The 126,295-nt window shown below is 43.2% G+C and overlaps 6 protein-coding genes across 12 annotated transcripts; 4 read left to right on the top strand and 2 right to left on the bottom strand.

Moving 5' to 3' along the window:
* Positions 1-1,615: 1,615 nt before the first annotated feature.
* On the top strand, positions 1,616-15,356 carry tspan33a (tetraspanin 33a). Its single transcript, XM_083757741.1, has 8 exons — positions 1,616-1,862; positions 6,723-6,780; positions 8,444-8,571; positions 9,612-9,686; positions 11,805-11,900; positions 12,322-12,450; positions 13,380-13,541; positions 14,326-15,356. Exons 1-8 carry the CDS (start codon positions 1,758-1,760, stop codon positions 14,425-14,427), a joined length of 855 nt encoding a protein of 284 aa, XP_083613867.1. The 5' UTR covers positions 1,616-1,757; the 3' UTR covers positions 14,428-15,356.
* A 1,744-nt stretch (positions 15,357-17,100) lies between these two features.
* Positions 17,101-23,345, bottom strand: LOC310853441 (ras-related protein Rab-19-like). Its single transcript, XM_083757774.1, has 4 exons — positions 23,149-23,345; positions 18,492-18,675; positions 18,210-18,313; positions 17,101-17,288 (listed from the first exon to the last, which is right to left on the bottom strand). The coding sequence occupies exons 1-4, from the start codon at positions 23,341-23,343 to the stop codon at positions 17,112-17,114; spliced, it is 660 nt and encodes a 219-aa protein (XP_083613900.1). The 5' UTR covers positions 23,344-23,345; the 3' UTR covers positions 17,101-17,111.
* Positions 23,346-29,738: 6,393 nt separating this feature from the next.
* On the top strand, positions 29,739-30,791 carry LOC310853681 (oxidative stress-responsive serine-rich protein 1-like; the record flags this gene model as incomplete). Its single annotated transcript, XM_083758076.1, has 1 exon — positions 29,739-30,791. One exon carries the CDS (start codon positions 29,739-29,741, stop codon positions 30,789-30,791), a length of 1,053 nt encoding a protein of 350 aa, XP_083614202.1.
* A 1,109-nt stretch (positions 30,792-31,900) lies between these two features.
* On the top strand, positions 31,901-40,001 carry LOC310853525 (gamma-glutamyl hydrolase-like). The gene is made up of 10 exons (XM_083757904.1): positions 31,901-31,937; positions 34,553-34,672; positions 34,869-34,983; positions 35,556-35,606; positions 36,151-36,235; positions 36,779-36,917; positions 37,798-37,904; positions 38,523-38,613; positions 39,230-39,367; positions 39,822-40,001. Exons 2-10 carry the CDS (start codon positions 34,555-34,557, stop codon positions 39,941-39,943), a joined length of 966 nt encoding a protein of 321 aa, XP_083614030.1. The 5' UTR covers positions 31,901-31,937; positions 34,553-34,554; the 3' UTR covers positions 39,944-40,001.
* Positions 40,002-41,993: 1,992 nt separating this feature from the next.
* Positions 41,994-96,651, top strand: usp15 (ubiquitin specific peptidase 15). Of its 6 annotated transcripts, none has more exons than XM_083757827.1 (22): positions 41,994-42,115; positions 43,932-44,059; positions 45,755-45,885; positions 54,908-55,034; positions 58,683-58,828; positions 61,118-61,179; positions 63,307-63,408; positions 77,328-77,478; positions 79,251-79,424; positions 81,336-81,494; positions 82,333-82,557; positions 82,700-82,783; positions 85,452-85,546; positions 87,960-88,148; positions 89,309-89,430; positions 91,009-91,365; positions 91,973-92,061; positions 92,515-92,630; positions 92,936-93,085; positions 93,812-93,915; positions 94,182-94,270; positions 94,824-96,651. In XM_083757827.1, exons 1-22 carry the CDS (start codon positions 42,027-42,029, stop codon positions 95,259-95,261), a joined length of 3,327 nt encoding a protein of 1,108 aa, XP_083613953.1. In that variant the 5' UTR covers positions 41,994-42,026; the 3' UTR covers positions 95,262-96,651. The 6 variants fall into 6 exon arrangements, with proteins under 6 accessions (XP_083613953.1, XP_083613954.1, XP_083613955.1 ...); XM_083757828.1 differs by having other exon boundaries at positions 91,991-92,061; XM_083757829.1 differs by lacking the exon at positions 63,307-63,408.
* A 5,375-nt stretch (positions 96,652-102,026) lies between these two features.
* On the bottom strand, positions 102,027-117,513 carry LOC310853390 (protein phosphatase 1H-like). 2 transcript variants are annotated; one of them, XR_014568782.1, is made up of 11 exons: positions 116,815-117,513; positions 113,414-113,609; positions 110,653-111,075; positions 108,854-108,966; positions 108,500-108,584; positions 107,803-107,921; positions 107,480-107,543; positions 107,186-107,293; positions 106,626-106,777; positions 102,960-105,907; positions 102,027-102,929 (listed from the first exon to the last, which is right to left on the bottom strand). XR_014568782.1 is itself a non-coding variant. In XM_083757716.1 (10 exons), exons 1-10 carry the CDS (start codon positions 117,063-117,065, stop codon positions 105,754-105,756), a joined length of 1,665 nt encoding a protein of 554 aa, XP_083613842.1. In that variant the 5' UTR covers positions 117,066-117,513; the 3' UTR covers positions 102,027-105,753. The 2 variants fall into 2 exon arrangements, 1 of the variants encoding a protein (XP_083613842.1); XM_083757716.1 differs by having other exon boundaries at positions 102,027-105,907.
* Positions 117,514-126,295: the final 8,782 nt, after the last annotated feature.

Here is a 126,295-nt window from a genome sequence, read left to right on the forward strand (position 1 = left end):
GTTGTGATGCAATAGAGTTTGCTGTGACCGTTGTGAATTATTGGTGGTGTGGTCTTTGCCAAGATGGTGGATTGTGGCCCATGCCTTCCTGCTGTTATTAGTGTGGTTGCCCGAATGGGCAACCAGACTCTAGTAATTGTAACACTTTATTATTATTATTTCACGGGAGTAGTCTTTTTTTTGTCGCTTTATACCTCCCACACTGTACGCTGTACGCATACGGGAATCGTGTGCTTGTATTTTGTTAAGAGAAATGTTGTATAGTTTAATTGATATGAATTTATTAGTGAATTAAATTTCCCCATTGACATGAATGGGAAAAGGCAAAAAATCACATTCAAGTATTTTTTCCTCGGAGACTATAATCACTATAGTTACAAAACTTTTAGGGATATTTCATAATTATCACTAAAATTAATTAAAATTATAATTTTATAGGTCGGCCTCATGGTGGCGCTATAACAGCCCACTTTACCTTTTGGCTTATAACTCTTGAACCGTAGGTCGTAAAATCAAAATTATCTTTTCCCTGGATTCCTTGGGTCATGACGCATCTCCCCATATAGGCCACGCCCATTTCCGCCATGATAGATTTTCCGCCATTTTGAATTTTGTCCAAAACAAACTTTTTGCTTTTCCTCCTACATATTTTGTCCAAATCTCACAGAAATCGGCACACATGATCTCTGGACATATCCGATTAAAACACCAAATGCAGAATTTTGGTAGTGCGTATCGTTCGGCCGTAATCGTCTTCCGAAGTTAGTAGGAGGGGCCTATATCACAAAAATGCCATAAATCACGAACGGAATGTCCAATCCATCCCAAATCTTTAATCACATGTCCGGGGTGGTTCAATCAACCAAGTTCTAAAAGCAATTCCATTTTCATCCATAGGGGGCGCCGCAAATGCGAGAAATGTAACCGTTTGTCGCAAAAACATTAATTTCGGGGGTTAAATCCCCTCTGAATTACTTACGCATGATCTAAGGCGTGACTTGAAATTGTAATTGGCTGGCAATATTTGTGGGAGGGGCATATGTAAGCCACTGCGGCAACCACACTCTGCAATTTTTTTAAATTGCGAATTTTCTAGTTGTAAATGTTATGATGAATTGAACATGGTGGACCCTATTGTAAACAATAGTGTAATGCTGGTGTCGTCCACAGTTAACAGTTTTGTATTGAGCTGTGCTTGAAATGTAGGCCTACTGTAATTCTCCAATCTGTTAAATACTTCAATCAATCAATCAAAAAGCCTATTAGTCAGTTTGTTGATTAGCCCACTTTTGCTGTAATAGTCTTTTTTCAATTACATTTATTTAATTTGATTATTATTTTCAATTTATCATCTCCCCCTCAAAATAAAATAAATAACGTGGGGACCGTCCCCGACCCACAGGTTGTGATTGAAGCACTTTAGCACGTTTCACTTCTTGACATCAGAAACAAAGTCTGGCGTATTCTTCGTCGTACGACGGGGTCGCGCCCGAAAATAAGCGACGGGTTGTGGGCTTGTAGATCGGACTATTTTTCGTCGAGCGACACCGTCGTACGAAGAAGTAGTGAATGGGGCGTTTAAGCAGGAAATACGTGTGGGCACACTGGGCAGGCAGTGGCTCCACTTTCTTTTTTAAAACATACATCACGCACTTTAGGCACGTAAACCTACTACTATATGGACATGGTCCTCGACAAAATGCTTTGAAACGAGCTTTAATAATAATTTATTGGCACATAATAAATCTGACGCCGCCATGGGCAGGAGGAGAGGCGCACCTGGTGCTAAGTATGACGAGGACTACACGTTTGTCAGTCCGGTTGTCAAGTACCTGCTGTTTGTTTTCAACCTGATCTTTTGGGTGAGTGTTTGAGCGAATGTATTTATCGTCATCATCAGCGTAACCTTTATTTTATTTTGGATTCAGTTTTTACAGTTGAGAGGGGCAGGCCGTTCATTTTCAATGTAGTCTGGTAAATAACAATACAGAGCGAACGCAATACTTTCTTTCATATAGGAAATTAGCACATGTCATCAAGAAACGGCTAAATATAATAGCCTATAGCCCTACTAGAAAAAAAAAAAAGCTGAATCAGATAAACTCAAAAAGTTTAATAAAGTTTAATACAAATCGTACAATCTTGCGAACAAATTACGAGTGTTGGACCAACCATTGCCCTGAATTGACCCAAAGAAGCAATTAAGTGTCGCACTGATTCTGGAGTTCATTACAAGCAGATGGAGCATTAGAGAATAATGCTCAAAATGTATTTGATATGATGTGTAAAAGTGTGTGAAGCTCAGAAGCTGTTGAGCAGAGAGCTGTTATATTTGACATTGCTTGTAGCTACAGGTTAATCATTTATTAGCCCTCCAAGCAGAACCCAACTCATCAAAATTTCAGAAAAGCTTTATGGAGGGTTCCGAGAGGGGCTAATCATTTATTGGGGGTGGACTATTCTAGTCTACTCATTTAACCTAAACCTAAACTTTTTCCCAACCACTGGTAGGCTACTATCACTATAGTACCACTGTGGTACTTGTTCAGTGTTCAGTGTCTTGCTCAAGGACACTTCGACAGTAACTCTGGGGGAGCCCGGGTTCGAACTGGCAACCTTACGGTTACCATCCAGGCACTCTACCCCTGAGCCACCGCCGCCCATATGACCAAATGAGCATGACAGCATACCTATAGGCTATAGCCTTAATAGAAGATTTGAGAACGGATTAATCATATTTATCTAATAATCAGCACAACTAGTATTTCAGAGTTTTGTCAGAGCAGCAGCATTATTGGCTTAGGAATGGAACAAAAAGGGCTAACATCAGTTATTATGGTGGTAATTTAATTGGAGAGCCAAATATTTTATGTGGTACTTCAGTTAAAAGGTTGGGAACCAATGGTATATATATATATATATATATATATCATGAAGAACTTTAACATTTGTAAAATATTGGTAGGGTACCACCTGCCAATCTGGACTGGAGGGGCACAAAGTTCAATCGGGGTGGGCATTTCCCCCCAAAGCCCCCTTGTGAACCATATCATGTATTATTCTTATTCCATTCTTTTAACCACTCAAATTAACCATAATTTGGAGTGATCATAGGAGAAGATGTGAATTGTTTTCTCTGATGGGGAACATTCATTTTGATGTTGGGATAAGCCTGTAATTATAGGCAATAGTGTTATGTTTGAGGGGCTCCTATGCCCAGCTTTCCGCCAGGGTTTGTGTTAATACAAACATTGGCTTGTGATGATGTATGATGACAATCTCACGATACAACAGAAGAGTAGGTTCCAGTATGGTGTCAGCAAATATGCAAATTGCAAAACAAAGTGTTGAACAGTAACTGCAGAATGCACAGCTACGCGGTAGGATTTCAAACTATGCAAAGGTCACAATAATTGTGTTTTCCTTGTGTCACTCACTCACATGACGGCAGATCCTAACCTCAGGAATTATAAGGAGATTTCCATCAGGAGTGTGATTCCAAACATTTTAGAGCAGATCTAAGCTTACTCAGTCTTTTGAGAGACTTTGAGAATTAAGCTGAAAAACAAAATAGCCAACTTTAGAGAAGTTGAGAACCTGTCTTTTTTTTAGCTGTGTCTAAAAATGGTGAAACAAGCAGGAAGTAAAATATTGCTGATATTCCTGAAATAATGCCTAACAGACAACACACACTTTAACTCACACACAGCATTATCAGCAAAGTTAACATGCATAACATGTCATGTGAATTTTAACTTATCTTTGACTGTTTACTGTGTACAAATAACTATAGCTACACATTATTTCATTTCATGTGAATGCAAAGGTTAAAATGTAATTTATATAGCATGTTATGTAGACAGATGCCAGGTTAATTTGTTGACCTGGCATTAAGTTTCAATTAACAATGAACATATATATTTTCTAATATATTCTAATGTTTAGACTGACTTATTACTGAGGCACTACACTGTCTCTCTGCATTTGATGTAAAGTACACGTACAGTATATGTTTACCTTGCTTATTAGGTCGCTCTGGATTAAGAGAGTCTGCTAAATGCCTAAATTGTAATTCATCACAAAACGTATCGCTAGCTGGGAGCAACACTAAAACAAGCCTCTTTACTGTTGCGCAGAGTTCATGTACAAACTTGTAGATCTTTTGTCAGCGTGGAATGTGTTTCCTCGAGGCTACACATTCACAAGTCCACTCCTTACACAAGAACTGGAAACACTGTCATTCTTCTCACTTCTCTCTCTCTCTGTATCTGTATAGGATTTGTATAGGAAGGGGGCGTGTCCGTTTCGAATAAAATGAAGATATCCAAGTAAATACAGAATCAAGCAACTTAAACCGTCTGGGTTGAAACACAAAGGTTAAATTGACCCCAACATGTTTGAAGCCTATACTCTCACATCAGACTACTGACTCATATCGAGTCAGTGGTGACTCATTCTCAGTGACTCAGTCTAAACATTATAAGAATAAAAGAATATCTGTACATTGAAACTATACAAACCATAGGATGCCAGATGAACAATGAACCTTGCATCTGTCTACATAATATGCTAAATTACATTTAAACCTTTGCATAAGAGTGCATGGTCAGGTAAGTGCTACAGGCTTTTTACCAAAGTGCTTCATAAGCTCCAAAAATCAAAACCCATTGGAATCGTTTAAAGACAAAATTAAAAAGATAAAGACACACAGATTGTACTTGTAGAAAGAAAGAGGTTTTGTTCCGTGCTGTCAGTGTGAAAACCAACCCCTTAACACAGGGGACAAAACAAGCCTGGCATATCCCTCCCTAAATGGTGCTCTCTGTGTGTTGTGTGTGTGCATGTGTGCGTGCGTGCAGCTGTGTGCATGCATATTACTATACTTGTGAGTAACGAATGTCCCCACAAGTATAGTAGAATATGAGAAATAGAAGTGAGGGGCAGGGGCATTTTCCTGGTCACACGGAAAACAAAATCACACTTGTGTGATCTTTTGCTGTCACATGATGTCACTTAAAATAGGCACAAAAAATAGGCTCATATATAGTGAGCTTGTAGATCTGCAGTTTTTCGGCTAATCTTTTCAATCCGTCCTAACTTTTCGAAGTCCTCACAAGTATAGTAATACACGCAGGTGAGTGCGTGCGCGAGGCGAGCATGCGTCCGGTAACGTGATCCAACTGCGTTGGGGAGGAGTGCTGTGTATTGCTGCTAAGGTCTTTTATTCTTTGGAGATGAGCTGCTGGGTTTGGTGCTGAGGGGAATGAAAGAGTCTTTTTAGCTGAAAGTACCACATGGTGCATGGTTCACTAGAACAGAAAGATCTCTGGAGCATTGGTTCTCAAAGTGGGGTCCGGGGACCCCCCCAGGCAGGGGTCCTATGAGAGGTTCCAGGCGGTCCTCAGCAAAAGTAGTTGATACAGCATCACAATCATTTTAACCACGTTAACCACGTGTACCCTCGATTAATCTGCATCAGACAAAATGTTCACCTATGACAAGCCCACATGGACTTAAATTCTCTTTTTGGATTCCTCAGAAGCATGTCTTCTGAAGCATGTTGTGCAGCGACAATAGCCGATCTACAAGTTTCTAATAAGCATATACGCATACTTATATAAGCATACTTATTGGACCCGTTGTCCCCTCTCTCCACCTATTTCTTGTCTCTCTGCAGTAGTATTACTACAGTATCTAATAAACAAAACAATTCTCTAATATTGTGAACAACCGTACACCAGATGTGTCATGTTTTTTGTTTTTTTTATATTTTGTTTTTATTTTCAATTTTTTACAAAATACACAGACCACCCGTCCACAGCCCTCCCCCCTCCCCACATACAAACCCACATACATAGAACACAATACAGTTAAAGCATAATAACTATAATAATATTATACAAAAAATGTGGAACAAAACAAAACAAGAAGAGACAAATCTACTATACAGAGAAAATTGTTTCCAGAAGCAATCGATCCAGACTGAGATAGCTATAACATTTCTGATACAGGTAAGGACAAACTTTCCATATAATTCAAATAAGGTTGCCAAATCTTCAAAAAAAATTCAAACCCTTTCGAATTTCTCAAAATATAAGTAATCTTCTCAAGAGGAACACAACTGTTCATTTCTGAGAACCATCTTGCGCTAGGTGGGGGGGACAGATGTGTCATGTTTGACGTCAGTCCCCTGAGAAGTTCTTAAAAGTTTGCTCTAATTTGCTCATCATGATAATGAGGCACTATTGCGTGGAACTAGCACACATTGTTCTGCTTTACGTTGAGATACTCGGGAAATGACACATGATGTCACCCCGGTATGACAAGTAGGAACACAGTTATTTTAGCACTGCAGTCATAGCATGAAGTGTTACCCAAGACGGAAAAAATAAAGACTGACTAACTGGTCTACAAGCTAAAGTGTGTCTCATCGTGTTGTGAGCTTGTAGATCTATTTTAAAAAAGTCTATAGTATAGGGTGCTAAGTGCTAAAACTGGTCAATTGCTTTGGGCTCGTACACCTGGCTGCTTGTTTGTCTCGCAAAACCTGGTAACACTGATGGCTATTGGCTAGTACAAGTCTATGTTTGGGCCACACAAGTCTTGATCAGAACAAAGTTCTTCTGATAACTATTCTATGCTTGGGCCACACAGATCTTCTCTTCATCAGAACAAAGTTCTGATAACTATTCTAACTGTTCTTCTCCTCCTGTCCTCTCTAGATGATCTCCATGGTGATGCTGGCTATCGGCGTGTATGCTCGCATGATGAAACATGCAGGTAGGTCTTGGTAGATCTGATACGTATGTATTACATATCTATCTGATCATTATTTCACGTGTGTGTGTGTGTGTGGTCGAAGTTGCCTGTGTCCTCACAATCAGTGCCTGTGACTTGACTATTATTGTTCGGCTGGCCTCCTCGCCATATGTGTCTTAATTTAGATTTTGGCACTGCATGAAACATTTTCATGAGTCCACAGCCAACTTCATATAGGCCTGCTGTTAACATTTGAGCAGTAAGCGCATCTATTACATTTGGGGGTCCTTGATACGAAAACATTTGAGAACCACTGTTGTACAGTGTGACAGTGCCCTCAGTACTAGTATTAATGAATATTCGGTGTAGCGTCACAATATTTCTAATCACTTTATCCATATTTCATACTTTGGCTATTCAAATAAAGCAGATACACAAGATATTTTAAAGCCAACATTTTAAACTCAAATCATTGCTTCTGGTGGGGTCCCTGGAACAACATATTTTGAGATGGAGGTCCGTGGCCAAATACATGATACAATTTTGGGCCAGTTGGGTCCTTGACATGATTTAAAAATAAAATAAAAAAATTGGAACCACTGATATCAGAAACATACATTGCTCATATCTAGGATTATAGGATAGGATTTCAAAAGTAAACCATTTTCAGCCTCAGGTCTTAATGGGTTATAAAACCTGGAAAGCAACTGTTACTTTTCAGAATTCAAATTCAAAATCGGCAAAAGTAGCAGATCCACAAGCTCAAAACGGAAACGATTTGTGATGCGCTTCGAGCTACCTGCTACTTTTGTAGCTTTTGTGTGACGCTGTAGTGTGACGCTGTAGTGTGAGTCAAATATGCCGTTATTTTACGAAGTGTGTGTGTGTGTGTGTGTGTGTGTGTGTGTGTGTACTTTACACACACAAGTGAAATAATGATCATGACCCTCACTGTCTACACCATGGACAGCATCAGACCATAGAGTCTATGACTCAAACGGCTGTAATATTTACCCTGTATATAGCCAGGCATGACAGAAATGTTTCAATGCAATGACCCAACCGCGTTTGCAAATATAACTGCAAATACACTCTCACAGCAGAGAGGTTTTTCTATTGGAAGTTGGCTGTGATTTTGATTCAAGTTTAGAGGAAGCTTTCCTTACTAAACAAGTAAAATATCAACCATTAGTACAGGCCATTGTACAACTGGGCTATACGTGTCAGCTCATTGTTTTTATATTTGGCAGCCTGGGCCATGTCCACAGGCTAGTGGTCAGAGGCTTGAGGATTATAGGGTTGTCCAAGTGTAAGGCAAAGCGGCTTGAAACATACTGTTCAATCTCCTCCATCATAGGCAGTCGGTCTATTTGGAGGAGAAGGTGCTTTTTGTACCCATGATTTACTTTCGTTGTTGGTAATATGACAGACTGAAGTGACCAATGTTGGCTGTGAATAAGTTCATGTGTTGCCTATATTCTGTACATTTAGGGCTTGTTTGGACTCAAGCACTGAGACACATGATGTTTCGAGTGCGTAGTATATCAGAAGCAACTGAAAATATTTGTGCCCTTGATAATGTATTTTATAAATGTGGACTCGAATAAAGAAATTGAAATGTGTGTGTGTTTGTGTGTGTGTGTGTGTGTGTGTGTGTGTGTGTGTGTGTGTGTGTGTGTCTCAGAAGCAGCCATGGCCCGTCTGTCGGTGGACCCTGCCATCATCCTCCTGGTGGTGGGTATCCTCATGTTCTTCATCACCTTCTGTGGCTGTGTTGGCTCCTTACGAGAGAACATCTGTCTCCTTCAGACGGTAGGTATCTTCTCTGTGTGGGCTCCTTATGAGAGAACATCTGTCTCCTTCAGATGGTAGGTATCTTCTCTGTGTGGGCTCCTCCTCCATGGGCGCTCTTTTCGGGCTGTTTCACAAATCGCAGACTAGGATTTAGCCTAACAAAATTTTTCAGTCATGAATCTTTATTTTGCTTTCATCCATGAGTGACAAAAAAAAGGCTAGGTACTGTCATGTTTGTTTGTGTAGCCGAGGTGCTCTTGTTAAATGAATGACAAAGAAGAAAATGCCATGGGCAATTTACTGAGGTGGTGGTCTTGGCGAGGCAGGGCTACTTACTGTCAGTCAGGGGAGAAAATATAGAAAGAAATTACATTATTTTTCTTGTATGTATATTATTTATGCTTTGTTTCCTAGTATAATGTGCTTCACTGTCTGTTTTGTGTTTATGTTTTGTGTGGGGACTACGGATGTAAACTAGCGTCTTTGCAAAATCTGGTGTATTTACGTTGCATTATATGTAATGACCATTAATATGGACATTACAGATTAATATACTGTATTATGTCCCATCGAAATAAACCAATAAAGTAAAACAAAATGCTGACGTATTTCGGCCAAGTGATCTTCGTCAGCGTAGGAGACGAAGGCCGAATAACGAAGGTGTAGTGGAAAAAATTAAAGAAAAATGCTTTATAATGATGTAATGATGAAAATGCTTATGTGATAAAAAGAAATAGATTAACTTTAACAAGCCCACTTTCCCTTTTCCATAGTGGGCTTATTGGCTAATCTCTTCTAGCAAATACATTACCTCACAATCACATATTTAGTTAACCACAGGTCAGGTTACCCTAAGCATTTTCATAACATCATTATAAAAACAAAACCCCCACTACATTAACCTAAATTGGCAAATTTTTCCCTTTGCTATGAAGTAAACGATGTAATTCAGGGGTGCCGTGGATGTAAAAAAAGGTTATTTCCAGGAATGACCTGAGCCAAAATAGCTTTGAGAACAGAATGACCTGACAATGTTTTTCTCTCTTTCTTCATCTCAGTTCTGTATCTTCATCACAGTGATCTTCTTGATGCAGCTGACCGCCGGTGTCCTGGGCTTCGTCTTCTCTGATAAGGTCACATTCTCACCTAATACTTCGGTAGACTCGATGCGAATGGGCGGAAAAATTTGGGATTCTTGCATATTTAATTTGCTGCGGTTTGCCTTCACACTATCATCCGCAGCAATTGGAAACGCAGCAGGGGGGACCTTTATCAATATGTTCCATTCATAAACTAGCCTACACAGTGAAATCTATGGTGATAAAATTATACTCATAACGTGCATGTGTCGTGCCGTCTGGGACTGGACCCCCCCCCCCCTCCCTCTCTCTCTCTCTCTCTCTCTCTACGCACGCAGCCACGCACTGTTCTTTTGGGCATGGAGGCACAGCGCTGAGCGCATTGATATAACAGACGCAAAATGTTTACAAGTTTATCGAGATGAAAGTCCCTACTCCCCAGTCCCCACACAGTGACAGCACTCCATGTTTACGGCACGCACAGACAGACAGAATATTCTGTAGTCTATACACTGCAGTGTTTTTATGTGTTTCCCTTAAGCAATTGATTAATGTACTCGTCCTCATTTCGATCAGGGCTTCAATCTCCTCATTCCACCACGTCTATCCACGGTAACGGGACATCTTTGCGCTGCGTAAAATATGCATTCTCCGTCTCCAACTGTGTTCAGCTCCTCACCCGCCACATTGTTTGCTTAATTTCCTTTATTTACTGCAGATTGCATTCACACCTGCACCGAATCCTAATCAAGTGCGATTGGAAGCGAAGCGACTCGGAGTAGAATGCGGTTCTTTGATGCGCATTAGGATTCGAATGAAGCCACCATGCACTTCACTAGACTGATCTATGATAACAAGCCTATGATCTATGATAATGAGCCCCAAAAGTAGTGACTATAAGGCTACATGAGTGCTTTAAAACGATATGCAATGGCTAATTGTAAATGGCAGATCTACAAGCTCACAAAGTGTCCCATCTTTAAACATGGCAGTAGTCATAAAGTAGTAGTAAACATCACACAGCAAGCCCAACACAACCTGCAACCACCAATATTTACAAGCAACTTTACAGAAAAACAAGCCCAAAGTCACTGATACGGTAATTATTAGCAGACTTGGCAACACTGTCACTGACAAACATTTCATACATTTTGTACCTAGTAATAGTAATTGAGAGAGGTGAGATACTGACCACAGTAATTATTGAATATGAACGTGATCCAAACGTGCTGTCCTAGTAATGTATTCATGTTGTTTTGCATACATATTATAGTTATTTTGAATGATCATTGTAATGCAAAGTGTAGAGTAGGAGAGTAGCGACACGCTTTGATCTCGCCGCAAAGCGGGTGCCTATGGGCTATAGTTCCAAACATTGCTCCTATGGCTGGAACTATCCCATTGAGATAGAATGAGCACTTCCGCATTCCATTGTTCCAATGGTGGGAGTCAACGCTAGTGTCGCCACTCTCTTAAGGCCTATTCATAGTCTGGATTTTCGGTGGTGAGGTGACCACCGGAGCTGAAATAACGTTGAGCGGTGGTGAGTAAAAACAGAGAAGGTCTGGAGCGGTGGCGGTGGTTTGCTCTTCACCGCGGATCGCGACGTCATGTTGTAGTTCAGTGGTCACCTAACCACCGAAAATCCAGACTATGTATGAGCCTTTACTAGATTACTCTGGCAAACGTGAAACTGTGGGAATGATATGACAATTTCAAAATCTAGGAGAATGCCAATAATATAACACATCTACTCGTCATCAACGGATTGGCGGCTGTAATTTAGACTGTGTAGTGTGTAGTATCATTATAGATTTTAGCTGTATATCACGCCTGTCGGGTAGAAACCTTATGTCCAAAACTGTTACTTTTCATGATTCAAATTCAAAAGTAGAAGATCTACAATCTCAAACCACGTTGCTTCCCGACGTGTTTTGAGCTTGCCTATCTGCTACTTTTGATGCTTTTGATGTAATATAAGTAGGTGTTCACAAACAAGTACATAGTTAAAATATGGACATACCAGTAATGGGTTTCTGCCTAACAGTGATTTATACAACGATTTCTAGTTTGATGTGACCTAGACATAAACACCATTATAACTTCTACAGTAGCATACATACAGTTACTGTAGATAAGGGTGTTTAGTTTATTCTCATATTGTGCACACAGGCACGGAACAGAGTGACGGTGCTCATCAACGATGCCATCATCCATTACAGGGACGACATTGATCTGCAAAACCTCATCGATTACGGACAGAAAGAGGTGATGTCTCCTCCCAAAATGTCAAGCAATACCTTTTTTAATTGTTGTCATGATGATTCATTTGAAATTTCACCTGGTACTGAATGCATAATTCATAATCTTGCCTTACCCCATTTTGGGCGGGAACCCCTTTTGGTGTTAGCATTATGTCATGACTTTAGCTATGACCTACAGGCTCGTAGCGCGCCACCGAGTGGCGCGCTACGAGCCTGTAGGTCTGCTATTTTTGAAGAATCGTGAAAAGTGACATGAAAGTGTTTGAGAACGGCTGACATAGAAAAACAGCTTTTTCAAGAAAACAGTCAGGATTTAGAAGATATTTGCAGAATTGTTCCCAGGTCATAATGGGTTAACCGATCAGTTTATTGATCTATTTTCAAACAGTCTCCATCTAACACGTGAATGTCTTTGTGTGTGGCAGTTTGGTTGCTGTGGTGCGGTGGCCCACACTGACTGGTCCCAGAACGTCTACTTCAACTGCACTCCCGAAAACCCTAGCAGAGAACGCTGCTCTGTTCCTTTCTCCTGTTGTCTCATCTCCTCAGAGAGGGTGAGCTTGTAGATCTGCTACTTTTGCTTCTTTTTTTTAAGATTTACATCCTGAAAAGTAACAGTTTTTGACATGAGGTTTCCAACCTGATTTAGCTACTTCTAAAGTCCAGTGCACACAGAAAGGATTTGTGACACAACTCGTTGCGACTCGCAGTCAGTTTAATGGTAAAATGGTTTGCATAGCGCTTTTATCCAAAGCTCTTTACATAGATTGCGCATTACATTCACCCCTTCTCACACACATTCATTCATACACCCATGGCAGAGGAAACCATGCAAAGCACCAACCTGCACATCGGGAGAAGTTAGGGGTTCAGATTCTTGCTCAAAGACACTTCGACACCAACTCTGGGGGAATCCAGAATCGAACTGGGAACCTCACGGTTCCCATCCCGCTGCTCTACCGGCCACTCCACCCCTGGGCCACTGCCGCCCCTAGTTTACAAGCAGCGGTCTGAACTGACCCGTTGGCAGCTCAGTGCAGTTCGGGGGATTCTGTCACAAAGTTGACCGCGCCTTTGCAAGCATTTCCCTCTAGGTTATGGAATACGTTCCCCCTGGACCTCAGAACTGTGTCCTCTGTGACATCTTCAAAACACTGTTAAAGACTCACCTCTTCAAACAAGCTTCCACATGATACTCCCTTTTTGGTTACAGCTCTGTGTGCTGAGACATCTCCCTTATTCTCAGTCTGCTTGTTTTCTTCGACTCTAGTTTTATTCTGTACATGCAGTTAGATGACTGTTTTGTTTATTTTCTCATCTACATTGAACGTGTGTATGAACGTGTGTGGACGCGTGTGTTTGTGCGTGTGTGCGTGTGTGTGTGTGTGTGTGTGTGTGTGTGTGTGCGTGTGTGTGTGTGTGTGTGTGTGTGTGTGTGTGTGTGTGTGTGTGTGTGTGTGTGTGTGTGTGTGTACGCGTGCAGGACGTCATCAACACCATGTGCGGTCATGACACGCAGGACATGGAGTACATGGAGGCTGGACACCACATCCACACCAACGGCTGCATAGACAAGCTGGTCAACTGGATCCACAGCAACCTGTTCCTGCTGGGAGGCGTGGCTCTGGGACTGGCCATACCACAGGTATGTACTATGTTCTGTCAAATAATACTGTCCTTAATACCTTCCCCCACATCAGCTCAGTGGCTTCGTGGTTGGGAGTGTCCACCCTGAGACTGGGAGGTCGGGGTTCAAGCCCCGGTCTAGTCATACCCAAGGCCAAAATGGCTATCAACTTCCCGTGTCTGGGACCCAATGCCTGCTTGTTACTCAGCATCAAGGGTTTGATTGGGGGTTCCTGTGACCAGAGATGGGCAAAATACATTGAAAATGTATTTTGATACAAAATACAAATACTGGGTCAAAAAATGTATCTAAATACAAAATACAAAATACATCTTCCATCCCCATCGAAATACAAATTACAAAATACAAAAAAGTATTTCAAATACGTATTTCAAATACATGTATTTCAAATACTGCCCATCTCTGATGGGCAAAATATATTGAAAATGTATTTTGATACAAAATACAAATACTGGGTCAAAAAATGTATTTAAATACAAAATACATCTCATTTCTTCCATCTCAGCGAAATACAAATTACAAAATACAAAAAAGTATTTCAAATACGTATTTCAAATACATGTATTTCAAATACTGCCCATCTCTGCCTGTGACATACTAGAGTCATGTCCGGGGGGTGTACTTGTACATCAAGCTGCCTCAGGCTACAGAAACAGGAGATAGGCTCCTCACATGGACCACATTGGGAACTACTGTACATGCCCAAGACTCATAATAATAACCATAAAAATCACAATATTCATAAAACTCACAATCTAAAAATGTGTTCTTCTCTCTTCAGCTGGTGGGGATTCTCCTGTCTCAGATTCTGATCAATCAGATCAAAGACCAAATCGAGCTCCAGAACTACAACGTCAAACATCGCTCTGATCCGTTTAGATGACCAGACTCTGCATGGTATCAATACCTTCTGCAGAGTGTGGAGACGACGGCCATCAAGACCAATTCTCAAAAAAGTACAAGTCCAACTCCAAAGATGTGCCTTGCAAACTCTACTTCCAACATTTACTTTCTACACTAACACAGTCAAGTCCAACGCATTCTCACTCCCAAGACGGCAAACAGGTGACTGGAAGGCGGTGCTGAAACGGCACGTGTTGACTATAGGGGGCACATGAGTTATGATTCTGTCTATTATCGGGACATTAACTTGAACGAGGCTGAGTGAAATGAAGCAGACTTCGCAGTGCCTGCCACGACGACTCGCTCGGCAGTGCCTCTCGTAGCTCAAGTCCGCTTTAGATGGCACGTCTCTGTCGTTTTAGCAGTTTTTTAGCGGACCCTTTACATCTCGGGTTTGAGAACAGCACTTCTGCATTCCTGGAGTGTGTTAGTGCCCGGGACGGCACCAGATGACTGGAAGGGAACCTCCTTCCACGTTCGGTCACATTTGTCCCAAGAAGTCACTATAGGCCGTTTGGGGAATGAGAGTGTGTTGTAAAATCCACTGTTCATTTAAGGTTGTATATAAAGTGATATTTTCTGGTCAAGCAAAATGTTTAATCTCTATGTTGTGATAATAATCACTGCTACTGAGTGTTTGTTCAGTAACAAGGGTCTCTAGTAAGGTTCTATAGTAAACAGAAAACACCTTTTCAGGAAGAGAGAACCCCAGAACATGTTTATTCCATTATACAGTGTTCCAGTTTCAATTTAGTCTGCTAATGTTTTTTGTTTCACTTCTTTATCTTGTATCCTGTACGAGTTCTCTCTCACTCTCATGATTGGATGAAATTGGTATCTTGTCATGAACATTTATTTTCAGTTTATTAAATAGCTGTAAAGATGGGGAGACCCCTGTTACTGAAACAACACTACTACAGCAATGATTACTATCAGAATATAGAGTTATTTGCCTATACATTGTTATACCTTTTTCGTTTTCAATCCGGGAGATACCTCTTGTGTCTCATTAGTTGTTGCTATTTCAGAAAACTTAGGATAGGTTTTAGAAGGAGTTCTTACACATGTTCCACAGGTCTAAATGGTTCAACACTGTTACTGAACAAACACACTATAGCAACGTTTTACTATCAGAATATGGAGCTATTGAATATTAATTTTAACAAAGAAAATATATATTTCTGTTATACTGTATTGAACACAATCAATACATATGTCATCAATGAATGACCAAGAGTATGCCATAGTCTGGCCAAATGCAAGCCATGCTGTTATTTTTGCATTAGTTCCTGTCTTGTTATTTTAGAGTCTACAACCTGTAAGGGTCATAGGAGCTACACTATGGATTAGGTATACTGTGTGCATTGACTTCTAGCACCATCTGCTGGACACAGACTTGTTCCGAAGAGACAGTTTTCACCCTGAACCTTTTCTGCCAGGTTTCTTGTGCACACAACCAGGATAAAGTCAATCCAACTATCTTTTATATTACGTTTTATACTTTTTGAAATATTTAACTTTTTATACTGGAAGTCAATGGAGAGGCAAATAACTCCATTGGAAGTCAATATGTCACAATCGATACGATGTCGGAGACACACCTGGAAGCACCTTTCTTTTTGTCTTTATCGAACACAATGTCAGTCAGAAAGACTGATGCTGTAAATCATAGCTTCATCTCTGTCAGATTTTGTGTAAATGCTTTTAAGTTTAATATATATATATAAAAGTACATCTGGTTTGTTTTTGTGTGTTCAATGTTTATACTTCACAATGTTCACATTTCTCACTTTGAACCAGTGATGGAAGACATACTCAGGTTTTACTTAAGTAAAAGTATATTTCTTATTCTAGCAATAGTACAAGTCTGGTATTCAGGTCCGACCCAGTGGTCCTAAAGTTCAATGCTGGAGACACCTGCTGAGGGCCTAACGGTGCCTTGGTGCAATGGTTGCACCCCGGTCAATGGTATGGCCACACCCCTGGTGCACCCCGGTCAACCAAGTATACAGGGTTCATGTGGTTAATGGACACTTTGTTTTCTCTTCTTCTGCCACATTTAAGGTTCTGGTACCGGATGCATCCATTGACTTTTATTTCTTTTTTTGACAATGACACAACGAAACCAACTTCACAGCTTGTACATTAAGTTCCCTTTGTGATACACTATACAGTTCCGTTTCAGCCTCAGGTTAAGGTTCTCAGAACATTGTTTGGGTCCGGTTCCGGAGAGGTTTAAGAACCCAGAAGTCAGAACTTATACTCAAAATCTTTATAAAATAGTAAAAATGTTCCATCGCTTCCATATGTTACAGCAATTTCAACATGTGACCCCTCGGCGGTGCATCGTGGCTCAGGTCCGCTTTAGACGGCACACCTCCGTCGTTTTAACAGGTTTTTTTAGCTGAGCCGTCACCCTTTTACTTCTAGGGTTTGAGAACAGCACCTCCGCAGTCCTGGAGTGCGGAAGTGCCCGCCTCTGTGTCTCTCTCTCCGTCTCTGTGTCTGTCTCTCTTTTCTCTGTCTCTCTCTTCTCTCATCCTGTCAGCAGCAGGTCTTCTCTGTCTCTCTCTCTGTCTCTCATCCTGTCAGCAGCATGTCTTCTCTGTCTCTCTCCTCTCATCCTGTCAGCAGCATGTCTTCTCTGTCTCTCCTCTCATCCTGTCAGCAGCATGTCTTCTCTGCGGGCGTGTAGGCGGCGTTGACGGGTCTGGAGTCGGCTTGGAGGAGGACGTGCGGCGAGTCGCTGCTCCCTGGGGCCTCCTGCTGGACGCTGAGGCCGTTGCGGGACATCAGCTCCCTGGCCATGAGCAGGAAGGCGTCTTCCACGTTCTGGCTCTCCTGGAGGAAGAGAGACGACACACCGGAAGGTATTGAAATACAGCCGCCATGTGTGTGTGTGGGGTTGGGATTTGTTAGGATTTTAACGGTTCCGGATTCTTATCGGATCCCTCTTGTACTGTATATTAAATATACAGTACACATTGCAATAATTATATTGTTGTGGTATTGAACTGTAGGCTACGTTCCTGTGCTTTTTTCTGCAAACTGTTTATAAAGTAATCAATGAGTTGCTTATAAGTTGTAAAAAATAAGTGCAGACAAATGGATTTTTATTTAATTCATGGCTCTATAGTTAACGTGATTCAGACAAATATGTCGAGTCATTGGTGTTCTAAATTAACACCATCAACAACAGTTGTACAATAAGCATAATAAAAAGCTCTGTAGAAGTTAGTAGTTTTTATTTTCTAACGTTACTAGCCTGGGCCCTGGGGAAAGTGAACCAGCCTTGCATCGTCCTCGTCCCCCGCCGGCTGTGGTGGAACTGCGGGGAGTGTGAGGGCACGGCTTTCTGCAGGCTCTCAAACACCATGTGTCTAGATCTTGTGACTCGTGTAGGCGTATTGATTTTGAGATGTTTCATCAATGTGGACGTGGTGCAACTGGTGCAAGTTGCAACAACCTTTGCAGGAAACTATGGCATTGCATTTATTGCACTTTGCGTGCTCAGCCTCAGAGTCATTTCCCTCTCTGTTAACCACACTCTGACATAGTTTCCTGCAAAGGTTGTTGCAACTTGCACCAGTTGCACGTCCACATTGAGTGTGTGTGTGTGTGTGTGTGTGTGTGTGTGTGTGTGTGTGTGTGTGTGTGTGTGTGTGTGTGTGTGTGTGTGTGTGTGTGTGTGTGTGTGTGTGTGTGTGTGTGTGTGTGTGTGTGTGTGTGTGTGTGTGTGTGTGTGTGCGCGCTTTCCCACACCTTAGCAGAGGTCTCCAGTGCAGCCAGTACTCCTCTCTCCTTGGCCAGACAGCAGGCCTCCTGAAAACGAACCTGACGGTCCGACTCCAAATCACTTTTATTACCTACATGGTGGCAGAAAGACTTGAGTCAGGTCAGATCTAGTACAAAAAGGTAAAGTAGTTTAGGGATAAGGGGTTTAGCCTGGATGAAAATACAGCCCTAAGTTGCTCCAGCTCAGAGATTGATTCGTTGTATCTGATTAGGAGTAACACACACACACACACACACACACACACTCACCTATGAGCACCAGCACTATATTAGCAGCACCGTAGTGCTCCACCTCGTGGATCCAGTGGTTGACGGACTCAAAGGTGGAGCGCCGTGTGATGTCATAAGCGATCAGCGCGCCGTGAGCGCTGCGGTAGTAGCTCTGGGTGATGGTCCGAAACCTCTCCTGACCCGCCGTATCCCACACCTGGATCTGTGTCACACACACACACACACACTGTCACAGTTGGCCTACATACTGTAGTGGAATCATTTTCAGGCCATGACCCCCAAAATAATCATATTTTAACTGGGGACCCCCCACCCTGACAAGCACTTGGAATGTAGGAGTTGGTAAATGTTGTGAAAATAGCCGATCTGACGAAATGATTACGATGCTACGTTAACTACTTTTGCTGGGGACCCCTTGGAACCCCCCTCAAGGACCCCTGGGGGTCCATGCACCCCACATTGAGAACCACTGGTGTACATTAAATTGCATAGATTTCACCAGCAATGTAGCCCATTTAAAAGACAGATGAACTCGTTGTGATGGCCGTGTTGGTTATAAGGCGTTGTTGTGCTTGAGATCTCTGTGCAGTTCGCAACGATGTACTGCATATTGTCTGTCGGGTAGACTAGACACCTCATATGTCCAAAACTGTTACTTGACTCAAATGCAAAAGTAGCAGATCCACAAGCTCAAAAACGCATCGATTCCCACCGCGTTTCGAGCCTGCAGATCAACTACTTTTGATGCTTTTGCATAATGCTGTAGTTGTGATCATGTAGGCCGTTAATTTACATGTAGATAAGAGGTTTCTGCCCGACAACAGCGATATGTTTACACAGCCGTCATCAATGTCACTGTTAAAAACAGAACCACTCATGCTTGGATGTATTAAGACATGATGTCTATAGAGGGTATGTGCATGCTTATGAATGGCACATCGAGTGGCAAAGCAACAGGCAAAGTGAGTTTAACTGTTGTTTAATGCAATCAGATATGACTTTTCTGTTTGGATGTATGGGCTGTCAAGGCCAGAAAGTCGTTTTTTGTCACTCATGTCACGCACATACCCTCTATTGACCTATAGCTAAGCCCCTCCCCAAACTGCTATGGTCCAATCACAGCTAAGCATAACATGGTTTAGACAAACCTCTCCACCAATAGTTTTCCTATAAACATTGTTTAAAAAAAGAAAAGGTCAAACACATATCTTTCCAGTGCATATGGCAGGCCTTGTTGACGGATTTTTAAAGGTCTGGTTCCAAACATTGACCAGTATTTAATGTGTAAAATCCATGATATTTACATTGGAATGAATGAGCCTGGCTGGAAAGTGTCCAAGTGGGAGTGTCTAAGTGGCAGAGGGCGGGGCTTTGCTAAAGGTGAATTCTGGACTTTGGACTGAGGAAAAGTAGTCTGACAATGCTAGAAGCTTACTGTATGTGGTGATGGCTGTGTACACTCACACAGACACATGACATGTAAATGAGGTTCTTACTGTATGTGGTGATGGCTGTGTACACTCACACAGACACATGACATGTAAATGAGGTTCTTAGCTAAGTCTCCCTATGGATACTGCTGAGCTAGTTAGTGTATAGTAACAGTTGTCATGGCAACCACTGTAGTATAGTTACTGCACTCATCATTTTTTATTTTTTTTAAGATATTTTTTTGCGGCTTACGCCTTTTATTGGTTTTTTGAAGGGACAGACAGTAGGCTGACAGGAAACAGGAGAGAGATGGGGGGATGACATGCAGTAAAGGCCGTGTCGGGCTCGGGAGTCGAACCTGCGGCACACTGCGACTGGATTACCAATGTCAATGACATGGAGATAATGACTTGTACAATACATATCGTTTCTGTTGGGCAGAAACCTCTTATCTCCATACTTTTTGTGTGTTTTTCGTAAATTAACATCCTACTTGATCATACTACAGCGTCACCAAAAAGTAGCCGATCCACAACTGTGAGCTTGTAGTAGATCTGCTACTTTTGATGCTTTAGAATTTGAATCCTGAACAGTATCAGACTTCGCCGTACTGTATGAGGTTTCCACCCGACAATGACGATAATGTAGAACGTGTGCTTTCTAGTAGGAAAGAAGTTTTGAAAAGATTAAGTGAAATAGATTATCATTATCATCGATACATCAACTATGTTATCACAGTGTGCTCTGCCGTCAAAGCTCTGTTGCTGACGTACGTTGTTGTCTACAAGCTGATCTACACGCAACAATACAAATGCAGGTGTGTGTGTGTGTGTGTGTGTGTGTGTGTGTGTGTGTGTGTGTGTGTGTGTGTGTGTGTGTGTGTGCGCGCTACACAATGTGCATTAACAGTTAGGGAGATTCCACCATTCCTGAGGCTATGACCAACGTACTAGTAAGTAGTAACTCTACACCAGGGGACTGCTGAACCTCTGATGCCTACATGTATAATTACTCCTAACAGCAACATCAAGATTTTCATTTTCATGCCAGTTTGGTATGCATGAAAAGGATATGTCACTTTCACACATGTTTGGGGTCATTTTAATTAATGGGGGAAAATGAAAAAATTTAAATAAGACATTTATAATTAAAAAAGTAACTGGGGGAAAAAAAACACGGTCTCCTCACGCATTACAAGGACAATATCAGATCTCAAATATCTAAAAAAGAAAGGGGGAAAAAAGGGGCCAAACAATACGTGGTTCCAAGATTGAAATGATGTGGAGTTAAACCCTGTGTGTGTGTGTGTGTGTGTGTGTGTGTGTGTGTGTGTGTGTGTGTGTGTGTGTGTGTGTGTGTGTGTGTGTGTGTGTGTGTGTGTGTGTGTGTGTGTGTGTGTGTGTGTGTGTGTGTGTGTGTGTGTGTGTGTGTGTGTGTGTGTGTGTGTGTGTGTGTGTGCGCACGCATACGTGCGTGCGCGCGCATGCTCCACATTTATCACAAGGTTGCAGTAGGCCACGGGGCCCGGGAACCTGAATGACTGGTTGCTCATGTGAGCCACTGACTGGCAGGACTGGTTCTGTGGAGAGTCTGTGACGACACAGCTAACATCCTTACCGATAGTGGTAGGGATTATGTCTATAGGAAGTCTTTCTGACTGGATGGCCCCTCTCCCTCTCCAAAGACAGAGTTCGGAGTGAAATGTAAATTAAGAATCATAGAACGCATGACATGCGGCCCCGCACCTGTGTGTGTGTGTGTGTGTGCGTGTGCGTGCGTGTGTGCGTTAGTATATTAGTAGTTAGTATATAAATAACCATCCATGTTGTTTCCTTTGGACTACAGTAGCACCAGGCATCCTACTGCAGTACAGTACCACTGATAAGATCAGAGAAGGTGCATTCATTCATTCTTCGGACTATGGCAAGGAGGAGGAGGGGTTGGTTCCAAAGATGGTGGAAATCAACACCATCTAGTCTCCCAGGAAAAGTCTGAAGCTGTTTCAGCTAGCTATACTTTGTCGAATGAGTTAGATTCATCCCCTATGAATGTGAGGTTGTTGTTTTCCCGGCTGTGCCGTTCCCTGCAGAAGACCTTATACAGGTCGAAATGTTGGCTTATTTTTAATATATTTTCAGCATCGTGGCCTTTTTTCCTCTTTCTAGATTCGGTACCCTGGCCTGCTGTTGGCATTTTTGCTTGTTTTGCGTTTGAGGTTCAGAATCTTATTCTAATGACTGAGTTTTTGAATGTATTTAAAACCCATTTTGAGCAGGAACCCCTTTTGGTGTTAGCATTATGCTATGCTTTAGCTATTGAAAAATAGCAGATCTACAAGCTCATAGCGCGCCACCGAGTGGCGCGCTACAAGCTTGTAGGTCTGCTATTTTTTTTTAATCGAAGAACGACTGACACAAACATAGCTTTTTCAGAAAACTGTCAATCTGATCTCAGGCCTAAATGGGTTAAGCACATAGTCACACACCACATGACAAGATGCATGCAGATATAGTTTGTGTTATCCAAGGTCTGGAAAATGTCCTTTAAAACCAGCGCTTCTCAAACTGTTTTCATGTCAAGGTTCCCCAAATTGTCAATTGCTGTTTTTTGGCACAGCCTGGATCTCAAACTGAAAACTATTTAGTGCATGCAAGGACCCCCAAACAAAATATGTGTGTGGTAAAAAGGTTTTTAAAAAAAGAAGCTATTCATTTCAACAATAATTGTCAAGATAAAAAAGCAGATCTACAAGCTCACAGTGCATCGAATCGCAGCGTGGTGTGAGCATGTAGATCGGCTATTTTCAAATACCTAATGTATAGGCTATATATGATTAAAGTGGTTAAACTGTTTTCTATGTCATTATGTCCGGGGACCCTCTGGAACCTTCTCAAGGGCTCCTGGCTGGGGGTCCCTGGACCCCACTTGGAGAACCACTGCATTAAACGCATTGTCTCTCAAAGTGGGGTGTGGGGACCCCCAGGGGTCCTTGTGGTGGTAGTTTCAGGGGGTCCCCCCATCAGTTAACATCGGGTCACAATGACTTTAACCACTTCATGCCTATATTGTTTGGCTATTTGAAAATGGCAGATCTACATAAAGCTTGTAGATCTGCAATTTTCTAAAGATTTCTTGGCCATACATCTTGAACACGTGAATGCTTTAAGTACATTTTTATGTCAATGATGATACTTTTACTTAACAGTGAGTACTTCTTCGTCCACCACTGTTTTACGGTACTAACCTTCACTTTCTTGCCCTCGACGTCCACGGTACGCACGGTGAAGTCGACTCCGATGGTGTTTTGCTGTTTCTCCGAGTAGACCCCCGACTTGAAGCTCTGCACCACGCAGGTCTTCCCCACGTTGGAGTCGCCTATCAGGATGATCTTGAAAAGATAGTCGAAGGTATCGTCCTGCTCTGGGCCTGGGGTCTGCATGGTGGAGGCTGTGGTGGTGGGATGGCGTATATACAGCCTGTGTCCTTCCCAAACCCGTGACCTTGTGAGTCGAAAGGATATGACCTCAACAAGGGGTGGCGCTAACTTTAGGGATCTATACGGTATGCGTACACCCGTTTTTTAAATGTTGCACACGCGAAAAGATAATGGGGGGGCGGGGGGGGGCCCGAGAGTCAGACTCTCTACTGGCTTGTTGAAAAGTCTGTTTCCTTGGCTACTTTTGAAGTGGGGTTGCCCAGTTGTCCTTTGCAAAAATGTCAAGATGTTTGGTTTCCCACAACAACAGGGGTCTTCAAAGTCTACTTTCCAACTGGTCTGAATGAAACAAATGCTCCTTAAGCAGAAGAGGTGGGCATTATTTGCTTCTGGGATAACCGGTACGTTTGGGTTTAAATATACTTGCAAAGTATTAAAAAGTTTTTTTTAAGAGTCAGAAATCTAATAATATATAATATGTTCTCTGATTATTATGCTATGTATGTGCTCAAACAAGCAGTCCCTTGCAACAAACGGACACAGTACTTGAACACTGACAAACTCTAGGCTACAACAATGTTAGTACTTATTGTAGGCTGTCAAACATAATAACAAAGACCCTACAGTAGGCTATGATAGTAATAATAATAATAATAAAAGACAATGCGCTTCAAAGCTAAACAAAACAAGTACAGTTTCATCTACCAGTTTCCAGAGGTCTCTCTCTCTCTCCCCCCACAGAAGAACAGAACAGTCTCAGTTCTCTTTCAGCTCCTCTCAGCTCAGTCTCAGGTGTTGATCTGACCTGATCCTTTTCAGCGCCAGCAGCTACAGAAAGCTTGGCATTAACATCCAGGAAAATAAGTCCTCTTCTTAAATGAAATAGAAAACACAAGTGGTTGTGTTTTTTCCCCCTTGTGATCCAAAGATCCTGAATGGTTGAATTTCTGTTTGGTCCCTTTTCCCCTTCCTGTAGTCTGACATCCACCTGCCACTTGTTACACCTCTAGTCACTTTGTTTGTTATGCTAACCTTACTGCTATGGTCTACTTATCTCTCTCTCTCTCTCTCTCTATCTCTCTCTCTCTCTCTCTCTCTAACCTGTGCAACCCGTTCCACAACACTTGTGGAAACAATAGCACCCCCCCCCCAACACACACACACACACACACACACACACACACACACACACACACACACACACACACACACACACACACACACACACACACACACGCACGCACACACACACAGACACACACAGACACACACACTCACATGCTCTGGGGAAGCTCAGGTGGCCCCTCCCCCCCCACATGAAATTCTAACATACGGTAGCACCCGGCCGTTCCTCCTTTTTCTTTTTTTTTGTCATCAAAGTTTTTTAATGATTTTTAATGACAGCAAATTGTGCCTGATACGGCAGTGGTGCCAGATTACATACATGTATACACAGGAGCATTACCTTTAATCCTCCCAACACTAAAACATATCGTCATTATGTCACCATCGAAAACCAATTACACTCTGGCATTGGGTCCTTTAATCCACATATTTCTTACGTCATCATTGAGAGCTAGTTATACATATACTGTACACACCATGTAATCTGGTCCCAGCAAATCAGGCACAATTTGCTGGGGCGGTGGCGCGGTGCATACCCATCAAAAGTGGCGGGTTGGCTGGGACGGTGCATACGAGTCCCGGGCGAAACTAGCAACTAGCAGTCCAACCCCCCCCCCCCCCCCCCCCTGAACAACACCCCTCCACATTCTGTTGTTGACACTAGTGATTGTCATCTGTAATGTATAAATACAAATTGTTACTGCAACCATCCTTTAATATATAAATAAAAGTAGTCCCATATTTCATGGAACTTTCCTTTGACATTGTTCCTCCTGGCAATTGAGTATTCGAAGGATGCAGTTTCAGTCATAAGTTGGGTCCAGTCTGTGATCTCTGGCGTAGCAGAGCTCTTCCAGTTTCTCAGTATCAGCCTGGCTGCAGTAATAAGACCTGCATTCACCAATGCATGTTGTGCCTTGGTGACCCCCTGTGGCAGCACCGTACGATCTCCCCAAGAGACATAACCTTGACCCGGCCGTTCTTTTCTTTTTCTTTTATTGTTTTTGTCTGTCTGTCCATATATGGAGATCGCTGTATCTGTGGAAAGTCTTTGTGCAGTGATAAATGTCTGTGGAGAATGTCTGAAGGGTGACTGTAGAATAGTGGACTGACTATAATCAAATGACAGGTGTGGGGGTTGCCATGGCAATCAATTGGCTCAGGCAGAGGCTGGAAATTGCACATGTGTGGTGCTCATGCCTGGCTAATAAGCGAGACCGAATCAGCCGTTGGCAAAAAATTGCCTGCCGGCGGATTACGGTCTGGAGAGGCTCAATTGTACGCCCATTTCCTACACCAGAGAACTGGTGTCGCCAATCGGGACACGGTATGCAATATGGGCGGACTTTGGTACAGTGACGTTCAATGCTTGAGACCTTTGACTGACAGTAGCTCTGACCAATTGCGTCAAAGAGAAAATGTTTGAACCCGCCCCCCCGGGAAACAAGATCCATACACAGTATCTCCAGACTCAAATACCACACGACAGTGTGATTTGAGTCTGGCTTATTAGCCAGGCTACATGTGTGGTAGCCTCACGTACAGGGCCAGCCTTCATCTGCCTTTGCAATGCATATTGTCTCAGGCAGATCAATTGTGGGAGGACTTCATGAGCCAACAAGATTCTTCTGGAACCAGGCTATAACCAACCAGGGCCCAGGATGCAAATATGGGGCGGGACTTTTAAAGAGATTTGTTCCTTTTTCACAACAAAGATGGATGCCGCCGTAGCAGCAATAAATGGGACATTTGTGCTCGTATACTGGCTAAAAGTGTTTATTGTTTTTAGGGTAACTGTTGCGTTGTAGCCGAGGGGAGACTAATATTGTGTCCGTAGGAGATGATCGAAAAAATGAGAGGGTCAAACTCAAGACCAGGGGTGAGCTGACGTTAGGGGTGCTGCCCTGGTAGTTTGGGCTGTCCGGCCGGGGTGCTGCCCTGGTAGTTTGAAGATGCACGCAAGTCCTCTAACAAAGCCTGCCGATTGAGGCTGAGTGTCACAGGTGGCTCACAGCTTGAAATAATAGTGGGAGGGTTAGGTAGAATTTGGGCTTATTTGGCCGCCATCTTCCGCCAACAGGTATAGGCTAGTTAACTGGCAGCCAAGTAGCCTATAGCATCCTACTAGCCGCTAGTGGGATGCTATAGGCTACTTGGCTGCCAGTCTGTAGTTCATACGTTTTCTTGTCAGTGACGCTGGTGTGTACACTGTCACTGCACTACACCATCTTCCAGTGTTGTTAGCCACCTAGCCGAGCTAGACTGCCGGTCGGAAATATATACATAATTCAATAAACGCCTTCAACCACATTCCCAAACACATACTGTAGGCTCTTCTCTGTGCTCAAAGGAGTATGACGTCGTGGTGGTCCTGTTTATGGTCAACTTTTCTTGTCAGACTCGATCTGACCATTATTACTTTGACTGCAGCTGCTTAAATCAAAACAAGGCTGTTAGGGTGAAATTCGATTATGTGACTGACCACTTCATCTGACACCCAAGCCATACAGTGTTTATGTAAATATTTTATATCTGTAGTAGTGCTTCCTTATTTATTTAGCCACAGTGAGAGCCTACTAGCCTACCGATAGGCAACCAGAAAAACTCGTTCTGAGCGAGACTCCTCCCTGTGACCCCCCGTTATAGGAATGACCGACCTTGGATGCATATCAATGGTGACGGTCAACCTACTACAGTAGCTAGCCTAATGTAGGTGTTCTGTCTGAAGAAGTCTAAAGAGTTGGATAACAGTGGCTGATGGATTCATGAACTAATTCAAGAGGTGACGTTTGCATGGTAAATGCATACTTATGACAACACTATAGTTTCCCCGTTATGCAATAAATATAAAGCATTTTTAACCACATTTAAATCGGTGATCGCTCGCGAGCGTATGTGCGACATAGTCCCACTAGTTAAAAATCAAACCTGTGTGTAGTGAGCGGTGCAACTGTACCGTATGTGGGTCCCCAGGGGTCTCCGCAACATTCAGACCCCCAGGAACATGCCCAGGGGGCGGCCCGGTTCCGGCGAGCCGCCCCTTGTCCGAAACGGTCGAGAAATTACAGAGTTACCATGTGGGGGGTCCCCGCAACATCCGGACCCCCAGGGACGCGTCCAGGTGGTCGGCCCGGTTCTCGGCGAGCTTTCCCGCGTCCGAAATGGTTGACAAGTGACAGAGTTACCGTGTTGCAGCTCAGTGTTGTTTTTGTATGTCTGTAATAAATTATTAATGTTATTTTTTATATTGTTTTGATGATGACGATAACTGGGGGGAGGGATGGGGTGAGGGAGAAAAAAAAATGGTATGTTCAAACTGTACTAAATTGTTGCCTATTACCAATAAACATATATAAAATAAAATAAAATCGTATCGTGAACCTCATATCGTGATACGTATTGTATCGGGAGTTGAGTGTATCGTTGCTGATCCAGACAGTGTATTACTCGTTCTAATGTGCGTGCACGCATCGCGCATGTAGAACAGCAACGTCCCATAGCCTGGAGGGATGCGACGTTCTGATTGCTTCAAAAACACAGATCTTTCCATTTGAGAGTGAAATACAAAATAAAATGCTCCAAATAGCCATCACCCCGTCCTAACGTATCGCTTCGTGGCGCGTTTCGAGCTTGTGGATCTGCTAGCCCCTCCTATAAACAGCTACAATGTAGATTCTGTCTTAACACAAACATTAAATGCTATTGACAATGAATGGAGAATTTACGCCGTATATACTGTATAGTCTGAGCAAATCGCTGTCAGTATGTCTGTCGGTGGAAACCCTTGGCCAACAAGGCACCACCATTCTTGGTGACGTAACTACGGTATGTTTCAAGGTTGGTTTAAGGTCAATAATTGATTAAAGTGCCCCTCACTTCACACGGGTGTGATTTTTAGATTAGTTTAAATGTATTGTCACTGCACAGAGTATACAAATACTTTGACAATGAAATGATGTGTGGCGTCTAGCCAGAAGTGCAATACAGTAGGCTAATGAGAGAATAAATTCATATATATTTTATGTACAGTATTTACAGTAATATATACGGAATAATAAATTACAAAAAAAATAATTTGAATCCTGAAAACTAACCGTTTTGGCCTGACAGCGCGTCACGTGTTCGAGTCACATTAATGACGATCTTTGCTGCATGTCTCTCCCATTTTGATTATGATTATTAATATTGTGCATTATTTTGTGTTTTATTTAGTTTTTGTAATGTTTGAAATACGGTAAATCATTAATTCATTTCCATATATCAGCAGGCCCATATATCAGCATACCTGTTCCCTGATGAAATATATTTATTACCATATGGAATATGGGCATAAAATGACAGACAGATCCATATATGGGTATATAAATCATGTGGGCATGTGGCGTAGATGTGAAGACTGCATATATAGCGGTCCCGAACTTCTAGTACAATCATTTTTGTACAATCATTTGTACTTCTAGTACAATCATTTTTGTACAATCATTTGCATGTTTGATGTTTCAAGGAACTAAGGTACAATAATAGTCAGATAGCAAACCCTCTCATAGATGGCTATAGCCTTTCGTAGCCAAGCCTTTAAAAATGACATTTGCATATTTGCATGGTTTACTCTCTGTGCAACACAGTGAATGGCAACCAAATTCAAGGGAGATTTTAATGAATAACATACATGTACACAGAGTAGTAGTAAACTCCCAGAGCAACCTGCACTTGCACATAATGTGCAGAAGATGGGGCTAAAACTCAGACAAATATGGATAATGTCCTGCAGTTGTCCAAGGTTCAATCATTCACTTTTATTTGTCTCCCATACAGTCAATAACTAAATGCAATTGCCATGGCAAAGTGAGTGGCCATGACCATGATGAGTTTAGCGTTGTTTAATGCAATCATATTTTTCTGTTTGGATATATGGGCTGTCAAGGCCAGAAAGGAGTCTTTTGCCATACTCGGTAGGCGTTCCACTTCCTGCATAACTTCCGGGTATGGTGATGCATGATGATGTCACGCGCATTCATCACAGTCATCTCCTCTCTCTCAGTCCATAAACATTGTGCACCAATGCAATACAAATATATCTGGCATCTGCATATAAATATGAGAGAGAGAATTGTTTCCTTTCCACCCAAAGATTTTAAAGACTCGCCGTGTGACGCCATCCCATATTGTATCGTTTATAAGGAAGTGACTCACTTAGTTGAGACACTAGACGGCACTCTAGTTGGACACTAAACGGCATAACTAAAAGTGTACCTCTTCATTGTGTCTTCATTATGAAGAGGATCTTTACTGCGGCCTCCTGCCTCACCTGGGAGGCAGGAGGTCAAGACAGTGCAGAAGAAGAGGAGACTCTCCAGACAGCCTTTAAGCGGCTGAGGGTCGACGCTGAGAGCTTTCCCGCTGCTGTGGATGTATCCCACCCAGTGGGTGTACCACCACCACCACGGGCCTCCCCTCGTGCTGACGGAGCAGCGCCCACAAAGAGGTACCCAAAGGGCAACGGGCACGATGGCTGTACCAGAAAGAGATCTAGTGGCCGCCTGAAACTCCAGCACCCGACTGTGCCCGGGTTCGCAGAGCTTGATCGCTTGGCCGTCACTGCCCACAAAGAGCTTCAAGCTCGTATTGTTGTCTCTTCTACCGTCACTACAGCCACTTCCAAGCGGGACAGTGTAAGCACCGGGATGACGGGCCGCTCTCCGGAGGAGGTCTGTGGCCCGGAGCAGGGTGCCTGTGATGACGAGTCCAGGGCGGTAGCATTGACTCATCAGAGACACGTGGCCACAGAGCCCCGTGACTTCCGGGCCTTGTCCAAGCTCCATGGCAGCAGCAGCGGTGTGTCTGTAGGTCCTTCCCGCCTCCCTCCTTGTTGCTCCTGCAGCCAACGGGAGAACCTGGATGCCCAGCGGAGCTGGGGAGGTGTGGAAAACGGAGCGTTGTGCCTGTGCCGGTCCAGACTCCTCCGTACCCCGGTCCGCTGGCAGTGTGTTGACCTATACCCCTTCTCAGGGCTTTGCGACATTGTTTCAGGCCGCGAGAGGAGACTGTCGGCCCCTGCGGACCCCGAGCAAGTGGGCCTCTGTCCCCCCCAGCGCCAGCACCATCACCACCGTCCCGGAACAGACCCCAGAACTCTGACCGCCAACAGCAACGCTGCCACCATAGCTACGCCATCGCCTTCTTCGCCAGGCTCACCCCGCTCTTGCTCAGAGAAGGCGCAGGCCCACGTGGATGACATGACGATAGAGAACCTCTCATGCTACATGAAGCACTACCTCTACTTCCCCAAGACATCGGACACAGAGATCCTGTCTATGTATTGTTAAAAACAATCACACTCGTGTGAAGTGAGGGGCGCTCTTATTATCATCATACGTCAGCACATTCTGTGCTGAGCCAATCAAATCATCACATTCCGTGGTACAAACAAAGTTGGGCATATAGGCCCCTCAAAAAAAAAGAGAAAAAATAAATCACACTCGTGTGAAGTGAGCGGTGCCTTTGATGAGTTGATCTGTCATTATCAAGTAAATGATGTCACATGGGGGAGGGGGATGGACACTTGTATATAGCATACAACCGTTTGTGAGATTAACTCCAGACAGATCCTGTCGTAAATGGCTAGCTACCTGCAGGCCCATGCTGTAACAAAAGATAATCATCTAATAACAAATATATAACATGAATATACAGTATAAATATAGTAGATATACAGATAAATATATGGTAAAAATACAAATTAACCACATGGCCTGATTCACCATGCAGGGTCGGTGGTAAGTGTTACTTTACTTTGGTGCTTTTATATACTAAAACCATTAATGTCTTTTATTTATTTTTTTCTTCCCCTAATATTTTGTTAATGGCCTCATTGCAGAAAATAAATGTATAATTTTCCCTTGAGGATATTGCCAGTCATGGGCCCTCACCTAATTGACAAAACATTAAGATTTGAATGATAATATAACGTAATATTATAAATAAACACTACACATAACGATGAATTGGGACATTTGTAGATCTGCTATTTTCAAAACATTTAGTAAAAATTCAGCATATTTCTGTACTGGCCTACACTGTGATTCTGTGTGAGCGTCTACTAATGTCTCTAATGTGTTTGCTACTGCAATGATCAGTGCCATATGTTTTGTTTGGTTTCTGACAGTAGGTCCACCAAGGAAGTGGCTATACCTCCATGTTTTCTTTTTGTTTTCAAACATTTTATTATATGTTTTGTGTGTGTGTGTGTGTGTGTGTGTGTGTGTGTGTGTGTGTGTGTGTGTGTGTGTGTGTGTGTGTGTGTGTGTGTGTGTGTGTGTGTGTGTGTGTCACGCATCTCGAGAAGCCCCTCTGACCAATCTACTTCAAACATGCCGACTTGAGGGACACGGTGGGAAGTTTTGAGGGACTGATGTACACAGTGGGAAGTCTTGAGGGACTGATACACGGTGGGAAGTCGGCCACGGTGGAAAGTAAGAGTATCAATACTGCAATGTATAGAATTACAGTAAAAGTAAAAGTCAAAATGTACTTAAGTGAAAGTACAAAAGTATTGGCATCAAAATAAGTACTAAAAGTACCAATTATGCATGTCCCATTTGAAGTTTTCAAATATATAAAAATGTTTTGAAAATAGCAGATCCACAAGCTCACAATGTGTTGCATCGCGACACAATGTAGATCGGCTATTTCCAAATGACCAAAATGTAGGCTATGGGTTGAAGTGGTTAATGCATGTTTTCTAATAACAATAAAAATCTACAAAGTAACTAGTAACTAAAGTTTTCATATAATTGTAGTAGAGTAAAAGTACAATATTTGCCTCAGAGATTGGAGTAGAAGTAAAAGTACTGGAAATTGGAAATACTCAAGTAAAGTACAAATACCTAAAAATTGTAGTACAATACTATTTAGTTACTTTCCACCACTGGAAGTCGGACTGCGTGTGTCTCTATGTGGCCCCAAGTAGGCCTCTATACAGTAATACAGTATACATGGAATGACGTGATGTTCCAGACATGCATAAGCCCCATAGGGTTCTATCATTCTTTTCTTTCTTCTTCTTTATGTACCCAGGGAAGCACATTGAGAGCCCATTGAGGCACAATGGGGGGAGGAGGGTTCTTTCTTTTTTATGAGTTTTTATGAGTTGGGCGTCGTGTTCTAAAACAGCCTGAAAACCCATTCTGGCAGCCAGCTCTGTAGCATGCCTTGTTAGTCATTAGATTAGACTCTCAATATCTGCTTTGTATATTGACTATATTGGAGTTTTTAATATTTAATATATATATTTTATATATTGTTTTTATTATTTTGTTGTATTTTTAATGTTCTTTGGTTGTCTTGATTTGGAGTTTGTGTTTTGTTGTTGTGTGTGTTTTAGTTTTTTGTATTTGTTTGTTACTGTATTTCTCAATTTACTTATATATTTGTAAAAAACCAAAAAATGAATAAACAGAATGTAAAAAAAAAAAAAAGATTAGACTCTCAATCCACACCACCTGGATTGGTACCCTGCATGCTTCCGCCAATATTTTTATGCCAACCGCAAACAAGTTTGCCCACATAGGTGGGCGGTTAAGACTCACCTGTGGCTTCCCTGTGAGGGTTTAGGCTGGGGTATAAGTGATGTCTGACATACATCACTATTTGTCACACCGTATTTCTATTGTAAATGCATTAATCCAGTTGTTAATTCTGTCAGAAGGGCAGTTACCAGACTGGTAATTCTGTCAGAAAGACACCTGTGGCTTCCGCATGCGGTGCCACTCAAAGTGGCTACTGGTTTGGGCTGCTGGATGCAAGGGGTTGGGCTGTTATGTCTGGCGGATATACTGTATATGGTGATTTCACCCGTGTGCTACTGGGGAGCAAACCGTTCTTACCAGGCAGGAAAAACAATTGAAAATATCCTAGGCTATTTTCACAATATTTATCTGTGGAACCGAGTCAAACTAAATGAATGCCTCAACTTAACTCCTTAAACTTCAAGTTCTTGTCAGGGTGGGTCCCCACCCAGGTCATGGCCTGAAAGGGTTGAGAAGCATGCACTGCATTGGAGCAGGCTAGCAGCCCATTTATACATAAAACAAAGGGTTGAGAAGCATGCACTGCATTGGAGCAGGCTAGCAGCCCATTTATACATAAAACAGCTGGGAGTCTGACGCTGACCTATGGATAACGGACCTGTAGATCAATATTGGAAAGTAACCCAAATGCATTTACTATTTTGATACTTGACTTGAGTATATTCAATTTCATTATTCTGTGCAATAATAATGCAGAAATACAACAACAGTAATAATAATAAGTGGCCAAAAAAAGGCAGAAAAGTGGATCGAGCAAATCATAACAATTTACTCATCGGGTCTTTTGACGAATGAATGTTCCTGAGGGATCCTCACGGCACGAAAACAGAAGGGGTCTACGCCCTTTGGGCTTGACAGTTGACCCCTAGTAAGATAAGGAGAGCCACATGGGGCCAGAGAGGGGGCTAGACAACTGACATGAAATGTAATAGGGAAAAGTAACAGAATGAATAAGTGAGAAATAATCAGTTTTTACTATATATAATGTGATAAAGGAATAGCAGTTATTACACTTAACACAATCTGCGCCGGGATTCCTTCAAAATAGGAGCTCTGGGGTGCCGGAAAGACATGGCCGCTTTTACTCTGGTAGTCATTGTGTGTCCGAAGCAAGATTTGTGTTGTAATATTCAAAACATCGATGTATTTTTGAAGATAGTTGAGATGTGACATGTTGTGAGCTTGTTGATCTGCTCTTTTCAAATAAGCAAACCTGTGTCCTCAGGAATTCCATGAATCCCATAACCTGTCCTGAACTGCATATTTATGTTAACGACCTTGAATGCAATGCAGAATAGACAGGTTTTGAGAAGAGGGAACCTGTCTAGGTCACAGACCTGGCCGCTTGTTTCTCTTGCAAAATCTGGCAACAACTGAGCTGTACTGCACCTATAAAAGTAGCTTAGGCAGTGCAGTAGCATGCAGACATGACAAGACTGCAGTACTGTTCCGCTGTGAACGTGCTCATTTAGTTTAGTTGGTTTTCATACCTGTGGCAGTTATGTTGGCGTCTCTGGCCTCCTTGGATCCTCCTGGCCTAGTAACGGAGGGGCTGAGCCCCCAGCAGCCCCCAAGGCCTACTACAGGGGGCGCGAGAGGACACTGCCGGCCCATCATCGGTACGTTTCCCACCTGATATTGTTATGTTTTTCGTTGTCATTGTTGTTATATTTGATGTATTACCTTGTGATGTTCTTGCTTACTGTAAATCACTCTGGATTAAATGTCTAAATTGTAAATTGCTGTCTGTCTGTCCGTCCGTCCGTGAGTGACTCTAATCCCTCCTCTCCTCTCCTCTGTGTGTTCTTTACCCAGGTATTCTGGCTCAGGAGAACAACTCGATTGACCCTTTCGCCCGGGGTTCATGCTGGATCGCTGGTTCCTCCGTCAAGTTCCTGGAGTCTGCTGGTGCCAGAGTGGTGCCCGTCAGGTACACCACAAGGATGCCTTTTACAAAGGACAAAGACTGCCAGTGCAGTCAGACAATAGGACAACAGCTATAGCTACAAATGCATAGAGGGCAGAACATTGTTACCTACAGTATAGTTGACATACTTAAAGGAAAACAATGCCTCCTACTCCATGGCTGATACTGAGCAGTACCTTGCTAATCTGACTCCGTTTGGATAGGCCGGCCATTTGTAAGCCCCTCACAACCAACTTCTGCACAACTGCACATGCCCTATATATGTAAACTTTATCTTCGGCAGCCTATATGGCCTATAGGCTGCCGAAGATAAAGTTTACATAAGTAGCCTAGCTGTGAGATGGTCTGCTCTAGCTACAATACATGCCCGCGAGAATACTGGCTTTCAGTTACTTCAGTGGCTGAAAGTCAATAAGACTAACAAGAAAGACTGTGTGTGTTTTACATTAATCACAATATATGTATTGTGACAGTCAAGACTCTCTCTGTAGGTCGTCCTCAGACGTGGCACCCGGGCACCCGGTTCTCCAGCGATGACATCTAACAGGCTTAGCTTTCTCTCTTTGTTTAAGCAGAATCAACCGTACAGAAGAAGAGTATGCAAAGTTATTTCATTCCATAAATGGGTGAGCTCAAGTTTAATTTATTATTATTATTAAAGCACAATGAACTTTAGCATGGTTTTCCAAAGGGTTACAGCGTGCTTAAGTTTATAATACAATGTAAAAGAAAAGAGCAGCAACATAACCATGAAAATGTCAAACGGTAAAGTAAACACTGAGCTTCGGAAAACAAGGAAGTGTTGATCAAATAGAATACATTGTTGGTTACGGCATCGTCTTTTTCTCACTTTAAATGATTTTAAAATCATTCTTGAGAGCAAGGTTTAGTTGTAAATGACATTGTGTTTGTTTACATGGCTGTCATGTTGGATAAAGAATAAAGTGAAGGAGCGCAGCAGGTGCTCTGAGGCTTTGATAAGACAGAGGTCTGTTATAGAGCGGTCATTATACAGAAATGACACACCACTGAATTCAGTGATTGACCAATCAGAATCATGCATTCAACCAAGCTTTGTAATCAAGCAATATAGCACACTGTCTGTTATGAGTCTTTGTTCTTAATACACAAATAATTTAGTGTGATTTCACCTCCTCTCTTCTTCATCAGTTTGATGCTGCCGGGAGGATGTGTTGACCTTCAGACGTCAGAGTACGCCCGAACAGCAAAGATCTTCTATGAGCTGGCTCTGAAGGTAACGATGGTTCCATGCTGTTGCTGTAAATGTGTAAATCTACCTGAATACAAGGCTTCAGGGTGTGTGTAACTGATGTTACTACTCTGTTTTCCCTCATTGCTGCTGTGAACAAGCACTTGTTCTTGGGTGAATGGTTGGGTCTCAAAGTATGGTCTCCACCCGCTCTACATGGAAAGGGTCATGTAATGTGAAAAGAGTCGTTGTGATTTGGCACTATTATCTTTCACCACACCTTACCCCTCATCCCTAAACTCGTTTGCCATTTTTTACTATATTGAAAAACCTTTTAAAATAGTTCAAATAGCCGATCTACAAGCTCACAACGTGTCGATGGAGATTGGCTAGTTGAGCTATTTAAAAATGTTTTTCAAAATAGTAAAAAATGGCAAATAACTTTAGGGATAAGGGCTAAGCCAGGGGTGGTAAAATGCACTTTACTTGATGCTTTTTAATTGTATTACCAGGTGCAGCTAGTAATTATTTAGAAGTATCTGGTCAAGAATGAAGCCATAACGTTGATGTCCTCTATGTGGTCCTCAGGCCAACGATGCAGGGGATTACTTCCCCATCTGGGGGGCCTGTCTGGGTCACCAGGTGCTCATAGTCCTCGTAAGCGACCAGGACGCCAGCATCCAGACGGATACCATGGCTGCTGCTCTGCCTCTCACATTCACAGAAGGTTATACATAATCATCAAACAGTGAGCCAGCGTAAAGGCCCACACATACAGTTTTAGGTGATGTAAAGCAAGAAGCAACTCACCTTTTCGGTAGTTAGTAAAAACAAAGAGATATGTTGGGGTGAGCGGTGAGTCACTTATCACCGCGCCGTGACGTCCTGATGTCCACGTTTTCGGTGGTCACCTTATCAAAACTGGGGTATGGGATGTGAGCCTCCCTCAACACACCCATTATTAATTGGATTAGCTGCAGCCGTGTTCCTTACGGCAACTTTGACGATGGAGAGGGCCACTGTATTTCCACACTCACTCCAGAATGCCACATTGCATATTTCTGTCGTAGCAAAAATAGCCGATCTACAAGCTCAAAACGCGTCGCAGCTATTTTTTATATATTTGAATTGAAATCCTGAATACATTTTTGTCATGTTTTAATTGGAATCCTGAATGCATTTAGTTATAGTTGTTTAACTTTATGAACCAAATACGTTGGACATAAAACATTTGATACTAGTCATAAAGCGGGTCATGTTTGCATTCTGAATTGTAACAGCTGAAATCAATACTTTATCAGTAATAATATTAACCCGTGGGCCTCATTAAGTGATGGTGGGGGCCGCATGTGGAAGATATAACACGAAGATACAGTATAACATGTTTTTTATTGATTTGCAGGGTTGCAAAACAATACAAAACATGCAGACCAGTCCAGTGCTCCAGTTTATTTTATTTGGGTATAGTCTCCTGAAGAGTCCAGATAGTATATCTTCTCTGAAACTAAAGTAAGTGTGTGCGTGTGACGTGTGTGCGTGCATTCCTGCCTGCCTGCCTGCCTGCCTGCCTCCCTGCCTGCCATCTATCCATCCATCCATCCATCCAGAGGCCAAGTCCAGCCGTTTGTTCAGAGGGTTTCCCAGACACCTGATGCAGTCTCTGGCTGAGGACAACATCACCTCCAACTTCCACAAATTGGGTTTCTCAATGCAGGTACTTGATTAATTGATTGATTTATTGATTGATTGATAACCCAGAAAAGACCAAGGCTTATGTCCAATGAGGTCCTGTGTATTCAAGTCAATCAAGACATTTAAATCTGCCTCCCCCTGGCCAGCCAGGCGCCTGATGGAGGGGAAAGGAACTGGTTGGAATAACGTGTTCCTTCCACGCGCTACGTCCAACCGGAGAATCTCCCTCCTGTCAGGTGAAAAGACTCCTCATGCATTGAAGGAAGCATGAAGATCATATTAGATAATTCACACTGGGTGAAAATTACTTTGTAGGTTTTGATATTTATCACAAAACATACATTAACACCTTGGATCAAAGAGCATGTGTGTTCACTTAAGAAAGAATGTCGCAGAACAGAGCGGGTTTGTAGAAAAAAACCCTCATTATTCACCTATAGATTAACAATGTGCACTTTGGTACTTAAAAGTATACCGTATATTGATACTGATACTTTTGTACTTTTTTACTCAAGTACATTTTGAATATGGGACTTCTACTTGTAACGGAGTATATCTATATTGCATTATTATTGCATTACTTATACTTGAGTAACTATTTCTATCACTGGTAAACATAGAAATGACTGTGATCCAACAGGAATACAACAATAACGTTAAGCTCAAGACGTTCTATAAGGTTTTGTCCACCAACAGTGACGGCAACACAGAATTCATCTCTACAATGGAAGGTATGTAGCAGAGTGGCATCACCTCAGCCTTTGGTGTAGTGCCCGATGGAGGGAGGTCAAAAGGGGGGTGAGTGTAGCAGATCGAGTGGCTCACAACTGGCAATTGCCTAAACTGTAATCCTAGAATATAATTCTAGGACTTTATTTGCCATTTGCACAAGTGCATAGGAAATCTTGGAGCGCAGCTCCCAGGGTCAGCATTACAAAAGGGGCAGGTATTAAAAACATACAATCCTAGAATAAACAATCTACCTAAAAACAGTGCATAATTCAGTTCATCTATCATGATTCGGTTCATGTATCATATTGACTACCGTCCCTAATGTCCTGGGCTACTAGTCCACACAGTAGCAGCTAGCAGGGGAAAATAACTGTTAGAGAAGCGTGTTGTGTGGGTGGAGATGGTGTCTTACTAAGACACCATCTGCACCCACACAACACGCTTCCCTAACAGTGGACAAGTCTTTTAGTTTGGGCTCTACTGGGCGCTACTCTCCCTCTGCCAACCCAGAGGGTTGTTTATTATTAAAGTTATTATTATTAGATATAGGCAACTTCTATCTTTTTTATCTTCTATGATAATTATATTTGTAATGTATTTTGTCTCGTCTTTCAGCCTACAGGTATCCATTCTATGGAGTCCAGTGGCATCCAGAGAAAGCACCCTTTGAGTGGATTGACAAGCCTGGCATGGTTCACTCTGTCACTGCCATGACTATCTCCTTCTACACTGCCAGCTTCTTTGTGTCAGAAGGTGAGACAGGCATGGCTAGGTGTGTGTGTGTGTGTGTGTGTGTGTGTGTGTGTGTGAGAGAGAGAGATCGGATCCCAACCCGACGGAACGAGACAGATCACGTAACTGACGTGACGCAAGGGGAGAAATTTCTCTCACGGTCTCACCCTCTGTTGCGTCGATTACGTTCGACTCTGCACTATAGGCCTAGCTGGTGCAGTGCGAGTGAAATGTTTGTGTGGCTGCAAGAGTCAATACTTTTCAAGCTGTTTTACTTTTCAGTACATCTTAGAAGGTTTTGTGCCAGTGACCGAGTATCCTCGGAAACCTAGCCTCGAGTCGGAAACCCAGACGTTTTCATTTACAGTGACCGAGAGATTTAGGAGATTCAGGAGATTTATGTAAAAAAAAATCCTCTCTCTCCCATTTCTGCTAACTTCTACCAAACGCCACCTCTCTCTCTCTCTCTCTCCAGCCATGAAAAGTGATCACCAGTTCTCCAGTCCTTTGGAGGAAGACGAGGCTCTCATCTATAACTTCTCTCCTGTCTTCAGAGGACAAGGAAACATCTTCATGCAGAAATACTACTTTTACTGAACTCACAGCGAGATTTGTTTAATTTTGAGAAATGTAATTTTATTAAATGTACATGTTCCATATGGTTATTCCATAACTGCAAAAATGAGAGAAGCACATTTTCAACCGCATGTCCGACCCGGACATGCGATCAGTCATGCGGTCGGATAAGCGTGCGCACCCCCACATTTTCATAAACTTCTCTTCAACTGGGATTTCAGATATTGGTCCATAAATTGTAAGTTTCACGCAAATTGCTAAAAAAATCCTGTCACAAAACTTTACCACTGGTCAGTGGTCAAAGTTACAGATGTGTTCCGCATGAGTCAAGGCACAATCATGTGTAAAAGGTCCATGGATTTTGCCAAACGAGGCATGAGTTATGTTATACCTGTTCAAAGTTTTCATTTTCAAACGATTGCTATAGCATGCCCCCCTTTGGCCAATTGGAGTAGGCCCTATAGCCTAATCGGTTACAGCGCTATTTGGCACGACCCATTTTCGATGCTTGTATTGTATCGCTTGTCTTGTTGAGTTGAATTGTACAGCATTTGTATTTTGTATCTGCCTTATACCCTGTTTTGTTTGTTTGTTTTGTTTTTTTCACTGTATGTAAAGCTCCTTGAGAGCTCTCTGTGAAGGGTGCTATATTAAATAAAACGTACTTACTCAAACTTACTTACCCTCTAACATACTGTAAAGTTTCATACAAATGTGACTGCATTTATATGTTGGGGGCAATGGCCAAAAGAATAATTTTCATAAAACTGCAATATTTATTGTCTCATAAAAGCTAAAAGGCAAAAGCTTCATTAAAAAAAAAATCACACCCGTGTGAAGTGAGTGGTGCAACTCTGTGTGGGGGTCCCCGGAACATCCAGACCCCCAGGAACGCGCCCAGGGGGCCGGCCCTGTTTGCCCACGTCCGAAATGGTTCAGAAATGACAGTTTGTCCCCAGGGGGTCCCTCTACTGTACTGTCACACCCCAAGTCATCATACAGTTAATGTGTGTGTGTGTGTTAGGCTGCGCAACACGCAACAGTAACACTTGGTTGTGAAAACCAACCAAAAGCTATTTTCGTGTTCAGACAGACCCAGCCAGCAAGCCAGACAGACCCAGGGACATACCACTCATAGACAAACGCCCAGTATTTTTATTAGATATTGGTCCAAAGTTCAGAACGTTTTGTGCATTTTGATCAAACATCCCGGGAGTAGATAGATTTTAAATGTTTTTCACATAATTCAAAATAGTGGGTGATCTAAAGGTCACAGTTTATAGGCCCCCACCCCATATCACATTTGTTCCTCTTGAGGAGATGCATATTATGTGAATTTAAGTTTTATTGCTGGCTATGCCTGTTTAAAGTTTGCATTTTTAATTGATCGCTGTAGCGTCACCCTTTGGCCCATGATTGTTGGCCTCGTAGTCGTGTCTAAGCAGGGTGACATAGCCCTCTAGTCTAAATTGCTGCATTTCGTAAAAAAAAACCTGACTGCACGGTTTGGCGTGGAGGCTGGAGACAAGAAATTATTCATAATTCAAAATTATTTAAAGCTCAGAGGTCAAAAGTCAGAACAGAGTTGTAACTTGTTCGGCATGAGGAGACTGATATGCACACTGTTCATGAGCTGCCTATTCCTGGTCAAAGTTTGCATTTTCAATTGAGTGCTATAGCGCCATCCTTTGGCCAATGGTTGTGGGCTATGCCAAACGGTGAAGACAAGAGTTGCGATACTAATATAGGCCTTCCACTCGGGGCATATGCATATGCAATAGGGGCGGATGAAATCTGGCTGCGCCAAGGCTACGTTAAGCCAGAACTGCAACATAAAATACAAATATTGAAATAATAATAATAATAATACAAATACAATTGTGCTGCTGAGATCTTGCAACAACCCCCCCCCCAAAAAAAACCCCAAACAGAAACAGAATTTCTGTTCCTAACTTCCGCGCGTGCCTCCTAGTCCTCGTCACGTGATGTGCCTCCCCAACCCAATGACGTAACGTCCCGCCCCGTCGGGTCCGGCCCCGCCCCCCCAAGCCCCTCTCTCCCTTCCCAGCATGCAACGGGAGGCGGCGATGTCCGAGGAGCAAAGATGGCGGAAGGAGGAGCGGCTGATCTGGACACCCAGAGAGGAGAGGTGGCGGCGCTGCTGAAGACACAGCTCCGGAAGGGAGACACCTGGTAAGGGGAGCAGGGGCCGGGGACCCGGCGGTCACCGGGCGGGCCGGGCTCCGGATGGAGGCCGCAGGAGCCCGGGCTGTCAGGGCACCCCGGGGAAAGGTGTCAGGAGAGGCGGGTAGATACACAGCAGTGACGGGGCCGTCCCACGGTTATGTTGACAGTTTAGGCTAGCAAGCTTTAGCCTAGCTGCCTGTCATCTTTTTCGTGTGTGTGTGTGTGTGTGTGTGTGTGTGTGTGTGTGTGTGTGTGTGTGTGTGTGTGTGTGTGTGTGTGTGTGTGTGTGTGTGTGTGTGTGTGTGTGTGTGTGTGTGTGTGTGTGTGTGTGTGTGTGTGTGTGTGTGTGTGTGTGTGTGTGTGTGTGTGTGTGACTGTGTGTGTGACTGTGTGTGTGACTGTGTGCGTGTGTGTGCGTGTGTGTGACTGTGTGTGTGTGTTGTGTTAGCCTAGCGGCTAACGATGGCTACCGTGGGAAAGTGTGACAGCAAGTTCTCTTATATGGGGGTATTATGTACGTTGTAGTATCTCTCTCTCTCTGTGTGTGTGTGTGTGTGTGTGTGTGTGTGTGACTGTGTGTGTTCGTTCGTTCAGCCCTGCATGGCAAGCCGTGGCTGAGCTGAGCTCATCCCGTCGGGTTCTGAAGGCAGGGCAGCGTCGCACCTGTCAGAAAGAACCCACCCAGAGTAGAGCAAGAGCCAGCTGGCTGGGTTGTGGACAGGCAGGCAGCAACCTGAACTAACACAGGCAGAAAAAAACATCAGCGTCAGTCTGTCAGCCCTCACTATGCGCTGTCTGTCTGTCTGTCTGTCTGTCTGTCTGTCTGTCTTTGCAGTCTGTCTTGTTGATTGATTGATTGGACATTGCATTAGCAGTTTGTAGAATAAGTTCAAGGAAAGCACAGTTCAATACAAGTAAGAGAAAAGCACTAAAGAACATTTAAATGACATACAAATATACAGTACTATGCAAACAGTGTGCCAGTCTGTCATCCATCAGTCTGTACTGTGTCACTGTCACCCTACATTCCTACAACAACCAGCTCCACAGGTTCTGAGCATTCCCGCTTTCTTCCTGAAGCACAACACTCACAACCTGATGGAAAAATATGTGGTTGCCCCCCTGAATGTAGCCTGATGGAGAATAATAACTACTGTCTTAATTCCATGGTAGCCTGAAGGAGAATTCCATGCTAGAAGGCTTTCTTACCTTTATTTGTAGTTACATCCCCACCAAAGAGGTCCAGGTGTTATTTTGTGCAAAAGTGCATTATTGGCTATTTCCCCTAATATAAGCCCTCAATGGGGGTTAGGCTTTTGTGTTAATTTGCTTATTTCTATTGAAATAAGTAGTAAAGTGTGCCGCTTGGGATACTATTTACATTATGAGGAGAGGATATATACAATTGTTTTGATTGTGATGGAAATAAGCGAATTAGCACAAATTGCACAATGCCCCATTCAATTCAATGCAATTCAATTAATGGAGTGCTTATATTAGGAGAAATAGCCAATAATGTGCTTTTGCACAAAATAACACTTGGACCTCTTTGGTGGGGACGTAACAACCTGAACCTGATAGTTTTACTGAGGTTACCTTTAGGTATAAGGTTAGTTTTTGACATAGTTTTACTGAGGTTAAGGTTAGGAATAAGGTTAGATTTAGGCATATTTTGTTACTGAGGTTATGTTAAGGATTATGTTTAGGTTCAGGAATAGTTTGACTGAGGTTACGTTTAGGAATAAGGTTCTTATATTCCCTGAATGTAGCCTGTCACTAAAGCACTGCCGCCTGCCTTGTCCCTTCTCCTCTCTCTCCACAGGTACCTGGTGGACAGTCACTGGTTCAAACAGTGGAAGAAATATGTGGGATTTGACAGCTGGGACAAATACCAGATGGGGGACCAGAATGTCTACCCAGGACCTGTGGACAACTCGGGTCTTCTCAGAGGTAAGACAGACAGAAGCCTGACTGACTGTGGTGTATTTGAGTGGTTCTCAAAAGTTTTTTTAATTTCAAGGACCATTTTGTCCCAGAGTTGTTCTGATACCAATACTAGTATCGTTCTAAATGTGTACAAATACGGGTCCATTTGGTTCCAACTTGTAGTTTTTGTACACTCTGTGTTACAGACCTGTAAGGGTCTCTTTGGAACCCCCACAAGGAACCCAGATAGTCCCTGCACCCCAATTTGAGAACCACTGGTGTATATTTGACATAACGTTGTACCGGTGCATGGTACTGTAAATCTGTGGTACTGCATAGCTACAGTAATTAGGTAGGGTTTTATTGCCTAAAATGAAAAATAAAATGTGTCCTGGTATTGTCCTGTTGTGAAAGTTTACACGATAATTCTCTGCCAAATTATCCCGGTAATTTCACCACAGTCAAAATTACACTTGTTTTGAGTGCCAATCTACATCGACCTTGTAGATCAGCTACTTGAACTATTCTAAAATGTTTTAAAATAGTAAAAAAGGGCAAACAAGTTTAGGGATAAGGGGTAAGGGATGGCGCAAGAGTAAGTCTAAAACTTTGTCAAAAGTAGCATAAATGGCTAGTCTGCAAGCTCACAATCTTGAGCTGGTAGATATTCTCGCTATTTAAAAGAAAAATCTGATTTAAGTCACAAGTGATGAAGTGATGATCAAGCGTTGAAGGGTAGACTGTTTGGGTTTTTGAAAAATATTGTCACCTCGCGAAAACTGCCAAGTCAGTAATAATAGTTGTTGAAGTCATTGATGGAGAGAATTCAGAGGGAATGAGAGAACAAAGGCACATTGTTGACGTCGTCGTGTGGAAAGTTCTCCCACAAAACAATACTTCCCCCCCCTTTTTGTGCCTTTTGTATGAAAGATGGCCATTAAGGGCAGACTGGATATGGCCTGTTTTTCATGATTCTCTTGCTTTGAGCTTACAGTATATATCGTCTGTCGGGTGGAAACCTCTTACGTCAAAACTGTTACTTTCTGTTACAGGATTCAAAATGAACAAATAGCAAAAGTAGCAGATCACTTTGTACCACGTGTCAAGCTTGTAGATCTGCTACTTTTGATGCTTTTGTGATGACACTGTAGTTAAAATATTGAGATAAGAGGTTTCTGCCCCAGCGGCAACGTTATACCTTTTTTGATCAAAGTTTTTTTATTAATGTTCACACGAAAATATTATACAACATTTTTCGAACTTTATTTTTTCTTCCCTTTTTTCCCTCCCCTCCCCCCAGAGTTCCCGCTCTGAAAGAGCCACAACCCCGGTATCTTGCACCATATGAAATAAAAGGCACATACAAATATACATAGACATAATAGAAGACTAATAGAAGTATGCAAACAAATATAATGATAATAATAATAATAAATAATATGTATAAAAAAAATATAAATAAAAAGAAAATAATAATAATAATAAAAATAAATTACAGTAGGGTCAGTGTAATAAGTTAAGGATTGTTGATGTCAGCCACGTTCATCCTCTCAATGTGTGTCAAAAAAGGTTGCCAAATGGTGTAAAATTTTAAAGCACCGGCGTACCCTCTTGTGGAGTAGCGAGCGGCAATGTTATACTGATATTAAGAATTCCTACGGTGTCTGTGAATCCACTTGTTTTTCCCCGTTTCTCTCTGGTTGCTCTCTCTCTGTCTAGATGGTGATGTGCTGGCCATCAAAGAGCACCTCATCGACGAGCTGGACTACATTCTGGTCCCGACGGAGGGCTGGAATAAGTTGCTCAGTTGGTACGGACTGATGGATTCCCAGGAGCCCATCTCACGCAAGGTGAGGCTCTTCTTGTCATCATCAGAGCCCTGCCGAGATATCAGTTTGACCGTGATGTATCGGCATTATTTGACTTTTTTTGTCATTCATTATGCAGCCGATGATGTGTGCCAATTTGAAACCACTTTCAACCATCATCACATTTTTGGGAATGTCATATGGGGACAATTTTGAAAGTTTTCACATAAAATCTATATATTTCATTACGAAATATCAGTCTACACATCTGTAATAAGTGGTCTACCAAACCTCCGAAATTGGGATCAGCATCACAAAAACCTGACATGGGTCAGGGCTCTAGCCATCAGCATACATAGACAGACAGGTGTAGTTGTGATGTTTCATGAATTCATTAAGCTTTATTTCAAATTCTCTGAGAGATCATTGATGGGGAGACCCTCAATGAGATTACTATTACACACACACACGCACACACACACACACACACACACACACACACACACACACACACACACACACACACACACACACACACACACACACACACACACACACACACACACACACACACACACACACACACACACAATAACATAAGAGCAACAAAGTAAATCAATAATGTTGACGACAATCGGTTAAAACAGTTGCATGTTGAGTGTTGACAGCAATCAGTTAAAACAGTTGCATATAGGTAATGCACAGTTATTACATAAGTAAGTTCCTAAAATAGCCAATAGATGCTAAGGTAGCTTAAGATCTTGTTGCAAGAGGTTCCAAGAACCAGGTGCACCAGGCCTTGTGAGGTGTGTTTATTACGAGAGCAGCACATTTATAAATAACATGACCCGTGGATCAATATTGTTGAGCACACTGACAGAAGCAAAGGACACTTGAGGACTTGTCGCTGTCGGAGAGAAAAATCCATAATTTATAATCTTTCCCCCGTAAATGCACCCTACTTGATCATTCAAAAGTTGGAAATCCGCAAGCTTGAAATGCAGCGCGATTCTGTGTGTTTTGAGTTGTAGATCTGCTACTTTTGATATATTTTTTGACGATATAAGCTGGAACCCTCCTCCAGATGATTCTCAAGTAAGCCTGATGGGGATCCAATCTCAGGCGTGTGGGCCAGCCTTTCCCCTCTTTGCACACAGCTTGGATTTGCTCAGCATTATCTCTTATTTCAACACTGATGATAGCATAATAGCAAACCCTCTAGGGCATCGGGAAAGCAAAATGTCTACATCTGGGCTGGGTTTAAAATACTTTACTGCAAAGGGAGGCTAATATGCCAAAGCTATATTGCGTAAAGCAAGTGGTTCTAAAACCTTTAAAAAAGAAAATATTTCAAGGAATCCCCAATAACTCAGATAACTCACGAGTCCATAAACAACCGTAAGGCTTGTACACTGAAAGATTTAAAAAAGACAAGTAAACCTGTGTCTTATCAGCAAGTTTAATTCATTTAGTTCCCTCTTTAATTCATTCATGTTTATGAGCTATGTTGTATTCCTCTGGGGAAGTGGTTCTCAGAGTGGGATCCCAGTTGGGGATGTTCCAGGGGGGTCCCCAGAAAAAGTAGTTAACATAATACCATCACAATCATGCTGGCCATCGGTTGGTCCCGGTTGGCCAGTCGGCCTCCCCTTCTCCTCGTTTTATTTATTTATTTTCTTTCAATTGGGGCAACCCCAACCTCGTCCCTTCCCATTTGACACGCCGACCCTGTATATCTGCTATTCTTTTAAAGATGTTTTGAGAAAATATCGAGTGTTTGGCTGATTTTGGATGATTCTTCTTTTCTGGGGGTCCTCTTGGCACCTAAACCTTTTCAGATGGGGGGGGGGGTGTGGCCAAATACATATTAATTTGGGGGGTTCCTTGACCTGAAAAAGTTTGAGAACCACTGCTTTGGGGAATAATAATTAAGAGAGAACATCCAAACGGGAAGCACACACATCTCATAAATGTTGACGGGTGCAGGACAGAAATATACATGCGGGAAGAAGGTAGGAAGTCCGCACACCGTTCTTTAAGCTCCCAGTAGTTTTATTTAGGAAATCAGGAATCAACGTTTAGACTAAATTACTATAAATAATTAGACACGCACATCCTGCCATTTTATAGATACCTGTCTCTCAACAACAACTACCTTCAGCCGGCCCACATCTTCACCCATGGCTATTTCTAAACGGTGACAGGTTGTGCTGTTACACTTACTCCCGCTGAAGCCAGACAATTTTTCAAAATCTGACCAGTCATCATGGCCGCTCCGCTCTGTTGCGTTGTTCTTAAAGCCAACGTTATGCTTTGTGGCGTGCACACTGCCCGGTGTCAAAGTACGCAGCCTGATCTACAAGCTTACAGTGAACCTGGAACGTGACTCCTTGTGAGCTTGTAGATCGGCTATATTCCGTCAGTGTTGTGCGACACCCGGCCACGCAACTGAGTATAAATGACCCTCTCTCTCTCTCCCGCTGAATGACACACACACACACACACACACACACACACACACACACACACACACACGCTCTCTTACTTGCTCGACCCCTGTCCATGGGACCCTCCCATCTTTGCCATGTATGTCGTGGGGGGGTGGTGTGGTATCATGTGGCTGGTGAAGGTTCTATTTTCAGCCAGGGGTTTCTGGATGACAGAACAGCTTCCATGGAGCGATCTACGAGACACAACATGCAGGAGGTTCATTATTATTTTTCTTTCTTTCTCCCCCTCCCTCTACCCCCCCCAACCCCCCTTTTACTTTCTCTAAATTTGTTGGAGTTTCTTTTTGGAGCTACAGACCGCGGCTGGCTGGCTGGCTGGCTGGCCGGGGTTTGGTGGGGTTAGGAGGAGCGGCGGAGCGTTTTGAAGGGATTTTAACGGAGGACCGTACGGCCGCTGGGGTCGGACACCATGAGGTCTTCGCTCAGCACGTCCGCTCCCCCCCCCCCCCCCCCCACCCCACCCACCCTCCTACCGCTTTGGATGGCCAGACCAGAAGAGAAGGAGCGTTAAAGCATTTTAAGTGGAGAGCGAGAGAGAGCATGGGGAGAGGAGATAAGCAGTTGGGAGCCTGGGAGGAGGGGTTCGCATTGATGCTCCTTTCTGTTCCGAGGTGTTTCTGTTACACGTTTTGGGTGAGAAGAAGTTTGTCTTTTCCACCCCCACCCCCCCACCCCCCCCCACCCCCCAAGAAACACATGGGTGTTTTGCAAGGTGCAAGGGGTGGGGGCATGTTGTAGGAGGGGAGGGGGGGCGGGGCGGGGGGGGGGGGGGGGGGGAGTGTCAAATATGAGCTGTGTGTGTGTTCTTTGACCGGGACAGTGGTGACTTGGTGAGAAGTGTTGCCATGCCTGCTTATTATAAGCGGCTTTGAGTTTGTTTTTCTGTAAAGTTGCTTGTAGATATTGGTAGTTGCGGGTTGCATTTTTTGGGGGGCTTGTTTCTAGTGTAAGTGTAGTTGCTTATTTGGGCTTGTTTCCTAATGTTTAAACCAGTGGTTCTAAAATATTTTCATGTCAAGGACCCCCAGATTTATATGGAATTATCCAATCTGAAAAATAAATATTTTGTGCCAGGGACAGATTTATCTGAAAATAACTGATCTTCAAGCTTGTAATAGTCGATGTGTATAGGATTAAAGTGCTCATGTGGCCTATAATACTGTGGTCACTTTTTTGGGCTGGTTTTCATAGACCCAGTTGCCTATTTCTCTCACACAATCTAGCAACACTGGTGGTGAGCTCAGGCAGAGTCTGTGTGTGTATGTGTTGGTGTGGGGCCGGTAACGGAGGGGGGGGGGGGGGGGTCTCTGAAATAAATAGGCTGGGACCCCTCAGCTGTTTCCACACGTCACACTGCTAAATTAGGCACCTCTCACCCTGGCCCTGATGGTGACGTGCTTTGTCCTGTGATGATGAGGAGGGGGTCTGGGCAGGACAGGAAACTCATTTGTCCGCCGGACACAGCAGCTGGCCTCTGGGCAGAAGCTTTGGTTTGTTTGCACCGGGCAGATAGATGCGTTTTGATTAACGTTGTTCCCATACCAATACCAGTATTGGGAAAAGCTTAAAATATACTGCCTCGGAACAGTATCGTCGAGTATTTCTGTCTATGCCATTACGATACCATGTAATTTATCACATTACAGTCAGACAATTATTTTGAATGCTTCGGTTGATGTTGCACTACCTGTTTTATACTCTTACTGCCCTATTTATTGATTTTACTAACTTGTAGCTGGACTTTAACAATTTATTAATTGTTAATAACTGTCCTAGATAGTTTTTAAATTACACACTGGTGTCGGATCGGTACTCGGTATCGATCGATATGCAAGTAATGGGTGTCTAAATTGGTATCAGGAATGAAAAAAAAAAAGAATTGGATGTCCAAAGTGGCTTGCCCGTCCATGGTACTTTGAAAAAGTAGATGACAGTTATTACGAAACATTGCGTGTATCTTGTTGATTTCTTACGCCAGCATAACAGTGTCAGACTTGTACCAAAAATAGCAGATCTATAATATGCTCACAATGTGTCTGACAGCACAGCAGGGTGTGAGCTTGTAGACACACAGCACGCAAACATGTACAAATCAGTCATCACTCCTAGTGTGGTAAACAGTGCTTCAGATTGCAGAGAAAGTGATGGCACTAGGTAACCGGTATTTCAACACTAACAACAAGCATTTCAATTTCGACCTGGAAAGCCTATACGTTGTTTGTTGTTTTAAGCTTTAAGCAACTACCGTATACCTTTTAAACACCTCTGTGTTTAATTGTTGCTTGCTATATAGTCGTTGTCGGGCACAATGAGCACACGCACACGCACACATATTTATACATACACATATTTATACATACATATATAATTATTATTAATATTTGTAAATTAACGCCAAATGCACACAAAAGCATCCAAAGAAGGAGATTCACTAGGACAAAACGTGTTTTGAGCGTTTTGAGCTTGTAGATCAGGATTTAGAAGGCGTTTTTAGTTAATAGATTAACGACTTAAACCCTATATGGTCCTTTTTAAAACAACACTTCCCGGGCGGGTGCACGGCTCAACAACACTTGTATAAGACAAAATAATTGCCAGCACTCCAAAGAAAAACTTCATGAGAAGTCTCGGGCAAACACACACACACACACACACGTAAACACGTGTTTGTTTGCCAGAGCCTCCTTTAATCATGACTTTAAAAGAAACTGACAGACGTTGGAGTGCTGGCAATTCTTTACCTTTTATAGGCTACATACATATTGGTTGTTTTGGTTCTCATCATGTGGAGACTTTAGCGTTATATCTTCCAGTGATCCTGGGACCTGGATTTATCAGCCATGGCATCTGTCACTGCTCCTGGACAGTGTTGTTGTCCCACCACAGTTGCTTCTGTCTTTGATTCTGACTGATCTCCTCGGTGCAATGTCCACCTGTCTTCGTTTTCTGAGAGAACAAATGGCTTCTCTCTCTCCTAACTTTAGGTGTCTGCTGCTCATGCACTCTGTGCTGCCTGGCTGTGAGTGCGAGAGCTGTGTTTTACTAACTAGTTTACACCGAAAAGTAGTCGTACGTATATCAGCGTGGCTCTCACCAGCGGCTAGGCTACATCATTAATTCACCTGGTTTAACCACCGACGTGATGGCGGAAAACAAGGAAGTGAGTTGATCAAATGGATTCCATTTTCGGGTACTGCTTCGTCTATTTCTCGCTCAAATGTTTTCAAATACATTTGTGATAGCAATGTTTAGCTGTAAATGACTGTGTGTGTGTGTTTTTACATGGCTGTCATGTTGGAAACGGAGGTAAATCGAGCAGGTGCTCCGAGGGTTTGATTAGGGATCGGTCTGTTATAGAGCGGAGTGGTCATTATCCAGAAATAACAGACCACTGAATTCAGCGATTGACCAATAAGAATCAAGCATTCAACCAAGCCATGTAATAAGCGGTGTTAATGTACACATTTTCCTTCATTCATTCATAGTCTTTATAACATTTAATTATTTTAGTCATCTGAAATATTTTACTTTTAGTCTAGTCGGTAGTTTTAGTTGACTAAATATAAGATTTTGTGTTGACTAAATCTACAGTTGATTTAGTATTTTTTGTCGCACCATGATACTGTTGCAATGACTGATTTATAGTTTAGCTGCATGCCGAAAATAGCCGATATACAAGATCTACAAGCTTGTGAGCTTATAGATCAGCTATTTTCAGACAGTGACACTTGCACACAAGTCTTAGTTCTACAGGATGTCTTCTCCACTAGTCCCTCTTTAACACAATCTGTGCTAGGAACGTCCGGTTACGTTTTAAGCAGCATACCCTACCTGTGCCAAGATGTAAAATGATTCTTTTTTTAAATATATATGCACACTAGAATTTCGCGGCCGCTCATCCCAGAGTTACCTTGCCGCACACTATGGGAAGAAGGAAATTGCGGGAGTTGACTCCACATGTAGTAACGGATGGGTTATTAGTTATTATTATGTGTCCTTATTAGTGTAGTCAACACTTTATGGCTCATACACACTGCCCGGTATTTGCTCCGATTATGCTGTCGGGGAGCATTTTTGGCGCTGACCGACAAAACGGCTGATCTGACGTTAGGCGGTGCCCAAAAGGTAGATCAGGATCTACCAGTATAGATCACAAAGGCTTTGCAGGTAGACCACATGACATGGCCCTAAAAATATATATTTTTTAAATATAAAAACAATTTTTGCATCTGCCGCTTGAGATGACCTGAGATGACTTGATTGATTGACATAAAAAAGGGCATGTAAGCTCAAACACACAATGCAATACTTGTTGTGTACAATCATCAGTAGCAAAGTCAAATACCAAAAATAAAAACCAATGGGATGATAGTTTTATTTTGCTGGTCGTTTTGAAAGTAGCTCTGAAGTAAAAAAAGTGTGGGCAGCCCTGGTATAGATGATTATATATATATATTCATTCCGTGGGTAATTCCCTGTAGGCTACCCACATATTGGTAGCATATTACCTATATTAGCCCAATATTGGCGTTACGCATTTCAGTTGAATAATGTTGTGTGCGCACGTGCGGAGAAAGACAGTTATTTAATGAAACGCAAGATTATAACGTCCTGTCTCGCTGGCGCCGTGTATAGGCTGCACGGCTATTCGTGTGTGTGTGTGTGTGTGTGTGTGTGTGTGTGTGTGTGTGTGTGTGTGTGTGTGTGTGTGTGTGTGTGTGTGTGTGTGTGTGTGTGTGTGTGTGTGTGTGTGTGTGTGTGTGTGTGTGTGTGTGTGTGTGTGTGTGTGTGTGTGTGTGTGTGTGTGTGTGTGCGTGTGCGTGCGTGTGCGTGCGTGTGCAATGAAAAGTACTCGGCAGGCGAAATGGCGAATTTGAACGGTATAATTGTAATAGTTTGGAACAAACCAAGTAGTGTGGAAGAACAATGTTGACGTAACTAAGAGATTCGCTGAGTAAGCGATATTTTATATACAGTGATTTAGAAGGAATAAGCAAAATCGTGAGGCGAAGATTCCTCTCCTTCCTTGTTTTATTCTCCTGCGGACAGGACTGTCAGGGAGACTCGGAGATCAGAGCAGCACAGGGGAGTGGCTTAAAAGACGGGGTAGTAGTTGCCAGGTTGGCGAATTGTAAGCGTGTCGTAGTGTGTGTTGAATGGCATTTGAATGGCATTTGTGGGCTTGTGAATTAATTTTCTCACATGTAATTTGTGCTCACTGTGCGCATAGACCTGGCGAATTTAGCGTGGTGAAAGGGCAACAGTGTTCCGGGGGTGTGGGTGCTTCGGGCGATAATGTTTGTAGTAAACAAATGCATTGGCGCCGGAGCCGTGAGTGTGGAAGGGAGGCATTTTTGGTGGCAGTGCCAGTGCCAGCGGGTGGTGTCGAGTTTTGGCGTTCGGCGCGATAGGAGGAGATAGCGTTGCAACACTGCGAAGGGTAACTGTGTGACGTCACTGCCGTGTGAGTGTGTGTGTGGGTATAGTGTGTGAGATGGTGTTGTGGGTGTTGCAATAGCGACGTAGCTGTTGTGGCTTTGGGTTTCTTGCCATGTGAATAGATGGATGCACCCACGGTTATTTATTCTTTCACTTGTCCGTATATCTCTGGCAACTGCACTGCATTTCTGTTTAACAGGTGGGGCAGATTGCGTTAACATTTTCTTCTAGTTTTTATTTGTTGACAAAATATGTCGGTGTATTTTGTCATAGTTTTAGTCATATATTAGCACCCTTTACATGCACTGATTGTATGTAAAGCGTGAATGCGAGGGAGGGAGGGATGGCCCTTTTCTTCCATTATTCTGTCAGGACTTGTTTCATGGTTTAGGGAGTTGCCGGCTTTAACAAAGTCAGGTGTTTGACGTTCTGGAAAATGCCCAGGTCTTTTCTTGCATTCTTGCTACTGTATATGTTTTTAAATGCTCTGATTTAGTACTCGCCCTCCTCCTAGCTGGAGGGCATCTGTTATCCTAAATTCATAATAAAATTGCTTGTTACTCCGATCCGCACCAGACTTGGCCAAAACACTGGTCAGGGCAGGGTCTGCCATGACGATAGTCACACTAGAGGCCACACCAGGGGCCGCTTGGGGGCCTCAGGCACACCGTTCCAATCTGCACAAACACTGTTCAGGGGTCTGCCACGAGAATATCGAGCTTGTAACTGAATTTGAATCCTGAAAAGTAACATTGCAGAAAGACAGTGTAGTGCCTCAGTAAACTAGGATCACAGGTAAACCGAGAACCTAGCTTCAGTCTAAAGTAAACTGTCAAAATTTGAATAATGCAATAGAATACTGCTTAGATTTAGAATGATGAAACCTAAACATAATTCTGCATATCGTGACTAATTGTTTATAGAACTGTGTGGCAGTGTGAGTGACTGAGTGTGTAAGGAATTCCTTTCACGCTGTTTCACAAATCACAGATTGGGACTTGGCCTGACGTCCTAATGCGGTGAATTGAAGACTCCCCGGCTGTCTTGTGTTGTTCAGGTGGTGGTGTTGTTTGTGTGAATGTACCTCACCTGACGTAGCGCTGTTGTGTCTTCAGGTGGTGGAACAGGGTATGTTTGTGAAGCACTGCAAGGTGGAGGTGTACCTGACGGAGCTGAAGCTGTGTGAGGACAGCAACATGGACAACGTGGTCACCCGCCGCTTCAGCAAAGCCGACACGATAGGTGGGTACAAAGGAACTACGATGACCTTGACCTTCATGACCATCCTGCCGTGGTCGGCTAGGAAGTCTTTTCAGTGTATCGTGTGCTTATATCGTTGCTGTCAGGCAGAACCCTTGTGTTTCCAGATTTCAACTTTTATGTATATATTTATATATTTTTTGTAAATTAATTCCATACCTAATCATACTACAGTGTTGCACAAAAGTTGCAAAAATACCCAATCTACAAGGTCACAATGCATCGAATTATGATATTATAAGTGCGTCTGTCAGTTTTTATTAATATTTGAACCAATTAAAAGTATTAACACAAAGGTTGTGACTAAATAATAACTACATTGGATCAATTGGAATTTTCTTTTTTTACATCTCCTGAAAATGAACAGTTCTAATCTGGACATACAAAGGTTTCCACCAGCAACGACAATATTCAAATTAACATTATCTCTAGATGGAAATAAATATCTGAAGCCTATAAATAAATATCAAAGAAAAGGAAAAGGTTGCACACAGATCCCTTTGGGAGTGTTCAGATGTGTGCCAGCTCCTTTGATCCTCGCCTAGAAATAACGATCAGGGACTAAATAAAATAAATCCCCCTTTATGTTAATGTCGACTGCCCTGACCCACATCACTGGAGTGACGAGCAACTGAAAGGTTGAGTTTCTCCACAAGTCCTCAAACACAACAAGATGGAAGACAGTCAGTGATGTTATTGTTCTACTATATTGAAATTGACTAGAGCGGGGGTTTTCAATCTTTTTCATATCAAGGCCCATTGTTTTTCTTTCTCGCATTTGAGACACGGACCACCATTTGATGAGATTCAGAACCAAAATTTGAATATTTTGTTGTCGTTGGATAAGATTTGGTCCACATTTCCATGCTGTATTGATGTTGGTACAGTTAGGAGAGATAACAGGCGTTGATCAAAATAACAATTATTTTACATTCTCTATTCGTGTAGACTTCTTGTAAATTAAATAATGCAGATGTTTAACAATAATTGAACTCTTGAGCGTGAAATGAAACCAAATTGATACGATATTATGTTATTATTATACTTTACACTACATAGTTTCAGAGGACAGAGACACTAATAACATATAATATCAATACTGCATAAATATAAATTCCATTAACCTCTAAAAATCAATGATAATAGAAACGGTCACTTGTAAAATTCCATACTTTAGATGTAGACCTGTTGGATGCAGAAATAACTGCCTTAATCAGTAACGTTAACTAGTGTCAGCTGGACACAGATTCCCCTGTAAAGTCAAAGTGACTTTGAGACAGTGTCGTTTTTCCTCTAAAGCTCTTGCATGTGACAGAAGAAATGGATGATAATAATGATTATGCCGGTAAGTACTGTAAGCTCACATTTCATATCGTTGCTGTTGGGCAGAAACGTCTTATCTCCATATTCTATCTTTTTATCTTTTTGTGTATTTATTTCTTTTTTGTAAATGTATTTTCTACTTGATCATACTACAGCGTCACACAAAATATATCAAAAGTAGCAGATCTAAAAGCTTGAATTTGAATCCTGAAAAGTACATTTTTGGACACAGGAGGTTTACACCCCGACAAAGACGAAAAAAGGTAACAAATATACCGAAAATAAATAAAAGATAACGATAAATAATTTACTGTGATTGTGTTGTAGCCAAGTTCATGCCCTTAGCCCTATTCAAATATGTTAATACATTTAGTACAAGCCATTCTAAAACAGTTGACTAAGTTAATGTATGCCTTTAATAAAAGGTTGTCTGTTATAAATGGATCTCGAAATAAATAGGTTTTAGTAAAGGATAATTGTTAAAAAGATGCATGCAACTCATCAGGGATAAAGGGTTAAAAACAGGTGTGTGCCAGGGTTAATGGGTTTACTGAGCAAAGAGTACACGAGACAGTTAACCAGGTAATGGAGTTTTTCATTCTGATTGGTGTATGATCAAGTGATTCGTTCTGATTGGGGATTTCTCAATTGGGAGAGTGAGGAGGTGAGAGAGAATATTGAAGGAGAGGATGTTGAATACTGAACAGTATCACCAGAGTGTATACCTTACTTCTCGCCCAAACATTAAAGCATAAGGCGAGTATCCTGTGGCCTCATTCCTGGTGCACCAATTGGCTTATGTGCTGACTCCATTTTGTTTCCATTTAAGACGGTACCGGCCCGGGTTGCTACATAATTATGATAATTAATAACTTGTTAATTTGTATAGCACACGTGAGTTACAAAGTCCTGCACACTGTGCACAGCAATACAATAAAAACATGTAGATAGCAGAGATAAGGGAATAGCATAGTTTATTTTTCTTTTAATGTTCTGTTTATAAATTTTTTGTTTTTTACAAATAGAAGTAAATTCAGAAATAAAAACAGAGCGACAAATACAAAAAAAAAACTAAAACACACACAATAACAAAACACAAACTCCAAATCAAGACAACCAAAGAACATTCAAAACACAACAAAACAATAAAAACAACATACAAAATATACATATGTTGTTTTTACAAAACAAAAATAAAAACTCCAATATAGTCAATATACATCATGGTCACAAACATCATCCAGACAAGACCGGTTAGCCAGTCAGGCGACAGTTAATCAGGGTCAATCAGGTTAAATCGGGGGCACAAGTGTAAGGCGGTCAACATGAGACAGAAAAGGCTGCCATGTTTTACTGAATTTGGAGATTGAGCCACGCAATGTATATTTAATTTTTTCCTATTTAAAAAAATACAGTATGTCAGATATCCAATGCATGAGAATAAGACGTCTTGCCAGAAGCGTCACAAAAGCGACAAGGTCAGATTGATATTTACTTAGGCAGGGGGATAGTATCAGGAAGGACGCCAAATAGGGAAATAATAGGGGATGGCTCTATGGGAAACTGTAACACATCTGAAATAGTATCAAATATAGCTGACCAAAAAGACTGTAAGGCTGGACAGGTCCAAAACATATGAAGAAGATTAGCTGGAGCCTGGTGGCATCTATCGCACGTTGGATCAACACTATCATAAATCCTGGCTAACCGAACCTTGGTCCAGTACACCCGGTGGAGAAATTTACATTGCAACACCCCATGTTTAGCACATATTGATGAAGAATGAACACGACCCATAATGGCCTCCCAGGTTTCATCAGAAATTTCTTCCTCCAGGTCCTGGGCCCAAAGATCCTTATAGGCAGTGGTTGAGGGTAAATAAAGGTAAAATAATGAGGTATAGAGTGACGATATCTTTCCCTTAAGACTAAGAGGAGCTGACGCTATAATTATGTCTATAGGTGAATTAGGTGGAATAGTCGGGAAACTAGTAAACTTTTGGCGAACAAAATCACGGACTTGCAAGTAACGGAAAAAGTGGGTTCTGGGTATCTTATACTTTTGAACAATCTGGTCAAACGAAACTAACGTGCCACCATCAAACAAATCTTTGACTGACTTAATGCCATGATCATACCAAATTTTAAATGCCCGATCTTGTAAGGAAGAAGGAAATAATGGATTTGCACACAGGGAATAGCATAGTTAACACAAGTTCTAACAAACGATAAAAGAGAAAGAGAGAGTTTGAGAACCCGTGCCCTAAACTAAATGACCCCCCCTCCCCCCCTGACCCTTGGTTTCCAGACATGATCGAGAAGGAGATGAGGAAGCTGTTCAGTATTCCAGACGACAATGAGACGCGGCTGTGGAACCGCTACATGAGCAACACCTTTGAGCCGCTCAACAAACCCGACAGCACCATCCAGGACGCAGGACTCTACCAGGGACAGGTAGGAAGTAGGGGCAGTCATATTTGATTTGACTCGGTTGCAAATAGCCCATCTGCATTGTGAGCTTGTAGATTGTGTGTTTTCACAATGGTTGCCTCTTTCTTTCGTAATATTTGACAATTTGATATTAAAAACGTCTTATAAGTTTAAAAACATCCCTACACCAAGAGTAGGGAGGTGCTGACCACGGGAGATACAGTATATTTTAAAAAGGAAAGGAGAGGTCGCACAAACTCGTAGTCCAGATCGAGTAAATTATAAACCACGATAAATTGTAACTATAAAATATAAATGTACCCTGTAATGCCTGTATAGTATTCTTTACAAGAAATTCTCTAAGGAGAGAATACCAGCACTCACGGACATGTCATTTGGTTTAAGGCACTTTTTATTCTTTTATAATTTGGCACAGTATGCTGCAGAGCAGACAGCACAAGTATGCGTTTCTGCGTATAGCCTATGTCAGAGTTGTACTATCAATCCCTGTATATCATACTGGTTGTAGATGTAGTTCCAAATGCCCATATTCACCTACAATGAAGTACATTGGTTCTCAAGGTTGTGTCCAGGAGCCCTTTTGGGGGTTCCAGGGGGTCCCTAGCAATATGTGTTAGCATCACAATCATTTTAACCACATTCCATTCACTTCATGACGCACTGCAAGCTTGCATGTTTGCCATTTAAAAAAAATAACATAATGGAAAAGTCTCAAATGTTTGGACAAATCTTCTCTTCTGTGGGTCCGTGGCACAAAACATGAAAACGTTTTGAGAACTACGGGTACTACTGCCTTACTGAGAGTGATTTTCCCGCCCCGGCGAAGGTGAAGCACATTCACCTGGGATTGGGAGTTTTTAGTAGTAGTAAACTTTATTTCAGTACAGTTAAAAGAAAACATATACATACAAATATGTATGCATACACATAATAGGACCACTAGCTTAGTGGCACCGAAAAGGTATAGGCTGAAGCCGAAGCTTTTATTGCCTACCTCTTTAGATGTTTCTCATTTTTTAAACAAAACTTAGTGACAAATTGTCAAGCATTTGTTTTACGAGAAAACAAACAAAATAACTAACTTTGACTCAACGAATGCGAACAATATGAAGTAATTCAAAAGCATCTGAACAAAAGATTGACAGCATAGAAGCAAAGGAGAATCACAAAATAAAGTAATTCTAAACATCATGCTATGTGGTTTTCCGACCACAGAACAGGTATACGTGGTGTCGTGGATAACATGCAATGCCCCACACACCATACTCTGAGGCTATTTGGCCACAGAATAAGGTTCTGGTGGTAGACTACGCTAATTTCTAGACATAAACTATTTTGACCTACACAGGTCTCTGTTTACGTCCAGACGAATCTAGATGACCGGCTGACACAATGGGCCGGCATGCCACAGGCTGCTAGGTAACATTCCAGGCCAGCTGTTCAGTTCCAGAGGATTGTCGGGTTCTTTTCACCAGGCCTCAGACAAAGCCCTACTAAGTGGCCCCAGCCATCCATCCATCCATCCAGCTCCCTGTCTTACCCTGTCACACACGGCTACCGCGTGGAGAGGAAACCATGCTGTCGAGTGTTTCAGTCCGGTAGTGCAAACAGGGGTCTTCAATGTTTTTCAGGTCAAGGACCTCCTTAGCCAAGAGATATATGAAGTAGGGACCTCCCATTACATGTTGTGTACAATTATATTGCAGATTAAACCTTTTCATAGATTTCATAGACTTGTTTGACAGCACTGTCATCAGTGTCTTGTAATGTCATGTCTTCAGTGCATTTTCAGGCATTTAACCACTTAAACCACTTAAATCCGTTTGGCGAAAATAGCTGATCTACAAGGTCACAACCGTGTCACGGTATGATGCGTTGTGTGCTTGTAGTTCGGCTATTTTTGGTGAATGTTCCGCCCCGAATGACTGGTTAATGCAACTCTTGAGGACCCCCTAGTATAGAGGCCCTGGACCCCCTGCTGAAGACCCATGCCGTACTGTTTGAGATATCACTGATGTGTCATTGAGAATGATAGAGGAGGGTGTCTTTTCTGTGTCTTGAGATTTATGGGCTCGTCACAAGTAGTACAATTCCTGCAAATATCTGTGTTAATGGCAATTATTTTGCATAACCGCTAGAATCGTTTATTTCATCTGTATTAAAACTGCTGGATGAAACGGACATAAACGTCTTATTTCCATTATTACTCTCACATCGTGGTCTATGCACTTTTAATGACAACATCTGGTTGCACCAGAACATGATAATTCATGTGAATCTTCTTTGCTGCAGGTTCTGGTCATAGAGCAGAAGAACATGGATGGTTCGTGGCCAAGAGGTTCCACCGCACCTAAGTGAGTCAAACGTCTGTCTGTCTGTCTGTCATAAGACACTCTTACGGTACAATTTACTACTACTACTACTACTATTTACATTATTTACATTATTTTTACTAATTTGTGGCACTTAAACATTTTTTGGAATTTATTTCTAGATCAGTGGTTCTCAATCATTTTAATTTCTAGGACCCCTTTAATTCATGAGAGAGTTCAAATGCGTGTCCATTTGGTTCCTGTACACTCTCAGAGTTACAGACCTGTAAGGGTCCATTTGGAACCTCCTCAAGGAACCCAGATGGTCCGTGGACCCCCCGTTGAGAACCACTGTCCTAGATTAGTTTAAATTACACACTGGTATCGGATCGGTGCTCTGTATCGACCGATATCGGAATCGGTATCGGGAAAGAAAAACTCTGTACATCTCTAAAACATCCCTGTGTCTGTCGCTGTGTGTCAATGTGTTGGGAAGGTCAACATGCACAATATATTGTTGCTGTCGGGCAGAAATGATCATACTACAGCGTCACATAAAGGCATCAAACGTAGCACATTTTCTGACACCATTGAACTCCGGTGATGTCGCTTCCCTGCCAGCCGGATTAACGGGGCCTTTTTATTTAGAAAACCCAGAAATTCACCCAAATTAACAGGAAGTACAAATCGGCCATTACTAATCGGCCCGTCATAACTTGAAACGTCATCAGAAGTGTATTGTAACCTGTGATTTCTACGTCAGGAAAGCATTGTATTTGACAGGACGTAAATATGCCCACGGCCGGCAATGTGTTTGTATGCTGAAAAGTAACAGTTTTTGACACCTGACAGAGAGGATATTGACAGTCACACCTCAATAAGTTTGAGAACCACTGTGTGACAGCCAGGCTCAATTGTAGGTCAGACGACAGCAGAGGTTTTTTTGTTTCTGTAGGATGAGCAACGGAGCGTTTGTTTTCGCGAGCTCAAGTGAGTGAGTCACCGTGTCGAACGTTGCAAAGTCCACATCAGCCGACTCATCGCCATTTGAGTTATGTCCCGATAGGGAGTCGGGACATATTGGGACGATGGGGGAATATTGTTACCCAGATGGACAGCAGATGGTAACTTCTATCCGTCCGTCACAACACACACCGTTAGTCTACATTTCGTTTTTTTTCCGATTTCCGGTGGATCCTTCAAAATAAGGGCTTCACTTAAAAATGCTGGCGATTAACGGGTGAATTCATGAATTAATGCTGGCAGGGAATGTGTTTTAAGGTAAGCCACAGGAATATGGAGAGCGCTTCATTTGATCTACCTCTCAGCTTCTTTAACTTCATCTTCAAGACGCTCCTCTCTGTGTCTATGTATACCAATCCATCTGTGGGTTTGCTTGGGCTTCTGTTGCTGAAACTCAACTCATCACTTTCATTGTTTTTTTTTTAATTGACACGTTTAATCTTCAAGAACGTTTCTCTCTCTCTCTCTCTCTCTCTCTCAAAGCCTGACTTATACTTAGTTGTGCACTGTTGTCTTGTGCCAAAAATTGCAGATCTACAAGCTCACAACTATATGCAGTGCAATACATTTGTGCATAATGTAAGTTTATAGATCGCCTATCCATGCACAACAAAATCCTAATTTGGACCTCACTTGTGTGCTGGTGTTGTATCTATGTGTCTGCATCGGATATAGCCAATCTACAAGCTCACGACGGGTTGTGAGCTTATAGCTCTCCTTTTTTGTAGCTCTCCTTTTTTCGTTGCCACCACGCCCTTAAGCATAACTCAGGCATCACACTCTCTCTCTAACCCAGTGGTTCCCAAATCTGGCCCATTTGTATCGGTCACGAGTACATTTCCATTCTCTAATTTCCTTTTCTTTTATTTAAATAGAAAATAAAAATCTAAAGAAATTCATAATATCAAAGAACTCCCATAAATTCAAAACAAAGCAAAAAACCTTAAGAAGTAGTGAAAATAGCAGATCTACAAGCTCACAATGCATCGCATCCGCGACGTGTTGTGTTCTTGCAGATCTTTTGTGGTCTGGAGCCAAAAGGTTTTGGGAACCCCTGCTCATCTTAACTCATGACCTGTGTATATATATCGGGTATATACTTTTTTTTTCTTCTTTTTATTTTACTCTTGTTGTTTTGAACTTCAGGGCATCTGGTGCTTCCAATCTCTGTGCTTTGCCAAAGATCTCACCTTCCTCCTCTTCATCCCTCACAAACAATCATAACGGCAGCAGCTTCAACGGCAGGAAGTAAGACCATAGCGTTGGGCGGGGTCCTTCTGAACACTAGACTGAAATGGGTGGGTGGGTGGTGGTGGGGGAGGAGTCATTCCCATACCGACACCAGTATGGTAAAAAGCTGCCGATACTGCCTAAACTGCTAGTGGCGGTATCGGCGAGTCAGTCTATGTCATTCTGATACCATGTAATTTATCACATACATCCTGTGTGTGTGTGTGTGTGTGTGTGTGTGAGGGAGGGGGCTGTTTTCTACTGAGAGTATAAAAGTCCATTTGGTTCCAATTGTACACTCTAAAAGTGGTTGCACACCGGCCGCGTTTTTCGGAAAACTGATGGAGAAACGCTGCTTAAAAATCCGAATTTGCGCCCGGTGTGTGGAGACCTTCACAGTGTGTTTTAACAGCGGGAGAACAACGGAGAGCAATCATGAATTTCATTGGCTATCGCCGGATGATGTCGCCCGAAAAGATGAATTATTCGTATCTTTTCGTTCCTCCGCCTATCGCCTGTTAGCCTGCTATCGCCAGTAGTCGCCGGGTCCCATAGACAAATAATGCACTTCCGGAACATTTGTCTGCCTGTAGCCCGCTGTTAAAACGCACTGTCAGAGTTACAGACCTGTAAGGGTCCATTTGGAACCCCCTCAACCTCAAGGAACCCAGATGGTCCCTGGACCCCACTCTGAGAACCATTGTCCTAGATTTGTTTTAAATGACACACTGGTATCAGATCGGTACTCGGTATCGCCTGATATGCAAGTTATGGGTATCATAATACTAGGTATCGGGAAGGAACAATTTTTATCGGGTTGGGGGGGCACGGGGCGTGTCGGGACACAGCCAGAGATTAGGGTTGGGGCCCGGATCAGGAGGAACCAGGCAAACCGTATCCAACATTAATTTACAATTTACAATTTAGGCATTTAGCAGACGCTCTTAATCCAGAGCGACTTACATTAAGCAAGAACAAAAAAGCATGGGAATACATAAAACATGAAACATGCGTAAGCTAAGAAAGTAACAGTGGAATATCTATATAATGAAACTATACATATATACTATACTATCCATATGTACTATTAAGGAACCAGGAATCGGTTCCATCACATTTGGAACCGTTTCCGTAATCCGTTTTTTATCACACTGTTGTGGACTTCACACCTGCTATACAATTTACAATGGTTAATTCCACGGACCACCACAACTTTGAGAGTGTACCAAATATAACCAAATAGTATATAGACTGTATAAGGTCCATTTGGTTCCATTTGTACACTTTCAGATTTATAGACCTGTAAGGGTCCATTTGGAACCCCCTCAAGTAACCCAGAGGGTCGCTGGACCTCTTTGAGAACCACTACAATAATGTTACATGTACTGTATGATTGAATTTGTGTTCATCAAAATGATAATAATAATCGAAAATAAAGTTCTGTGACCATGGGAATGGTTCAGAAGCTGTGTTCACGTTCACTCTTCCATTGAAATGAATAGACTACATTACAACCCCCTGCCCACCTACATGTTTTTTTTCTTGTTTTTTTGGTGTCTTGGAAGTGCACGATCGGACGATTTTCTTTCTTACATTTTTCAACATGGAAATGCCATGGAAATTGCCTCAAATAATTGCAATTAGGCTAATATGTAATGATGATGTCTGTCTATAACACTGAAAGCTGCTTGGCAGAGAGAACTTTGTTAATCCTTTATCTCTAAAGTCGTTTGTACCTTGTCATTGTTTGTTAATGCATCATTAAAGTAGGGCTGCAACAACTGTTAATCAAACTTATTTACTTAATTAGAGAAACATGGGGCGGTCTTTAAATGTAAAAATTTCTGTCGAAGATGGAAGATCTAGGTATTTAAACCTCTACACCAATTATCCTCGCCGAAAATAGCTGATCTTAGATCAATACAGCTTAAGGTGGTCTCCTGACGCTGCAGTTTCCACTGCAAACCAGGAGGGGCTGATATAGTTGGATCATGTGCTATCGATCTGTTTGTCCTTTAGCTACAGCAGTTAGCTCTCTCTCTCTCTCTCTCTCTCTCCATGATCTAACATTGCGCGGACCAAAACAACTCCATCGCGTACGCGTATCCCCCGCAGCCTAGAGTGAAGCCACACCATGGTGTGGTGGGGGCTGCACTTCCTGGTTGCCCAGGATCTCTTCTTCTACTTTGGTATTTCACGCATTTGACTGGCATTGGCCTCACGATCCCGCCTAGTGTAACGGGAGGTAATGTGTTAATGTGTAACAGCTAGAGATCAGCAGATGAGCTTTTTTGTCACCCGAATCCGAGTGTGCATATTTATAATCCGCCCGTTATCCGACCGCGTTAATTAATTAATCCAATTTATATATCCGCAACCACCCGAAATCCGCTGCAGGGATAGCCAATCTACAAGGTCACAACGCGTCGCTTGTAGATCGGCTATTTATAAGTTCACTCACCACTGCCGACAGTTCACCAAAGTTACGTTTGTATATTCCCATTTCCATGGCAACAAGGCTGCCGTCCGTTCAGTCATTCACGTTCTCACCATTGCAACTAATGTTTTTTCATGTGACATATCCAGCCCTCGCTCCCATGCAGTCCCATGGCACCGAGTCACACGCCAAACTTATATTCTTCCCTTCTGTTTCAGTTGTAAGTTTCTTTCATACTCTCAGCTGCCTGTTAGCCTAGCAGCTAGCAGACCACTCGTTGTTGTGGTCTTTCCTTAGCCAATATAAGCGTCTAATTTGTGCCTGATGGAAAATATTAAAATACTACTAACGCACGCACGCCGAGATTTTGTGCTTTTTATAAACTATATTATATAAGCCTATAGAATATAGATAGATGTCATTAATTTATTTCCAGCATTATTTCACCCGCGGTTTATCCAATATTAATTAATAATATAATTCCATTGACCCTAAACCGACCCTAAACTGTGGTTAACCGCGGCTAAATCCGCCATCCACTAGTCTCTGGTAACAGCCCCTGGTCAGCCGGGGGGCCTGATGGAGGGGAAAGGAACTGGTCGGAATAACGTGTTTCTTCCACACGCTACGTCCAGCCGGGGAAACTCCCTCCTGCCAGGCGAAAAGAAGCAGCTTGGACTCCTCATCCATAGGAGAGAACATGAGGTCAGTCCGCTGCCCCCCCCCAGGTTGGCAGAGGAAGTGGTAGCGCCCAGGATTACATTAGATAATTGACACTGGGTGAAAAACATGGGTTGCAAAATCGTGGGATAAAATAAAAATGATATATATAAAAAAAGCAAATGTGTAACAGCCACGTATTTTCACCTGGCCGTGAATAGTTTCGCCGTGAGGACGTATAGTGTGTGGAGGAACATGCTAACCCTTCCCTGTTCCCAGTCCTTTGCTGTACAGGACAGGTGTCCCTTCCAACCTGTAAACGTCACTGTAGAGTCAGAACACACTCCATCCCCTGTGGAGTCAGAACACACTCCATCCCCTGCCAGCTGGCTTCGTTGGAGCGGCCGGCCTCACCGGATATACCGCAGAATGACTCATGTCATAACTGCCAGGTGCAACACAGAGACTTTGGGTTTTATCACCCATTGGCTTATACGGCTTCATGTTGCAGCATTCAGACTATGGGTTTTATTTGATCTCCCATTGGCTTAGAGGCGCTAGAAGCAACCAATCATGAAAGAGTGTCCACCAGGTCCTCAAAACACCTGAAGGCAATAACTGCACGTTTGGCCAAGACAGAATAGAATACAGTTTATCCCGTAAACACTTGACAGCATGTATGTCTTTATTTAAATAAGTCTTGTGCGTTTAACGCAAATGGGACTGGCAACGGCGAGAAACAAAGAGGTGTATTTTCACAATTGCCCTACCCCTTTCTGACAGTCGAATCGGTACTATGCCAATAAGACCCCTGTCCCGATATCGCTGTTTTTATCTCGCATTGTTCAGTGAAAGATTCGGTCCGACCACACATCGGAGGAGTGTATAACTGCGTGTGTAAGAATGGGACCATATGAAAATGTCACGATTACTGTGGCGTCGTCGCGTCTCCCATCAGCTTACCAAAACACAGACCGTTGACTGCAACCAGTCATTCTCAAGTAGGCTATACCCGCTGCTATATTATTATATAACAACATAATATTCTATCATTGACGTAAATGGCGTTGTATCAACATGGATAGTATGATAAAAAAAGAGGTTAGGCCTATGTCATAACTTGAATGTCGACATGAAAGATAAATGAAAAATTAATCCTGTTTCATTAGCGTGAGTGTGACAAAATAGCCTACAGCTGTGTGTGTGTGCGATACTATTCGACAGTGATGTCACTGTTATGCTATGCAACACAGAAGTAGCAAGGACTCGAAGCTGTTTACAAACAAACGTCGGTGACATCATTGACAAATCCTTGGTGTCACTCCCAACGGACTCAGAACGAGGCAAGGTAGTTCTTTTATCACTGGTAGATTTATTGTCTGTCACACAATCAATCCACAACGTCAAACTGTTGTAAAATAAAGCATAAAACGAACATTCAGATTAGAACCAAACAATACCGAAACATTATCATAAGAAACAATAACAAATGCAGAAAGGAAACAAACACACCTCACTGGCGCTGCTGCATAAACCGAAGGGAATGAAAGGACGTCTTTGCCCTCTGAAGTGCCCATAAACACAGCGACACTGAAATACAATTCATTCCATGAATAAGACATTTAAACCACACAATGTCAATATGTCTTGATGTACCGGTTACAACTCTAAATACACGAACCTGTTGGTCAGCAACACGCTGTAAACAAACCGCCCGGCATCTCTACGGAACGGAAGTGGAACAATGATTGTGAACCATTAACGATGCAAACCATATATGGGCATAGCACCGGAAATGACGGAACATCAACTCATAAATATACCTTTTACTCAAATATATATTAAGAAAATAATAAACTTAGAAAACTAACAAATTGCATAATAATTACAACATGACAGCAGTAACACTCCCACCTTGACTTGGGATTACCAATCAACTTATCTTTCACATTTGAAAAATCATCAATACCTCCAATTCAAGCATTAACGCTCTTGACCGTTGACACTTCAACCTTTAGTTCAACCGGTTGTTTACAAACAAATCTTATGAAAACAAATGAAACCTTTTGTAACATGAACAAAATAAACCCATGTAACAAACTCTTCAATTATGTACAATAAATAATGCATAGCAAAATATGCCAAATTGTGGCTCCCAACATTTGAACTTTCCCTTTAACCTTCTTTCAAACTGGTGTAACCATTTCCTTTCTTTGCAAGCTGCATAAATTGAAGTTTGAAGCATTCGTAAGTGTGGAACGAGAGTCAATGTTGACCATCAATTTACGGTTAATAGCTCATGGATGAATTGGACTAGACTTTCCAAATTAATCAAAATGCAAAGTGATTCAAACGCAATGGTGTAACTTTAACAAATGATCATGGCATATTTAATTACTAGTCTTAAAATCTTTGTACATTTGCCCAGTTTTAACTTCCTACTTTGTCTCTTAATTCATATGCAACAATTGTAGAGCACCATATAACGTAAATGTAAAGTACCATCACTATTTGAACAAAATGTGATCTGAATTTGCTTTAATTAAATCGACATTGCATCTCTCCTTCTGTTTTCTTTGGATCATTATTCTTTAATGTCCATCTAAATTATAGGCAAAGTTTGTCATCAGACAGGCTACGTCAGAGGAGGCCTTCTGGTCTCTATGCTACCTGTTCGAAGGCCAAATCGACCAAAATTTTAAACACATAAATGTTACTTCAAACAAGAACCCTTTCAAATGTACAATAACTTTTCGAAAAGTAATACAAGACCTTTTTCTGTCAAACAAAATAGGATGTGTAATTTGACCTTGTTAAACTAAAAGGAGCAGTGGGTGATCAGTTCTTGGTCAGGTGGTCTACCACTTTTTCCTCCCACCTTAGCACATTGTAAAAGCACCCCTTTTCTCCTGTGCTTTCTTTCCTTCCTTTTTGATTTCCTCTTTCCTCTGCAGTTCCTTGACTTATTTCTGTGCTCCTTCATTTTTGGAATCCTTGCATTTGTGGGCCCTTTGTCCTTCTTGTTACCCTCTTGTTTCATGGGGCTTGGTTTCTCGGTGGACTTCTTCTGGCCTTCTTTAGCTGCTACTTTCTTGGCAGCAGGCTTCTTGGGTAGATTCTTGGCAGCAGGCTTCTTGGCTGCCACCTTCTTGGGCTTCTTAGCTGCAACCGGCTTGCTCACTTTACCTTCTTTCGTTGCAACAGTCCTTTTCACCTTCACTGCTTCTGCCTTCTTGTTCCCCTGGAAGGCGACAGAAGCACGGCAGGTGCCTTTGACGTGTACCAGGCTGTCTTTAGTGACCAGGCCGTTAGTGGCAAGTTGCCTGGAAATCTGCGCACATGGTGGAACCGTTTCACCCGTCCTTGCTGCAGCCTTGAACTCCTTGTTGAGTTCAGATGAAATGGAAGCAGACACATCTTTGCTCTCTTGGTGAGCCTCTTGTTGCTTCTTGTCCATTTCCTTCTGCTGCGTGCATGGACTGATTGGACTCCTCCCACCATAACTGGTGATGGTGCAGGGCACAGTCTCTTCCAGACATACATCTGTGATGTTGCAGATTGCCTCCTCCTGACTCACTTGGACATAGACATCATGGACAACATCCTCTGTAACTTTTACACACCTTTCTAACCTGTGACGCAAGTCATTTGGTGGAATTGACACTTTCCTATATGCATCATAAATCTTGTCCAACTCTTGTAGATCTCTAAAAACATTGGCATATCCCTTTAAATTAGTGAGTGGAGCATTGTTGACAACTTTCCTTGTTGATCTTACTTGGGCTTTCCAGTGTGCATAAACACAATCAAATTTGTATAACAAACCCTTTATTTCTTTGGTTTGCAAACTTTCCTTAAATTCATTACTTGGTACTGTGGATTGGACTGGCCCTTTAACTTGTGCAGGTTCCTTTTGTGCAGGTTCCTTAGATGTCCTTAATTCACTTGGTGACATATTTCCTTATAACCTACACCCTTATAACCATACACCTTAAATTAATTTAAACCATTACCAGTCCCATTGAATGTGTCAACTTACGTTTGCATTGAATACAACACTCTAAGACATAATGCAACACTTTAAAGACCACAACAAATGTCCATTAACGACTCGTTGCATGTTGCGCTACTCATTTGCATAACAATGCGCCGTTTCTTTCCTTCTTTAACGTCTCTTTAATGTCCCTTAATGTTGAAAACATGTTCTTATTTTCTTAACTTCAATGTCCAAAAAATAGTTTCCTCTCAAATGAAGCAAACAATTCGAAAAAGGTGATAACGAAATGCACTTTAAAGTTTAAAGAATGCAATCACCTTAACCCCACACAGTTCCTTGTTCACTCTGTCCATATGTCACTTCAAACGCTAATTTCGTTTCGACTGACCTTCAGATGTGACTGTTGAACTTGTGGTGAGTGTCTTTAAACTTAACGTGAAGCGGTGGTGATGGTGGGCTGTGTTGTCTGGGCACGACGTCATCGGGCAGGCATGGAACTTGGAAGGGTTAAGCAGTCTATCATGCAGCTCTGTGTTGAACTACGAGACGAGTGGAAACGGTCCGTTTGATCCGGCTCCTTTCTCGCAGGTCCGAGTTAGCTGCAGGGTGGCAGACTGTAGAACCGCGGCGTGGATGTCTCCTGTTGGACTCCACGCAGGTGGATTCAGCTTGAGTTTGACTGTCACTCCCAACGGACTCAGAACGAGGCAAGGTAGTTCTTTTATCACTGGTAGATTTATTGTCTGTCACACAATCAATCCACAACGTCAAACTGTTGTAAAATAAAGCATAAAACGAACATTCAGATTAGAACCAAACAATACCGAAACATTATCATAAGAAACAATAACAAATGCAGAAAGGAAACAAACACACCTCACTGCATAAACCGAAGGGAATGAAAGGACGTCTTTGCCCTCTGAAGTGCCCATAAACACAGCGACACTGAAATACAATTCATTCCATGAATAAGACATTTAAACCACACAATGTCAATATGTCTTGATGTACCGGTTACAACTCTAAACACACGAACCTGTTGGTCAGCAACACGCTGTAAACAAACCGCCCGGCATCTCTACGGAACGGAAGTGGAACAATGATTGTGAACCATTAACGATGCAAACCATATATGGGCATAGCACCGGAAATGACGGAACATCAACTCATAAATATACCTTTTACTCAAATATATATTAAGAAAATAATAAACTTAGAAAACTAACAAATTGCATAATAATTACAACATGACAGCAGTAACACTTGGTATCTTTCTTTATGCTATGTTTGGAAAATCCTGGTGACGCCAGGTTATAGATTCATGGCCGGTTCCTTCTCGCGTACCGGCGGCAAATGTGCTGCCGTGTAGCGGCACCGGTCCGCGGGCCAGTAGTTGGGAACCTCTGGTATAGAATATAGTAGTATAGAGCATTTATGTGGTATTGAATATGCAATAGAGAGAGAGTCTTATTCAGCTTTATTGCATCAAGAGGGTGAGTTAAGGATAAGAGATGGAGATACCTTCTTCTTCCCCTGAAATAGCAGCTGTGTGTGTGCCTAGCCGTACTGTACTGTTCTGTCATCCTCCATGAATTATTCAGCACTTCCTGTTTTTTTTTTCTTTCTTTTGCTTCCCCAATCACCACACACGGCAAAAAAAATCCTCACTGTTGTGTTAATTTATGAATTTATATCCATTTTAAATTAAACCCTGGGGAGTTGGGGGTGTTGATCTCTTGGTGTCTGTCAGCAGCTGTACTAGTGTTCATCTGTCTCTCTAGGTCTCCCCCCCCCCCCCCCCCCCCCTCTCTACATATGTCCTACGGTGCAGTACAGTGACCTTCACAACACATGTGGCCCTCCAGGCTGCCTGCCGCAAGACAAGCTCTCTGTCTCTGTCTCCCTCTCCAGGACCCTACTCATTTATTTACACCACTATGGCGAAGAGTAAGGGCATCCATGGCATATTAAAGAGATACAGAGATAGAGGGGGGGGGGGGGGGGAGCAACAAGACAGATGAGTGACAGATATATTTTACATGTAATATTATAGTGTGACGTCCATAGGTCTGTTATTGAGGAGGATACGTGTGTGTGTGTGTGTGTGTGTGTGTGTGTGTGTGTGTGTGTGTGGGAGTGGGGGGGGGGGGGGGGGTGTCTTAGAGCGTTGTGGCATGTTTCACATCCTGATGCTTAGTCTTCTACTCAGTCGTGCGCCGATAACAGCCGATCTACAAGCTCGCAGATGTCGTGACGAGTGAGGGAGAGAGATTCTGAGAGATACAGAAAGGTGGATATGAGAGGGAGGGGGAGAGGAGAGAGAGAGAGAGCTATACTGCAGCCTCAGCTGGATACAGCTGATCAGCTACACCCTTTCTTTACCTCTTTTCTCTCTGCTGACAGGGCCCTGCACACCCCTCTCTCTCACCCCCCCAACTTACATGCACAACTCCTTCCTCTAGTCTAGCCTATCCATATCTCTCTCCCTCTTGTTTCGGGTTTATTTCTCCCTTGTTTCTTTCCCTTTTCTTCCACATTCCCTGCATGCTACTACCCCCCCCCCCCCTCTCTCTCTCTCCTTCTCCCTCCCCTAATTCTCCCCTTTTCTCCTTGCCCCATCTCCCCGTGTTCCCTCATCCCTCATTCTCCGGCGCTCATGCTCGCTCCCCCCTCCCTTCCCATTTCTTACTTCTCCCTTTTTCTCCTGTCCATTCCCCTCTCTCTCTCTCTCTCTCTCTCTCTCTCTCTCTCTCTCTCTCTCCCTCTCTCTCTCTCTCTCCCTCTCTCTCTCTCTCTCTCTCTCTCTCTCTCTCTCTCTCTGCACCCCAGTCTCATGTAGCTCTAGTCTCTCTCATCCTTCTGCTGGTGATGCTGCTATAAATAATCTTGTGGTGGCTGCAGATCAGCAGAGAGCAGCAGGCGAGGAGAGAGGAGAGGCCACAGGGAGGAGCAGAGGACAGGAGGAGTAGTGAGAGACAGGACAGGGTAGAGAGGAGAGGACAGAGAAACAACAAATAGGAGGGGAAAGACGGGAGGGCGAAAGGATGATGCCGCCATCTGTCCCGGACTGAAAGAGGGGAGGAGAGGAGCCGCATACTTTAACCGAAACCACAGGAGTGCAAAGGAAGCTTGCCGTTGATTTTGACGTGTGTGTGTGTGCATATTCTGTTGACCGAGGGCTCATCACAGGCTCTGGGCACCAGAACCATATTCAGTTGACTGAGGGCTCATCACGGGCTCTGGGCACCATAAAACAAGGCTGAATTGCTCGTTCTCTCCGGGTCGATTTTCCCAGACCAGAACCGAACGGAACCGCACCAAAGCTCGGGTACTCGAGTGGATTGATTGATTAACTGTGTTTTCTGCGCTCTCAAAAAGTGGGGTGGATTTCTCTGACCTTGCGAAGCCGAACAGGCGTCTTTCTTTTGGGGAGGTCGCTGGGGGGAGGGTGGTGGTTGGTGACAAGTGGGCCGGTGGTGGCGGAGATGCGGGCCGGCGCCGACCGGGGCCTGGGCGGCCGCGGGGGCACCGGGGCTGAGGAGAGGATGATGGAGCCATGCTGCTGTGCTGCTGGTGGTGCCTGAGGACCGAGGGGGCGGAGTTGGACCGCAGCAGGGTGGAACACCTGGACCGAAGGGTGGAGCACCACGCGCTCGACTGCGAGAACTCCATCACCACCACCACCACCACCACCACTACCACTACTACTACTACCGCCACTACCACTGTCGCAGCCTCCCTAGATCGCTGGGAGCCCACTCCTGCCACAGCCCGCACCTTGCAGACGACCCAGAGGTCTGGCCGTCCGAGGCAGTGCTGTTTGCCCAGTCATATCGTCACTGTCGTGGCAGGAACCTCTTATCTCCATTTTCTAACTTTTTTACCGTAAAATTTCCGCCCGCTTGGTCATGCTACAGTATGACAGACACAGTAGTATCAAAAAGTAACAGATCTACAAGCTTGGAACGTGGCACGAAGCAAGCCGTTTGGAGCTTGTAGATCTGCTACTGTTGCCATTTAAAAACAATATATATATTATATATATAAAAATTCGGTATTGGACATGTGAGGTTTCCAAACCTTCCACCCGACAGAGACGATAAGCAACTTTGGGCTTGTTTTTCTGTAAAGTGCCTTTACTTGCAGTTTTGCATTTTGTTCTCTGCTTGTTTCTGAAGTGTAGTTGATTATTCAGGCTTGCAGTGGTTCTCAAACATTTTCATGTCCAGGTCAAGGACCCCCAAATTAATATGAATTTGTGGCCACAGACCCTAATCTGTATATGATTTTGTGCCTGGAACCCCCTATACAAGATTTGTGTTAAAACATTTGTTTCAAGATACCCGACGCAAAGTGGAAAAACCTAGGCTAGTCACTTTGTGGGGGCTTGTTTTCGTTGACCCAGCCGCTTTTTTGTCTTGCAAGATCTGGCAACACTGGTCCAAGGCTCTATAGTGTTAGGAGTCGGACTCCAGGCTTTCAGATCTAATAATAATAATAATATTAAATAATATCTCAAATTTATATAGCGCTTTTCTAGGTACTCAAAAGTCACTTTACATGAGAGGGAGAAAAAATATCTTTTAGGAAAGAGCACAAAGCATCATGTCTACAGAGTCAAATCAATAACAGTGTATCACTAAAACAAGGAGTGTGTGCAGCTAGCTGGGGAATGGGGATATTGAATAATATTGAAGAGGTGGGTTTTGAGAGCGGTATTTTGGGGGGGGGGGGGCTTCTTTGATAGTGTTGGGGGGTGCATTCGACAGGGAGGGGAGTGGGCAGCAACGGAAAAAGCCCTGTCACCCCAGTTTGGGTGCTTGGTCTTGGGGAGCACCGGCAGGCTGTGCTGGCGTCACCAAAGGAAGAAACGTAGGGGGAGGAGCTTTGTTGTTCAGCACCTTGTAGGTGACTATTATTCTCAAGTTGATTTTATGTTTGACAGGAATCCAGTGTAGGTTGTGGAGAAGCTGAGTGGTTAGTGAGCCTGCCTGGAGAGACAAAGCCCCTGGTTGTCCCTCGTTCGATTCCAGGCCAGCAATGTGTCGATGTGTGCCCTTGCAAGAAAGACTCTTAACCCTCCCCGAGCGCCGTAGAATGGCTGCTCAGTGCTCACTGCTCCTGGTTGTTACCAAGCCCCCAGTAAGGCTATCCGACGTTGAAGCTGCCACTATGGCACTTACACCCGCCTTCTAATGAGATCGCAAAATCTGTCTTGGAAGAGCCACCGCACTCATCGACTAATCTAATATACGGCAACCTTCCCTGTGTTTCTTCACCAGTCCGATCCAGAAGAACACAGTTTGCCAGCCACTGCTACACAGAGCTGAAATTGAAATTGTTTCTCATAGATAGAGTAGCCTTTAGGATTTTAGCGGTTCCGGTTCCTTAACGATTCCCTCTTAACCGTTCCCTTTAAACCATTCGTATATTCGTAATCGTAAGAATGTATACGAATGCATAAGAATGTATGTAAGAATGTATAATACTGTACAGTATTTCATACATATTATTGTAGTGGTTCTCAAAGTATGGTCCAGGGACCCTCTGGGTTGTTGAGGCTGATTCTACAAATGCCTTCTAGATCCTAACGGTTCTATGAAAAACTTATGTTGCTATATACTGTATATCGTCTCTGTCGATCGGGTGGAAACCTCATTATGTTCAAAACTGTTTTCAGGATTCAAATTAAAAAATGGCAAAATTAGCAGATCCACAGGCTCAAAACGTGTCACCATGTGCCATGTTTCGAGCTTGTAGATCTGCTACTATTGATGCTTTTGTGTGACGCTGTTGTATGATCAAGTAGGGCCTTAATTTATGAAAACAAAATAAGTTAGACTATGGATATAAGAGGTTTCTTTCAGACAGCAACGATATATATGATATAGCTAAATCTAAAATGACAAATATTTAAATGGGTTAATATGGCTGTAGTATGGTATTGTAATATATGTTTGGTGTATGTCTTGTTTGGTGTGCATGTGTCGACTCAAGTGTGTTGACCAGCTTCTCTCTGATCTATTTAATGCTTAAAATGCTGACCTCTAAGTCACCCATGACAGCTGTGTGCGTGTGTGTGTATTTTTATACTTGTGATAGTATACTCTGATTTGAGAAAATTAAACATTGTGAGGACCATTTCCTGGGCCTCACAAGACAAATGGTGGTTTTATCGTTATACTAGATTAGGATTAGTCATTTAGAGGTTAGGTTTAGGGGTTGGAATTAGAGTTAAACATAATTTATACTTTGTTAAGTTTTCCCTATTTTAAACTAATTTGTGTGGTGGATGATGCAACACACCGATCTACTTGTAATTTTCTAATATATTTGAAGTTTTTCCTCATGTTTTTATCTGTGGGACTACGGGTGGACATTTGCTTCTAGCTAAATCCGGCATGATTAAAGGTATATTCAGTGATTTCACTCAAAAAACCTTAGGTTTCGTTTTTGGCTGTGGGACCCAGCCTTTCGTCCAATCAGGATAGAGAGTCAAAAACGAAACCTAAGGTTTTTTGACCCCCAGGGGTTAACTGGGGACAGGGAGGAACTCCTTATATGGCCAGCACACTCTATAGTAGGGAGGATTATCACAACAAAACAAAAAAAATAAGTGATATTTGAATTAAGTGAAATCACTGAATATACCTTTAAATGAGATCATGTTCAACTGAATCAATTGTTGTGCACATGTTGAATGCTTGTTCATTAACAAAATCAAAATACTGTTGAGCTATTTTCAATGCCATCCTAAAGTTTCCATGTCCTCACAAGTATTGTGTGTGTGTGTGTGTGTGTGTGTGTGTGTGTGTGTCTGTGTGCGCGGTTTGTTCAATACAGTGTGAAGAACTCCAGCTACAGTCTTCCGTCATACCACCCGTACACCAACAACTACGACTACAACACGGACCAGGGCCGACAGAGCGAGCGCTCAGGCCTGTGTGGGCTGTCCAACCTGGGCAACACCTGCTTCATGAACTCTGCTGTACAGGTACTGGATCCCACACTGCTTTCTGGGCTGTCCGCCATCATGGCCGTCGTTCACTTGACGAGTAAATGTCACACGGATAATTGCCATTGACGATTCAACCCGCATTGGCGCCATTGCCGTAGATGTATGGCAATTAATAAATATTACACGGCCTGGTTGAATGCTTGATTCTGATTGGTCAACCACACAATGTCATCTACAGCTAAACATTGCTCTCAAAAATGTTTTTGGAAAACATTTGAGTGAGAAATAGATGAAGATTATAGGGAATAAAACGTTTATGTCATTTACGTCAACGGTTGTGATGGCTTTTTATAGCCATCAGGGGGTTAAGTAGCCGTGTAATAAGTGGGATAATGTCTGCCTAGGTGGTCATTGTAGGGATATAATTCACCTTCAGTGTGATTAACACCCTGTCGGGTTTGAATTATCTCCCTAGTTTATTATATAATAATAAACTTTATTTATATAGCATCTTTCATGTCATAAAATGCAGCGCAAAGTGCTTTACATATGGCTAAAAGACAATACAAAAATCACACACGTGTGAAGTGAGTGGTGCAACTCCGTGTGGGGGGGGGGAGGGAGTACCAGACCCACAGGAACGCACCCAGGGTGCCGGCCCGATTCTGACGAGCCGCCCCGCGTCCGAAACGGTTGAGAAATGACAGTTACACCGTGTGGGGGTCCCTCTACTGTACCCACTGTACAGTTATCTGTTTCTTTCCATCGCTTTTATCTCAAATTCCTTGTCCCAGATGGCATTTCTGGTCAAAACGAGGTTTATTCCACGGCCGATAGCCAGCACTGTAATCGTCGCGGTAATCCTTTGTCATCGCCAAGCGGTAGATGAGGATATGGTCCGACACCACACACAGTGTAAGTAAAAAAGTTACATCCGGTCGCGGATTTGGCTCTTCAAAATTCGGGGAAAATGGGGGGAAATCCTGGCGTGAATTTCAGCAAATCAATTAATCCTGGCGGCCAACGGTTAAAACCTGACTCGGCCGATTCAAAACATTTATTCTACATCCGTTTTCTGAAAAACGTAGTGGTGATAAAAAAATACCACAAAAGGATTCGTCTTCAACCCCCCCCCATCTTAAAATAGTCTGTTTCAGGGACTCCCAGAAGCAAAGATTTGAGAAATATAAAAAATAATAGCAGATCGAATAGCTCATAGTGTGGCATGAAGTGAAACGATGGGCAAAATAAGCCATATTTAATATTTTACACTCTATTTGTTTAAAGATTAAGCTTGTAGATCGGCTACTTTTATGCAACCCTCTTGTATGAGTATGACTAAGTAGGGTATATTATGCAAAAAAAGACACCATCTATCTGAAGGAGAGAGTTCAAAGAAACGTTCTAACACTCTCAACTGCAGTGCCTCCAACTTAGGTATGCACAAATTTTATTTGAATTATTCATTAACACCACTGCAGGGATTGACTTTGCAGTTTCCTATAGCCACAGTATTAGTTGACAGTGTTGAGCTAGCGGGTAAAGATAGGGATTTCTGCTCCTTGTGCATTAACAGGATTATCATTATTAATAGCGTTGCTGGCCAAGACCGTGAATTGTTGTCCTGATGCGTGGCAGGCCCGGAAATGTACCGAGAATTAATTTGGAACACTTGCGAGTGTGGAAATGGATCGTTCAAGGTTCACGGACGACTACTATAGACGATATACTCGATGTAGAGTATATCGATCACACAGTGTCTCAGTAACATCCCTCCTCACGTTTCATTTCTGTGTCTTTTCCCACAGTGTCTCAGTAACATCCCTCCGCTGATTGAGTTCTTCCTCAAAGACAAATATGTGGAGGAGATGAACGAGGACAACCCTCTGGGCATGAAGGGAGAGATCGCCAGGGCCTACGCTGAGCTCACCAAGCAGGTGTGGTCGGGGAAATACAGCTACGTCACCCCCAGACCTTTCAAGGTAAATACAGCTACGTCATCCCCCCAGACCCTTCAAGGTAACATGTGAAATTTGTGACGATCTACAAAATAAATGCTTACCATTAGCTATCGCCAATGTTCCCCCTAACGTGCGCCCGTGCGCGCGCGCACATGGCCAAATGCTCTCGCGCACAACTGAAATCCGTCGCGCACAGACACGGACACTGGTGTAAAAAAAAACAAGTTTTCTTTAAAAAGAAAAAGTGTCCCCGAGTATCATCTATACTACAGTAATAATACCTATCCCGAGTCGATATTTGCCCACACTTTATTTTTTATTTACTTTACACTTTATTTAGATTAGGTCCTACACAGGCGAGGCGACAGACAGGTCTCCGCCCCTCCTTGTATTACTCTCTATGGCCTCCTCTCCTCTCCTCCTGTGTTTGACTGTGCGGTGACAGCAGGCAGCAGTGCAGTCAGTGCTCAGCTCAGTGCTAATGAAACGGTACCCAACAACCAGATAAGATCAGTGTGATTAACACCCTGTCGGGTTTGAATTATCTCCCTAGTTTATTATATAATAATAAACTTTATTTATATAGCATCTTTCATGTCATAAAATGCAGCGCAAAGTGCTTTACATATTGCACCACTCGGTTCACACGTGTGTGATTTTTTTATTCCCTTTTTTTCCCTTTTAATATTTCTGCTTTGTAGCACTTTGAGATTTGTTTCAAATGTAAAGTGTGTTATAAATAAAATGTATTATTATTATGTTTTCAAGTCAAGTACCCCCCAAATTGGCATGTGTGTATTTGTCCCCAGTCTCAATCCTGCTCTTCTAGTGAGCCGTGTGTGTCCTTGAAAACAATCTGCCAGGAAGGAGAGGGATACTGACAGAGCCTCATTCTTATAATGTAACTGTAGAATACCATGCCGCTCTTCTGTTTCTGGAACCGTACGAGATCAGCTAAATATATACCTGTGTATTGTCTGTCATTGTTAAAGTAATGGGCTGTCTTGTATAGTTTGTGTGATCTCTCAAAACAATATGGAGAACTTCTTAGACTGTCGTTTCATAAATAAAATATTTATTGTTGTTATGGAATGAGCAACACAGCTAACCGTATGGGTATTGGGTAGCGCCCCCACAATATTTTACCAATAGTCTTCTGTTGGTATGCAATCTCGTTTTGAGCTTCAATTGCTAGCAGGTGTGTGCGCCAGACAGTCACAGGTGTATGACTTGTTTCCATTGTGGTCCTGTGTATTCAATTCATCAAGACAATAAAATATATACAATACTATACAAGAGATCATCAATAAGTAAAAGTACATTTACAGATAAACTGTGGGGGGGGGGGGGGGGAAGACAGAATAACTTCCTAGTTCCGGGCCGCTTCCCTACGTCCTTCACAGGTGTTACCGAATACCGATGATTCTAATTAAGGCTCTGTTCTGTTTATTGTGCAGTGGTTCTCAAACTTTTTAAATTCAATGGAACATTTTGAGTGTACATTTGTACACTCAGAGTTGCACACACACGTAAGGGGAACCCACTCAAGGACACTTTGCTACACTAGACCCACTGGGGGTACCGGTAGAGTGTTTTCAGTGAGCCAACATGCACAATAGCAGCACCCTGACTCTGTTTGACCAGAATGGAACAGAGCCTTCAGCGGTAGCACCTGTGAAGGAAAAAGTAGGGGCCCAAGTTCATTCCAAAATGGCGTGTGTGCATAGAGACCATTGCAATCAACCACAGACAGGTGCTATTTTATGGCGGTTTTAAAGGACTGTGTGTGTGTGTGTGTGTGTGTGTGTGTGTGTGTGTGTGTGTGTGTGTGTGTGTGTGTGTGTGTGTGTGTGTGTGTGTGTGTGTGTGTGTGTGTGTGTGTGTGTGTGTGTGTGTGTGTGTGTGTGTGTGTGTGTGTGTGTGTGTGCGCAGACCCAGGTGGGCCGCTTCGCCCCACAGTTCTCAGGCTACCAGCAGCAGGACTCTCACGAGCTGTTGGCCTTCCTCCTAGACGGTCTGCATGAAGACCTGAACCGGATCCGCCAGAAACCCTACATCCAGCTGACTGACGCAGACGGCAGGCCTGACAAGGTGGGTGTTCTGTTCTTCTTCTTTTTTTTGTGGTGCAGTGTTAATTTTGACAGCAAATCTTTATGTCTTTTGAATAAAAATGCGTCATCTTAAATAGTAACCACTTCAGCCCTATATATACGTTTCGGCCATTTGAATTCCATGTTGAATTCCGGACTTTTACTGAGTAGTTTGACGTCGCAGTATTGATACTTTTACTTAAAGGACCACTTCACCACTTTACAACCTATCTTCATATAATAGGTCCTCACTAATAATCATGATAAAATGGCACAATTTTTTTCTACTCAGTCTGTGTCTCATAAGAGCGCTGTGGGAAACCGTCTTCCAGTGACATCATTAGGCAGATTAGATTTCGCATTCCATTTTTGCATTGCAACTTTTCAGGACTAGAAAGCCTGCAGTTTCTATTAGCTTGTATTCCCCATCGATGATGTCACTGGAAGACGGTTTCTGAACTGCCCACAGCCCTCCTATGAGACACAGACTTTTTGCACCATTTTTTCATGATTATTAGTGAGGACCTATTATATGAAGATAGGTTGAAAAGTGGTGAAGTGGTCCTTTAAGTAAAAAAACGTTTCCAGTCCACCGACTTTACACGGGCGTGGCTGTTCCTCGTCCTCCTCCCCAGAGCCATAGAGTAAGACAGAGTTGAGGGGGCAGAACAGTCGGTCACGTGGTTCATATAACTCGCTCGTGCCTATAGACTCCAATGCATTCCGTAAACCTCTGGTTTCAGGCCTTTGTATAGAAGTCTATATGTTTAAGACTGGCCCCATGAAGTGAACGGAGTCGTCGTAACTCTGTCCTCCTCTATGGCTCTGCTCCTCCCCAGGTGGTGGCGGAGGAGGCGTGGCAGAATCACCTGAAGCGCAACAACTCCATCATCGTGGACATCTTCCACGGCCTCTTCAAGTCCACGCTGGTCTGTCCCGTCTGCGCCAAGGTGTCCGTGACCTTTGACCCTTTCTGCTACCTCACCCTGCCGCTGCCCATGAAGAAAGAGCGCACGCTGGAGGTCTACCTGGTGCGCCTGGACCCCCTCGTTAAACCCACGCAGGTAGGTTGTCCCTGGACCCCTTTTTCTCTGTGTACTTAAAAATAACTTGGGCTAAAGTGTGTGTAGCCTCTTCGATCATGCCTCCTTTACTCCCCTTTAAGCTAAAGTGTGTGTGCCTGTGTGTGTGTGTGTTGTGTTTCAGTACAAGCTGACGGTGCCCAAGGTGGGCTACATCTCAGACCTGTGTACCTCGCTCTCTGTTCTGTCTGAGGTGGCTGCTGAGAAGGTAAGAGACGTGTGTGTGTGTGTGTGTGTGTGTACCTTACTCTGTTCTCTGTCTGGGGTGGCTGCTGAGAAGGTAAAGGTAGCACTCCACAATCGTTGGAAAGCATCTTTGGCCGAAAATCTGTGTCTGTGAAATGGACGGCGTGCACCAGTTCGGGTCGTAAGTTGTAGAGAAGCGGCGGAAGCCGACCAAACCTGCTCGGTCGGCTACCGACAACTACAGGGGTGGTGGAGAGGAGGGATTGAGGTACTCCGTAGAGAAAGACCTCTTGTCTGCTTCTGGTACAGGGCAGGAGCAAGCCTAGATGATCCATTGCCCGGACATTTGAACTAGATATCATATTCTCAACTCTCAATTCCTATATACCAATCAACTCCAAAGCAGTACTGTGAATACGACTAGCGCAAAAATGCTCTGTGTTTTTGTTTTGGTCGATGTTGCCTCAGCTTCTCGTATGGACTGATTCCTCGGAAGCATGCGCACAACAATGTGCCGTCGGCCGACAGTTTGCGTTAGCAATAGTGTGTGGTGACCAGAACTAAGAACACCTGAAAAGCCGACATTATCCGTCGTCGGACTGCCAGTCTGTAGTAGTCCGTTTGGTGGAGAGCTACCTGAACAGACCCTGTGTACCTCACTCTGCTCTGCTGAGAAGGTAAAAAATGAAAGACAATTAAATGAGACACTTTGAGTCGATATCTCTGCTGCATTCCTATTAGCTGTCACATGGTTGTACTGCTGAGCAAGACAGCCTATTCCCTTTCCCAGCTGTCAGCAGCTTTCCGTGTGGATGTTTTAACACTTTCCTCGCTCGTACAAGGTTCATCTTTTTTGAGAACCTGCCAAAAGTAGGGATGCCGGGGGTACGTGTGGACCACACTAGCGGCCCTGTTTTTGGTGCCGAACATAGCGGAAAATACCAGATCTACAAGGCTCACAAACACATTGTGTTGCAAGCTTGTAGGCCGGCTATTTTCGGCGAGGTTGTTTGGTGTAGAGGGAAATAGTAGCAGATCTGCTATAGAGCCCTGGGGGTCTCCCAAGTATATCCAAAACCGTTACTGCTAATGATTCAAATAAAAAAAAGAGCAAAGCATAGTATAAATATGGAGATAAGAAGTTTAAACGGCGATATCGGTCTTAAGTGGTTAAAGAGATTTGTACTGTCTTCCTCTCTGCATGAAAATAGAGGTGGCTTCTGTTTATTTAATTGCTTGCAACCAACATACATGTACATGGACGGTCAAAAAGATAATGGAGTAAATTAAAACAGCACACTTAGACAGATCAACCAGGTGTTCAGTTAAAAACGTCGATTTTTACTTTTAGGATCAACAGAAACCAAAACTTAAACAATAGGAGGATTTTACGCCTGGTAAAATCAAAGTACTTTAATCATGTCCACAAAATCAAATGTATCAGCCTTGATGAAGACCAGTTCTAGTCGAAACATGTTGTTTTTTTCAAGTGTTGTAGACATGATTAAAGTAATTAAATTTTACGCCCCTTCCTCTATTGTTTTAAAAGCCATAGACTTATTTCCACTACTCAAATCGGCAGACATTGACAAACACAAATGACAAATGACACAAATTGTTAAAAACACAATTTACATCAAATACTATCAAAGTAGAATCAGAATCACATAGTCACATCACATTACACGTGGTGGGTGATATTTTTAATTGTCCAAAAGGCTCATCCATTGTCCTTAAGGAAGAGCATAAAGACAAGGGAATAGAGAAGGAGACGCATACAGTCCATGTCTGCATGATGTAACCGAAGTGCTTCACATGTACCTAATCTTAGCAATAAATAAGATAAATGTTGGTTGAACATGGAACTATACCACTGGGGTTCTACAGAGACCTTCTTAGATGGATGCATGGAGCCTGGGTTATCATCCGTATGTCTCTCCCAATGACATCACCAAGATCCTCCCCAGGGCTGAACTACAGCCAAAGCATTGTCTCCCAGAGCACATTGTCCTGGACAGTGTGCACATCCTGAATCCACCCATGGTCCACTGATACTTTAATCAGTGGATAATCCTTAGTTCTGCTGTTGCAGACAGTACATTTACATGCTTACGTCTAATGCAGGGCTCTTAAAATGGTTTTTCAGCCCAAGCTGACACTACATATTATACGATTGTGTTGCAGATTAACTCATTCGCCGCCGGCAACACCATCTGGTGGCTGCATTGTGTACTTCTGGGGGAGTAATATAAAAAAATAAGTTTTTCAAAAGTCGGCCTTCTGGTGGCGCTATAACAGGCCGTTCTGGGAAATTTGGGGCAAGATTCATCGTTGGCATCCAGGTAGTGTGTGTGCAAAATCTGGCATCGACCGGGATTTTATTAACGGTGCCGGAGATTAGCTGTACACAGACGGACACACACACACACGTGTGCGCGCGCGGATGGACTGCAAAACATAATCTCTCCCATGCTTTCGGCCTGGTGGAGACAATAAAAAGTACATGAACCCGTGGACTTGGACTTAGCGCCCTCTACCAATATTGACGTCAGACTTCGGTGCTCTATAGGTGAAGGTGATAAGTGGAGTATGTATGAGCCTGTACTGTATGTGATGGTCTTCTCCCTCTGCTGTCCAGTATGTATGAGCCTGTACTGTATATGTGATGGTCTTCTCCCTCTGCTGTCCAGATGATCGTGACGGACATCTACAACCATCGCTTCCACCGCATCTTTCAGACCAACGAGAACCTGAGCAGCATCATGGAGCGCGACGACATCTATGTGTGAGTGGGCCTGTCACACTTCTGTCAGCTGTCCATTTTATTTTATTATTGTGTTTTTGACTCACACGCAAGCACACACACACGCACAGCACGTGGAAATATGGAGACACACACACACACACACAGTCACACACACATGTGTCTGCTCCTGCACACAAATGGTGCAATCCTGTGGTGTTGGAGTGCAATAATAGTTGGCGTGCACAGCAGGAACAGGACAGCAGGTTAGGTTGTTGCTATCCCATTGGCTGCAATGCTATATCCCATTGGCTGAGAGCAAAATGTGTGTGGTTGCCTAGAGACGAGGCTGCCAATGAAAAAAACAGCTGCACTAGTGCACTAGCTTATTCGATTATAGACTCAGCCCTGCCTTTTGCATAGCAGCTGGTAAAATAACCTACTCAGTCAGTTTATATATAAACTAAATGTTGGATGATTAAATGTCCATGAGCTTTGTGAGATTACAGTCATACTGAGGAGGTGTTTGTTGTCTCCACCAGGCCGAAGGCATGTGGGGAGAGTATGTTTTGCACTTCGTCCGTGTGTCCGTCCGTCCGTGTGTCCGTCCGTGTGTCCGTCCGTGAACAGCTAATCTCGGCCACCGTTAACCCGGTCGATGCCAAATTTTGCACACACACTCCCTGGATGCCAACCATGAACCTCTGCCCCAAACTTTCCAGAACGGCCTGTTATAGCGCCACCAGGAGGCCGCTTTGTGCAAAACAAGTTTTTTCACAGTACACCTACAGATTTTGTCCAAACATCACGCAAATTAGTACACAGTCTCTCTAGAGCCATTCAACGAAACGGGTCTTTCAGATTTCTCAGACTCCATCCTGATTGGTTAAGATTGGCTTCCAAAGTTCACAGGAGTGCTCAGTTTCAAACAAAATGCTGCAAATCATGAACACATCGCGTGATTTCCGTGAAATTGTGCACGCACATTCCCACTAGGCCGAGGACGAAATGCCACATGAACAATTTCAACTCAGCCTCAAGGTGGCGCTATAACTGGCCGAAAAGTGTTTTTACCTCTAACTGCACGGATCTGTGGATAACCTGGTGGAGACCTGTGCCCAGAAGGGCACTTTTTCTAGTTCAGACTTCTTTTATTTTTTATTTTTATGAAATGTTTATTTTTTATTTTTATGAAATGAAAAGTGTATCATAAAAAACAGTGACGCTCAGTCAGTCTAATCATGCCAGCAACACAACAACACCAGAGGGAGTTCAAAAAACCATGTGCAACCCAGATTCGGCACAAACAAGGATTGATTGATTGATTGATTGATTGATTAAAATATTTATTAACAGTTTGCAGAATTACACTACATTTCAAGCACAACTCAATACAAAGACTGTTAACTGTGAGTGGACACTTGTTTACAAGAGGGTCCACCTAAATTCATTTCACTCCTATGCCACAAAAATGTGGAACGCCCTACCAACTGTCATTAAGATGTAAATCCCTTGACTCCACCCACCCCTTTCCCCCCTCACTGTATACGTTTTCCCCCTTTTTACCTCCTTTATGATGATTTCCTGTTTTTGGCTTTATAGAAGTGCATAGTGTACAAAATGATATGATGAATTGAAAATGGTGGACCCTCTTGTAAACAAGTGTAATGCTTTATGGCAGGGGTATTCAATTAGATTAGGCCTCCTATGTGACACAGACTGAGTAGAAAAAAACGTGCCATTTTATCATGATTATTAGTGAGGACCTATTATATGAAGATAGGTTCAAAAGTGGTCCTTTAATGATTACCGTCATTATGGTTATCTCACAATTAATATCGCACACACCATACCTGTAACTTTTATTAGCCCTCTTATTATTCCCCCCCATAACCGCCATACCGGCGGTATGGGGGCCGGCAATAACCGCGGTAATAAAAATCCCATACCGCCCCAGCCCTAGAATGAACGCTACTTGATGTAATGTCTCCAACGACCACAGGAGGAAGGTTCCATGTTGTTGTAGCAGAGTGGAGAAAGCTCCTATCAAGACATTTGGTGTTTGACTTGGGGGTTTCCAGGGCGTGGTAGTATGCGAGCTTGCGGTAGCAGTGCTTTGAGATCAAGTTTGTCCAGTGCGTTTACAGATGTTGGTCCACGTGAGTTTATTGTATGCAAAGAGCCAGAACCTCCATCTCAGAGAGAGAGAGAACTGGTGTACGTACTGACCATGGTATTACTGTGCTTAACTGACCAGCCACCTGGCCTGACCTGAACCCAACAGAGAATCTAGGTTATATTGTCAGGAAGGTGTGAGACACATGACTGAACAATACAAATTATTTTAGAATCTGATCTCAGGTCAGAATGGGTTCATTTGTGTGTCCTTGACACAAAGGTTTTGGGCAGCGCTGGTCTAACCAGTGGGTCTCTCTTCTTCACCGTCCGTCCCCAGGTTTGAGGTGTCGGTGAACCGACAGGAGGACTCGGAACACGTGGTGATCCCGGTGCACATGAGGGAGAAGTACAAGCAGTCTGGCTACAACCACACCAGCACGCCTCTGTTCGGACAGCCCTTCCTGGTCACCGTGCCCCGAACCCTCAGCGAGGACAAGCTGTACAACATGCTGCTGCTGCGCCTCTGGTGAGAAGACCCCCCCGCGCTCTTTTATTGGTTATGGATTTATTAACCCATTTAGACCTGTTACAGACGTACGTTACTACGCTGCTATACCTTTCAAGCTGGGAATGCCTCCGTGTTATTTGAGTTGTTGCTATCCCATTCTGACCGGGCACCCATTTTGGTGTCGGCATCATGTTATGCTTCAGCTATTTAAAAATAGCAGATCTACAAGCTCATATCGCGCCACCGAGTGGCGCGATACGAGCTTGTAGGTCTGCTATTTTTTGAAAAATCGAAGAACGACTGACATTTTTAGAATCCGATCTCAGGTCAGAATGGGTTAATCAGACCAGTGTGTGTCCAGTGGAATCCTCGTATGAATCTGATCTCAGGTCAGAATGGGCTATGCATCGCTGTTGTTGGGCAGAAACCATATTCTAACTTTTTGTGGTTTTCCGTGAATCGACGTCCCTACTTGGTCATACCACAGTGTCACACAAAACCATCAGAAGTCGCAGATCTACAAGCTTGGAATGTGACGTGAATTGGCACGTTTCGAGCTTGTAGATTTGCTACCTTTGCTTTTGGAGGCTGTGTCCCGTGGTCCGTCTGTCCTTGTGCCCCTGTCTGTGTCCAAGCATGAAAATAGCGTTATAGCATTTGTTCACCACCAAGTGTCACTGTTGCACAGCCTAACACACAGACACACACAGGCCAGGGAGGAATTACAGTAAAAGTACAGCACAAGTACAGTACAGTACAGCACCACTCACTTCAGTTACAGATTTGGACATATGAGGTTTCCACCCGACAGACAATATATAGTAACATATTATTGTTATATATTTTTGTGAGGTTTTTCAGAAAACTTAGAGACACTATTTCTGGCTAATGCTCCCAACAGAATAAGGACTCTAGGGTTCAAGTGGTTGACGCAAAAACAAACAATCAAAAAAGTTCCTATCACTCAAAGATAGTAACTCCTAGATTACTGAGGCGCTACACTGTCTCTCTGCAATCACAACTGAGCGGTGCCAGACCAAATCTGCCGCTAACACTGTATCTGCATTTAATGTACAGTATGTGTTAACCTTGCTTATTGTAAAGTCACTCTAGATGAAGGTCTAAAGGTGCTAAATGCTTACATTGTACATTGACGTGAGGTGTTTGATGTTTTGCAGCCGGTTCGTGCGCTCCTCTGTGGAGGAGGTGGAGTCTGAGGAGTGTGAGGAGACGCCCACCTCCAAACAACACGCTGTCAACGGTAACACTACCAATGGTGTGCTGGAGGAGGGCTCACCTAGTGAGTACACACGTACTCACGCGCACACACACAAACATACACTTGAATGGCCCATGCCTATTTACTAAATATATTGGTATTTAATTACCAGGCACATTTCACGACCAAAACCCAGTTTAACACCCCGAACGCCCGGGGTTATTTAATCCATTAAATCCGAGCGCCCAGCGATTTTAAAGCAGCGGTGCACATTTAGCGACGGACCGGATGCTATCCCGGATGTGGCTGAAGTAGCTTGATGTATCCAAAACACTCGATGCGATCGACAACAACGGGAGGTATGATTATTAATTCTAACGCGACTAGCGACGGGACCGCAATGGGCCGTCTAACACATAATCTTTTCTTAGAATTGGACGGAATGATTTAGTTCAAGAGTTATTCACTTTTTAAAATTGTCTGTCTCGGCTAAAATGGGGGGGAACATTTTCGATGACGTCCCACCGGAAAATAACATTGAATGTTGTGCAGAGTGATGCAATCGGTTTTGATATCAATAATCTCTGTCCTTTTTATCAATCTCCGTCCTGAGTGCTGGGCGTTACTAATTGATTGAACGGAGAACTCCGTCCTTGCCGCTCAGGTTGTTAATGATTGCATTAAAAAAAGCTAATATTTATTAGAAATATAGCATTCTGTCTCTTAAAGGGTAAGACCTCTTTGGTAGAGGTTTGGGTTGTGGAGTTACCTTGCCATGATGTGACTCCAAATGTCGACAAGAAATACAAATATGCTTCAGTGATTAGAAATTGATCATTCAAAATATGCAACTCATTGACTTACTTTGTATGCTGAAACAGCTCTCAAAGTCACTCTTTTAGTATGTAAACAAACAGAACAAAGTTGATTGAGACAATATCACGAAAGCATCACCAAATCTCCTAAATTGGTTCCTAATGTCTGTCTCTCCTACACTGTCTCCCTCTCAGCTGTCCTACTGTCTGTCCCTCCTACACTGTCTCCCTCTCAGCTGTTCTACTGTCTGTCTGTCTCTTCTACACTGTCTCCCTCTCAGCTGTCCTACTGTCTGTCCCTCCTACACTGTCTCCCTCTCAGCTGTCCTACTGTCTGTCTCTCCTACACTGTCTCCCTCTCAGCTGTCCTACTGTCTGTCCCTCCTACACTGTCTCCCTCTCAGCTGTCCTACTGTCTGTCTCTCCTACACTGTCTCCCCCTCAGCTGTCCTACTGTCTGTCCCTCCTACACTGTCTCCCTCTCAGCTGTCCTACTGTCTGTCCCTCCTACACTGTCTCCCTCTCAGCTGTCCTACTGTCTGTCTCTCCTACACTGTCTCCCCCTCAGCTGTCCTACTGTCTGTCCCTCCTACACTGTCTCCCTCTCAGCTGTCCTACTGTCTGTCTCCCTCTCAGCTGTCCTACTGTCTGTCCCTCCTACACTGTCTCCCTCTCAGCTGTCCTACTGTCTGTCCCTCCTACACTGTCTCCCTCTCAGCTGTCCTACTGTCTGTCCCTCCTACACTGTCTCCCTCTCAGCTGTCCTACTGTCTGTCCCTCCTACCCTGTTCTCCCTGTGTCCATAAAGACAGCGGTATCTAAGGACGTGTCTCTTGTCTTCCAGGCGAGATGGAGACAGACGAGCAGGACGACGAATCGAGCCAGGACCAGGAGCTGCCCTCGGAGAACGACAACAGCCAATCGGAGGACTCTGTGGGCGGGGACAACGAGCTGGAGAACGGCGTGGTAGTGGTGGGCGGGGACCCCCAGAACTCCACCCCCTCCACCACCACCACCACCACGTCGGGGGGCACCCCCTCCACCCCCTCCCACCGCCAAGACCAGTCGGCCAGCGGCACCAACCACGGCAAGACACGCCTCTTCACATTCCAGTTCAACAACATGGGCAAGACGGACTTCACCCTCATCCAGGAGGACACCCGGCAGATCCGATTCGACGAGGCACACCTCCGACTCAGCGGTGAGCACAGCGCCCAACAGACCACTGTTGCCATATTTAGCTGGAGAAATAACTTAAGGTCTATGAGGTCTATGAAAACAAGCCCAAAAGAAGCAACCAGGTCACATGAGCACTTCAAGCCTGGCTATTTGAAAATAGCAGATATACAAGATCACAACTTAGGAGACGTCACAATTGATAGAATAGAAGTCAGTTTTTGTAAATGAATGCCGTAGTTCATCATAGAAGAGCACATCTAAGCTATTTTCACCATTTTAAAATGTTTTTAAAATAACAATAAAAATTCTAAATAATTAACAAGATTCTGTATAAAGTAACGTGCGTGCCCAGACACAGCCTCAATGTGTACAGTATGTACAAATAAGTGGTCTATTGGAGAAAAACATGAACAAACCAGACATTTTAAAAGGTCGCCATGTGTTTGTACGATACCATATGTGAAAATACAATAGCGTAATGATGGCGGTTTTGTCCTTTTTAAATCCAGGTCTAATCAAATGATTACTGTGCATGTAAACAGTAAACACTAAAAAATTCAATCAAATTTCAATCAAGCAAGCAGATGAATGGATAATGAATGACATGACTCCTCTTTGTGTATTGACAGATTGTGTTGTATTCACAGACCGCTCCTACCTCTCCCTGGACTGGGAGCCCGAGTTCAAGAAGAAATACTTTGACGAGAGTATCGTGGAGGTAACGTCACGAACCTAGAAACTTCTTTAGTACAAATTCTTGTATTCTAGCAGAACGAATGTGTCTCTGTGAAAAGTTGACCACCATCAGTGCCCTGCCAACAACCTGTGGCATGAAAGAAGCTAATGTGAACATAAACAGGGTGCCAAACAGGGTGCCAAACAGCTTTTAAATAGCTGGGAATGTGATTACATTATGTCATCAGGCATCACACCATCAAGTAATTGATCGGGTTCAATGGAAGATCAATTTCCTAAATTGTGTATATTTTCCGTTACCCCTTGCAAAAATGACCAGGCTTATATATTAGCGTTATATTAGCATTTAGTGTTAGGATTATTCTTTTTAATGTTTTGCTTTCATCCCTTAACGTTGTTAAGCCAATGAATTGCTCCCCTCAAACATTTCTCGGACTCACAGTGTCTTCTCTCCCTGTCACCGCCAACTACACAGGACTTTGAGAAACACGAGAGCATGGAGTACAAGCCCCAGAAGAAGGCCTTCTTTAAGCTCAAGGACTGCATCGAACTGTTCACCACCAAGGAGAAGCTGGGCGTGGAGGACCCATGGTGAGACTCACTCACACCACAATGTCCAATATGGCTTCCTCCGTTACTGCAGCAATACCATGACATCACGCCCATGCTTCATCGCAACATAAAGCGTAATTATCATCGCCCGAGCCTAGTAATCCCAGAGTGCGGAATTCTCTCGGCTCATCAATAAAAACCTGTAGTAAAGTCATAATTCAGATCAAGAAAGGAACTAAGACGTCTTTATTCTGGGTGAATCTCAGTGACCCACGCTCCCACTGCAGATGGAACAGACTGTGTTACCCAGTCGATACCCATCCGTGTGTGTGTGTGTGTTCCAGGTACTGTCCAAACTGTAAGCAGCACCAGCAGGCTTCCAAGAAACTGGACCTGTGGTCTCTGCCCCCGGTGCTGGTGGTCCATCTGAAACGCTTCTCCTACAGCCGCTACATGAGAGACAAGCTGGACTCCCTGGTAGACTTCCCCCTCAGGTACACACACACACACACACACACACACACACACACACACACACACACACACACACACACACACACACAATTCAATTTCCAATTCAAAGGGCTTTATTGGCATGAGAAAACATACGTTTACATTGCCAAAGCAGAAAGAACAATACAGCAATACAATCAAAACAAAAATGATTTGAAAGTCAGAATCTTCAATAGATCAATGTCTATGTACCAAGATCACTCGATGCCGGTACAGTGCAGGAATATACACAATGCTTAGTCTTTAGGGTGGTTGTGTTCCACACACACACATCCACACACACACACACACACACACACACACACACACGCACACACACACACAAACACACACAGAATAGAGTTTCATATGAGCATTTTTTTTTCTCTACTTAACTGATTCCTGATTCGTTTGCTTCCATGTTCTTTGAAATATGTTACAGTTTAATACGGTTTCATGAAATCTTGACGTTCTCATCGGCCGAACAGACCAAACGGCGTCACATGACATCTGCGTTGGGTGCCCGTGGTTATTGTTTATGGAAGCAGTGGAGAGAATAGCAGCTCTTTTCCAACGATTAATCCATCCCCGTGCGTGCGCGTGCGCGTGTGCGTGTGCGTGTGCGTGTGCGTGTGCGTGTGCGTGTGCGTGTGCGTGTGCGTGTGTGTGTGTGTGTGTGTGTGTGTGTGTGTGTGTGTGTGTGTGTGTGTGCGCGCCTCTCTCTACAGAGATCTGGACATGTCTGAGTTCCTGATCAACCCCAACGCTGGGCCCTGTCACTACGACCTCATTGCTGTGTCCAACCACTACGGAGGAATGGGAGGAGGCCACTGTAAGACATACCATTTTCCCCCCATTCCGATACCCATAACTTGCGTCTCAGGCTATACAGAGTACCGATACGATACCAGTGTGTACTTTCAAATAAATCTAGGACAGTGGTTCTGAAAGTGGGGTCCAGGGACTCTCAGGGTTCGTTGAGGGAGTTCCAAATGGACCCTTATAGGTGTGTTAACTCTGAGAGTGTACAAATGGGAACCCCCCCTGTTAGCAACTTATCTGTCCATAACACTGATGATATTACCATGTGCCCCACAGACACGGCATACGCCAAGAACAAGGAGGATGGCAAGTGGTACAACTTTGATGACAGCAGTGTGTCGCCGGCCAGCGACGATCAGATCGTGGTGAGTGGTGTTGTTCCTTAAGAAGCCTGACAGAGGGTGCTGGAGCTGTTAACCCACACTCACATTTATAATTCAAGTCTCGGGTATAGGCTCTATCCAAGACAAAAAATAATAATAAAGACATGCTATCTCTGGTTTACTTCCCCTATCTGCCTGTAATAGGTGTATTGTAGATCTACTTTTGATACTTTTGTGTGACAAAGCCAAAATGCAGTAACTAAGTTTTGGGACACTGACTGAGACTTAGGTGTATCCCAATGGTCAAAAACAATGGATAAACAATTACCTCAGGAACCGATTCGTGTAAAATCACTCACTACGTATCACATACTGTAAGCCGATACCCGATTTGGCTGACCAACTGAAACACTATTAAACCCTTTTGTCAGTTAAAATATTTGCGTAGTTACTGCACTTTGGCTTTGTAGAGCAGTGTAGTATGATCAAGTAGGGCGTTAACATACACTTAACATAAAAAGCCTGACATCAACGATTCATTCATTCATAACTATGACTTATGTACTGTGTGTGTGTGTGGGGGGCGTGCGTGCAGTCCAAAGCAGGCTACGTGCTGTTCTACCAGCGCCAGGACACGGTGAAGGGAACGGGATACTTTGATCTGGACCGAGAGGAAGAGGAGGATGACGAGGTGGACGAGGAGGAAGAAGAGGCGGAGGGGGAGGGGGAGGAGCGGGAGGGAGGAGAGGAGAGACGGGAGGAGAAGAAGAAGAAGAAGAAGGGCGGAGCCTCCTCTTCTTCCTCCTCCTCTTCGGCTGCGGCCGGTGCGGCAGAGGCGACCGTCGCCTCCTCTTGCGGTGCGGCAGCACCGAGCGCCGCCGCCTCCTCCGCCTCCTCCGCCAGCGCCCAGAGTGACAAGGAGGAGGACCTGAATGAGAACAGGAGGAGAAACGCCAACGAAGGGGAGGAGGAGGAGGAGGAGGAGGAAGGTGAGGAAGAACCCAGTCGAGACGTTGCTATGAAAAGCAACTGAGGAGAGACGGACGAACATGCGGTTTTCAGAACAAAACGAAGCGAAACATAAATCGGCTCTTTTCGACTACGGGAACTAAAGAGAAGTGTGGTTAACCTCCGTGAACGTATTTCACTGGTTCTGTGATTTGTTTCCGTTTTGACGCTGCGGCCGAGGTTTCAGATCGAGATTATCAGAACCTTGAATGTTTGGGGTCCGTGTTCACGAGGTTGTTGGTACTTTAGAGTTCTCTGGGAACCCCCAGAACTCTCAGAATTTATCATTTAAAACATGTTTTCTAAAATAGGCGGAAATAGAAGCTTGCCTTTTTATGGCGTACCTTCAGGGGTGGTTCTGATCATAATGGAAACCAAACCAAATCCTCACAGAACTTGTCATGGGTTCTGAAAGGTTTCAGGTTACGATGGAACCCTTTTGGTAGTCGAAAAGAGCCTAAAATGGCCTAAAATGGAGAGAGAGAAAGAGAGACTTGGATCTTTCCATCCAAAAAAAAAGCCATATGGAACACAAGGCGAGGCCCAACCCCCCAGGTTAGTGGCCCCACAGTGAGTGAGGGGCCTCAAGGTGACTGTTAGGGGGGGGGCCAAGGGACATGCCTTGCCAGGGGGTACTAAAATGACAAGCAATCTACTAGTCTGTTGGTTGATCACTGTGTGTGTGTGTGTGTGCGTGTGTGTGTGTGTGTGTGTGTGTGTGTGCGTGTGTGTGTGCGGACATTCTGTGCCAGAGTGTTGCATATCGAGGCTTAAAGGAGTAGTTCCCCAATAATAAAATGACTTATTTTCTATCAATTTCACACCCGATGGTGTGAAATGGAGATTGTTTTTTTGTTCGTGTCACATTCCTGAGCCAATAATTTGATGTCCGGGGGGTCATGCTAATGTCTTCGGTAGGAGACTCTAATAGAGTCTGCCGGTCATCAAATTATTGTTTTAGGAATGTGAAGGAGAAAAAAATGTAGAACTCTGTGAATTCAAGGCTTGATTGGGTGTGTAACTGATGGAAAAATAAATGGTTGAACTACTCCTTTTAACCGAGCTTAACCACTTGAACCCCCAGCATCCTTATTTGTGGAGGAAGGCATTCGCAGGAAAATCTTTCCCCACGATAACGGAAAACAGACTAGTACAGTATAGAGCCTTGAGCGACTGTGCTCTACCTTAACGGGGTTTAAGCGGACTACTTAGTCTGCATCACTGCGTGCCGTTTCTAAAGTTGACTTCCGCTTTAGATTTCACAATTTTTCCCCTCCTTTTCCTTTTTTTTTAATGTACACAATATTTTTAAACAAAAACGAAAAACAAAAAAAATCTGCATATAATTTTACCGTTGTTTATTGCTATTATTAATATTTTAGGCCTTGTAGATATTTTAAAAACACTGAATGATGTTGGAGTTTTCTTCCTTTTTTGCGCTGAAAGAAAATTGTTCCTGTTGCACAATCACCAAAACCCGCCACCCTCCCCTTGTGTTATTTTATTTTTGTTTCATATTAGTGCCAGTTGTTCCACAAGTTGTTTTACAAAAAAAAAGAAAAAAATCTTCCCTCTGAGGCTATTATTTTTCTCAGTTTATAACGTGAAAAACGAAAGAACAAAAAAGCTTTATATTTGCGGTGAAAAATATCTTAATCCAAAATTGAAGCTTTATCGCTGGTGCAATATTGGCGTTCAGTGTGGATATACTAATCACACACAGTTAATTAATGTAAATTATTCGTACTAAATGAATGCTCCCTGCGTGTGTACGGACCTTAAGTATAAACCAGGCTAAGGAAGGCTGTGGAGTCTAAATGTTTTGACTAGTTGTGGGGGAATTGAAAGAAAATGGCTACATTAATGTAGCTGTTGTAATGCTGCTATTGCTGCTTTTAGATATGTCATCAATGTGGTGAATTAGATCAAGTCTCGCTTGTTCTTTCCAACAGCGACAGTGTTTGGGCTGACAAAATAATTATGCATTTTCAGCTAAAAAACCTTTTGTCAGTTTTTGTCGTCCGACACTGGGAGAGGTGACACTTGTTTTATGACTCGTGAGACGAGGCTTTTTATTCTCTGGTCTGATCGACAAGTTAACCGGCTAGTGTGTAGGGCTTCGTATGTATGCATACGTCATCAAAGTGGACGAATTGGAATTGGAAGCATCCAAATGCATGCAGAAAAGGCGTGTTTCATACCGGTGGCATGTAGTGTGCAAAAAGCAAAGTGTTTGTATGTTGGCCTGCTAGCTGACAGATCCTGCTAACTGGTTGGTCCTTATACCCACCCTCTTAAAGCTGCTATAAGCAATAATATGTCAACATTTTTATGACCTTTTTTTTTTCTTTTCTTTTTTTGGTATTCAGACAGCCAGCAATGGGTAGAACGCTCCCAAAAAAATGTAGTCTCTGTGGAGGGGCCGCAATCTGCATTCAAAGATTTTCCTAGAAGCTTTGTCATTGGTTGATTTGCCTGTCTGCTTCCTGATTGGTTAGTCATTGCGACCGTGTTTTTCTTCGACCAATGACAAAGCTTCTAGGAACATCTTTGAATGCAGATCGCGGCCCCTAGATGTGTCACAGAGACTACATTTGTTTGGGAGCGTTCTACCCATTGCTGGCTGTCTGAATATATATTTTTTAAAGTCATTAAAATGTTGACATATTGCTTATAGCAGCTTTAAGCCTCATTTATACTTAGTTGCACGCTGGTGTTGCATGCAGTAAATTGCAGATAGAAAAGCTCACAAACGTCTCATGTGTGGCCCGTTGTTAGCGTGTATATCTGCTATTTTCAACATGCTAGTATAAATTGGTCTTTAGCTTCATAGCTTTACCATGGCCCTTCTCACTCTCTTCTTTGCATTCACCACACTGTCTCTCGCCCTCTTTGTCGCTACACTCTCCCCCCCCTCTCCCCTGCTCTCTTCACCTCGTTCTCTCTCCTGTCCATTTAAAAATCTTTTTTCTTCCATTTCTGTCTCTAATGTCGATCATTCATACTCTAAAATAGCAGATCTACAAGCTCAACCATGTAGGCTGGCTATTTTTTAGCTTTGTTTTGAAATTATGTACCTGGTTCTGTTTATTATAGAAACTATCTAATCTATAAAAGAACTTGTAGAAGGTTTCAGGTAATTGATGGTACGTTCTGGGTTAACCCTTCATAGATGAAGAGAGCCTCCCCTAAACAACCCCACCATCCTTTTCCTTTGCCATGTTCCCAGTAGAGGGCGCTGTTGTTATAGATTAGGAAACATGGGTGGTTTTCGTTCGGGTTGGATCACCTCTGCCTTAAACTCTTAATCTGCCGCACGGTTGCCTTTTTTTAATTCATTTGCACAGAACTGTCACTTAAGAGCGCGCGCACACATACACACACAGTACATTATTTTTTTTGGGGGGGGGGTAAACCTGCTTGACATTGTAGCCACTTTAGCTTGAAATCAAGGGATTTGTTTTGGGTTTTTTTGCCTTTATTTGCTCACGTTTCTTTGCTTCGGTTGAATGTCTCGGGGGTGGGGGGGGGTCCGACAGGGTCTGTTGCCTTTAACGTTAAACTGTAATAGGAAATACATGGCCCCGCGAAAGCTATCCCTGCAATTTCAGAAACCTGAAAAAGTACCCTAGTATAGAGCCCTGAGGGACTCCGGTCAACCGTATATAGGGATTAAGTGGTTTTTGGGAGGTTTGATATCGTGGTTGGAAGGCAACTATTTGCTGTCATTAGTCCATCCCTCTTGCCTGGAACTGAAACTCTACTCAAGGCGTCAGTATGTTTTTCCACAGGGGGGGGGGTGTGTGGGGTGGGGGGACTTGCAGCACAGCAGCTGTAAAACGCTTCTCGGGTGGGTACGAGTGGGCGGGTGCGAGGGCCCGTGGAATGGAACGCCGCTTCTCCGCCAGCGAGACGCAGCGCTCCACTTATTATAGGCTTATATACGATATACTGTACATAACAAAGTTCACTCTGTGAGTGCACAATTTGATAAAAGTTTATTTATTTATATGTAAGCGTTTAATAATTCTGAAAAAAACAAACAACTATATATGAATCGTATTTAAAGACCTCGACGCAAAAGGCTGAAGACCCTGGGGGCGGGGCGACAAACACAACAACACTATGGTTGGGAAGTCTTGCAATGCTGACTGACGCCTGTCGAGGTTTTTCCAGGAGAAAGTGGTGTTTATTTTCTTTTTTTAAAGGATGCATTCGTTTGTTTTGGGTTTCTTTTTTCTGGAGGTGGGGTCTTTTCTTTTTTTTTTGGACATCCTTGCATGATGACATGGATGGGGGGGGGGGGGGGGGGGGGGCATACAGTGGGGTTTCCAGGTTTGGCTGCACTTGAATTCACTTGGGTTTACATTTGACAATGTGCATGTGTATTTATACACAATCTTCAATAAAGTTGTGTTTAAGCCTCCCCGAGTTGTCCTGTCATGATGCTTAATGGGACGTTGGCGTTACGAACGGGAAGGGCCGGCTGGGGCAAGCGCTGTCCTCAAAGGAACCCGGCCGCAGCCTGATTTTACTGTATACTATATATACATATGACATTTGTTCATGTCATATGAAAGCGGGGAAACTAAGCTTCAAATTGACATTGGTTGTTCGGTTTGACCCACCAGTTTTGGAGATATACAGAAAACAGGCTTGAAAGGTTCACTTCTGTGGTTTCTAACATTACACCTGGCTACATGTTTAAGCATTTATTTCATATTTACATGTCGATTTCAGCTCTGACATTTATTTCAGACATGCTCTAGTATGTGAAGAGTGCCTGTGCTATTAACTCATTTTAGATTAAAAACAAAACTGTTTTTCTCCTCTCCTGAGCAGTTAGTCTTGCCGCCATGACTGTCTCCGTTTCCAAAAGTCCTCCTTTAAAATGTTTTTAAAAAAACGTTGATTTGAACCAACTGCAATCTGTTTATGAACACTGGCATATCTCCTGTGCCATAGAGGAACAGCAGACATTTGGGACTACTCCTTACTTAACCTCATGTGATTTAAATCAGTGGTTCTTTTTTCTTTTTTTTAAGACGCAAAATTACGTCCTGGCACAGGGGGTTATAGTGCTTAAGTTAAAACGTAACATGTCGTTCCCTTGCTTGGGTTGGGTTAAGGACCCCGAAATTATATTTATTTGGCTGCCGACAACCACATCTAAAAAAATGAGAGAAACTACATTTTTAGTTAAAAATGTTAAAAGATTGTCATTCAAATGGACCCTTGTCCCATATCTGTATTATAATGGAACCAAATGGGCCCACTTCTATTATGCTCTTAGACTTATGGGGGTACTTGGAATTCAAAATAAGTTTGAGAACCATTGATTTAGATGAGATTGAAAGTGAGGATTTGAATTTTGAACCTATATGACGTTAAGCATACCAATCTCAAAGTCCTCAAAAGGGCACTCTTAGCTACAAGCAGGAAAAAAGATTGTCATTGCAGTTACCGAAACATTGTTGATTTATACATTGATTGTTTTTATTTATCCATTCCAAGTATTTCTCTTCGTTTCTGGAGAAAGAAAAAAAAAAGAAACACTGAAGGTAAACATTTCTTTGCTGCACGACAAAAAAAACATGAAAAATATCTATTTTTATTAATTTTTTACTTCATAAGTTACGTTTTTGATTTAAGTCATTTTCACATTCACAACGAAAGAAGATATTAGAAGTCTTGAACACCTAGAATGAAATGGCATTGATTCAATCAAGTATTTACATCTTTTCACATGCCTCTGGCTCAAGGGGTGGGTCTACCACGTACGTATACCCTATATGGTCGACTGGCGTCCCACAGGGCTCTATACTAGTGTATTTTATGTTGTGGGGGGAAAGCTTTAGGTGAAAATAGCCGACCGACAAGCTATTTTCAGCTTTCCCCACAATACAGATGCTGGGGTTTAAGTGGTTAATTCCCCTGCATTTCCCACAAGCCCATATCCCTGTAGAACAGTGGAAACTGGGACGGATAGACCAGGGGTTCCAAAACTATTGTTTTATGGGTTGCAGCTGCAAGTTCCTAAAAGAAAAATCACACCTGTGTGAAGTCAGGGGCGCTCTTATCATACATCATCTGGCCAATCTCAATTTGCGTCCTCACTTTTGTCATCATTGTTTGTGTTTACGCAATGTTTGTGCTGTCTCAAAATGAGTCGGAAACGATAGCAAAACAATGTTTGTGTTTTTACAAACCCCTCAAAGCTGGACATAGGAGGGGCTAACGCCACTCAAAAATCGAAATCATGTTAAAATAAAGGGACTGTTTGGGAACCACTGGTCTACAGAACAGTGTAAATGGGGTCAGACATTAACCCCAGCAACGCCCTGCCTGAAAATAAACTATGATGATGCCTAGGAGCAGAACGTAAAGTTTCCCTTTAAGTAGCCATCTCACTTCCATTGACAATTTTATACATTTTCTAGATAATTTTGTTCACTGCCTAGGGCCTACATACTGCATCTCGCTGCACTTTTTTCTTTTCTTTTTAGCTTCACACGCAAGCACGCACACACACACACACACTCGCGCTTTCACCTGAGTTGGATGACCACATACATGCACATGGGTGGCATAATAAAAAATAAATAATATCTTCATTCTTTCACATTCATTCATCAATGAAGAAACTAAAAAGGCTTAGACGTCGACTGTCAGTCGTACCATTGGAAGTTCCAAAGGATGAACATTCAAAAGAAGCTACACATTATTAATTAAGGCCCCCAATTCACCCGTTTTCTTACAGCGTGGCGTCCTTTATAGTCTGTCGGGTGGAAACCTCATGAGTCCAAAACTGTTACTTTTCAGGATTCAAATTCAAAAGTAGCAGATCTACAAGCTCGCATGTAGTTCTGCTTCTTTTGATGCTTTTGTGTGACTATGTAGTATGATCAAGTAGGGAGTTAATTTACGAAAACACACAACGTATCGTGATGGGAGATATTTTCACTACTTGTGTGACACTCATTTACGGAAAAAAAAAAGAATATGGAGATGTAGGTTTCTGCCCGACAACGATTATTTGGAAATGTGTGAAAAACAAAGTCTAGTGTATATCGTTGCTGTCGGGGAAGCTAACCTTTTTTCCGTAAATTAACGCCCTACTTGATCATATACAGCGTCACACAAAAGTATAAAACGTAGCAGATATACAAGCTCGAAACATTTCGAGCTTGTGGATCTGCTACTCTTGCATTTGAATCCTGAAAAGTAACAGCTTCGGACATCCACCTGACAGAGACCATGTAGGGTACTGTAACATAGCGTATTCCAAGGAAAAGGACTGGAAATGAGAACAATGAATACGTGACGGCAAACAAAATGCCCACATACAAATAAATAAATATGCAATGAATTATGTGGGGATTAGGCTGGTTTGCACCATATATGAAACTCCACCACAATGCATATTACAGACACTTTAAAGGAATAGTTCACAGAATAAATGACTTTCTATCGTTTACCAGACGACAGAGTGGTCCAGGTGCGTTCTTCGCTCACGTGTGAGCCGGTTCAGCCCGGAAGTGTTTTCATTCTTTAATGATATTTCAGTAGCGTTTTCTGGCTCAAACAAGTGCTCAGATTTTCCTGTGGAGTGTGATGTAAGAGCCAGCAAATCCCATATATGACAATGGGATTTGCCAGCATTTGCCAACAATGGCATTGCAGGTCATAAAACCTAAAAGAAAAATGTAAAATGAAATTAAACCTTTAAGTATTCAGACAGCCAGCATTGGGTTAACATTTCTGTCTCTGTGCATTGAAAGATGAGGAACAATGCATGAGTTTGACTGTCCACTTCCTGATTGGTTAGTCATTTGCTAGCAGAAAATGTTTGGACCAATGACAAACCTGCTAGGAAAATCTTTGAATGCAGACTGCGGCCCCTAGAGGTGTCACAGAGACAAAGTATTTTGGAAGTGTTTGGCTGTTTGAATACTTTAAAACTGGAATGTTTTACAAACTAAAACTCCATGAGTTAAAGACATCACCGGGTAGGTAATAACAATTAGAAATAAAGTCATTACTTGGGTGAACTACTCCTTTAACCACATAAAGCACAGTACTTTGGTAGAGGTTTGGGTTGTGTAGTTACCTTTGCCATAATGTAACTCCCAACTATATTGGCCAGCTACCTGATTGACTTATGTTGCACAGTTTACAGCTCTCAAAATCAGTCTTTTAGCACATAAGGTTTTTTACTATTTACTATTTGAATCCAGATCCACTTCTTCCTAATTCAACTAGTAATATCAAATTATGATTTTCGTAATGCAGTGTTGAGTTTTGTGATTCATTTATGTATTGGTCTGTGTCCGTTTATGATAAAAGAGTGATTTTGAGGCCTGATTCAATGTGCAATTATCATTCTACGGAAAATCTTTGAGCATTTTTACTTTTCGTTTGACATGCCAAAAGTAGGGATGCCTGCCCGAAAAGTGGTTAAAGACATTCAGATAATTTACGATTTCCAGCCATGATAAACCAACTATGCAACAGAATGGCACACATTGATTGATTGATTGATTGATGTAACAACAGTGAACTGAAAACTTTCTTCTTCCAGGGTTCGTTCAGAACATTGCCAATGGGTTTCTAAACTGTCATGGGTTTCTAAACTCGCTGAGCCCATTAAAAAAAAAAGGCTTAATCATAACACTTGTTATAAATGTGTATAATTATGCGTACCGGTAACAACTTATAACACACTTCATAACTGATTTAAGTTATGGTACAGTAGCTATGTATACTGTGCTGTTCCACTGAACTTATAGCACTTATAAACCTTATAAGTTGATATGCATACTTATAACCATTTATATTGAGTGTTATGCCTTATTAATGCATTATAATTGTGTTTATAATGCATTATAGATGCCACCTTAATCTGAAGTCGTACCAGAAGTCCCTCATAACTCCCGAACTCCCTCATTATGTTCTACAGCAGGGGTCTTCAATATTTTTCAGACCGAGGACCCCTTTGCTGAGACAAGAGATTTCATAGCTTCACAGACTTGATTGTTAGTTGACTGATCTTTTCTATCACTATGTTCACTATGTTGGATTCAATACTTTGTGAACTTGACTCCTGTACTTGGTCTGCTTTCCCCCCACGCTATAGGGGTATTATAAACTCATCCAGGAACACAATATCAGTGCATAAACATTAAAAAAAAAATCTATTTAGAGATAAAGATTTTAACACTCTGGATTGAATGTGTGTGTGTGCGTGTGTGAAATCCATTAGACCCGCCTACCTTTTAATCATAACCATTGTTCCTACTGCAAGCCTTGAGACACTATTGTACGACAAACAAACAAAACGACCATAAAACACCGTATTCAGTCCCAAAAGGAGCAAACAGCCAAACCGCTGGTGACCCTCCATCATCAGTACTAAAGTCTTGGTCCCTTTTGTGCTCCGGTATTTATTTACAACCTCCTGGCTTTGCTTTGGCTCAGATATCTCTTGTCCAACAGGAGGTCACAAGAAGCACGTGCGTGTGCGTGCGCGTGTGTGTCTGTGTGTGTGGCGTCAGGCTCACGTCATGTCGCCCTCTGAATCCATAAGGCGACAACTCAACCACTGGCATGGGAATGGCCATTGTGCTTTAAACTGGTCAGATCAATTCATCGATCGATTTATCAATCGATCCGCCTGGCGATTTGGACGCAGCACTCTGGTCAGCTCGCTCTGGTGACGCGTCGACGATTGACATAAACACAGATAAAAACAAAGACTGCTGACTGTTGGAAAGGAGAAAGAGGGCAGACAGAGAGCGAGAGATAGAGAGAGAGAGAAAGAAAGAGTGAGAGAGGTTCTCAAACTTTTTCATATCAATCATCCTAAAATGATATTTGGCTGCAGACTCCCCCCCCCCCCATCTGAAAATGTGTTGTGGCAGGGAACATGATTTGTGTTGTTAAAAATGTTTCAAAACTATTGGAAATTTGTCACATTTATATATATTTTTTGTGTTATTTTTTTAAAGCAAGACGAGCGTGTAGATCGTTCAAATAGCCAAAGTATACAGTAGGGGTTAAAGTAGTTAAAATATTCGACCCCACTTTGAGAACCACTGCCTTATGAGTCCAACAAAGGACTAAAAGGACAGACCGAATGAGAGAGAGAGAGAGTTAGAGAGAGAGATCTTTCCGAAATGTAGTAATAAAAAAAATAAGTGCTTGGTTTCCAGTGGCACTGGTTTCAGCGTCCTACTGTACAGTACGTGTATCCCAAGGCCCCCCAACACCACCTAAACCCCATACGGTTGTCCCTCAGGGTTTTGTGCTAGTGTCTTTTCGGTCTTCGGTTATTGTGAGGGGAAAGCTTTCGTAGGAAAACAGCCGATTGACAAGATTGCCGATCTGCTATTTTACTGCAAGACCCCCTCCCCCCACGATATGGGGTGCTGGGGGTTAAGCGGTTCACGGTCCAAAGGCCCCGGTGGCGGTCCCACCGACATCATGCCCCGCCCCTCGGGGCTGCTGCTTGGCCCCGCTCAGGGCTGCCAGCTGTTGCCCCCGTACATCAGCGGTATGACGAAGACGGTGATGTCGTCTCCGGAGCCCAGCCGGTCGTTGGTGATCCTCCAGCCTCGGTCCCTCAGCACGCCGCGCGCCCTCATCACCAGGTCCTGGGCCGCCATGGTGTACCTGGAGGGACGAGAGAGAGACGCAGAGAAAGGTTCCCAGAAGGTGCCCAAGTCTGCTGCCACTCTTCGTTCTTTTACATTGCTGCTTCTTTTACATTTCAGTTTGCTGCTGCCTCTGTTTGAGGTGTTTTATTATTACTAGAGTTCACACCTGCGCCGCACTGCCGATCCGACCAATTGTGTCTGAGTCATAGTGTCAGGCTTTACCAGAGTACCCGTTGTGCAATTTAGGCATTTAGCAGACGCTCTTAATCCAGAGTGAGTACCGAATTACGATACTCACCTGATTCTGTCTGTCCCTTTTGTGCCCATACCGGTATATGGAGATGTCTGTATCTGTCAGTCCATGTCCCTTTAATGAGGTCCCTGATGTCATAAGTGTATTGCATGCCCATATAAAAAGTGTCTGGGGTGTAACCTAAAAGCTAGAGTATTCTTTAAAATACTCATGTTATGCTTTAGCTATTGAAAAATAGCAGATCTACAAGCTCATATCGCGCCACCGAGTGGCGCGATACGAGCTTGTAGGTCTGCTATTTTTTGAAAAATCTAAGAACGACTGACATTTTTAGAATCTGATCTCAGGTCAGAATGGGTTAATCAGACCAGTGTGTGTCCAGTGGAAACCTCGTGTGAATCTGATCTCAGGTCAGAATGGGTTAAATAGCTTTCCGATGGTGAAACGAAGCATCTAGTGTACCGTAAGTGCAGTACAGTACCTGTGGAGGTCGTCGGGGTCGCAGTTTGCCAGGAAGCTGGTGACACATTCGGCCACTTCCTGGTTGGACAGGACGTCCCACAGGCCGTCCGTCCCCATCACCAGGACATCGTCCGCTCCGTGCTCATAGTCTGTCAGGTTGTACACCCTCACCTGGGGGACACACGGCGACCAGGGGGGTAACCGTACAGTAACTGCATCCATTTGAATTCCACCAATCCAAGCATATTGATATGTAAAAGAGCAACATATCGTATCGTTTGATTTTGTATCGTATCGTTGTGCAACGCAGATAATCGGTATTTAATTGTTTTTCAATTCAATACAATACACTTACACATTACTGCCATTAAAAAGTATTCCAAGTAGGTGTTGAATTACGAAAAAAAGAGAGATAAGAGGTTTCTGATGACGCCGACGATATGAAGTACTTTTGCAATTGTGTTTCTACGTTTACTTCTTCCAGCGCTGGTCTCACCTGTACTGTAGCAATTGAGTTGTTTCAAATGTAAAGTTCAATATAAATAAAATATAATAATAATAATAATAATTGGTATTGACCTCGGGGCAGCAGGACAGGAAGGGCTTGATGTAGATGTTGGAGTCGTGGACTTTGAGGTCGTGGTCTCCGAGGCCCCGCGTCACCCCGATGGTCGCCAACACCCGCGCCTGAAAACAATTAGAATGAAGGAGGTGTGAGGGAGAGTGTGTTAGTGTAGCTTTGACATGTTTGTCCAAGCGTGTGGCAAAAAAGAAAAAAAAAAACAGACGCACACCTATTCCTGCTGCATGCACGCGCGCGCACACACACACACACACACACACACACACACACCCACACACACAGTGACTCACCTTCTTCCCTTCACCGTATATCAGAGGAAACTTTAGATCGTCATCTTCAATGGTCTTATAAGCCCTGGGAGGGAACACACACACACACACACACACACACACAATCATAATAATAATAGTAGTAGTGGAGATAAGTATTCTGTGACTACTTGAAAGGCAAGGAAAAACTACAAATGTATTCATGTTAAATGCAGACTGAGCAGTCTATAAAAGGTTTTAATCATGTTAAATGCAGACTGAGCAGTCTATAAAAGGTTTTAATCATGTTAAATGCAGACTGAGCAGTCTATAAAAGGTTTTAATCATGTTAAATGCAGACTGACCAGCCGTCCATGGTGAAGTCTCGGTACAGCATCCTCTTGCCCACCTCCTTCCTCTGCACCCTCCGGGGGAACTCCAGGTGTGTAAACTCATTTCCCAACAGGTGGGGCTGCATGTAGCCCTGTAGGACACACACACACACACACACACACACACACACGCACACGTACACGTACACGTACACGTACACGTACACAAAACACTTTTTGTTGTAATCAAAAAAGGATCACTTACCCTACCTTTAAAACCTTTTCAAAAAACGTCATTTTGTTGTGATACCAATAAATACAGATTGAAAGTGCACTAGCTCCATAGACCCAAGCCAGAACAAACATCGGTTGATTGATCATTAACCCATTCTGACCGGGCACCCATTTTGGTGTTGGCATCATGTTATGCTTTAGCTAATGAAAAATAGCAGATCTACAAGCTCATATCGCGCCACCGAGTGGCGCGATACGAGCTTGTAGGTCTGCTATTTTTGAAAAAAATCGAAGAACGACTGACATTTTTAGAATCTGATCTCAGGTCAGAATGGGTTCGTCAGACCAGCGTGTGTCCAGTGGAAACCTCGTATGAATCTGATCTCAGGTCAGAATGGGTTAAAATATACATGCTCTGAAAACTGTGTGTGTGTGTGTGTGTGTGTGTGTGTGTGTGTGTGTGTGTGTGTGTGTTTTAACGATCTGTGGTTCTCACCAGGAACTGGAGTCGCTGCCGTTCCGATTCGGGCGTGAACTCTGCAGACACAGGAATGATGTCGTTGTTCCTAATGATGATAGCCCTGGAGGGCAGGGTACGGAGACACACACACACACACACACACACACACACACACACACACACACACACACACACACACACACACACACACACACACACACACACACAACGTTGCTTTATACATATTTCACTCAATGCATCAGGAAACACTTTTAACAGGTCATTTGGAAAAAAGGTTAAGAATGATGTAAGTTAAAACATAACAGTATATGAGTATGCAGTATGCACACGTACAATACACATCTAAATCAGACAGACACACACACACACCTGCTGTCTCCTGCGTTCCCCACATAGAGTTTTCCCAGCAGGTAGACCACAGTCAGAGCGGTACAGCCTCCTGTGATGTTGTACATCCGCTTCTCTCTCTCTATCTGGGCGTCCTGGGAGCAGAGGGGAAGCGGAAGGGCACATAAATAGAGTTCTTCCGATACCAACACCAGTGTCGGAAAAGCTTGTCATTTACTTTTATGGATACGATTAAGCATTGTAAACCCCGTTTCTAAATAGGCTATATGTCTGCACAGTGTGTCTGCACTGGCATTGCACACGTGCAATCAAATGCGGTTGCATGTGTGTGCGTGCACATGTCTTATGGGGCGTCCCCCCCCCACTTCTAAAAGTAGCACTACAACACTGTGCTGCCTATGCCATTCTGATACCATGTCATTTATCACATTATTATTATTTGTTGTATACTTATTTATTGTATTATTTTGTATTGTGGATGCTTCAGTTCATGCTGCACTACTGTTTTACACTCTTACTGTACTATTTACATTATTGTTTTACTAACTTGTAGCTGCACTTTAACAATTTGGAATTTGTATTTATTCCTAGATCAGTGGTTCTCAAACCTTTTAATTTCAAGGAGGACCCCTATAACTCTGAGTGTTCATTTGTACACTCAGAGATACCTGTAACCCCCTCAAGGAACCCAGAGAGTCCTTGGACCAGACTTTGAGAACCACTGTCCTAGATTGTTTATCGGATTCATACTCGGAGTCGGTATCAACTGATGGGTATCGGAATCGGTATCGGGGGACATCTCTAGGAATACATTCATGGAATAATGTCAGAATTTCCAGCTAGCTTTGCTATGTGAGCAGCACATGTGAGAGAACAAAACTCACTTACGGCAATCCGCCTCGACTCAATGACGGGTGGAAATGTCCAAAACTGTTACTTTTCAGGATTCAAATTGGAACGTAGCTGCTACATTTGATGTTGACACTGTAGTATGATGAAGTAGGGCATTCATTTAATTTAAGAAAATGGAGATAAGAGGTTTCTGCCCGTCGGTCCCGGGACCCATTAGATTGAGATTTACATCACTGCCGACAGCAATGATATATACAATAAAACACAATGCAGATCAATTGGACATACAAGATGAAGTTGTGATGATGATGGCCAGAGCCATAGGAACAGTTCTGGCCCAGCTGTTCAGTAAAACAGAAGGATGGCACAAGAGGCTCAGTCCCTCCTGAAACCAAGGACAAGGTGGTTGGTGACACATGGGGGCTAAACAGGTGCTTGTGGGTCATGAATAATGCAGTGATGGATGCTGTCCAGGAGAGATCCTCATTGGACGCAGAGGCATGGAGGGAGTCAGTTTACACACTGACTTTGTCTCTTTATCTTGTTAAATCTTCCAACAGGGGGTCCAGCTTCATCTCTCTTTCAGCTATGCAGTCAGCCTCAAAATAATTTGGGGACCCCACCCTGGAGGGTCCTGACCCCCAGTTTGGGAACGATGTCACTTGTATCCAAAGTGATTGTCAGCAGTGTCTGGAATGTTCCTGTCTGCTGCACAGGTGGGGTGTCCTGATCCTTTAATGAAACACACTGGGCTTCATGTTTCCTCCCTCTCTCACCCACCTCCTAAAATATAACTAAAACTTGATGGAATTCTCTTCAAGAAGAGTATGACTAAATCTATATCAATCTAATGTCAAAATTCAACACCGTCTCTCACCATGTCTTTGAATGCATTCTATATGGCTCCCACCACCAGACTGTTAATTCATTACATATATTATTAATGAATAACATTCACGACATCTCACCATGTCTTTGAAGGCGTTCTCTATGGCTCCCACCACCAGACTCTGGTGCTGCACCTTCTTCTCCATGAAGAGGCGCAGGGGAGGAGCCTGCTGCTGCTGGGGAGGAGGGGTCGAGCCTGGCGGGGTGGTGCCGGGGGGCCCCGGGGCCCCGGCGGCCCCTCTCAGTGAGGCGGCGCGTGTCAGGCGAGGGCCAGACGACGACGGGTAAGGGGGCGGCGCGGGCCCGTCCGGGAGCTGGGGGGACCCCTCCTCGCCCAGGATGGTGGGGGGCGGCGCGGATTGGTTGTGGAGCAGGTCGATGACGGCCTGCAGCTGGCAGGCGATGTGGTGCTGCAGGAGGCGGGAGGCGACCACCGCCGCCCCCGAGCCCGCGTGGCCGTCGAATAACCCCCAGTAGTGGAACGTCAGACCCTCCGAGTGCAGCTGGAGAAAGAGAGAGAGACCTTTATTGATTTCACAGGGGACATTCAGGCGTCTGGCGCTGTGATTGGCCAGTCACTGTGATTGACAGCCTAAACCTAACCCTAACCTTAACCTCAGTAAAACTATACCTAAACCTAACCCTAACCTTAACCTCAGTAAAACTATACCTAAACCTAACCCTAACCTCAGTAAACGTAACTTGCCCGGGGGCGTGGTTATAAGCACAACCCGTGTAGGAATTAGTATGTAGCGCCGGAGACAGCACAGCAGTAATGGACTAATCCACAGAGGGGTGCCCTGGATGCAGCCATTACTGAGATGTACCCATTAAGCTGATAAAACTCTTCTGGGTGTCCTTGGCACAAAACATTTTAAGATGGCGGTCCGCGGCCAAATATATAGGGGGTCACTTGACACGAAAAAGTTTGAGAAGTTTTAGAACTACTGATTTAGAAGGCCTTTGTATAATCGGTCGCTTAATGGGTTAAACAGAACCAGTTGTGTTGTAGTGACTGATAGAAAAACACATCTCATGACTCATGAGCATTTATACTGTAAGACTCTTGAGGAGACACAACACCATGACTCATCTCTGTCCAGTAGCATGTAACCGACCACAGAGGTCAAACCACAGAGGTCAAACCCAATCCCCATGCAGTGATATTATGTGCTCACCTCTGATCTCTCTCTCTCTCTCCCACCCCCCCCCCCCCCCCCTCTCTCTCTCTCTGCACCTCTATTCAGATGACTTCATTGGCTACAGATTCAGCACAGAAATGGGTGCCGGCTCACCACCTATAAATTAAACAATCAGATCTTAATCGGATCGTCGGGCACAGTCTCCCTTTTTGTCTTTATTTACCCAGGGTAGGTATGCCGAGCTGAGCACGACTCCAATGCTCTTTTTCAGCAACGCCCATGCTTCACACTCACACACAGATTCAAACCTGGGAGCTGACCAGTACAACCACTGTTGAGCAGCCTCACTGGAGCAGTTCAATCCTTGCTCAAGGGCCATTTACTTCCCTCACCCTGATATTTTTTTCTGCTGGTCCAAGGGGTCGAAGTCGAACCGGGAACCTTTTGGTCACAAACGTGCCGGGACCCAATTGTGGGTCACGGGCCGATTTTTGTGGATCGCGAGTGAATATCACCCTATACTTTTTCATAAATTCAAACATTCCTCCATTTTTTTCCAAAGTATTTAATGAAAAAAAATTAAACAATCCAGAAATTACACAATGTCAAATGTAGAGCGTTGTGAGCTTGTAGAGCTCTACAAATTGTGGAATTTCTGGAACTTAGGCGTTAGGCCTACTATATGGTAGGAAGGATGTTTTGTTTGTGTTTACCATCAATCATGTATGTGACACCACCTCATCACACACGTCCAGTGCACCCTCACAGGAGAGTGTGCTGCATGCACCAGGGCTTTAAAGTCAATATCCAAATATAGATTGTTTTAACCATGTCGCAAAATGTAACGATATACACTGTATAGACGGTACCCAGTGCACCCTGCATATACAGTAGGCAGCATGATAACAAATTCATGCATGGTTGGTGGTCATAACCAGTGTTAGGCAGTAACAAGTTACTAGTAATATATTACTGTAATATTATTACTTTACCCAGTAACGAGTAGCGTAAGGTATTACTCTGCCAAAACAGTAATATTATACTATATATACACTCGGGATTTGTTGGCTACCGTTTGATAACTGGTGATTGGTGACTCTTCTTCTTCTTCTTCTTCAAAACTATTGGAGTTCTAATTCAGTTCTAAAAGAAGCTAGCCTCGGAAACCCAGAAAAAAAAGAATGGTGCAGAGTCCACTCCAATTCGGCATACAGTAGCGCAAACGTCGCTCACTCTCTGCTGATTTCTGATCATCTGCACCTTTGTTAAATTGACGCACACGCACACGCACGCACACACACACACACACACACACACACACACACACACACACACACACACACACACACACACACACACACACACACACACACACACTCTCTCTGTCACTCTAATTAATTAGTCTCATGTCCAGCAGCTGTGCCTATAGTTTCTCCCGGCGGATCCAGGAGAAAGCTGCCTATGCCATAAGAGTTCCAGTCTAAAAATAAGCTGACTAAACAGATTCTGTTGTTGTAGGATCCCTTTTTGCGAGTGGAGGGGAAAAAGTAATATGTCATATTATAATATAAGTAATGTAAGTAATAAGTAATATAATATTACTTTTCCTTTAAGGAGTAATATGTAATAAGTCACATATTACTCTCTTGAGTGATACTGCCCAACGCTGGTCATCGTAACTAACATTATTGTACGGTACCTCTCCTGTCATGCTGCTCTCCATGCGGAGCCCCCCGCCGTCTCCGTTGGGCAGCGAGTTGCGTCTCTTGGCGGTGGGGGTCCCACTGGGGGTGGAGCAGGGCGGGGGGCAGTAGCTCATGGGTCTCCGACGGGCCACCACCACCTCGCAGCACGCCTGGTCCTCGTTCACCAGGCTCTTCCCCGCGTTGATCACCCTGCACGGGGAGCGGAGAGAGAGAGAAATGGAGGGAGGGAGCAGCAGAGGTTATTCAAAGTTTGACATTTTTCATACATTTTATTTTTTCTACACGTGTGTGTGACACTGTCTATTATCCACATATCTCTGTCTGTCTGTCTGTCTGTCTGTCTGTCTGTCTGTCTGTCTGTCTGTCTGTCTGTCTGTCTGTCTGTCTGTCTGTCTGTCTGTCTGTCTGTCTGTCTGTCTGTCTGTCTGTGTGTGTGTGTGTGTGTGTGTGTGTGTGGCTGTGTGACAGACGGATGGACGGACGCAGACAGACAGTTGGAACACGTTGAAGAAAGAAGAACATTTGTGAATGTGCAAGTGGCAGTGTGCAGGTATATCTTTTATTGTTGATTTCGTCTATACCGTTTGTCGCCGCTTTTAAACATATGTGGGACTTGTTTAATTTGAAAAGCTTGCACAGCAGCTATTTTGGGGGAGGGAGTATAATCGTGAAGATCTGACGAGTAGATCTGCTACATTTGATACTTTTGTGTGACGCTGTGGTATGATCAAGTAGGGCGTTAATTTACAACAACAAAAGTTAGAATATGGAGATAAGAGGTTTCTGCCGGCCAGCAACGAAGAAAAACGTATGTTGTATATGTTGTACTGTATGTTGTAGGTAAATCTAAAATGACACAGATGCTATCCCGGTCTTAATCAACGTGTTCATACGTTTACGATCTGGGAACCCATTGCCAAACAAAAAACTTTTTTTTTTTCCTGAATCTGTCTTGAGAGATTAATATGTTTGTTGAGTCTGTGCTGCTCCAGCCCGTAGCAGAGAGCAGGGCTAATTAACTGGTCTAATGGCGACTTTAATTACAGACTCATGTAATTAAATGTAACTCCTTAACTATCGTCTTGTTTACACGATCAGAACGAAGTGGAACATGTCATGTCACGTATGGCATTTCTCAGGTTCTGGATGCGTGTCCATTCAGGTTCCTCATGAAGGTTCTCAGAACCCTAATGTGGGCCCTGCTCAGGAGATGCAACCAACTCTGAGAACTTAGAAAGAACTTTCAAGCCCACAGACTTTCTTGTAGATTAGCCATTCCCACTTTTTCCCCACTTTCTTTTCACTCTATTTACCACCTTCCAGGGACAAATATCCTAACAACATCTAGCCTGGCCCAGCCTGTGTGGTTCCTGGTCTAGAGGGGCGGGTGCCGGTCGAAAACAGGCGGTGGATTCTATTGGTTCACCGATCTGAGCACCCGCCCTCCTCCTCCCCTCCCCTCCCCTCCCCGGGAGAACACAGTGGAGAACACTGATGTCACCAAATTTGGACAAAAGCTGAATTTCAGGTCAAAAAGGTTTTTTTTCTTTCTGTGAGGTTATTGGCTACTGTCTCCAGACGCTTTGTCATATTTAGTGGAATTATCAGCTCTTATCATCATACATCATCATGCATCATCTCATACTGGCCATTGGCCAATCATAATGCCTGTTGCCTGTGATTGGTTAGTTGATTTGCTCGTTTACATATGACGTACATTTTCCCTTCAATGTCAATGTTTAATTTACGTCATATTCAGCGGAATTCTGACGTCATTTCTCCGTTCACGGTCAATGGCAAAACTTGAGACGGGCGGGGACAAAAGCTGTTTATAGAAGGGGCTAGCGCCAATCAGAATTTGCGTCCTCACCTTCGTCTTCAATGTTTGTGATTACACAAAGACTCAAAAGTGTCCATTCATTCATTGTCAATGGCATTTAATGTTTGTGTTAGGACAAAGTTTGTGTTTACACACACACCAGAAGCTGGACAAGTGGACATATCAAAAATAAGTGAGAAACCTGTGTGAAAAGGTGTAGGCTACATTATGTGAGCAACTTTCCCCATGATGCCATGTGGCTGGCTGCATGCTCAGAGAGAGAGAGAGAGAGAGAGAGAGAGAGAGAGAGAGAGAGAGAGAGAGAGAGAGAGAGAGAGAGTGTGTGTGTGTGTGTGTGTGAGTGTGCACGTGCAATAGATATCTACAGTAGTAAGTTGACTGGAGCGGTTGTAACATATTGACCATGGGTGGGAACCGAATCAGGGCGCAACACATTCATTCATTCATCCCTATACTAGAAGCCTAGCCACTAGCCACCATAGACAAAAGGTAAATAGCCTAATAAGCCTATCTATGTCTCCTGGCATTTGAGATTGATTAAACTGAAGGTTTGAACTACTATATAGACATACTGTAAGTGCAGGCCCAGTCGTCTCATGCTGTAGACAGAGGTTCTCAACCTGTGGGTTAGGGTCATTTTGTGGAGGTCCCCAGATGACGGTGATTGAAGTGACAATTTAAGGACTTTTAAGACTTTATTTCTAAACGCCCCTCAAAAAAAGGAAAAAGAAAAGACCATTACTGCATCAAAAGTAATCAACGAACAGTGCTCTCAAATCATCACTCTCTATATGATGGAAGAGATGCTTTTGGGGGGAAATACAATAGCTGCGTAAAACAATGACCTCATCACCAGTGCTGGCTGGGTGGCAGATGATGCTAGCCAGCTCTGCACTGCATGCACATGATGAGCGGAGCGTCAACAACCGCACAAGAACAAAGCCATAAGGCAGACAGACACACAGGAGGCTTTTGAATTATAGATAGAGGAGTTATAACAGACAGATGGATTATAAGGCTATTCTTGTCAACATCTGCAGAATATAACGCCTATGCTACAGTCCAATTTTGAGCTATATGATATTCTAGTACAGACTGTACACTGTCTATAGCCTAGTTTATATAGGCAGCCGAGCACACAAAAGAACAGGAATTCAGTCACTGTACTGACACACACTGTAATATATAACAGGGTGGTGGTGATCACATACAATGCAGGCCCCTAAGGCCCTAGCATATAAGACTGTATACTGGCATGCATGGAGAAACAGGAAACCATAAATAGAATAAAATTAGCATATGCATTGCACACACACACACACACACACACACACACACACACACACACACACACACACACACACACACACACAAAGTATAACAACAAGATGGCATGTGGGCCTTTTCCCTTTTGTGTGCCTGTGCGTCACACATTCTTTTGAATTTGGTACCAAGACAGGCTGAGACAAGCAACCCATGTAGTCTAGACTCTAGACCCCGGTGAGGATGGAGGCTTCGCGGGCAGCAGACTAGCAGACAGAGCTCTATACTTACTCTGCGTAGCCGGTGGCCCAGGGTAATCTCCTGCTCTCCTTGAGGATGAGGATGGGCCGCGCCGCGTGGTCCGCGGAGCACTCCACCTCGTCCGGCGACAGCCCGAGGAACACGGGTCTGCTGTAGGGGAACCGGAGCGGCGGGCCCTCCGAGCCCACGCCACCTTTCCCGGAGGAGGAGGAGGGTCCGCCGCTGCCGCCCGCGATCCCGCCCATGAAGCTGGCCACGGCGGACTTGACCCGCGTCAGCATGTTGGCACCGCGCGGAGCAGCGTCCGTGGAGGAGGAGGACCGGTGATGGTTCGGGTGGTTTGCTGCTGCGGCCGCAGAGCCGCCTCCTCCTCCTCCTCCTCCTCCTCCTCCACCGCGGCTCCCTTTCCCCGAATTCCCCCCCAGCTCGTCGGCCCTGGTGGCAGCGCGTTTAGATGCAACTGGAAGCGGAGACGAGGAGAGAGAGGAGAAGGGAATGAAGGAAGGTAGGAAGAATAAAGGAGAGTATGTATGGCGGGTGGATGTGGATCCAATCCCCCCCGGTTGGTCACTACTGTCGTTTCATCCGATCCGACAGATCATCCACCTAAACTCAGAGCCGCCAACCCCCCTGGATTCTGCAGCAGTCTCCTTGATTTCAACGACATCTCCTGGAGGACTCCTTGATTGTCATTTCTCCACGAGTTAGTATTAAACTCCCAAAATTCGAGACCTAAACCTATGGATCATGGATGGACGTGGTGGCGATGAAGATGATGATAACACAGCTCTCCGTCTCACGTGAACGTGGAAGGAAGGAAAGTCGCTAGTGGGCAGTGGCGATTAGCGCGGTCACGTGACTCATTATGAAGGCTTGGGTTTGTGGGCGGGGCCACTCGTCACTGAGCTGCTTATGACTGACTCTGGACTGACTGACTGACCGCGCTGCTATCTAAAGCAAATAATACCTGTACTGTACAGTAGTGTAGTCTCTCTACCTCCCCCCTCTCCATCTCTGAGTGAGTGAGTGAGTGAGTGAGTGAGTGAGTGAGTGAGTGAGTGAGTGAGTGTGTGTGTGTGTGTGTGTGTGTGTGTGTGTGTGTGTGTGTGTGTGTGTGTGTGTGTGTGTGTGTGTGTGTGTGTGTGTGTGTGTGTGTGTGTGTGTGTGTGTGTGTGTGTGTGTGAGTGAGTGAGTGTGTGTGTGTTTTCTTCTAATATAAGCCTAATAACAGACAGCACTCATCTCACTCACTGCACGTACAGCACATAAGGGAATGTCTTTGCTAATTGCTATACAGTGCATCAGATAATTTGAGCTCTGTCTTCTATACTGTAGTAGGCTGCATTAGATGTGAATTAGATGTTCTAGGTGTCAATCTAAAATTGGCTGTTTGGTTCAAAATGTAAATAAAATATTTGGAAAATGGTCTTAAGTAATCTAAAGTATAGGATATATGTGTAGCCAGTTCGGAAATGTCCCTCCTGGCATAGGAGGCCTTAGCTATGTTTCACCAGTTTCAATTGAAACGGGCCTCCACCCTCAGGGGGGCCTCCAAGCTCCAACTGAACGGCAGGTGTCAGTCAACCCCCGCCACTCTTGGCCCTCTTTATCTCGCTCACTCACTGCCTTGCTCTCTCCCACAATGTTAAGTTACACCTATTTTATGTTAATAACCTGGGTAAGAAAAATGTGCAGCATTGGGAGGTAAAGGGGAGACACTTTAATTGTGAAGGGACGACAGGATGAGGAGATGTGTTGTTGCTAATTGTCGAGACTAGTAATGGCTGCGTGTGATATTGAACAGTCAACTATTTGTATCAACAAAATAATTATGTCATAGGTATATGGGGGCCTCATATTTGGTCTTGAAACGGGCCTCCAGATTCCTATGGCCGCCCCTGCCTCCTGGGCTACAAGAGCCCCTCCCACTTCCTGCTTCCTAAATTGTTTGGCCCATTTCATTTCCGAGTTTTTAGACAGCTGGTGGATGGAAATTAAGCTCCACCCGGCTGACTGTCGCGGAGGAGAGTGTTTCCGGGAATCTGTCCGTCGCGGCAGTCAGCCGCGGAGGTGGAGCTTCTTTTCCATCCACCAGGTGTCTAAAAACTCGGAAATGAGTAAAACACAGCTTCTTCTGCCCTTGCAGTCTAAAAGCCAACTAGCATGGGTTTTATAGGACTACTTACTTCAGTCTGGTTGTGACCTTAGAGTATAAGGTTGTGACAGGTTGCTGGCTGTGCAATGCCCCGGGTAGGTGAATATAGATAGCTGATGGATGAAACTTGAAAGTGCTGTGTTGTATAATTGCCCTGTTTGAGACCTTTTGTTTGTCACACTTTGGGCCCTGCTCAATTAATGACCCTGCCTCATGCTGAGCCTCCCACATGGGTTGTACAATAGTCAGACAGAGGTAAATGTCATTAGTATGTTTTCTATATCATGGAAATGTTTGTATGGTGCATGCATTAATTCTGATTGGTTTATTTTGTAGACATTGACTGCTACTGCTTTATGATGTTTTATATTTTGAGTTTTTGTTTAACTTCATTATTTGGTGGCCATTCTTGTATTAGTTTTCTACATTTTGTAATTGTATTTCCCCAAGAAGGTTCTAATATTTAAACTGAAGTGCTATGAACCAACTGTAATCTCCTTCTCTCTTCTGCTGCAGGATTGGTGCAGTGACCTCTTGCTCACTGTACGTTGAGTATTTGATTACAATTTTAGCTTCTCTTCTTTTTATGACTTAAATAGTTTTGTACAATAAAGTGCTTTTATTTATTGAATAAACTGTTGGGGGGAAATCCTTGTTGTCCCATTCTTACTGCCACTTTGTGATTAGAACCTGTTAAAGTGGTTAAAATTATTGTGATGCTACATTGAATATTTTAGATGGGGACCCCCTGGAACCCATCACCAAGGTCCCCACCAGCCAAAGGAGTTTATGTGCATCAAAAACATTTTAACTCTAGGCCTATAAATCAGCTATTAGAAAATAGATTGTCTATTTAAAAAGGGTAACATTTTTTTTTATTTTTTATGGCTGTCCCTGGTACAATATAGTTTAATGGCCTCATTTGGGTTTCCTTGACATACATGTTTGAGAACCTGCAGTGGCAATGTCTCCCTCTATTGGTCATAATATGCTATTACTACAACGAAAGTACGTCAATAAAAAACTGCTATGAGGATAAAACCAGAAAAATACTTGTTTACACCAGGGTCCTCTATTTTTAATTAATTAAGAACATTTAAAGACATACAAATCTAGGCATACAGTTCTATTAAAAAAAATAAACTCATTGACCAATGACAGTCCGGACGGGTATGCCCGGAACCTGCAGTATCCACAACATTCACTACCCTAGGCTCCAGCCCAGGCAGCCAATGCCATGTGTTCATGACCAATGTAAGTTTTGTTTCTGCAGCATATTCTCAATTGTTTTGTTCGCTATGTGTTTGAATTAGTGTGCAATAAAGCGTTCGTATGTTCCGTTCTTAATTTGTTCCATTTTGTTTGCTTTGTCCGAAACCAAAACCACGGTGACTGACTGGAAATGGTCCACTCACCATGGATGGAAAAACAAACAAATAACCTTGTCCTTGAATCTACTCTTGTTACATGGGAGGAATTTGTGCAGTTAGTTAAGCGTAATACCGGAATATACAACGTTAGCGATGGCTGTGCTCTATGCACACTGCACAGCAGTCATATTGGAAATAACCGGTATAATTGGGCCTCTTTCTGATCTGTTCCATTGAGTGTAGCACAGTGGTTATCAAGGACAAGGACCATCACAACTCTTTTCCATGTGGTTCCACTTGTGACTTGTACGATCAGAGTCAGAGATGCAGACCCGAAAGGGGCCATTTGGATTCTGGATTCTGGAACCCTAAGCCAGGGACCACGAGGGTCCATGGACCACACACACTTTGAGACCCACACTGGTGTAGTGTTTAACTTCCCAGTGAGCCAACTACCCAACATGCACAATATCAGCACCCTGACTCTGCAGCTGCACCTGAGAGGTAAAACATACGAACTGTCTTTCACATACATTCCAGTAGATGGAGCCTTTATATAATGGAAAAAAACCCTAACATTTTGTGTAGGCCTACAGTGATGGAATATGTACTGTATACTTGAATGTTATACTTAAAGGGGAATACCATTAATTTTCAACATTTGACTATGTCATTAATATACCTTAGAGTTGTGTGGAAATAAAAAATACCCCCCCCGCCCCATTCTGTGTTGCTTGACTTTCTGATTGTTGGAAATGAGTGGTATTCCCAGTAAAAGTACCAATACTGCAATGTAGATGATGTACTCTGTTACAACTTTTACAAGTAGTGACAAGTCCCAAATGAATGATGTACTTGAGTAAAAGTAGTATTGGTACTATCAACATAATACTTAATGTAGCAAAAGTAATAGTATTATTCAGTGTGCAGATGTCCCAGTTACAAATGAGTTTGTATAGGAAGGTGGCGTGTCTGATAAAATGAACATCAAATATCTAAATACTGATCCAAACAACTCTGGGGTGCTCACAAAAGCCAGAGTAGATGTCAAAATGTTTGAAAGTGAAAAAATAACCTTTAGATGAAAATGCTGTAGGACAATAACAAAATACACATGAACAAATATACTGTATGTGGCAAAGAACAAAAACAAAACAAATGTTTAATGTCTACACTGTTGCCTCCTGCTGTCATAGAGTCTGGAGCACGGAGCAGCTTCCTTGCTCAGATTTTGGGAGGTTTGGTTCCAGTCTCCAGACTCTATATAGCATTCGGAGATTGTGGAATATAGGTGTCTGGCTACGTAAGACTATTTATTGTACAGTAAATCAGTATAGTATTAAATATCAGCATGTCAATTTCCTCTTCAAATAGTTTCCCCTGGTTTATTGGTGGCCAATAAACCACCAAAAATAGATTGGCGTAATCCAGAGGTATCCCTTTGTAGTGGGACAATAATAATTAATAAACCTTTATTCTTGACTCACCAGCATGGAAGAGACATAAAAATCATTTTGAACCTCCATAAATCAGATGAATCAGAATGACATCAGTTTACATTTCCACAGAGCAGTATTATGTAATTTGAATATATATGTTTCTAAGAAAACTCTTAGGATTATTTTGAATTAGGATTTAGATGTACAAGGTCAACACATTTCTAATGTTGAATTTCAAATGTTGAATTTCTTTTTTTTTTAACACAAACCATCTCTTATTTGTGTCTCCTGGCACAAAACATTTTCAGTGTGGCCAAATACCATATCATTGTGGGGGTCATTGGCACGGAAAAGTGTGAGAACTACTGATTTTAGTAGGCCTGCCCTGGTCTGCTGACGTGCCGACCTGAATGATTCATCTGTTTAGTTTTACTGGCCATTAGACAGATGTTTCACTTTCAAACATGTTTGGGTTCATTTTAACATCTACTCAGTCTCTGGCTTTTGTGAGCGCCCGGGACAGTTTTTAAGTTGCTTGATTCAGAATTTAGATATTTATTTGATATTAATTGTAACTATTTATCAGACACGCCCCCTGCAAACTCCATTTTAACCATGATATTAATTGAAAACGTCCATCCTTGGTTCTGGTGACTCATTGTCCTTGTAGGCTAATGTGAGGGTGTAAATGTGTGCATTTCTCTTGGAAAATGAAATAAATATAAACACAAAAGATTTGTCAAATGTTAAAAAATAGCATATGTACAAGCTTGTACATGCACCTTGTAGATCTGCATTTTTGAAGAGCCAATGCTAAAATTTAAAATGACAGCTTTATTTCCCGGTTTTAATGGGTTAAATTTGAGCGTGTTGGCACTGGGTTTTTCAAATATTCACCTGGTTTATTGGCCTAAGGAATCCCTTTGTTGTAATGGGACAATAATGAAATACTATATGTGTTCCCTTTCTTGACTCACCAGTATGGGAGAGATAAAAAATAATGAATGGCATTTTGAAACTCCATAAATCAGCGTGTCGGCACTGGGTTTCCTCTTAAAATATTTACCTGGTTTATTGGCCTAAGGAATCTCTTTGTTGTAATGGGACAATAATGAAAAACTATGTGTTCCCTTTCTTGACTAAAAATAATAAATGGCATTTTGAAAATCAGATGAATTGCATCAGTTTACATTTCCACAGAGCAGTTTTGCTCAGTTTATTCTCAGAACTGCCACCCTAAACCTAACCTCAGCTAAAATCTACATCCCTAAACTTAACCGCAGTAAAACTATACCTAAACCTAACCTCAGTAAAACTATACCTAAACCTAACCTCAGAACTATACCTATACCTAAACCTAACCCTAACCCCAGACACATGGTAAGGCGGGTCTATCCTAGAACGTTGGTGGTATTCATAATTCATAATTCACGTGCCAAGCTGTCATTTTAGATTTTAGCTTTTAGCTATAGCAACATACGTATTTCAGAAAACTCTTAGGCTTTAGAACAGTGGTTTAACAGTGGTTTACAAATCATCTCTTCTCTTCTGGGAAGTCCCTAGCACAAAACATTTGTAGGGTCCATGGCCGAATATCATTTTGGGGGTCCTTGGCACGATAAAAGAGAACTACTGATTTGTAGAATCTGCATCAGGTCTCAATGGGTTAAGCTGTGCATGCGTCCTGTCGGCACATGGCAAAACAACAGAGTTGTGAACTGCAGGCCTACTGTATAGCCCTACCTGTGCTGACATGAATGACTGTTTTCTTTTTGTTCCTATCGTTCTGGGATCTTATTCCAATCCTTATTCCTGGCACTGAGACTGACGTAGGATGACCCAGGATTACCTCACTGGGTTCCACTTTGTTTACCTCATGCTGCAAGTCTGTTTTTTGTTCCACAACACGTGGCAGTCATTACGTTTTGATAGCATCTCCCCTGTCTTGATAAATACACTGTTTTAGACTATGCCCTTCAAACATGACTCTATTTCTCCCTTCCCTGTTTTGCTTAAAGTACACTGTGTGCATGATGTGTGCTCTTTATCTCTCCCTGGCATACAGAAGAAATAAACACTGGACTCCCACAGGCCTGGTGACGTACAGTAGGGGGGTGGGTTAACCCGTGCCGAAAATGTAAGAAAAGGCTGGGCTAAGTAACAGCCCTGAAATACTTTCCGATGAAAATACAGTTTAAATATATAGATACACGGTTTCAGGTTTGCATACAACAGTGACGATAATATAGGCTCATTTTACTCAGTTTGACCATGTGACTATAGAGGGCTTAGCATAATGAAGCAATTACTGGCCATAAGCCAGTTAAGGGCAAAAGTTGGGTGTATGTACGTGTCCCAGCACGGACACCCCCACACCCTAAAGTGGCCGGTAGAGTACAGTAGAGTACAGCACAGTGTAAAGTGGCACAGACTACACTACAGTACGAGCCCTGGGCACATTCGTTCCGGGGACCCCCTCGAGGACCCAACACGGTAACTGTCATTTCTCCACCGTTTCGGACACGGGGAGGCTCGCCGGAACTGGGCCGGCACCCTGGGTGCGTTCATGGGGGTCCGGCACCCTGGGTGTGTTCATGGGGGTCCTGGGCACATTCGTTCCGGGGACCACCTGGGGACCCCCGCCAAGGACCCCCACACGGTAACTCTGTCATTTCTCTTGGGGGAGGCTCGCCGGCACCCTGGCCGCGTTCATGAGGGTGTGGATGTTTCAAAGACTTTCAAGACCTTTTCCAAAAATAATCACAGTACAGTACAGAGTACAGTACAGTAACTATAACAATAAATGTATATTTGCACCACTCACTTCACACAGGTGTGATTTCTTTTCTGACAGATTGTGTGTGCGTGCGTGCGGTCTGTCTTTCCATGCATGTCTCGAGACAGATATGTGAGCAAGTTCCCTGGCTGGAGCCCTGGATACATTTCTGGTGAAGGCCTGTAGAGGTCTGGTTCTGGAACACTCTGAGGGACTGACAGAACTGGACTTCAGTCACTGTCAACTCACCGACCAGCTACTAGCCCATTCTGACCTGAGATCAGATTCACACGAGGTTTCTGCCGGACACACACTGGTCTGATGAACCCATTCTGACCTGAGATCAGATTCTAAAAATGTCAGTCGCTCTTAGATTTTTCAAAAATAGCAGACCTACAAGCTCGTATCGCGCCACTCGGTGGCGCGATATGAGCTTGTAGATCTGCTATTTTTAAATAGCTAAAGCATAACATGATGCTGACACCAAAATGGGTGCCCGGTCAGAATGGGCTAGAGACTCTGATCCCCTATCTGCACAAAGCACAAGTCCTGGAGTGAGTAGTTTTATAGAAGTGTGCACGTTTGAAAAAGTGACCATGAGATACTAACCTCTACCTTTTGTCCTTTTTCCCCTTGTTGTAGTCTGAGTCACAATAATCTCACTGATGCTCCAACAGACGGATTAGTCCATCTGCTCTCTATCAATACCTCCAAACTGTACGGTGAGTAGAATGGACTTGTGTTTGAATGTGTTTATTATTAATAGAATAGCTTGTTGTTGTTCTCAGGAGTGTAGAGATCAGTCATCAACATGGATTACTACACACATACATCTTGAATTAAAATGTTTCATCCTTTGATGTCTTTCCACACTCTTCAATAACTGCCTCAAGGACACAAAAAGAAGAAGTTGATATAAAATCTAATAGCTTGTTGTTGTTCTCAGGAGTGTAGAGATCAGTCATCAACATGGATTACTACACACATACATCTTGAATTAAAATGTTTCATCCTTTGATGTCTTTCCAGACTCTTCAATAACTGCCTCAAGGACACAAAAAGAAGAAGTTAATATGAAATCTTCACATAGACCTACAGATATTCATGTGATATATTCCTAGCACTCCGGCTCCTACACAGTCAACAGATATAGACTGGTGAGTCTGTTCACTCGATAAAACCTTCGTCCTACAACCCGTAGGATTACGTGCACAACCCACAACCTCAGGGGAGGTGGGCGGGCACTTTACCACTTCACCACCCGAGCTCCCACAGTGGACGGCTTTCTGTATCACTTTGGAATGACGGCGTGCTACACCTGATTTACGTAGTTAGTTAAACTTAGTTGCGCGGGCACTGAAAAATCGAGGCAGTTTGTCGATCGGCTATTTTCAGTGAGCAACACGAAATGTTCAACTGGTCTTTTTTTTAATTTATTACGCATTTCCAGCTCTCTGGCTAAGTATACGGTAAATCGGTAAGAAAGAACATGTGTCATGATGGATGATGCTGGCAGAATGCTGGTAAATGCTGGCTTTTAAAAAACCACACATTACACAACAGTTGTGGAATTCAGGACCTTTTAGGGAAAAGATAATGGTATGTTGACTTGACATACATTATATTCATGAGAAAACACACACATTTGAATTATTTTATTTGGATCTGCACAAGAGGCGTAATACAATAGACCCAAACACTGATCAGAATTAGGTTATACATTATATGGTCCAACCAGATATAGCTGCTGCACATGCTTAACACACAGAGG

The sequence above is a fragment of the Protomyctophum parallelum genome (assembly GCF_964188405.1).
Source record: "Protomyctophum parallelum genome assembly, chromosome: 22".
NCBI lineage: Eukaryota > Metazoa > Chordata > Actinopteri > Myctophiformes > Myctophidae > Protomyctophum > Protomyctophum parallelum.

Bases quoted from the DNA above. Each gene is read 5' to 3' on its own strand.
- tspan33a (XM_083757741.1), top strand. From the start codon at position 1,758: ATGGGCAGGAGGAGAGGCGCACCTGGTGCTAAGTATGACGAGGACTAC. The intron at 1,863-6,722 runs GTGAGTGTTTGA...TGTCCTCTCTAG, and splicing joins TTTTCAACCTGATCTTTTGG to ATGATCTCCATGGTGATGCT. The intron at 11,901-12,321 runs GTGATGTCTCCT...TGTGTGTGGCAG, and splicing joins TCGATTACGGACAGAAAGAG to TTTGGTTGCTGTGGTGCGGT.
- LOC310853441 (XM_083757774.1), bottom strand. From the start codon at position 23,343: ATGCAGACCCCAGGCCCAGAGCAGGACGATACCTTCGACTATCTTTTC. The intron at 18,676-23,148 runs GTTAGTACCGTA...TGTGTGACACAG, and splicing joins TCGAGGGCAAGAAAGTGAAG to ATCCAGGTGTGGGATACGGC. The intron at 17,289-18,209 runs GTGTGGGAAAGC...CTCTTCCTCCAG, and splicing joins CACTGGAGACCTCTGCTAAG to GAGAGCCAGAACGTGGAAGA.
- LOC310853525 (XM_083757904.1), top strand. From the start codon at position 34,555: ATGTTGGCGTCTCTGGCCTCCTTGGATCCTCCTGGCCTAGTAACGGAG. The intron at 34,984-35,555 runs GTACACCACAAG...TTGTTTAAGCAG, and splicing joins GCCAGAGTGGTGCCCGTCAG to AATCAACCGTACAGAAGAAG. The intron at 36,236-36,778 runs GTAACGATGGTT...TGTGGTCCTCAG, and splicing joins TCTATGAGCTGGCTCTGAAG to GCCAACGATGCAGGGGATTA.
- usp15 (XM_083757827.1), top strand. From the start codon at position 42,027: ATGGCGGAAGGAGGAGCGGCTGATCTGGACACCCAGAGAGGAGAGGTG. The intron at 61,180-63,306 runs GTGAGTCAAACG...TTTGAACTTCAG, and splicing joins AGAGGTTCCACCGCACCTAA to GGCATCTGGTGCTTCCAATC. The intron at 63,409-77,327 runs GTAAGACCATAG...TGTTCAATACAG, and splicing joins AGCAGCTTCAACGGCAGGAA to TGTGAAGAACTCCAGCTACA.
- LOC310853390 (XM_083757716.1), bottom strand. From the start codon at position 117,065: ATGCTGACGCGGGTCAAGTCCGCCGTGGCCAGCTTCATGGGCGGGATC. The intron at 108,585-108,853 runs GTGTGTGTGTGT...CCTGCCCTCCAG, and splicing joins GGGAACGCAGGAGACAGCAG to GGCTATCATCATTAGGAACA. The intron at 105,908-106,625 runs GTACTGTACTGC...TCGTCCCTCCAG, and splicing joins GACCCCGACGACCTCCACAG to GTACACCATGGCGGCCCAGG.